The sequence below is a fragment of the Anomaloglossus baeobatrachus genome, unplaced genomic scaffold, assembly GCF_048569485.1.
Source record: "Anomaloglossus baeobatrachus isolate aAnoBae1 unplaced genomic scaffold, aAnoBae1.hap1 Scaffold_201, whole genome shotgun sequence".
Classification (NCBI taxonomy): domain Eukaryota; kingdom Metazoa; phylum Chordata; class Amphibia; order Anura; family Aromobatidae; genus Anomaloglossus; species Anomaloglossus baeobatrachus.
The window spans coordinates 101,567-236,281 of NW_027441971.1; the positions used below are offsets into that span (position 1 = coordinate 101,567).

Genomic DNA, 134,715 nt, shown 5'->3' on the forward strand with positions numbered 1-134,715 from the left:
TGAAATTGTTCCAGGTCGTGCTCTTTTAACGCACACAGTTTTTAATGGTTTTAAATGTGATTTTATGAATATTTATGCTTCCCCTGAAAAAAATGACCGTTCCTCCCTTTTCAGCAATCTTCCCCTGTTTTTAACAGGTTCTTCTGCTATGGTCTTAGGGGGAGATATTAACTGTGTTATGATGGGGGAGGGGAGGAGTGGGGGAGGTATTTCTTGCAATATTGACAAAACTTCTAGTCAAATTCAACACATTTTAACTGATTTTAAACTGTTTGATGCTTGGAGGAGGAGCCACCCGACTGACCCTGGTTTCACGTGGAGTGGGGGGGTGGTATCCTCTCGTATAGATTTTATTTTCCCTTCCACAGGAGTTTTTAAGTTGAAAGCAGCCGGCCTGATGGACAACATATTTTCTGACCACAAGCTCTTACACACCACCCTGATGTACCCAGGTGAGGAAAGAACTGGGAAAAGTGTATGGAGATTAAATGTAACGCTTTTGCAGGATGAAAAAATCAGGGCTGATTTTATTGATAAGTATAAAACTTGGAGGAAGTGCAAACACCCTGACCAAACCATGCTGGGGTGGTGGGAGTGTGTTAAAATCAGAGTAAAGGATTTCTTTATAAAAATGGGGAAAAAGAAAGCCCAGGAAAAAAGGAAATGTTTTAAGGATTTTAATATTCGTCTGCAAACTCTCCATAGGTTAAAAGGATGGGGTGTACCTGAGGTAGAGAACGATATAGCCAAACTTAAGATGGAGATTCAGAAATACCTTGAACAGAAAGGAAAGGAGATTATTTTTAGTGCCCGGGTAAAACATTTGGAGGAGGGGGAGACTTGTTCAAGGTATTTTTTTAAAAAAGTGGGGGAGCGTAAACACATAATTGAGGAATTAGAGGGCCAATCCTCCACAAGTGCTATTTTAAATGAGGCTTTTAACTTTTATTCTGATCTTTTTAACCTTAAAAATATTGATGATTTTACTCTTGCTGATAATCTTAATTTTTTATCCCAGGTTTTAAGTAAAAATGACCAGGATTTTTTATGTGATGAAATTAACCAGGAGGAGATCGAGGAGGCCCTGAAGGGCTTTCAGAATGGTAAAGCCCCGGGGTCGGACGGTCTCCCCATTGAGTTTTATTTAACTTTCTGGGATTTTATCAAAGCCGATATTTTACAAGTTTTTAGTGAAGTTTTTAAGGTTAATTTATTGCCTCATTCTTGGAGACATAGCATTATCACTTTAATTTATAAAAAGGGTGATAAAACTAAACTGGAGAACTGGAGACCAATATCCCTGTTAAATACCGATTATAAAATCATAGCCAGGGTGATTGCCATACGGATGAAAACAGTCATTAAAAGTATAGTTCACCCAAATCAGGTATGCGGCATCCCAGGGAGGTCCATATGGGAACATCTAAACTTAATACGGGATATCATATGGTACCAGAAGGAACGCAAACAGCCGCTGGCAATCTTATCTTTAGATTTCCAAAAGGCTTTTGACAGGGTCTCGCATTTTTATCTTTTTAAAGTAATGGAGAGAATGGGCTTCCCCATGGTTTTTATAGAAAAAATAGGACTTTTATACAAAGAATCTTTTTCCCAGGTTTTAATTAATGGTTTTTTTTACGCAGGAAGTGGCTTTGCTGTCTGGGGTGAAACAGGGGTGCCCCATGTCCCCCCTTCTTTTTATATGCGCCATTGAGCCCCTCTTGTGTCGGTTACGGGATGATAATGTTATTAGAGGGGTCCCCATCCCAGGGGGGGGGGAGGACAGCAGGTCAAGGCCCTAGCTTATATGGACGATGTTTCATTGTATTGTACGAACACAGCTGCTGTTAACAGAGCAATTCTGGACACCGAAATTTTTAGCTTAGGCTCTGGTTTTAAACTCAATGTGAGTAAATGTGATTGCATGACGGTGGGACAATGGGAGCCAGACCCCCCCAAAATCCCAGTACAAACAGAAGGCATTAAAATATTGGGGGTCCTATTTAATGCAGAAAATGACGGTCAAAAAAACTGGGACTCAGTACTGGGTAAAATAGACCAGAAAATTTCTTTGTGGCAACTAAGGAAACTGTCAATGGAGGGGAAGATCCTGGTAATTAAAATGGTTTTGCTTCCAATTATTTTATATGCTGCCATGGTTTTCCCTCCAAATTCCCTGTATATGAAAAGACTGCAAAAGCCCCTATTTTACTTTTTATGGGGGTCAAAAATGGAGAAGCTGAGGAGGGTGGTGGTCTGTAAAAGTAAAAGAAATGGTGGTAAGGGCCTCCCAGACCTACGATTGTTTATTTTTATTAAGTTTTTTGTCTTCTGTTACAAGTGTATTAAGATGGAAGGGGCTTTCTCATGTTTTCTCCATTATTGCACAGGGTTCCTCTTTAGGAAGTTGCAGATTGAAATGCAATCTAACTGTCCTTTTCTGTTGTCTCCCCCGAAACATTATGAAGTTTTAACTAAAGTAATTGATGACTATGATTTAACTAATGTTGACCTGCAGGTCCTCTCAGACCAAAAAAAGCTCACGTTTGTCTGCAAGGGACAGGAGGTAATGGAAGATGTGGCTAATTTCTCTGTCTCCAGGTGCCAGTTAATTTGGAATAATGTAGCATGTCCTGCCCTGGGGAACACACAAAAGGACCTCGCTTGGCAGATAGTCCATCAGTGTCTGCCCACCAGGGCCTTTCAACATCATAGAGGGTTGGTGGCGAGCGCCCGGTGCCCCAGGGACAGGTGTGCACAGGAGGAGACCGTATTTCACCTGTTTTGGTACTGTCCCTTTGCACAAGGCCTATGGCAAACAGTGGGCACTCTGTTGAAATGGGTGTGTGGTCTGAGAGTTTTAAATTGTGATGTAATTTTATACGGTTTTCTTGAATGTCCCACCATGTCACAAGCAAGAGTAGCATGGCTCATAATAAACAGTTTCAAAGAGGCATTATGGAAAACACGTAATATTTTATTGTTTAAACATGACTGTATTCCTATTAAAGATTGTATTGGCCTGGCGCTATGTGAAATGTACACCTATTACCTGAGAGATTGTAAAGCGCTAGGCACACAAGAAGCAAAAAAGGCGTGGTGTCTCCAAATCTGGAACACTTATATGTATTTATAACTATTTTTTAATGGTTTTATTTGCCTTTTAATATAAGCTTTTATGTCATGTTTTATATGACGCCTTGTTTAGTCGGTTTTATATATTGCTTTTTATTGATTTTATGCCATATTTTACTGCTATTTGAAAGAGTTGAATATTAATTGTCATTTTACTGTGTTTTTATCATTCTGTGAAAATAGATGATTTTTGTTCTCTCTTTGTTATGTGCTATGAATCAATAAAGCTTGTTTGAAACGTGATCTGTTCTTATCAGTTTAATATCTGATACGTCCCCTATCTGGGGACCATATATTAAATGGATTTTTAGAACAGGGAGATGGAAAAAGAGCTTGCTCTGTCCACTCCACGCATTGACCTGGTATTGCAGTACCTCCAGGACCAGTGCACCCCTTCTTAACCCAGTTTCCAAAAGCAGAACTCAATTCACCTGATTCATATTAGCCCGATTAGCGAATTGAAATGAATTTTTATCTTTCACACTTTTTACTTGCTTTATTCATCCAAATGGCAAACTCATCACCACTCAACTTCACCAACTCTGCTATGTCCCGTGCAGTATCTTGTTGTCAGTCTAATCTAGATCATGTGCAATTGAATGGAATAGATCCCTTTTGGACAAAGTGGAGTCAGCTGCTGCAGTGACCACAGGTGTGTTGCAACCTACTGCGAAGCCTGATACCGCAATATAAGGAACGTCAAATACTAAGAATGGGCGACCTATGAAAGAATTAGTACTTTCATTAAGTATACTAAACCGGCTAATTGGGAATAGACAAACTGTAAAAAGCCCTCTGAGAAAGCCCCCCTCTAACCTTTGTTAGTACGCTTTTCTGTAGTCTGCCTGTTGATGTATTTTCCGTTTGAACAGTGCACAGCATGAAGAGACGGAACACTGGCGGCTTGTCACAATGCCCCCCGCTGACCTCACAATAGCGCTGCTGCCTAGAAAGCTAGCTGCGCAGCAGAAGTTTCTCTTTGGGTGGGAGGTGGGCTAGTGGAAGGAGGGGTCAAGCCGTTTTTTTCCCGGGTGGTAGGGGGATGACAGGACAAGGAATGCGGGGGGTGAGAAGGGTTCAGAGGGCAGGGTTTGGGGGCTGGGAAGTGAAGGGAAAAGATTAGGGTTTGGGGATGATGAAAGGGCTTTCTACAGGTAAGGATGGCAAAGGGTGGCAGTGACGGAAAGTCAGGCGACCTGTCCTGTCCGTCTTTTTGTATCATGAATTGGAAAGACTGCAAGGGGCAGGGGAGGTGCTTGTGCCCAAAAGGAGGAGTTATTCAGATTCATTGCAGTGGGCGGCGGCTGCAAAACGCACCATTCTTCGTGTTTTTGCTGTGCAAAGCAGCCTTTTCAAGGGTTGGCTTGGGTGACAAAATGTCTTCTGTAGGCGTGGGTTTGTCTCCCTCTCACTCTCTCTCCCTAACATGTGTCCGGCATAGGCCAGGGTGCCACTCGAGGCCCAAACCAATTCTGGTTATCGCTTCTCGGCCTTTTGGCTGAGATCAGATGCAGAGCTTAATTGTTTTGTGTTTGGTTTTGGCTGGAAGGTGCCCAGGGTACCCGGCTCCTTGGCCTGGGGGGATCGTTTCACCTCACGGTGGGACTTCACCCCCCTGCTGCTATTGGGGAGCCGGATTAGTCCTTGGGCAACGAGAGGTGATCCCCCGGCGAAAGGCCGTGCCCGTGGAGACGGAAAGCCTTTTGCCAATTGCTAAATGCCTTGCATTCAGCGCTTTACCACTGGCTCCGGCCAGATACCGAACTCTGTTAAGTTCGAGGTTCCCGAGGGCCACGTAGGTTATGGGCATCCACTTGAGTTCGTTAACCAAGTAATGCGTAACCTGTTGGGCGTGAGAAATGAGGATATATATTGCCTGCAGGAGAGGGGGCAAACCATCTATATCCTCACATTGACGACCAAGGCCGCCTGTGGAAGACTCCAGGAGCGAGTTAAGGCAGAGACGTGCAGTAGACTGTTGGAGGGAGTGACTGTGACGTACCTATATGGAGATGGCGAAGTCCCACTCGTAGTATACATGTACAACCCCCATGTATCTGAGGAAGACATCATGCTCTTCCTGAGCAGGTACTGCTCCTCGGTGCGTTCATCAGGGAGAGTCATGGGCTACAGTGGGTTCTGGAACGGAAAGCGAAAGTTCCTGGTACGGTTCAGACCCGACTCGGGGAGTATTGATGGTCTAATGCATCCTCCATCCACAGTTGTGCTGGGTAGGAACCATGGGTCTTTGTTTTACAATGGACAGCCAGTCTATTGTAGGAAATGTGGCGGCCTTGGTCATGTGCAAAGCAATTGCACAAATGAACGGAGAAGTCTGTGTCACAACTGCGGCAGGTGGGGGCACGCCTCCAATGAGTGCCAGAGTGAAAAAACTTGCAGTGGATGTGGCTCAGGTACCCATCTTTTCACTAATTGCCCGTTGCGGACAAGGCGACAAGGAGGTCCTCAGGCACCTGCGGCTGGTTCCGCAGGAGTGCCAGTCAAAGGCGGCTTGGCCAAAATGGGGACTCCCGGGATGAGTTTTGCAGATGTGACTGCAGGGCGTAAAAAGACTGGTACAGCAGTTCTTCCTTCAGGAAACCAGTCAAATGTTCCATCTACTTCCAGCACAGTTGGATCATTACCCTCTCTTGCAGAAGTCCAGGTTACGCCTGGTGGAGAGATGGGATCCCCTCAGAGCGGTTCTGGGGGAGGGCAGAAGCAACAGGAATGTTCTGCGGTTCCTGAGACCCCTGACTTGTCAGCGGTGTCTCAGGTGGATTCCGGTGGAAGTGGCGTTCGCCACCCAGATGTCCGCCCGGATGTCCGCCCGGATGTCCGCCCGGAGGTCCGCCCGGAGGTCCACCCGGAGGTCCGTCCAGATGTCCGTCCAGATGTCCGTCCAGATGTCCATCCAGATGTCCATCCAGATGTCCACCCAAAGGCTCACCATGATGACCACATTGATGTTCCCTGTGATGCCCGCCCCGATGCTTCCACAGCTGTTTCCGGTGAGGTCTACTCAGATGTCCAGGATGATGCTGGCCTTGTTGTTCGCCCAGATGTTAGTTTAACCATGGAGAAGGTTGGTCCAAAGGTCCCAAGCGTCCAACTGGAGGCGGACCAGATGGACCTAAGTGCCAGTTCTAAAAGAGCTGGTGAGGACTTGGAAACAGAGGGTAAGAAGCGTAAAACCCTCATTGAACAATCTGTTCCCAGTCCATCAGGCACAAATATGGACCCGAACTATCAGGTCTCGGACTCTGATGAGACGTGTAGTCTAAAAACGGTCTCATCTCTTTGTGTGGAATCTGATGGGTCAGAATTTGAGATTTCGGACTAAACAACGAACCAATAAATGGCTGCAATTCGTGTTGCCTCACTCAACGTGAGAAGCCTGAAAAGCCCAATTAGAAGGGCGGTTTTGTTGGCCTGGCTATTGACATTGAACTTTGAAGTTTTTTTTCTCCAGGAATGTGGTATAAGCCACGATTTAACCTACGATGACCTTAAAAAGGACTGGTCTATGGGTCCCTCAGTGTGGTCTGGGACTAACACAAACAAAGCCGCCGGCGTGGGTATTTTATTCAAAAACAAAAATGTTAATGTTTTATCTGTTACTGAGATTTTACCTGGTCGTGCATTATTAGTTCATGTTGTTTTTAATGGGTTTTTATGTCGTTTTTTAAATGTTTACGCCCCCCCAGATAAGAATGAGCGAGCCTCCCTTCTTAATGACATTTCTTTGTTTTTAACAGGTCCCTCTCCTTTGGTGGTGGGAGGGGATTTTAACTGTTTAATGTTGGGAGAGGGGAGAGGGGGGGGCGACCTGGCTAGACGGCCTGACAAAACCTCTAGTCAGGTCAAACATATGTTAACTGATTTTAACTTGCAAGATGTATGGAGAAAAACTCACTCAGCTGATCCGGGTTATACGTGGAAGGGTGGCTCTGTGAATTCCCGTATAGATTTCCTATTTTCCTCCACAGACACCTTTGTACCAAAAGCTGCTGGATTGATTGAAAATATTTTTTCAGATCACGCCCTCTTACATGCGGTGTTGGAACACGAGGGAGAGCCAAAAATAGGTAAGAGTGCATGGAAGTTGAATGTGACTTTATTAGAGGACGAGAAAACTAAGGCTGACTTTATTGCAAAATATAAGATCTGGAGAAGTAAAAAGCACCCAAATCAAACTATGTTAAACTGGTGGGAGGGCGTAAAATGGCGCATTAAGGATTTTTTTATTAAAGTGGGGAAACGGAAAGCCAGAGAAAAAAGAAGTAGGTGTAAAGATTTTAATGTTCGGTTGGAAACCCTCCATAAACTAAAGGCATGGGGGGTACCTGGTGTAGATGAGGACATTTCCAAGCTTAAAATAGAAATACAGAGGTTTTTGGAACAAAAGGGAAAAGAGATAGTGTTTAATTCCCATGTCAAATATCTAGAGGAAGGAGAGACATGTTCCAGATATTTTTTTAAAAAAGTGGGGGAGAGGAAACATTTTATCCAAGAATTAGAAGGACAATCTTCTGTTCAAGGCATGCTGGATGAAGCTTTTAATTTTTATAGTACTCTTTTTAGTCTTAAAACTACTGATGAATCTGCTTTTAAAGATAATCTTAATGTTTTATCCCAGTTTTTAAGCAAAGAGGATCAACAATTAATTTCAGTGGACATAAATCATGGGGAGATTGAGGAGGCTGTGAAAGACTTTAAAAAAGGTAAAGCCCCGGGGTCGGACGGTCTCCCCATGGAGTTTTATCTTTGTTTTTGGGATTTTATTAAGAATGATCTTTTAGCAGTTTTTAGTGAAGTTTTTAAGACTGATGTTTTACCCTCATCATGGAGAAAATGTGTGATTACCTTAATTTTTAAGAAAGGTGATAGGTCCAGGTTGGAAAACTGGAGGCCTATCTCCCTTTTAAATACAGAATACAAAATTTTAGCTAAAGTGATTGCAAGTAGAATGAAAAAAGTCATTAAACATGTCATCCACCCAGATCAGGTCTGCGGCATCCCTGGAAGAACCATTTGGGAGCATCTGAATCTTATCCGGGACCTGATCTGGTATCAGAGTGACTGTAAGCAACCTATGGCTATTTTATCACTTGATTTTATGAAGGCATTCGACAGGGTATCACATTTTTATCTTTTTAATGTTCTGAGAAGAATGGGTTTCCCTACAGTTTTTATTGACAAAATCAAGCTTCTATATAAGGATTCATATGCACAGGTACTAGTCAATGGTTTTGTCACTAAGGAAGTTGCCCTCCTGTCTGGGGTAAAACAAGGCTGCCCCATGTCCCCACTGTTGTTTGTATGCGCAATTGAACCACTTCTGTGCCGCCTTCGGCAGGATAGGGTGGTCAGGGGGGTCCCTATTCCAGGGGGTGGTGGAAACCAGGTAAAATCATTGGCCTATATGGATGATGTCTCTGTGTACTGTGCAAGCTCTGCAGCTGTGAACAGGGCCCTCCTGAACACTGAGATATTCAGCGCAGGGTCTGGCTTTCGTCTGAATGTTGACAAGTGTGACTGCTTGATTATTGGCCCCTGGGAGCCCGAGCCACCTAAAATCCCAGTCCAAACTGATGGTATTAAGATTTTGGGTGTACAATTTGATGCAAGAAATGATGGATGTACAAATTGGGATTTAGTATTAGATAAAATCAATAAAAAGATTTCTTTTTGGCAGCTAAGGAAAATGTCCATGGAGGGGAAGATACTTGTGATAAAAATGGTTTTATTCCCTATTATCCTGTTTGCGGCAATGGTGTTCCCCCCCCAACTCCCTCTACCTGAAGAGGCTTCTCAAACCCATTTTTTATTTCTTGTGGGGCTCTAAAATGGAGAAGCTGAGGAGGGTGATTGTCAGCAAGAGTAAGGGTAACGGAGGTAAGGGGCTGCCTGATCTTAAACTGTTTTTATTAATCAAGTTCTTTGTATTCTGCTTTAATTGTCTGAAAAATGACGGGGCTTTTGCATGTTTTTTAAGGTACAGCACGGGGTATGTTTTTAAAAAACTACATGTTGATATTTTACCTAATCGTCCTGTCCTTTTATCCCCTCCGAAACAATATAAGATCTTAGAGACTATTATATCTGAATATGATCTGATAAATGTGGACAAGGGAGTTTTGTCCAATCAGCGTAAGTTGACAGCCGCCTGTAAGGGTCATGAGATTATGGAGGATGTGGCTAATTTTTCCCCGTCTAGGTGCCGATTAATTTGGAACAACGTCTCATGCCCTGCTCTTAGTAATATGCAAAAGGATCTGGCCTGGCAAATAGTCCACCAATGTCTCCCCACCAGGGCCTTCCAACATCGTAGGGGACTTGTGACCAGTGCCAGATGTCCAAGAGACAGGTGTGCACAGGAGGAGACGGTGTTCCACCTGTTCTGGTATTGTGCTTACGCACAAGAGGTATGGCAGGCAGTGGGCACGCTCCTGAAATGGCTGTGCGGGTTGCGTACCCTAAATTGTGATGTGGTGTTATACGGTATGATTGATTGTCCTACCATGTACCAGGCAAAAATCGCATGGCTCATCATTAACAGTTTTAAAGAGGCCCTATGGAAAACCAGAAATATTTTACTGTTCAAGCATGATTGCATCCCTGTAAAAGACTGTATAGGTCTTGCATTATGTACCATGTACACGTATTATTTGAGAGATTGCAAAAATCAGGGAACAATAGAAGCAAAAAAGGCATGGTGTCTCCAGATATGGAACACTTTTATGTATTTATAATCATATTTAATTTGTGATTTTATATGTCTTTTTACTATATTGCTTTTAATGTATTTTATGTCATGTTTTAAGTAAAATGCTGGTTTTATGTATGTTTATGTGATTTTATGTGATATTTTACTGTACCTGTAAAAACCTGATTTGGGGTTTTATGATGCGTTTCATGTGCACAAGTAACCGTGTTTTGTATTTAATGCGTGACTTTTTGTTTGTGACGACTAATGAGTTTAATAAAGCTTGTTTGAAACGTGATCTGTTCTTATCAGTTTAATATCTGATACGTCCCCTATCTGGGGACCATATATTAAATGGATTTTTAGAACAGGGAGATGGAAAAAGAGCTTGCTCTGTCCACTCCACGCATTGACCTGGTATTGCAGTACCTCCAGGACCAGTGCACCCCTTCTTAACCCAGTTTCCAAAAGCAGAACTCAATTCACCTGATTCATATTAGCCCGATTAGCGAATTGAAATGAATTTTTATCTTTCACACTTTTTACTTGCTTTATTCATCCAAATGGCAAACTCCTCACCACTCAACTTCACCAACTCTGCTATGTCCCGTGCAGTATCTTGTTGTCAGTCTAATCTAGATCATGTGCAATTGAATGGAATAGATCCCTTTTGGACAAAGTGGAGTCAGCTGCTGCAGTGACCACAGGTGTGTTGCAACCTACTGCGAAGCCTGATACCGCAATATAAGGAACGTCAAATACTAAGAATGGGCGACCTATGAAAGAATTAGTACTTTCATTAAGTATACTAAACCGGCTAATTGGGAATAGACAAACTGTAAAAAGCCCTCTGAGAAAGCCCCCCTCTAACCTTTGTTAGTACGCTTTTCTGTAGTCTGCCTGTTGATGTATTTTCCGTTTGAACAGTGCACAGCATGAAGAGACGGAACACTGGCGGCTTGTCACAATGCCCCCCGCTGACCTCACAATAGCGCTGCTGCCTAGAAAGCTAGCTGCGCAGCAGAAGTTTCTCTTTGGGTGGGAGGTGGGCTAGTGGAAGGAGGGGTCAAGCCGTTTTTTTCCCGGGTGGTAGGGGGATGACAGGACAAGGAATGTGGGGGGTGAGAAGGGTTCAGAGGGCAGGGTTTGGGGGCTGGGAAGTGAAGGGAAAAGATTAGGGTTTGGGGATGATGAAAGGGCTTTCTACAGGTAAGGATGGCAAAGGGTGGCAGTGACGGAAAGTCAGGCGACCTGTCCTGTCCGTCTTTTTGTATCATGAATTGGAAAGACTGCAAGGGGCAGGGGAGGTGCTTGTGCCCAAAAGGAGGAGTTATTCAGATTCATTGCAGTGGGCGGCGGCTGCAAAACGCACCATTCTTCGTGTTTTTCCTGTGCAAAGCAGCCTTTTCAAGGGTTGGCTTGGGTGACAAAATGTCTTCTGTAGGCGTGGGTTTGTCTCCCTCTCACTCTCTCTCCCTAACATGTGTCCGGCATAGGCCAGGGTGCCACTCGAGGCCCAAACCAATTCTGGTTATCGCTTCTCGTCCTTTTGGCTAAGATCAAGTGTAGTCCCTTCATTGGGTTTGCCTTGGTCTTGGCTGGGAGGGGCCCGGGCTTGCACAACCGCCGGCCTCGGGGATTGTTGCGCCTTTTGGTGCTTACGTCCCCTTGTGGCTGGTGGTTCCTGGGCTCGGGAGGCGATCACCCAGGCACTGCGCTTTTGTGTGGTGGCCTGCTGGCCTTCGGGGCTACCTTGATTCTGAAAATTGCGGATGAAATCTCATCTGTTCTTATCAGTTTAATATCTGATACGTCCCCTATCTGGGGACCATATATTAAATGGATTTTTAGAACAGGGAGATGGAAAAAGAGCTTGCTCTGTCCACTCCACGCATTGACCTGGTATTGCAGTACCTCCAGGACCAGTGCACCCCTTCTTAACCCAGTTTCCAAAAGCAGAACTCAATTCACCTGATTCATATTAGCCCGATTAGCGAATTGAAATGAATTTTTATCTTCACACTTTTTACTTGCTTTATTCATCCAAATGGCAAACTCATCACCACTCAACTTCACCAACTCTGCTATGTCCCGTGCAGTATCTTGTTGTCAGTCTAATCTAGATCATGTGCAATTGAATGGAATAGATCCCTTTTGGACAAAGTGGAGTCAGCTGCTGCAGTGACCACAGGTGTGTTGCAACCTACTGCGAAGCCTGATACCGCAATATAAGGAACGTCAAATACTAAGAATGGGCGACCTATGAAAGAATTAGTACTTTCATTAAGTATACTAAACCGGCTAATTGGGAATAGACAAACTGTAAAAAGCCCTCTGAGAAAGCCCCCCTCTAACCTTTGTTAGTACGCTTTTCTGTAGTCTGCCTGTTGATGTATTTTCCGTTTGAACAGTGCACAGCATGAAGAGACGGAACACTGGCGGCTTGTCACAATGCCCCCCGCTGACCTCACAATAGCGCTGCTGCCTAGAAAGCTAGCTGCGCAGCAGAAGTTTCTCTTTGGGTGGGAGGTGGGCTAGTGGAAGGAGGGGTCAAGCCGTTTTTTTCCCGGGTGGTAGGGGGATGACAGGACAAGGAATGTGGGGGGTGAGAAGGGTTCAGAGGGCAGGGTTTGGGGGCTGGGAAGTGAAGGGAAAAGATTAGGGTTTGGGGATGATGAAAGGGCTTTCTACAGGTAAGGATGGCAAAGGGTGGCAGTGACGGAAAGTCAGGCGACCTGTCCTGTCCGTCTTTTTGTATCATGAATTGGAAAGACTGCAAGGGGCAGGGGAGGTGCTTGTGCCCAAAAGGAGGAGTTATTCAGATTCATTGCAGTGGGCGGCGGCTGCAAAACGCACCATTCTTCGTGTTTTTGCTGTGCAAAGCAGCCTTTTCAAGGGTTGGCTTGGGTGACAAAATGTCTTCTGTAGGCGTGGGTTTGTCTCCCTCTCACTCTCTCTCCCTAACATGTGTCCGGCATAGGCCAGGGTGCCACTCGAGGCCCAAACCATTTCTGGTTATCGCTTCTCGGCCTTTTGGCTAAGATCAAGTGTAGTCCCTTCATTGGGTTTGCCTTGGTCTTGGCTGGGAGGGGCCCGGGCTTGCACAACCGCCGGCCTCGGGGATTGTTGCGCCTTTTGGTGCTTACGTCCCCTTATGGCTGGTGGTTCCTGGGCTCGGGAGGCGATCACCTGCGGCACTGCGCTTTTGTGTGGTGGCCGATGACCGTTTTCTGAAATTTGCGGATGAAATCTCATCTGTTCTTATCAGTTTAATATCTGATACGTCCCCTATCTGGGGACCATATATTAAATGGATTTTTAGAACAGGGAGATGGAAAAAGAGCTTGCTCTGTCCACTCCACGCATTGACCTGGTATTGCAGTACCTCCAGGACCAGTGCACCCCTTCTTAACCCAGTTTCCAAAAGCAGAACTCAATTCACCTGATTCATATTAGCCCGATTAGCGAATTGAAATGAATTTTTATCTTTCACACTTTTTACTTGCTTTATTCATCCAAATGGCAAACTCATCACCACTCAACTTCACCAACTCTGCTATGTCCCGTGCAGTATCTTGTTGTCAGTCTAATCTAGATCATGTGCAATTGAATGGAATAGATCCCTTTTGGACAAAGTGGAGTCAGCTGCTGCAGTGACCACAGGTGTGTTGCAACCTACTGCGAAGCCTGATACCGCAATATAAGGAACGTCAAATACTAAGAATGGGCGACCTATGAAAGAATTAGTACTTTCATTAAGTATACTAAACCGGCTAATTGGGAATAGACAAACTGTAAAAAGCCCTCTGAGAAAGCCCCCCTCTAACCTTTGTTAGTACGCTTTTCTGTAGTCTGCCTGTTGATGTATTTTCCGTTTGAACAGTGCACAGCATGAAGAGACGGAACACTGGCGGCTTGTCACAATGCCCCCCGCTGACCTCACAATAGCGCTGCTGCCTAGAAAGCTAGCTGCGCAGCAGAAGTTTCTCTTTGGGTGGGAGGTGGGCTAGTGGAAGGAGGGGTCAAGCCGTTTTTTTCCCGGGTGGTAGGGGGATGACAGGACAAGGAATGCGGGGGGTGAGAAGGGTTCAGAGGGCAGGGTTTGGGGGCTGGGAAGTGAAGGGAAAAGATTAGGGTTTGGGGATGATGAAAGGGCTTTCTACAGGTAAGGATGGCAAAGGGTGGCAGTGACGGAAAGTCAGGCGACCTGTCCTGTCCGTCTTTTTGTATCATGAATTGGAAAGACTGCAAGGGGCAGGGGAGGTGCTTGTGCCCAAAAGGAGGAGTTATTCAGATTCATTGCAGTGGGCGGCGGCTGCAAAACGCACCATTCTTCGTGTTTTTGCTGTGCAAAGCAGCCTTTTCAAGGGTTGGCTTGGGTGACAAAATGTCTTCTGTAGGCGTGGGTTTGTCTCCCTCTCACTCTCTCTCCCTAACATGTGTCCGGCATAGGCCAGGGTGCCACTCGAGGCCCAAACCAATTCTGGTTATCGCTTCTCGGCCTTTTGGCTAAGATCAAGTGTAGTCCCTTCATTGGGTTTGCCTTGGTCTTGGCTGGGAGGGGCCCGGGCTTGCACAACCGCCGGCCTCGGGGATTGTTGCGCCTTTTGGTGCTTACGTCCCCTTTTGGCTGGTGGTTCCTGGGCTCGGGAGGCGATCACCCAGGCACTGCGCTTTTGTGTGGTGGCCTGCTGGCCTTCGGGGCTACCTTGATTCTGAAAATTGCGGATGAAATCTCATCTGTTCTTATCAGTTTAATATCTGATACGTCCCCTATCTGGGGACCATATATTAAATGGATTTTTAGAACAGGGAGATGGAAAAAGAGCTTGCTCTGTCCACTCCACGCATTGACCTGGTATTGCAGTACCTCCAGGACCAGTGCACCCCTTCTTAACCCAGTTTCCAAAAGCAGAACTCAATTCACCTGATTCATATTAGCCCGATTAGCGAATTGAAATGAATTTTTATCTTTCACACTTTTTACTTGCTTTATTCATCCAAATGGCAAACTCATCACCACTCAACTTCACCAACTCTGCTATGTCCCGTGCAGTATCTTGTTGTCAGTCTAATCTAGATCATGTGCAATTGAATGGAATAGATCCCTTTTGGACAAAGTGGAGTCAGCTGCTGCAGTGACCACAGGTGTGTTGCAACCTACTGCGAAGCCTGATACCGCAATATAAGGAACGTCAAATACTAAGAATGGGCGACCTATGAAAGAATTAGTACTTTCATTAAGTATACTAAACCGGCTAATTGGGAATAGACAAACTGTAAAAAAGCCCTCTGAGAAAGCCCCCCTCTAACCTTTGTTAGTACGCTTTTCTGTAGTCTGCCTGTTGATGTATTTTTCGTTTGAACAGTGCACAGCATGAAGAGACGGAACACTGGCGGCTTGTCACAATGCCCCCCGCTGACCTCACAATAGCGCTGCTGCCTAGAAAGCTAGCTGCGCAGCAGAAGTTTCTCTTTGGGTGGGAGGTGGGCTAGTGGAAGGAGGGGTCAAGCCGTTTTTTTCCCGGGTGGTAGGGGGATGACAGGACAAGGAATGTGGGGGGTGAGAAGGGTTCAGAGGGCAGGGTTTGGGGGCTGGGAAGTGAAGGGAAAAGATTAGGGTTTGGGGATGATGAAAGGGCTTTCTACAGGTAAGGATGGCAAAGGGTGGCAGTGACGGAAAGTCAGGCGACCTGTCCTGTCCGTCTTTTTGTATCATGAATTGGAAAGACTGCAAGGGGCAGGGGAGGTGCTTGTGCCCAAAAGGAGGAGTTATTCAGATTCATTGCAGTGGGCGGCGGCTGCAAAACGCACCATTCTTCGTGTTTTTGCTGTGCAAAGCAGCCTTTTCAAGGGTTGGCTTGGGTGACAAAATGTCTTCTGTAGGCGTGGGTTTGTCTCCCTCTCACTCTCTCTCCCTAACATGTGTCCGGCATAGGCCAGGGTGCCACTCGAGGCCCAAACCAATTCTGGTTATCGCTTCTCGGCCTTTTGGCTAAGATCAAGTGTAGTCCCTTCATTGGGTTTGCCTTGGTCTTGGCTGGGAGGGGCCCGGGCTTGCACAACCGCCGGCCTCGGGGATTGTTGCGCCTTTTGGTGCTTACGTCCCCTTATGGCTGGTGGTTCCTGGGCTCGGGAGGCGATCACCTGCGGCACTGCGCTTTTGTGTGGTGGCCGATGACCGTTTTCTGAAATTTGCGGATGAAATCTCATCTGTTCTTATCAGTTTAATATCTGATACGTCCCCTATCTGGGGACCATATATTAAATGGATTTTTAGAACAGGGAGATGGAAAAAGAGCTTGCTCTGTCCACTCCACGCATTGACCTGGTATTGCAGTACCTCCAGGAGCGGTGCACCCCTTCTTAACCCAGTTTCCAAAAGCAGAACTCAATTCACCTGATTCATATTAGCCCGATTAGCGAATTGAAATGAATTTTTATCTTTCACACTTTTTACTTGCTTTATTCATCCAAATGGCAAACTCATCACCACTCAACTTCACCAACTCTGATATGTCCCGTGCAGTATCTTGTTGTCAGTCTAATCTAGATCATGTGCAATTGAATGGAATAGATCCCTTTTGGACAAAGTGGAGTCAGCTGCTGCAGTGACCACAGGTGTGTTGCAACCTACTGCGAAGCCTGATACCGCAATATAAGGAACGTCAAATACTAAGAATGGGCGACCTATGAAAGAATTAGTACTTTCATTAAGTATACTAAACCGGCTAATTGGGAATAGACAAACTGTAAAAAGCCCTCTGAGAAAGCCCCCCTCTAACCTTTGTTAGTACGCTTTTCTGTAGTCTGCCTGTTGATGTATTTTCCGTTTGAACAGTGCACAGCATGAAGAGACGGAACACTGGCGGCTTGTCACAATGCCCCCCGCTGACCTCACAATAGCGCTGCTGCCTAGAAAGCTAGCTGCGCAGCAGAAGTTTCTCTTTGGGTGGGAGGTGGGCTAGTGGAAGGAGGGGTCAAGCCGTTTTTTTCCCGGGTGGTAGGGGGATGACAGGACAAGGAATGCGGGGGGTGAGAAGGGTTCAGAGGGCAGGGTTTGGTGGCTGGGAAGTGAAGGGAAAAGATTAGGGTTTGGGGATGATGAAAGGGCTTTCTACAGGTAAGGATGGCAAAGGGTGGCAGTGACGGAAAGTCAGGCGACCTGTCCTGTCCGTCTTTTTGTATCATGAATTGGAAAGACTGCAAGGGGCAGGGGAGGTGCTTGTGCCCAAAAGGAGGAGTTATTCAGATTCATTGCAGTGGGCGGCGGCTGCAAAACGCACCATTCTTCGTGTTTTTGCTGTGCAAAGCAGCCTTTTCAAGGGTTGGCTTGGGTGACAAAATGTCTTCTGTAGGCGTGGGTTTGTCTCCCTCTCACTCTCTCTCCCTAACATGTGTCCGGCATAGGCCAGGGTGCCACTCGAGGCCCAAACCAATTCTGGTTATCGCCTTTCGGCCTTTTGGCTAAGATCAAGTGTAGTCCCTTCATTGGGTTTGCCTTGGTCTTGGCTGGGAGGGGCCCGGGCTTGCACAACCGCCGGCCTCGGGGATTGTTGCGCCTTTTGGTGCTTACGTCCCCTTATGGCTGGTGGTTCCTGGGCTCGGGAGGCGATCACCTGCGGCACTGCGCTTTTGTGTGGTGGCCGATGACCGTTTTCTGAAATTTGCGGATGTAATCTCATCTGTTCTTATCAGTTTAATATCTGATACGTCCCCTATCTGGGGACCATATATTAAATGGATTTTTAGAACAGGGAGATGGAAAAAGAGCTTGCTCTGTCCACTCCACGCATTGACCTGGTATTGCAGTACCTCCAGGAGCGGTGCACCCCTTCTTAACCCAGTTTCCAAAAGCAGAACTCAATTCACCTGATTCATATTAGCCCGATTAACGAATTGAAAGAAAGCAAGCAACTTCATATGCACCTCAATTTGGCCCATTCACTTTTCACTTTTTACTTGCTTTATTCATCCAAATAGCAAACTCATCACCACTCAACTTCACCAACTCTGCTATGTCCCGTGCAGTATCTTGTTCTCAGTCTAATCTAGATCATGTGCAATTGAATGGAATAGATCCCTTTTGGACAAAGTGGAGTCAGCTGCTGCAGTGACCACAGGTGTGTTGCAACCTGCTGCGTAGCCTGATACCGCAATATAAGGAACGTCAAATACTAAGAATGGGCGACCTATGAAAGAATTAGTACTTTCATTAAGTATACTAAACCGGCTAATTGGGAATAGACAAACTGTAAAAAGCCCTCTGAGAAAGCCCCCCTCTAACCTTTGTTAGTACGCTTTTCTGTAGTCTGCCTGTTGATGTATTTTCCGTTTGAACAGTGCACAGCATGAAGAGACGGAACACTGGCGGCTTGTCACAATGCCCCCCGCTGACCTCACAATAGCGCTGCTGCCTAGAAAGCTAGCTGCGCAGCAGAAGTTTCTCTTTGGGTGGGAGGTGGGCTAGTGGAAGGAGGGGTCAAGCCGTTTTTTTCCCGGGTGGTAGGGGGATGACAGGACAAGGAATGCGGGGGGTGAGAAGGGTTCAGAGGGCAGGGTTTGGGGGCTGGGAAGTGAAGGGAAAAGATTAGGGTTTGGGGATGATGAAAGGGCTTTCTACAGGTAAGGATGTCAAAGGGTGGCAGTGACGGAAAGTCAGGCGACCTGTCCTGTCCGTCTTTTTGTATCATGAATTGGAAAGACTGCAAGGGGCAGGGGAGGTGCTTGTGCCCAAAAGGAGGAGTTATTCAGATTCATTGCAGTGGGCGGCGGCTGCAAAACGCACCATTCTTCGTGTTTTTGCTGTGCAAAGCAGCCTTTTCAAGGGTTGGCTTGGGTGACAAAATGTCTTCTGTAGGCGTGGGTTTGTCTCCCTCTCACTCTCTCTCCCTAACATGTGTCCGGCATAGGCCAGGGTGCCACTCGAGGCCCAAACCAATTCTGGTTATCGCTTCTCGGCCTTTTGGCTAAGATCAAGTGTAGTGTTGTTCGAAGAGGTGGTTTAAGCTCCAGGCCACCTTAGTACAATGATACAATGCACACTGGAAGGTTGCGCTTGCTAGTACTCTGGGTGGATAGTATATTCATCTAGAGGAAAACATGGCCCTACCAGGATCGAGGCTATTAGACTGAGTAAGGGTGGGGGGCTATGGTACAATGTGCCCCAGGACTGACGACCCTGGAGTGAGTCTGAGCTTGCTGGCTTGGGACCCCGGCAAGCCTTGGGCTCTGTAGCACACCGTACCTTGCCTTTTCGTACTTTTTGAGCATATTACCCTATCCCGGCCTTCTGGCTAGGAAGGGAAATTTTTATAATCCCGGTCGGAGGTCTGGTCAGCTTTGGGCTGAGAAACTAACACCCGGTTGGAGGTCTGGGTCAGCTTCGGCTGAGAAACCAACACCCGGTTGGAGGTCTGGGTCAGCTTTGGCTGAGAAACCAACACCCGGTTGAAGGTCCGGTTAGCCTTGGGCTGAGAAACCAACACCGGTTGACGGTCCGGGCAGTTTCGGCTGCGAAACCAACAACTAGTAGCTCTCTACTCCACTTGGGTAAGATGCCTGGGTGGACGCTGGGAGCAACGACAAGGCTCAACCAGGCTTCGGCTTGGGGGAGCACCGAAGATCCCTGACCCTTGCTGTGGCCTTCTGGCTCGGAGGGACGGGGTTGATTTTTGGGGACCCTCTCCTCACGGTGGGGTCCACACGAATCCTAGCCTTTGCACTGTTTTTGGTGTGACTTCGGTCATGCATTTTTTGTGGTGCTTTGGAAAGCTTCATTAAATCAAAAATCTGTTCTTATCAGTTTAATATCTGATACGTCCCCTATCTGGGGACCATATATTAAATGGATTTTTAGAACAGGGAGATGGAAAAAGAGCTTGCTCTGTCCACTCCACGCATTGACCTGGTATTGCAGTACCTCCAGGAGCGGTGCACCCCTTCTTAACCCAGTTTCCAAAAGCAGAACTCAATTCACCTGATTCATATTAGCCCGATTAACGAATTGAAAGAAAGCAAGCAACTTCATATGCACCTCAATTTGGCCCATTCACTTTTCACTTTTTACTTGCTTTATTCATCCAAATAGCAAACTCATCACCACTCAACTTCACCAACTCTGCTATGTCCCGTGCAGTATCTTGTTCTCAGTCTAATCTAGATCATGTGCAATTGAATGGAATAGATCTCTTTTGGACAAAGTGGAGTCAGCTGCTGCAGTGACCACAGGTGTGTTGCAACCTGCTGCGTAGCCTGATACCGCAATATAAGGAACGTCAAATACTAAGAATGGGCGACCTATGAAAGAATTAGTACTTTCATTAAGTATACTAAACCGGCTAATTGGGAATAGACAAACTGTAAAAAGCCCTCTGAGAAAGCCCCCCTCTAACCTTTGTTAGTACGCTTTTCTGTAGTCTGCCTGTTGATGTATTTTCCGTTTAAACAGTGCACAGCATGAAGAGACGGAACACTGGCGGCTTGTCACAATGCCCCCCGCTGACCTCACAATAGCGCTGCTGCCTAGAAAGCTAGCTGCGCAGCAGAAGTTTCTCTTTGGGTGGGAGGTGGGCTAGTGGAAGGAGGGGTCAAGCCGTTTTTTTCCCGGGTGGTAGGGGGATGACAGGACAAGGAATGCGGGGGGTGAGAAGGGTTCAGAGGGCAGGGTTTGGGGGCTGGGAAGTGAAGGGAAAAGATTAGGGTTTGGGGATGATGAAAGGGCTTTCTACAGGTAAGGATGTCAAAGGGTGGCAGTGACGGAAAGTCAGGCGACCTGTCCTGTCCGTCTTTTTGTATCATGAATTGGAAAGACTGCAAGGGGCAGGGGAGGTGCTTGTGCCCAAAAGGAGGAGTTATTCAGATTCATTGCAGTGGGCGGCGGCTGCAAAACGCACCATTCTTCGTGTTTTTGCTGTGCAAAGCAGCCTTTTCAAGGGTTGGCTTGGGTGACAAAATGTCTTCTGTAGGCGTGGGTTTGTCTCCCTCTCACTCTCTCTCCCTAACATGTGTCCGGCATAGGCCAGGGTGCCACTCGAGGCCCAAACCAATTCTGGTTATCGCTTCTCGGCCTTTTGGCTAAGATCAAGTGTAGTATCTGTTCTTATCAGAACAAACTGAGCTAGCTACACTTGACGAGATACGATCAGGGAGACGAGCTCCGAAGCCCAGCCGAGACCGGAAGAGGGAGATCGGACGGAAGAAGAGCTTGGCAGAAAGAAGCAAGAAGACGAAGGCTCGGAGAAGACTTGGGGAGACCAGAGGAACTTCGAGGAGGAACACAGCGGGAGAAGACACCCGGAGAAGAATCCAAGATCCAGCTCCGGGAACTCAAGCAGGAACCAGCCATGGCAAGCAAGCCAGAGAAGGCAGCCAAGAAGGCTCAGGACCCAGGGACCTCCAGGAAGGCTCATCCAGAGGCTTCTTCGGCCCAAGAGGCCCCTACCTCCGACGCCAGCCAGCCGGAGGGAGCCCGGACGCCGCCTGAAAAGGCTCCAACCCTGGAGCCTTGGATGCGGCAGACGGTCGCCCTGAAGCTAAAGGCGGTGGATGGTAGGTTGCCGGACATGTCCAGCGACGTGTTCTGCAAGAAGATGATTCTGGATCAGGGCTTCTCCAGGGCGGAAACCCTGAGTGTCCAGACCTTCATGACTGGCATTTTTCTGGTAACCTTTGCCACGGTGAATGCCTGCAGGAGATACTGGGAGGCGATGAACGCAGCGATGCCGGACTCCCCTTTTCATTCTTTTTTAGGATCCTGTCCTATACAGAGGGATGAGAAGAGGATCACGGTCTCCATGCGGAACCCGCACACCCCAGGAAGAGACATCTCCACGTTCCTGGGACGTCTCTGCACAGTGGTGAGGGAGCCATCCCACATCCTTAACGGCAACGGATTCTGGACGGGTAAGTGGTCAGTAACCGTTCGACTCTACAGGGAACCAGCATCCGAGGATGGTCTCCAGCACCTGCCCCCGACATTCTCTCTGGGAAACTCCTTTGGTCTCATCTACTACCCGGACATGCCACACAACTGCAGGAAATGTGGCGGGAAAGGGCATTCGATGAAGACCTGCAAGGAGGACGCCTGCAGGGTTTGCCGGGTGACGGGACACAGCTCCAAGGACTGCCCAAAGAAGAAGACTTGCAACCTATGTGGACAGGCGGACCACCTTTACAAGGACTGCCCACAGCGGGAGAAATCCTGGGCAAGGGTTGCCGCGGTGACCCAGTATCGGGTAGTCACAGCTTCGTCGACCAAGGCAGCTACGACCAAGGCCACAGAGGCCAAGGACAAGGCGGCCAAGAACCCGGCGACCGTGGCTCCAGCCGATGCCCCAGCAGCCACGGAGTCCAGGAAAAAGGGTAAGAAAACTGTTGCCCCCTCCCTGGTCCCCCCCCCTGTCACCCCTGTCCAAACCCCTCCCCCCCCGGCCAACCCTACTGAGGATTCCACTACCTCCACCTCATTTCCCTACTCCTCAGTTGGTCTCCTCACCCCCCCCCCAAAGCCCACTCTCCCTCCCCAGACCATGAGAGCAGAGGACCTCAGCACTCTTGCACTTTTCACCGAGGAGGATTTTCCAGCTCTTGTCTCCTCAGGTACAGGCCAAAGGAAAAGGAAGGTGGAAGATAGTCCTGTCGCAGAACCTTCCAAGCTGTTCATTGTGGACCTCAATCCACCCCAGGAAGAGGAGGATGGCCTCCTCCCAGAACCGGACGTGTTGGAGCAGATGGTGGAGTCCCTTGTGGCCGAAGAAGAAATGGAGGAGTCGGAAGCCACTGAGGCACCATCCCTGCTCGATCAGCTAGAAGAAGAGGGTCTGCTGGAGATACCCTTACCAGCAGGTGCCAAAGAGGAAGAACCGCCCGACCGGAGTGGTAACTAAGGCACACCGCCTGCGCTAACTTTCTCTTTCCTCCAATGACTGCTAACATTAACACCTTTTCCATTAATGTTAGGAGCATCAGAGACAAGTTCCGACGTCAGACAATTTTTGCGTTCCTTAACACTCAGTCTAGTGATGTATTTTTCCTGCAGGAATGCTCCCTTCCCTCCTCTAGGTCCTTCAACCATCTGGCCAGGGAGTGGACCCATGGCCCATCCTACTGGTCCGGCGGAGGCGACTGTAGGTCCGCGGGGGTCGCCGTGCTGATCAGGGGAAGCGCCTTCACATTGGACTCTGTTCAGGAAATCGTCTGCGGCAGGTTACTGCTCGTGGATGGCACCTGGGTGGGAGAACCTGTCAGGTTCATCAATGTGTACGCTTCTCCTGTGAAGAGCGATCGACTGGAGCTCCTCCAAGCCCTGCGCCCTCAGCTCGCTACCGCCAGGACGGTAGTGATGGCCGGGGATTTCAACTGCCCGATTGAGGAGGATGGACGCAGTTCTGGAACGGCTGCCAAGTTGGACGTCACATCCAAACTGCTCATTGAGATGGTGACCGAAGCCTCTCTTGTGGACGTTGTTGGCTCCATCGGACACGGATCCGTGAACTATTCATGGTGCCGATCCGATGGCTCGCTGCGTTCCAGGATTGACTTTGTGTTTACCTCTCGGGCGGTTGGGCGGAGTGGGCACTCGATGGTCCCCTGCTTCTTCTCTGACCACAGAGCCATTCACTTTCAAGGTGTGCTGGGCCATGGCTTCCCCATTGGCCCGGGCTCCTGGAAGCTGAACTGCTCTCTGCTGGAAAAGGGTGAGATTCTGGAGGAGCTTAGAGCTGCCTACTCCACGTGGCGGGCCTACAAGGCGGGCTTCCAGTCTGTTTCTGACTGGTGGGAATACGTTAAACTCGAGTTCCGTTTCTTCTTTCAGGCAAAGAGTCAACAACAGGCGGGTCTGAAGAGGAGGGACTTCAGGAGACTCCAGCGTGAGCTGCGTTCCCTGCAGGACCTTCTTCGATGCGGCTGGGACGTGAGAGAGGAGCTGGAGGAGACTAAGAGGAGCCTGAAAAGGCACTTCGAGGAGGAGTCCGAGCGAATTGTCTTCCGTTCCAAAGTGGAGAACCTGGAGAAGGGTGAGAAATGTAACTCGTTCTTTTTCAGGAAACTCCACGCCGGTCACACGCCCATGAATGAACTACGAGACGAGAGTGGCAGCATGCGACGCGGGAAAGAGAACGTGATGAAGGTCGTCAGCGACTTCTACAGCGAACTCTACGCCCGCAAGACTACTGACCCCGAGGCCGCCGATAAGTTCCTGTCAGGTATCACTAACCATCTTGACCCTGCAGACGCGGCGGCCATGGATGTTCCTCTGACGGTGGACGAGCTGCTCTCGGCCGCCAAATCCTTTAGTTCTGGCAGGACACCGGGCAGTGACGGCCTCCCAGCAGAGCTCTATGTAGCGCTGGGAGACCTAATCTGTCCGGACCTGTTAGGGCTGTATGAGGAGATGGTGGTGGAGGGCAGAATGCCTCCATCTCTGAGGGAAGGAATGGTCACGATCCTGTACAAGCGTAAAGGAGAGAGGTGCGACCTGAAGAATTGGCGTCCCATCACCCTTCTGAACGTCGACTACAAGATCCTGGCCAAGACGATGGCAACGAGATTGAAGACTGTTATCGGACGGATCATCCACCCGGATCAGACCTGCGGCATCCCCGGACGTCGCATCGCAGACAGCCTGGCTCTCATGCGGGACACGGTCGAGTACATCAAAGCCCGCCGGGTGCACGCAGCCCTGATCTCGTTGGATCAGGAAAAGGCCTTCGACCGTGTTTCCCATGAGTTCCTGGGCAAAGCTCTGCACAGGTTAGGTTTGGGTAACATGTTTTGCTTGTATGTCCAACTAATGTATTTTGATATTCACAGCTCGGTGTTGGTAAACGGCTGGAAGACTGACCCCTTCCCGGTCCTCTCAGGGGTCAGACAAGGCTGTCCTCTGTCACCTCTTCTTTTTGTTTGTGTTATAGAACTCTTTGCAGAGGCTATCCGGCGGAATGGAGAGATCAGAGGGATCACCGCACCAGGACCAGAACGCTTCGAGGTCAAGTGCTCGCTCTACATGGACGACGTGACCGTCTTCTGCGCGGACCGGCGCTCAGTCGACACCCTCGTCCAGACCTGTGAGACCTTCGGACGGGCTTCGGGAGCCAAAGTCAACTGCGGGAAGTCGGAAGCCATGCTCTTCGGGGACTGGCAGCCGGCCTCTTCCGCCCCCTTCCCTTTCAGCATCCAGCCGGATTTCATCAAGGTTCTTGGAGTCTGGTTCGGGAAGGAAGGAGCAGCCCTCAAGTCCTGGGAGGAACGCTTGACCAAGATCACCCAACGGATCGGTCTGTGGAGCCTCAGACGCCTCACCTGTGAGGGCAAAGCACTGGTCCTGCGTAACGAGGTACTGCCCGTGCTGCAGTACACGGCCCAGGCCTGGCCCCCCCTTGCCACCGTGTGCAGGGCCATTACCAGGACGGTGTTTCGTTTTGTCTGGGGATCCAAGATGGACAGAGTAAAGCGGAGCATCATGTACAAGGATCCTCGCAAGGGTGGGAAGGGCGTACCCGATATCCCCACCCTCCTGCGATCCTCCTTCGTATGTGACTGCGTTCGCCGAACTCTGCGAGTCAAGAGAGGTTCCGCGGGTGGGTCCATGTCTCGCTTCTTCCTGCTCCCCCTTTGGAGACGGTTAGGCTGGGACAAGTGGGACAGCTCCTTCCCCTACAACTGGACGGCGCCATGGTTCTACGGAGACGTGGTTCGGTTTGTGAGGGAACACCAACTGGAGGGACTCAAGCCTGATTTGTGGAAGCCAAAGACTATCCACAAACTCATCAGAGCCAAGGACGAAATGGAGAACATTCCAGGACTTCATCACGACACACTGGAGACTGTTTGGACAAACGTGTCATCGGCTGGATTGACCAACGGGCACAAGGACTTGTCATGGATGGCGATACAGGGCGGACTGCCCGTCCGGTCATTCATGCACGCCCGGAACCTGTGCAAAACCCGGTACTGCCCAAGGTGCCCCTTCGTGGAGGAAACATCGCTGCACGCCTTTTGGGACTGCCGTTTCGCACAGCGCCTGTTGGTTGCCCTGGAGGATGACCTGAGGAACTCCGTCCCCAGAGGGAGCCTATCGTACCATTCCGTACTTTATGGACTCTTCCCTGGGACTCACACCGTTGGAGCCATCCAGGAGGCTTGGCGCCTTATGAACTGCTTTAAGGACGCTATTTGGGTCGCCAGGAACCGGCTCATCTTGAAGAGGGAGAGGATGTCTATCCAGGATTGCCGCAGGCTGATCCACAGCCTGCTCAGAGACTATTCCATCATGGACAGTCCGGACGACAGCGCCGAGGAGGAGGTTTAGACCTCTTCCATGCCCCCTCCCTCCTTTTCCCGTTATGTGCGTCTTTCAATAAAGCTTCGGGCCTGTGATTTCCCCACCCTATCCCCCTTTTCCCCTACCCCCATCCCCCAATCGCCGGTTCGTCGTTATTTATTGTCTAACTTTTTCTTTCAGCTTGAGTGTTATGGATAAGCATAGGAGCGTGATGTATAGTTTAGTGCGTCGTACTCTATGGCTATGTAAGAAGGATTGTATATTTCTGTGTGTACGGGGCTGCGGCACTGTACACGGTTTGTTACCTTTTTGTGAGTAGTGCATGATAATAAAGATGCTGTTAAATCAAAAATCTGTTCTTATCAGTTTAATATCTGATACGTCCCCTATCTGGGGACCATATATTAAATGGATTTTTAGAACAGGGAGATGGAAAAAGAGCTTGCTCTGTCCACTCCACGCATTGACCTGGTATTGCAGTACCTCCAGGAGCGGTGCACCCCTTCTTAACCCAGTTTCCAAAAGCAGAACTCAATTCACCTGATTCATATTAGCCCGATTAACGAATTGAAAGAAAGCAAGCAACTTCATATGCACCTCAATTTGGCCCATTCACTTTTCACTTTTTACTTGCTTTATTCATCCAAATAGCAAACTCATCACCACTCAACTTCACCAACTCTGCTATGTCCCGTGCAGTATCTTGTTCTCAGTCTAATCTAGATCATGTGCAATTGAATGGAATAGATCCCTTTTGGACAAAGTGGAGTCAGCTGCTGCAGTGACCACAGGTGTGTTGCAACCTGCTGCGTAGCCTGATACCGCAATATAAGGAACGTCAAATACTAAGAATGGGCGACCTATGAAAGAATTAGTACTTTCATTAAGTATACTAACCGGCTAATTGGGAATAGACAAACTGTAAAAAGCCCTCTGAGAAAGCCCCCCTCTAACCTTTGTTAGTACGCTTTTCTGTAGTCTGCCTGTTGATGTATTTTCCGTTTGAACAGTGCACAGCATGAAGAGACGGAACACTGGCGGCTTGTCACAATGCCCCCCGCTGACCTCACAATAGCGCTGCTGCCTAGAAAGCTAGCTGCGCAGCAGAAGTTTCTCTTTGGGTGGGAGGTGGGCTAGTGGAAGGAGGGGTCAAGCCGTTTTTTTCCCGGGTGGTAGGGGGATGACAGGACAAGGAATGCGGGGGGTGAGAAGGGTTCAGAGGGCAGGGTTTGGGGGCTGGGAAGTGAAGGGAAAAGATTAGGGTTTGGGGATGATGAAAGGGCTTTCTACAGGTAAGGATGTCAAAGGGTGGCAGTGACGTAAAGTCAGGCGACCTGTCCTGTCCGTCTTTTTGTATCATGAATTGGAAAGACTGCAAGGGGCAGGGGAGGTGCTTGTGCCCAAAAGGAGGAGTTATTCAGATTCATTGCAGTGGGCGGCGGCTGCAAAACGCACCATTCTTCGTGTTTTTGCTGTGCAAAGCAGCCTTTTCAAGGGTTGGCTTGGGTGACAAAATGTCTTCTGTAGGCGTGGGTTTGTCTCCCTCTCACTCTCTCTCCCTAACATGTGTCCGGCATAGGCCAGGGTGCCACTCGAGGCCCAAACCAATTCTGGTTATCGCTTCTCGGCCTTTTGGCTAAGATCAAGTGTAGTCCCTTCATTGGGTTTGCCTTGGTCTTGGCTGGGAGGGGCCCGGGCTTGCACAACCGCCGGCCTCGGGGATTGTTGCGCCTTTTGGTGCTTACGTCCTCTTATGGCTGGTGGTTCCTGGGCTCGGGAGGCGATCACCTGCGGCACTGCGCTTTTGTGTGGTGGCCGATGACCGTTTTCTGAAATTTGCGGATGAAATCTCATCTGTTCTTATCAGTTTAATATCTGATACGTCCCCTATCTGGGGACCATATATTAAATGGATTTTTAGAACAGGGAGATGGAAAAAGAGCTTGCTCTGTCCACTCCACGCATTGACCTGGTATTGCAGTACCTCCAGGAGCGGTGCACCCCTTCTTAACCCAGTTTCCAAAAGCAGAACTCAATTCACCTGATTCATATTAGCCCGATTAACGAATTGAAAGAAAGCAAGCAACTTCATATGCACCTCAATTTGGCCCATTCACTTTTCACTTTTTACTTGCTTTATTCATCCAAATAGCAAACTCATCACCACTCAACTTCACCAACTCTGCTATGTCCCGTGCAGTATCTTGTTCTCAGTCTAATCTAGATCATGTGCAATTGAATGGAATAGATCCCTTTTGGACAAAGTGGAGTCAGCTGCTGCAGTGACCACAGGTGTGTTGCAACCTGCTGCGTAGCCTGATACCGCAATATAAGGAACGTCAAATACTAAGAATGGGCGACCTATGAAAGAATTAGTACTTTCATTAAGTATACTAAACCGGCTAATTGGGAATAGACAAACTGTAAAAAGCCCTCTGAGAAAGCCCCCCTCTAACCTTTGTTAGTACGCTTTTCTGTAGTCTGCCTGTTGATGTATTTTCCGTTTGAACAGTGCACAGCATGAAGAGACGGAACACTGGCGGCTTGTCACAATGCCCCCCGCTGACCTCACAATAGCGCTGCTGCCTAGAAAGCTAGCTGCGCAGCAGAAGTTTCTCTTTGGGTGGGAGGTGGGCTAGTGGAAGGAGGGGTCAAGCCGTTTTTTTCCCGGGTGGTAGGGGGATGACAGGACAAGGAATGCGGGGGGTGAGAAGGGTTCAGAGGGCAGGGTTTGGGGGCTGGGAAGTGAAGGGAAAAGATTAGGGTTTGGGGATGATGAAAGGGCTTTCTACAGGTAAGGATGTCAAAGGGTGGCAGTGACGGAAAGTCAGGCGACCTGTCCTGTCCGTCTTTTTGTATCATGAATTGGAAAGACTGCAAGGGGCAGGGGAGGTGCTTGTGCCCAAAAGGAGGAGTTATTCAGATTCATTGCAGTGGGCGGCGGCTGCAAAACGCACCATTCTTCGTGTTTTTGCTGTGCAAAGCAGCCTTTTCAAGGGTTGGCTTGGGTGACAAAATGTCTTCTGTAGGCGTGGGTTTGTCTCCCTCTCACTCTCTCTCCCTAACATGTGTCCGGCATAGGCCAGGGTGCCACTCGAGGCCCAAACCAATTCTGGTTATCGCTTCTCGGCCTTTTGGCAAAGATCAAGTGTAGTCCCTTCATTGGGTTTGCCTTGGTCTTGGCTGGGAGGGGCCCGGGCTTGCACAACCGCCAGCCTCGGGGATTGTTGCGCCTTTTGGTGCTTACGTCCCCTTATGGCTGGTGGTTCCTGGGCTCGGGAGGCGATCTCCTGCGGCACTGCGCTTTTGTGTGGTGGCCGATGACCGTTTTCTGAAAATTGCGGATGAAATCTCATCTGTTCTTATCAGTTTAATATCTGATACGTCCCCTATCTGGGGACCATATATTAAATGGATTTTTAGAACAGGGAGATGGAAAAAGAGCTTGCTCTGTCCACTCCACGCATTGACCTGGTATTGCAGTACCTCCAGGAGCGGTGCACCCCTTCTTAACCCAGTTTCCAAAAGCAGAACTCAATTCACCTGATTCATATTAGCCCGATTAACGAATTGAAAGAAAGCAAGCAACTTCATATGCACCTCAATTTGGCCCATTCACTTTTCACTTTTTACTTGCTTTATTCATCCAAATAGCAAACTCATCACCACTCAACTTCACCAACTCTGCTATGTCCCGTGCAGTATCTTGTTCTCAGTCTAATCTAGATCATGTGCAATTGAATGGAATAGATCCCTTTTGGACAAAGTGGAGTCAGCTGCTGCAGTGACCACAGGTGTGTTGCAACCTGCTGCGTAGCCTGATACCGCAATATAAGGAACGTCAAATACTAAGAATGGGCGACCTATGAAAGAATTAGTACTTTCATTAAGTATACTAAACCGGCTAATTGGGAATAGACAAACTGTAAAAAGCCCTCTGAGAAAGCCCCCCTCTAACCTTTGTTAGTACGCTTTTCTGTAGTCTGCCTGTTGATGTATTTTCCGTTTGAACAGTGCACAGCATGAAGAGACGGAACACTGGCGGCTTGTCACAATGCCCCCCGCTGACCTCACAATAGCGCTGCTGCCTAGAAAGCTAGCTGCGCAGCAGAAGTTTCTCTTTGGGTGGGAGGTGGGCTAGTGGAAGGAGGGGTCAAGCCGTTTTTTTCCCGGGTGGTAGGGGGATGACAGGACAAGGAATGCGGGGGGTGAGAAGGGTTCAGAGGGCAGGGTTTGGGGGCTGGGAAGTGAAGGGAAAAGATTAGGGTTTGGGGATGATGAAAGGGCTTTCTACAGGTAAGGATGTCAAAGGGTGGCAGTGACGGAAAGTCAGGCGACCTGTCCTGTCCGTCTTTTTGTATCATGAATTGGAAAGACTGCAAGGGGCAGGGGAGGTGCTTGTGCCCAAAAGGAGGAGTTATTCAGATTCATTGCAGTGGGCGGCGGCTGCAAAACGCACCATTCTTCGTGTTTTTGCTGTGCAAAGCAGCCTTTTCAAGGGTTGGCTTGGGTGACAAAATGTCTTCTGTAGGCGTGGGTTTGTCTCCCTCTCACTCTCTCTCCCTAACATGTGTCCGGCATAGGCCAGGGTGCCACTCGAGGCCCAAACCAATTCTGGTTATCGCTTCTCGGCCTTTTGGCTAAGATCAAGTGTAGTCCCTTCATTGGGTTTGCCTTGGTCTTGGCTGAGAGGGGCCCGGGCTTGCACAACCGCCGGCCTCGGGGATTGTTGCGCCTTTTGGTGCTTACGTCCCCTTATGGCTGGTGGTTCCTGGGCTCGGGAGGCGGTCACCTGCGGCACTGCGCTTTTGTGTGGTGGCCGATGACCGTTTTCTGAAATTTGCGGATGAAATCTCTTCTGTTCTTATCAGTTTAATATCTGATACGTCCCCTATCTGGGGACCATATATTAAATGGATTTTTAGAACAGGGAGATGGAAAAAGAGCTTGCTCTGTCCACTCCACGCATTGACCTGGTATTGCAGTACCTCCAGGAGCGGTGCACCCCTTCTTAACCCAGTTTCCAAAAGCAGAACTCAATTCACCTGATTCATATTAGCCCGATTAACGAATTGAAAGAAAGCAAGCAACTTCATATGCACCTCAATTTGGCCCATTCACTTTTCACTTTTTACTTGCTTTATTCATCCAAATAGCAAACTCATCACCACTCAACTTCACCAACTCTGCTATGTCCCGTGCAGTATCTTGTTCTCAGTCTAATCTAGATCATGTGCAATTGAATGGAATAGATCCCTTTTGGACAAAGTGGAGTCAGCTGCTGCAGTGACCACAGGTGTGTTGCAACCTGCTGCGTAGCCTGATACCGCAATATAAGGAACGTCAAATACTAAGAATGGGCGACCTATGAAAGAATTAGTACTTTCATTAAGTATACTAAACCGGCTAATTGGGAATAGACAAACTGTAAAAAGCCCTCTGAGAAAGCCCCCCTCTAACCTTTGTTAGTACGCTTTTCTGTAGTCTGCCTGTTGATGTATTTTCCGTTTGAACAGTGCACAGCATGAAGAGACGGAACACTGGCGGCTTGTCACAATGCCCCCCGCTGACCTCACAATAGCGCTGCTGCCTAGAAAGCTAGCTGCGCAGCAGAAGTTTCTCTTTGGGTGGGAGGTGGGCTAGTGGAAGGAGGGGTCAAGCCGTTTTTTTCCCGGGTGGTAGGGGGATGACAGGACAAGGAATGCGGGGGGTGAGAAGGGTTCAGAGGGCAGGGTTTGGGGGCTGGGAAGTGAAGGGAAAAGATTAGGGTTTGGGGATGATGAAAGGGCTTTCTACAGGTAAGGATGGCAAAGGGTGGCAGTGACGGAAAGTCAGGCGACCTGTCCTGTCCGTCTTTTTGTATCATGAATTGGAAAGACTGCAAGGGGCAGGGGAGGTGCTTGTGCCCAAAAGGAGGAGTTATTCAGATTCATTGCAGTGGGCGGCGGCTGCAAAACGCACCATTCTTCGTGTTTTTGCTGTGCAAAGCAGCCTTTTCAAGGGTTGGCTTGGGTGACAAAATGTCTTCTGTAGGCGTGGGTTTGTCTCCCTCTCACTCTCTCTCCCTAACATGTGTCCGGCATAGGCCAGGGTGCCACTCGAGGCCCAAACCAATTCTGGTTATCGCTTCTCGGCCTTTTGGCTAAGATCAAGTGTAGTCCCTTCATTGGGTTTGCCTTGGTCTTGGCTGGGAGGGGCCCGGGCTTGCACAACCGCCGGCCTCGGGGATTGTTGCGCCTTTTGGTGCTTACGTCCCCTTATGGCTGGTGGTTCCTGGGCTCGGGAGGCGATCACCTGCGGCACTGCGCTTTTGTGTGGTGGCCGATGACCGTTTTCTGAAATTTGCGGATGAAATCTCATCTGTTCTTATCAGTTTAATATCTGATACGTCCCCTATCTGGGGACCATATATTAAATGGATTTTTAGAACAGGGAGATGGAAAAAGAGCTTGCTCTGTCCACTCCACGCATTGACCTGGTATTGCAGTACCTCCAGGAGCGGTGCACCCCTTCTTAACCCAGTTTCCAAAAGCAGAACTCAATTCACCTGATTCATATTAGCCCGATTAACGAATTGAAAGAAAGCAAGCAACTTCATATGCACCTCAATTTGGCCCATTCACTTTTCACTTTTTACTTGCTTTATTCATCCAAATAGCAAACTCATCACCACTCAACTTCACCAACTCTGCTATGTCCCGTGCAGTATCTTGTTCTCAGTCTAATCTAGATCATGTGCAATTGAATGGAATAGATCCCTTTTGGACAAAGTGGAGTCAGCTGCTGCAGTGACCACAGGTGTGTTGCAACCTGCTGCGTAGCCTGATACCGCAATATAAGGAACGTCAAATACTAAGAATGGGCGACCTATGAAAGAATTAGTACTTTCATTAAGTATACTAAACCGGCTAATTGGGAATAGACAAACTGTAAAAAGCCCTCTGAGAAAGCCCCCCTCTAACCTTTGTTAGTACGCTTTTCTGTAGTCTGCCTGTTGATGTATTTTCCGTTTGAACAGTGCACAGCATGAAGAGACGGAACACTGGCGGCTTGTCACAATGCCCCCCGCTGACCTCACAATAGCGCTGCTGCCTAGAAAGCTAGCTGCGCAGCAGAAGTTTCTCTTTGGGTGGGAGGTGGGCTAGTGGAAGGAGGGGTCAAGCCGTTTTTTTCCCGGGTGGTAGGGGGATGACAGGACAAGGAATGCGGGGGGTGAGAAGGGTTCAGAGGGCAGGGTTTGGGGGCTGGGAAGTGAAGGGAAAAGATTAGGGTTTGGGGATGATGAAAGGGCTTTCTACAGGTAAGGATGTCAAAGGGTGGCAGTGACGGAAAGTCAGGCGACCTGTCCTGTCCGTCTTTTTGTATCATGAATTGGAAAGACTGCAAGGGGCAGGGGAGGTGCTTGTGCCCAAAAGGAGGAGTTATTCAGATTCATTGCAGTGGGCGGCGGCTGCAAAACGCACCATTCTTCGTGTTTTTGCTGTGCAAAGCAGCCTTTTCAAGGGTTGGCTTGGGTGACAAAATGTCTTCTGTAGGCGTGGGTTTGTCTCCCTCTCACTCTCTCTCCCTAACATGTGTCCGGCATAGGCCAGGGTGCCACTCGAGGCCCAAACCAATTCTGGTTATCGCTTCTCGGCCTTTTGGCTGAGATCAGGTGCAGAGCTTCACTGTTTTGTGCTTGGTTTTGGCTGGAAGGTGCTCGAGGTACCCGGCTCCTTGGCCTGGGGGGATCGTCTCACCTCACGGTGGGACCTCACCCCCCTGCTGCTATTAGGGAGCCGGATTAGTCCTCGGGCAACGAGCGGTGATCCCCCGGCGAAAGGCCGAGCCCGTGAGAAACGGTAGGCTTTTTGTCAAGTTATTGCTGGTACAATGCCGTGCATTCAGCAATTTACTTCTGGCTCCGGCCAGCTTCAAAACTCGGTGAAAATCGAGGTTCCGAAAGACCACTTTGGTTGTGGAAATGGAGAGGCGTTCTACAACCGTCTGTTGCGAGACCTCTTGGGCGTAAGGAAAGAGGATGTGTACTGTCTGCAGGAGAGGGGGCAGTGCACGTACATCCTGACGTTGAGGACCAAGACTGCCTGTAGCACTTTCCAAGGGCGAGTGAAGGGTGCGATCCATAACCAGCTATTGGAGGGGGTGGTTTTCACTTACCTGTATAGTGAAGGCGAGACCCCTGTGGTGGTGTACATGTACAACCCGTATGTCAGTGAGCACGACATTGAGTTGTACCTTAGGCGTTTCTGCACCTCTGTTCGCTTTGTGGGGAATGTGCACACCATTAACGAGATTTGGAATGGCAAACGCCGGTTTTTGGTGCGGTTTAACCCAGACCCAGAGAGTTCAGAGGGCCATGTACACCCCCCCTCCACGGTAGTGCTGGGAAAAAACATTGGATACCTATTCTACAATGGGCAACCTCGCAGATGTCGGAAGTGTGGCGGTCTTGGTCACTTGCAGCATGAGTGCAAGAACGAAAAAGTCAGTGAGTGCCATAACTGTGGTCAATGGGGTCATACCTCTAAAGATTGCACAAGTGATAAGATCTGCAGCGGATGCGGTCTGTGTACCCATCTATTTAACAGCTGTCCGTTACGGCCTAGGCGGTCCGGGGGTCCCCAGACACCTGCGGCAAGTTCCGCAGGAGTGCCTTCCCATGCGGGTATGGCCAAGACGGGGTCCCTAGTCGCCAGCTTTGCAGATGTGCTTATTGGACGAAGGAGACCCGACCCGGTTGTGGTAAGCGCTACTGACTCAGCTCCCCCCTGTAATGCTGAGTCATCACCCACTCCTGCAGGTTGCCAGGTTACACCTGGCGGGGAGTTGGGATCCCCCCGGAGCGGTTCTGGGGGAAGGCCGAGTCAGCCAGGCTGCTCGGTAGTTCCTGAATCCACGATGGAGGCCCAGTCCGGGACCGTGTCGGAGAGGGATGACAGCGTTATTGCAGACCAACCAGGTGCCCAGACGGATGTCCCCCCTGATGACCACTCTGTTGACCACCATGAGGACAAGCCAGATGCTCCCTGTGATGTTATCCAAGATGTCCAGCCAGATGTCCACCCTGATGTGCAGGGACCACCTCCGGATGACCAGGACACTTTGGACATAGTACCCCTTGGGCAGGGGGACCAGATGGACCTGAGCACCTGCGCAAAAAGAGGCCGAAATGAGAGGGACCAGGAAATGAAAAAGAGGCGGATGGGTCCTCATGTGTCCATTCCAGACAACAGCCCAATAGGGTCAAATGTGGACCCAGAATGTGTGGACTCTGACTCCGATGATACCGGTAGTATGAACACTGTTCCATCTATATTTGATTGTTCCCATCTCTCGGACTCTGAAAGTTCTGGTCTTAACATAAACATTTAATGGCGGACATCAAAATAGCCTCACTGAATGTGAGGAGCTTAAAAAGCCCGATCAGAAGAGTGGCCCTGTTTGCATGGCTAATGACCTTGAACTTTGACATTTTTTTCTTACAGGAATGCGCCATTGGCCATGACCTTACATACTCTGACATTAAAAAAGACTGGACCTTAGGGCCCTCTGTCTGGTCGGGGTCTAACATGAATAAGGCTGCTGGAGTGGGGATTTTATTTAAAAACAAAGATGTTAAGATTTTATCTGTCACAGAAATTTCTCCAGGCCGTGCTTTGTTAACACATGCAGTTTTTAATGGTTTTACTTGTCGTTTTATTAATATTTATGCTCCACCTGAAAAAAATGAACGCTCCTCCCTTTTTAATGACATGCAGTTGTTTTTAACAGGTCCATCCCCTGTGGTGGTGGGAGGGGATTTTAACTGTGTGATGTTGGGAGAGGGGAGAGGAGGTGGTGACAATACCAGAAAACCAGACAAAACCTCATGTCAAGTCAAGCATATTTTATCTGATTTTAAATTGCAGGATGCCTGGAAAAAAATTCACCCGTCTGACCCAGGGTACACATGGAGTAATGGTACTGTCTCTTCCCGTATTGATTTTATTCTTCCCTCCTCAGATTCTTTTACCCCTAAATCAGCCGGACTCATGACAAATATTTTTTCAGACCACGCCCTCATATATGCAGATTTAGAATATGCAGATGAGGAGAAAGTGGGCAAACGCTCCTGGAAACTAAATACATTGTTATTACAGGATGAGGAAACCCGGGCTGCATTTATTGCTAAATATAAAATATGGAGGAGTAAGAAATGTCCAGAGCAATCCATGTCTAATTGGTGGGATGGAGTTAAGTGTCGCATACGGAATTTCTTTGTCACTGTGGGTAGGAGGCGGGCCCGGGAAAAGAGAAGGTGTTTCAGGGATCTCAATGTTAGATTAGAGACTCTCCATAAGTTAAAAGGGTGGGGAGTCCCTGGGGCGGAGGAGGACATTACCGAGTTAAAAATTGAGATCCAGAACTTTCTTGACCAAAAAGGAAAAGAGATAATATTTAATTCTCGGGTAAAACATTTGGAAGAAGATGAGACATGCTCTAGATATTTTTTTAAAAAAGTGGGGGAGAGGAAGAATTTTATACGGGAGTTGGGAGGTCAGACATCATCAAAGGGAATGCTAGAGGAGGCTTTTAACTTTTTTAGCAACCTTTTTAACCTCAAACACATTGATCAGTCTTGTTTTAATGATAATTTGAATTTTTTATCCCTCTTTTTATCCACGGAGGACCAGGACCTCCTGTCTGAGGAAATAAACATGGCGGAGGTGGAGGGAGCCCTAAAAGATTTTCAAAAAGGTAAAGCTCCAGGGTCAGACGGTCTCCCCATAGAGTTTTATCATGTTTTCTGGGATGTTATTAAAGATGATCTTATGGGAGTTTTTAATGAGGTTTTTAAAGACAATTTTATACCCTATTCTTGGAAGAAATGTGTGATTACCCTGATCTTTAAAAAAGGTGATAAGGCAAACTTAGAAAACTGGAGGCCTATCTCTCTTTTAAATACTGATTATAAGATATTGGCTAAAATTTTAACCAGCCGTATTAAAAGTGTTATTAAAAGTGTGATTCATCCAGATCAGGTCTGCGGTATCCCCGGACGGTCCATCTGGGAGCATCTTAATCTTATACGGGACCTGATCTGGTACCAGAAGGATCGCAAGCAGCCTATAGCCATTTTATCCCTTGATTTTAAAAAAGCTTTTGACAGGGTATCACACTTTTATCTTTTTAGTGTTTTAAAAAAGATGGGGTTTCCTGTTGGTTTTATTGATAAAATTAAGCTTTTATACAATGACACGTATGCGCAGATTTTAATAAATGGTTTTTTAACAAAAGAGGTCGCCCTCCGATCCGGGGTAAAACAGGGTTGCCCCATGTCCCCCTTACTGTTTGTTTGTGCTATAGAACCACTCTTGTGCCGTTTACGTGAGGACAAGGTGGTTAGGGGGATCCCTGTTCCTGGAGGTGGGGGAGCCCAGGTAAAAGCGTTAGCATACATGGATGATGTGTCTGTATATTGTACCAGCTCCGCTGCCATAAACAGAGCAGTGCTGGATACGGAGATTTTTAGTGCTGGATCCGGTTTTAAATTAAATAAAGAAAAATGTGATTGTTTTATTGTAGGTCAATGGGAGCCCGAGCCACCAAAGATACCGGTCCAAAATGATGGGAAAAAAATTTTGGGGATTCACTTTGATGAGCAAAATGATGGGTGTAAGAACTGGGACCTGGTTCTCACAAGATTGAGTCAAAAAATATCATTATGGCAGCTAAGAAAACTTACTATGGAGGGGAAGATTCTAATCATAAAAATGATCCTGCTCCCAATCATCTTGTACGCAGCGATGGTGTTTCCTCCAAATTCCCTATACTTTAAAAGACTAATGAAACCCATCTTTTATTTTCTGTGGAACTCCAAAATGGAAAAATTAAAGAGAATAACTGTATGTAAGAGTAAAAGGAATGGTGGCAAGGGACTCCCTGACCTAAAGTTGTTTTTATTAATAAAGTTTTTTGTGTTTTGTTACAAAAGTTTGAATAATGCTGGGGCTTTTACTTGTTTTTTAAGGTACAGCACGGGGTATGTTTTTAAAAAACTGCATATTGATATTTTACCTAATCGTCCTGTCCTTTTATCCCCTCCGAAACAATATAAGATTTTAGAGACTATTATATCTGAATATGATTTGATAAATGTGGACAAGGGAGTCTTGTCAAATCAGCGAAAGTTGACAGCCGCCTGTAAGGGTCATGAGATTATGGAGGATGTGGCTAATTTTTCCCCGTCTAGGTGCCGATTAATTTGGAACAACGTCTCATGCCCTGCTCTTAGTAATACGCAAAAGGATCTGGCCTGGCAAATAGTCCACCAATGTCTCCCCACCAGGGCCTTCCAACATCGTAGGGGACTTGTGGCCAGTGCCAGATGCCCAAGAGACAGGTGTGCCCAGGAGGAGACGGTGTTCCACCTGTTCTGGTATTGTACTTACGCACAAGAGGTATGGCAGGCAGTGGGCACGCTCCTGAAATGGGTGTGTGGGTTACGCACCCTAAATTGTGATGTGGTGTTATACGGTATAATTGATTGTCCTACCATGTACCAGGCAAAAATCGCATGGCTCATAATTAACAGTTTTAAAGAGGCCCTATGGAAAACCAGAAATATTTTACTGTTCAAGCATGATTGCATCCCTGTGAAAGACTGTATAGGTCTTGCATTATGTACCATGTACACGTACTATTTGAGAGACTGCAAAAAACAGGGAACATTGGAAGCAAAAAAGGCATGGTGTCTCCAGATATGGAACACTTTTATGTATTTATAATCATATTTTATTTGTGATTCTATGTCTTTTACTGTATTGCTTTTAATGTATTTTATCTCATGTTTTAAGTAAAATGCTGGTTTTATGTATGTTTATGTGATTTTATGTGATATTTTACTGTACCTGTAAATACCTGATTTGGGTTTTATGATGCGTTTCATGTGCACAAGTAACTGTGTTTTGTATCTAAAGTGTGACTTTTTGTTTGTAATGCGTGAGTTTAATAAAGCTTGTTTGAAACGTGATCTGTTCTTATCAGTTTAATATCTGATACGTCCCCTATCTGGGGACCATATATTAAATGGATTTTTAGAACAGGGAGATGGAAAAAGAGCTTGCTCTGTCCACTCCACGCATTGACCTGGTATTGCAGTACCTCCAGGAGCGGTGCACCCCTTCTTAACCCAGTTTCCAAAAGCAGAACTCAATTCACCTGATTCATATTAGCCCGATTAACGAATTGAAAGAAAGCAAGCAACTTCATATGCACCTCAATTTGGCCCATTCACTTTTCACTTTTTACTTGCTTTATTCATCCAAATAGCAAACTCATCACCACTCAACTTCACCAACTCTGCTATGTCCCGTGCAGTATCTTGTTCTCAGTCTAATCTAGATCATGTGCAATTGAATGGAATAGATCCCTTTTGGACAAAGTGGAGTCAGCTGCTGCAGTGACCACAGGTGTGTTGCAACCTGCTGCGTAGCCTGATACCGCAATATAAGGAACGTCAAATACTAAGAATGGGCGACCTATGAAAGAATTAGTACTTTCATTAAGTATACTAAACCGGCTAATTGGGAATAGACAAACTGTAAAAAGCCCTCTGAGAAAGCCCCCCTCTAACCTTTGTTAGTACGCTTTTCTGTAGTCTGCCTGTTGATGTATTTTCCGTTTGAACAGTGCACAGCATGAAGAGACGGAACACTGGCGGCTTGTCACAATGCCCCCCGCTGACCTCACAATAGCGCTGCTGCCTAGAAAGCTAGCTGCGCAGCAGAAGTTTCTCTTTGGGTGGGAGGTGGGCTAGTGGAAGGAGGGGTCAAGCCGTTTTTTTCCCGGGTGGTAGGGGGATGACAGGACAAGGAATGCGGGGGGTGAGAAGGGTTCAGAGGGCAGGGTTTGGGGGCTGGGAAGTGAAGGGAAAAGATTAGGGTTTGGGGATGATGAAAGGGCTTTCTACAGGTAAGGATGTCAAAGGGTGGCAGTGACGGAAAGTCAGGCGACCTGTCCTGTCCGTCTTTTTGTATCATGAATTGGAAAGACTGCAAGGGGCAGGGGAGGTGCTTGTGCCCAAAAGGAGGAGTTATTCAGATTCATTGCAGTGGGCGGCGGCTGCAAAACGCACCATTCTTCGTGTTTTTGCTGTGCAAAGCAGCCTTTTCAAGGGTTGGCTTGGGTGACAAAATGTCTTCTGTAGGCGTGGGTTTGTCTCCCTCTCACTCTCTCTCCCTAACATGTGTCCGGCATAGGCCAGGGTGCCACTCGAGGCCCAAACCAATTCTGGTTATCGCTTCTCGGCCTTTTGGCTAAGATCAAGTGTAGTCCCTTCATTGGGTTTGCCTTGGTCTTGGCTGGGAGGGGCCCGGGCTTGCACAACCGCCGGCCTCGGGGATTGTTGCGCCTTTTGGTGCTTACGTCCCCTTATGGCTGGTGGTTCCTGGGCTCGGGAGGCGATCACCTGCGGCACTGTGCTTTTGTGTGGTGGCCGATGACCGTTTTCTGAAATTTGCGGATGAAATCTCATCTGTTCTTATCAGTTTAATATCTGATACGTCCCTTATCTGGGGACCATATATTAAATGGATTTTTAGAACAGGGAGATGGAAAAAGAGCTTGCTCTGTCCACTCCACACATTGACCTGGTATTGCAGTACCTCCAGGAGCTGTGCACCCCTTCTTAACCCAGTTTCCAAAAGCAGAACTCAATTCACCTGATTCATATTAGCCCGATTAACGAATTGAAAGAAAGCAAGCAACTTCATATGCACCTCAATTTGGCCCATTCACTTTTCACTTTTTACTTGCTTTATTCATCCAAATAGCAAACTCATCACCACTCAACTTCACCAACTCTGCTATGTCCCGTGCAGTATCTTGTTCTCAGTCTAATCTAGATCATGTGCAATTGAATGGAATAGATCCCTTTTGGACAAAGTGGAGTCAGCTGCTGCAGTGACCACAGGTGTGTTGCAACCTGCTGCGTAGCCTGATACCGCAATATAAGGAACGTCAAATACTAAGAATGGGCGACCTATGAAAGAATTAGTACTTTCATTAAGTATACTAAACCGGCTAATTGGGAATAGACAAACTGTAAAAAGCCCTCTGAGAAAGCCCCCCTCTAACCTTTGTTAGTACGCTTTTCTGTAGTCTGCCTGTTGATGTATTTTCCGTTTGAACAGTGCACAGCATGAAGAGACGGAACACTGGCGGCTTGTCACAATGCCCCCCGCTGACCTCACAATAGCGCTGCTGCCTAGAAAGCTAGCTGCGCAGCAGAAGTTTCTCTTTGGGTGGGAGGTGGGCTAGTGGAAGGAGGGGTCAAGCCGTTTTTTTCCCGGGTGGTAGGGGGATGACAGGACAAGGAATGCGGGGGGTGAGAAGGGTTCAGAGGGCAGGGTTTGGGGGCTGGGAAGTGAAGGGAAAAGATTAGGGTTTGGGGATGATGAAAGGGCTTTCTACAGGTAAGGATGTCAAAGGGTGGCAGTGACGGAAAGTCAGGCGACCTGTCCTGTCCGTCTTTTTGTATCATGAATTGGAAAGACTGCAAGGGGCAGGGGAGGTGCTTGTGCCCAAAAGGAGGAGTTATTCAGATTCATTGCAGTGGGCGGCGGCTGCAAAACGCACCATTCTTCGTGTTTTTGCTGTGCAAAGCAGCCTTTTCAAGGGTTGGCTTGGGTGACAAAATGTCTTCTGTAGGCGTGGGTTTGTCTCCCTCTCACTCTCTCTCCCTAACATGTGTCCGGCATAGGCCAGGGTGCCACTCGAGGCCCAAACCAATTCTGGTTATCGCTTCTCGGCCTTTTGGCTAAGATCAAGTGTAGTCCCTTCATTGGGTTTGCCTTGGTCTTGGCTGGGAGGGGCCCGGGCTTGCACAACCGCCGGCCTTGGGGATTGTTGCGCCTTTTGGTGCTTACGTCCCCTTTTGGCTGGTGGTTCCTGGGCTCGGGAGGCGATCACCTGCGGCACTGCGCTTTTGTGTGGTGGCCGATGACCGTTTCTGAAATTTGCGGATGAAATCTCATCTGTTCTTATCAGTTTAATATCTGATACGTCCCCTATCTGGGGACCATATATTAAATGGATTTTTAGAACAGGGAGATGGAAAAAGAGCTTGCTCTGTCCACTCCACGCATTGACCTGGTATTGCAGTACCTCCAGGAGCGGTGCACCCCTTCTTAACCCAGTTTCCAAAAGCAGAACTCAATTCACCTGATTCATATTAGCCCGATTAACGAATTGAAAGAAAGCAAGCAACTTCATATGCACCTCAATTTGACCCATTCACTTTTCACTTTTTACTTGCTTTATTCATCCAAATAGCAAACTCATCACCACTCAACTTCACCAACTCTGCTATGTCCCGTGCAGTATCTTGTTCTCAGTCTAATCTAGATCATGTGCAATTGAATGGAATAGATCCCTTTTGGACAAAGTGGAGTCAGCTGCTGCAGTGACCACAGGTGTGTTGCAACCTGCTGCGTAGCCTGATACCGCAATATAAGGAACGTCAAATACTAAGAATGGGCAACCTATGAAAGAATTAGTACTTTCATTAAGTATACTAAACCGGCTAATTGGGAATAGACAAACTGTAAAAAGCCCTCTGAGAAAGCCCCCCTCTAACCTTTGTTAGTACGCTTTTCTGTAGTCTGCCTGTTGATGTATTTTCCGTTTGAACAGTGCACAGCATGAAGAGACGGAACACTGGCGGCTTGTCACAATGCCCCCCGCTGACCTCACAATAGCGCTGCTGCCTAGAAAGCTAGCTGCGCAGCAGAAGTTTCTCTTTGGGTGGGAGGTGGGCTAGTGGAAGGAGGGGTCAAGCCGTTTTTTTCCCGGGTGGTAGGGGGATGACAGGACAAGGAATGCGGGGGGTGAGAAGGGTTCAGAGGGCAGGGTTTGGGGGCTGGGAAGTGAAGGGAAAAAATTAGGGTTTGGGGATGATGAAAGGGCTTTCTACAGGTAAGGATGTCAAAGGGTGGCAGTGACGGAAAGTCAGGCGACCTGTCCTGTCCGTCTTTTTGTATCATGAATTGGAAAGACTGCAAGGGGCAGGGGAGGTGCTTGTGCCCAAAAGGAGGAGTTATTCAGATTCATTGCAGTGGGCGGCGGCTGCAAAACGCACCATTCTTCGTGTTTTTGCTGTGCAAAGCAGCCTTTTCAAGGGTTGGCTTGGGTGACAAAATGTCTTCTGTAGGCGTGGGTTTGTCTCCCTCTCACTCTCTCTCCCTAACATGTGTCCGGCATAGGCCAGGGTGCCACTCGAGGCCCAAACCAATTCTGGTTATCGCTTCTCGGCCTTTTGGCTAAGATCAAGTGTAGTCCCTTCATTGGGTTTGCCTTGGTCTTGGCTGGGAGGGGCCCGGGCTTGCACAACCGCCGGCCTCGGGGATTGTTGCGCCTTTTGGTGCTTACGTCCCCTTTTGGCTGGTGGTTCCTAGGCTCGGGAGGCGATCACCCAGGCACTGCGCTTTTGTGTGGTGGCCTGCTGGCCTTCGGGGCTACCTTGATTCTGAAAATTGCGGATGAAATCTCATCTGTTCTTATCAGTTTAATATCTGATACGTCCCCTATCTGGGGACCATATATTAAATGGATTTTTAGAACAGGGAGATGGAAAAAGAGCTTGCTCTGTCCACTCCACGCATTGACCTGGTATTGCAGTACCTCCAGGAGCGGTGCACCCCTTCTTAACCCAGTTTCCAAAAGCAGAACTCAATTCACCTGATTCATATTAGCCCGATTAACGAATTGAAAGAAAGCAAGCAACTTCATATGCACCTCAATTTGGCCCATTCACTTTTCACTTTTTACTTGCTTTATTCATCCAAATAGCAAACTCATCACCACTCAACTTCACCAACTCTGCTATGTCCCGTGCAGTATCTTGTTCTCAGTCTAATCTAGATCATGTGCAATTGAATGGAATAGATCCCTTTTGGACAAAGTGGAGTCAGCTGCTGCAGTGACCACAGGTGTGTTGCAACCTGCTGCGTAGCCTGATACCGCAATATAAGGAACGTCAAATACTAAGAATGGGCGACCTATGAAAGAATTAGTACTTTCATTAAGTATACTAAACCGGCTAATTGGGAATAGACAAACTGTAAAAAGCCCTCTGAGAAAGCCCCCCTCTAACCTTTGTTAGTACGCTTTTCTGTAGTCTGCCTGTTGATGTATTTTCCGTTTGAACAGTGCACAGCATGAAGAGACGGAACACTGGCGGCTTGTCACAATGCCCCCCGCTGACCTCACAATAGCGCTGCTGCCTAGAAAGCTAGCTGCGCAGCAGAAGTTTCTCTTTGGGTGGGAGGTGGGCTAGTGGAAGGAGGGGTCAAGCCGTTTTTTTCCCGGGTGGTAGGGGGATGACAGGACAAGGAATGCGGGGGGTGAGAAGGGTTCAGAGGGCAGGGTTTGGGGGCTGGGAAGTGAAGGGAAAAAATTAGGGTTTGGGGATGATGAAAGGGCTTTCTACAGGTAAGGATGTCAAAGGGTGGCAGTGACGGAAAGTCAGGCGACCTGTCCTGTCCGTCTTTTTGTATCATGAATTGGAAAGACTGCAAGGGGCAGGGGAGGTGCTTGTGCCCAAAAGGAGGAGTTATTCAGATTCATTGCAGTGGGCGGCGGCTGCAAAACGCACCATTCTTCGTGTTTTTGCTGTGCAAAGCAGCCTTTTCAAGGGTTGGCTTGGGTGACAAAATGTCTTCTGTAGGCGTGGGTTTGTCTCCCTCTCACTCTCTCTCCCTAACATGTGTCCGGCATAGGCCAGGGTGCCACTCGAGGCCCAAACCAATTCTGGTTATCGCTTCTCGGCCTTTTGGCTAAGATCAAGTGTAGTCCCTTCATTGGGTTTTCCTTGGTCTTGGCTGGGAGGGGCCCGGGCTTGCACAACCGCCGGCCTCGGGGATTGTTGCGCCTTTTGGTGCTTACGTCCCCTTATGGCTGGTGGTTCCTGGGCTCAGGAGGCGATCACCTGCGGCACTGCGCTTTTGTGTGGTGGCCGATGACCGTTTTCTGAAATTTGCGGATGAAATCTAAAAAAAAAAAAAAAATCTGTTCTTATCAGTTTAATATCTGATACGTCCCCTATCTGGGGACCATATATTAAATGGATTTTTAGAACAGGGAGATGGAAAAAGAGCTTGCTCTGTCCACTCCACGCATTGACCTGGTATTGCAGTACCTCCAGGAGCGGTGCACCCCTTCTTAACCCAGTTTCCAAAAGCAGAACTCAATTCACCTGATTCATATTAGCCCGATTAACGAATTGAAAGAAAGCAAGCAACTTCATATGCACCTCAATTTGACCCATTCACTTTTCACTTTTTACTTGCTTTATTCATCCAAATAGCAAACTCATCACCACTCAACTTCACCAACTCTGCTATGTCCCGTGCAGTATCTTGTTCTCAGTCTAATCTAGATCATGTGCAATTGAATGGAATAGATCCCTTTTGGACAAAGTGGAGTCAGCTGCTGCAGTGACCACAGGTGTGTTGCAACCTGCTGCGTAGCCTGATACCGCAATATAAGGAACGTCAAATACTAAGAATGGGCGACCTATGAAAGAATTAGTACTTTCATTAAGTATACTAAACCGGCTAATTGGGAATAGACAAACTGTAAAAAGCCCTCTGAGAAAGCCCCCCTCTAACCTTTGTTAGTACGCTTTTCTGTAGTCTGCCTGTTGATGTATTTTCCGTTTGAACAGTGCACAGCATGAAGAGACGGAACACTGGCGGCTTGTCACAATGCCCCCCGCTGACCTCACAATAGCGCTGCTGCCTAGAAAGCTAGCTGCGCAGCAGAAGTTTCTCTTTGGGTGGGAGGTGGGCTAGTGGAAGGAGGGGTCAAGCCGTTTTTTTCCCGGGTGGTAGGGGGATGACAGGACAAGGAATGCGGGGGGTGAGAAGGGTTCAGAGGGCAGGGTTTGGGGGCTGGGAAGTGAAGGGAAAAAATTAGGGTTTGGGGATGATGAAAGGGCTTTCTACAGGTAAGGATGTCAAAGGGTGGCAGTGACGGAAAGTCAGGCGACCTGTCCTGTCCGTCTTTTTGTATCATGAATTGGAAAGACTGCAAGGGGCAGGGGAGGTGCTTGTGCCCAAAAGGAGGAGTTATTCAGATTCATTGCAGTGGGCGGCGGCTGCAAAACGCACCATTCTTCGTGTTTTTGCTGTGCAAAGCAGCCTTTTCAAGGGTTGGCTTGGGTGACAAAATGTCTTCTGTAGGCGTGGGTTTGTCTCCCTCTCACTCTCTCTCCCTAACATGTGTCCGGCATAGGCCAGGGTGCCACTCGAGGCCCAAACCAATTCTGGTTATCGCTTCTCGGCCTTTTGGCTAAGATCAAGTGTAGTCCCTTCATTGGGTTTGCCTTGGTCTTGGCTGGGAGGGGCCCGGGCTTGCACAACCGCCGGCCTCGGGGATTGTTGCGCCTTTTGGTGCTTACGTCCCCTTTTGGCTGGTGGTTCCTAGGCTCGGGAGGCGATCACCCAGGCACTGCGCTTTTGTGTGGTGGCCTGCTGGCCTTCGGGGCTACCTTGATTCTGAAAATTGCGGATGAAATCTCATCTGTTCTTATCAGTTTAATATCTGATACGTCCCCTATCTGGGGACCATATATTAAATGGATTTTTAGAACAGGGAGATGGAAAAAGAGCTTGCTCTGTCCACTCCACGCATTGACCTGGTATTGCAGTACCTCCAGGAGCGGTGCACCCCTTCTTAACCCAGTTTCCAAAAGCAGAACTCAATTCACCTGATTCATATTAGCCCGATTAACGAATTGAAAGAAAGCAAGCAACTTCATATGCACCTCAATTTGGCCCATTCACTTTTCACTTTTTACTTGCTTTATTCATCCAAATAGCAAACTCATCACCACTCAACTTCACCAACTCTGCTATGTCCCGTGCAGTATCTTGTTCTCAGTCTAATCTAGATCATGTGCAATTGAATGGAATAGATCCCTTTTGGACAAAGTGGAGTCAGCTGCTGCAGTGACCACAGGTGTGTTGCAACCTGCTGCGTAGCCTGATACCGCAATATAAGGAACGTCAAATACTAAGAATGGGCGACCTATGAAAGAATTAGTACTTTCATTAAGTATACTAAACCGGCTAATTGGGAATAGACAAACTGTAAAAAGCCCTCTGAGAAAGCCCCCCTCTAACCTTTGTTAGTACGCTTTTCTGTAGTCTGCCTGTTGATGTATTTTCCGTTTGAACAGTGCACAGCATGAAGAGACGGAACACTGGCGGCTTGTCACAATGCCCCCCGCTGACCTCACAATAGCGCTGCTGCCTAGAAAGCTAGCTGCGCAGCAGAAGTTTCTCTTTGGGTGGGAGGTGGGCTAGTGGAAGGAGGGGTCAAGCCGTTTTTTTCCCGGGTGGTAGGGGGATGACAGGACAAGGAATGCGGGGGGTGAGAAGGGTTCAGAGGGCAGGGTTTGGGGGCTGGGAAGTGAAGGGAAAAGATTAGGGTTTGGGGATGATGAAAGGGCTTTCTACAGGTAAAGATGTCAAAGGGTGGCAGTGACGGAAAGTCAGGCGACCTGTCCTGTCCGTCTTTTTGTATCATGAATTGGAAAGACTGCAAGGGGCAGGGGAGGTGCTTGTGCCCAAAAGGAGGAGTTATTCAGATTCATTGCAGTGGGCGGCGGCTGCAAAACGCACCATTCTTCGTGTTTTTGCTGTGCAAAGCAGCCTTTTCAAGGGTTGGCTTGGGTGACAAAATGTCTTCTGTAGGCGTGGGTTTGTCTCCCTCTCACTCTCTCTCCCTAACATGTGTCCGGCATAGGCCAGGGTGCCACTCGAGGCCCAAACCAATTCTGGTTATCGCTTCTCGGCCTTTTGGCTAAGATCAAGTGTAGTCCCTTCATTGGGTTTGCCTTGGTCTTGGCTGGGAGGGGCCCGGGCTTGCACAACCGCCGGCCTCGGGGATTGTTGCGCCTTTTGGTGCTTACGTCCCCTTATGGCTGGTGGTTCCTGGGCTCGGGAGGCGATCACCTGCGGCACTGCGCTTTTGTGTGGTGGCCGATGACCGTTTTCTGAAATTTGCGGATGAAATCTAAAAAAAAAAAAAAAATCTGTTCTTATCAGTTTAATATCTGATACGTCCCCTATCTGGGGACCATATATTAAATGGATTTTTAGAACAGGGAGATGGAAAAAGAGCTTGCTCTGTCCACTCCACGCATTGACCTGGTATTGCAGTACCTCCAGGAGCGGTGCACCCCTTCTTAACCCAGTTTCCAAAAGCAGAACTCAATTCACCTGATTCATATTAGCCCGATTAACGAATTGAAAGAAAGCAAGCAACTTCATATGCACCTCAATTTGACCCATTCACTTTTCACTTTTTACTTGCTTTATTCATCCAAATAGCAAACTCATCACCACTCAACTTCACCAACTCTGCTATGTCCCGTGCAGTATCTTGTTCTCAGTCTAATCTAGATCATGTGCAATTGAATGGAATAGATCCCTTTTGGACAAAGTGGAGTCAGCTGCTGCAGTGACCACAGGTGTGTTGCAACCTGCTGCGTAGCCTGATACCGCAATATAAGGAACGTCAAATACTAAGAATGGGCGACCTATGAAAGAATTAGTACTTTCATTAAGTATACTAAACCGGCTAATTGGGAATAGACAAACTGTAAAAAGCCCTCTGAGAAAGCCCCCCTCTAACCTTTGTTAGTACGCTTTTCTGTAGTCTGCCTGTTGATGTATTTTCCGTTTGAACAGTGCACAGCATGAAGAGACGGAACACTGGCGGCTTGTCACAATGCCCCCCGCTGACCTCACAATAGCGCTGCTGCCTAGAAAGCTAGCTGCGCAGCAGAAGTTTCTCTTTGGGTGGGAGGTGGGCTAGTGGAAGGAGGGGTCAAGCCGTTTTTTTCCCGGGTGGTAGGGGGATGACAGGACAAGGAATGCGGGGGGTGAGAAGGGTTCAGAGGGCAGGGTTTGGGGGCTGGGAAGTGAAGGGAAAAAATTAGGGTTTGGGGATGATGAAAGGGCTTTCTACAGGTAAGGATGTCAAAGGGTGGCAGTGACGGAAAGTCAGGCGACCTGTCCTGTCCGTCTTTTTGTATCATGAATTGGAAAGACTGCAAGGGGCAGGGGAGGTGCTTGTGCCCAAAAGGAGGAGTTATTCAGATTCATTGCAGTGGGCGGCGGCTGCAAAACGCACCATTCTTCGTGTTTTTGCTGTGCAAAGCAGCCTTTTCAAGGGTTGGCTTGGGTGACAAAATGTCTTCTGTAGGCGTGGGTTTGTCTCCCTCTCACTCTCTCTCCCTAACATGTGTCCGGCATAGGCCAGGGTGCCACTCGAGGCCCAAACCAATTCTGGTTATCGCTTCTCGGCCTTTTGGCTAAGATCAAGTGTAGTCCCTTCATTGGGTTTGCCTTGGTCTTGGCTGGGAGGGGCCCGGGCTTGCACAACCGCCGGCCTCGGGGATTGTTGCGCCTTTTGGTGCTTACGTCCCCTTTTGGCTGGTGGTTCCTGGGCTCGGGAGGCGATCACCCAGGCACTGCGCTTTTGTGTGGTGGCCTGCTGGCCTTCGGGGCTACCTTGATTCTGAAAATTGCGGATGAAATCTCATCTGTTCTTATCAGTTTAATATCTGATACGTCCCCTATCTGGGGACCATATATTAAATGGATTTTTAGAACAGGGAGATGGAAAAAGAGCTTGCTCTGTCCACTCCACGCATTGACCTGGTATTGCAGTACCTCCAGGAGCGGTGCACCCCTTCTTAACCCAGTTTCCAAAAGCAGAACTCAATTCACCTGATTCATATTAGCCCGATTAACGAATTGAAAGAAAGCAAGCAACTTCATATGCACCTCAATTTGGCCCATTCACTTTTCACTTTTTACTTGCTTTATTCATCCAAATAGCAAACTCATCACCACTCAACTTCACCAACTCTGCTATGTCCCGTGCAGTATCTTGTTCTCAGTCTAATCTAGATCATGTGCAATTGAATGGAATAGATCCCTTTTGGACAAAGTGGAGTCAGCTGCTGCAGTGACCACAGGTGTGTTGCAACCTGCTGCGTAGCCTGATACCGCAATATAAGGAACGTCAAATACTAAGAATGGGCGACCTATGAAAGAATTAGTACTTTCATTAAGTATACTAAACCGGCTAATTGGGAATAGACAAACTGTAAAAAGCCCTCTGAGAAAGCCCCCCTCTAACCTTTGTTAGTACGCTTTTCTGTAGTCTGCCTGTTGATGTATTTTCCGTTTGAACAGTGCACAGCATGAAGAGACGGAACACTGGCGGCTTGTCACAATGCCCCCCGCTGACCTCACAATAGCGCTGCTGCCTAGAAAGCTAGCTGCGCAGCAGAAGTTTCTCTTTGGGTGGGAGGTGGGCTAGTGGAAGGAGGGGTCAAGCCGTTTTTTTCCCGGGTGGTAGGGGGATGACAGGACAAGGAATGCGGGGGGTGAGAAGGGTTCAGAGGGCAGGGTTTGGGGGCTGGGAAGTGAAGGGAAAAGATTAGGGTTTGGGGATGATGAAAGGGCTTTCTACAGGTAAGGATGTCAAAGGGTGGCAGTGACGGAAAGTCAGGCGACCTGTCCTGTCCGTCTTTTTGTATCATGAATTGGAAAGACTGCAAGGGGCAGGGGAGGTGCTTGTGCCCAAAAGGAGGAGTTATTCAGATTCATTGCAGTGGGCGGCGGCTGCAAAACGCACCATTCTTCGTGTTTTTGCTGTGCAAAGCAGCCTTTTCAAGGGTTGGCTTGGGTGACAAAATGTCTTCTGTAGGCGTGGGTTTGTCTCCCTCTCACTCTCTCTCCCTAACATGTGTCCGGCATAGGCCAGGGTGCCACTCGAGGCCCAAACCAATTCTGGTTATCGCTTCTCGGCCTTTTGGCTAAGATCAAGTGTAGTCCCTTCATTGGGTTTGCCTTGGTCTTGGCTGGGAGGGGCCCGGGCTTGCACAACCGCCGGCCTCGGGGATTGTTGCGCCTTTTGGTGCTTACGTCCCCTTTTGGCTGGTGGTTCCTAGGCTCGGGAGGCGATCACCCAGGCACTGCGCTTTTGTGTGGTGGCCTGCTGGCCTTTGGGGCTACCTTGATTCTGAAAATTGCGGATGAAATCTCATCTGTTCTTATCAGTTTAATATCTGATACGTCCCCTATCTGGGGACCATATATTAAATGGATTTTTAGAACAGGGAGATGGAAAAAGAGCTTGCTCTGTCCACTCCACGCATTGACCTGGTATTGCAGTACCTCCAGGAGCGGTGCACCCCTTCTTAACCCAGTTTCCAAAAGCAGAACTCAATTCACCTGATTCATATTAGCCCGATTAACGAATTGAAAGAAAGCAAGCAACTTCATATGCACCTCAATTTGGCCCATTCACTTTTCACTTTTTACTTGCTTTATTCATCCAAATAGCAAACTCATCACCACTCAACTTCACCAACTCTGCTATGTCCCGTGCAGTATCTTGTTCTCAGTCTAATCTAGATCATGTGCAATTGAATGGAATAGATCCCTTTTGGACAAAGTGGAGTCAGCTGCTGCAGTGACCACAGGTGTGTTGCAACCTGCTGCGTAGCCTGATACCGCAATATAAGGAACGTCAAATACTAAGAATGGGCGACCTATGAAAGAATTAGTACTTTCATTAAGTATACTAAACCGGCTAATTGGGAATAGACAAACTGTAAAAAGCCCTCTGAGAAAGCCCCCCTCTAACCTTTGTTAGTACGCTTTTCTGTAGTCTGCCTGTTGATGTATTTTCCGTTTGAACAGTGCACAGCATGAAGAGACGGAACACTGGCGGCTTGTCACAATGCCCCCCGCTGACCTCACAATAGCGCTGCTGCCTAGAAAGCTAGCTGCGCAGCAGAAGTTTCTCTTTGGGTGGGAGGTGGGCTAGTGGAAGGAGGGGTCAAGCCGTTTTTTTCCCGGGTGGTAGGGGGATGACAGGACAAGGAATGCGGGGGGTGAGAAGGGTTCAGAGGGCAGGGTTTGGGGGCTGGGAAGTGAAGGGAAAAGATTAGGGTTTGGGGATGATGAAAGGGCTTTCTACAGGTAAGGATGTCAAAGGGTGGCAGTGACGGAAAGTCAGGCGACCTGTCCTGTCCGTCTTTTTGTATCATGAATTGGAAAGACTGCAAGGGGCAGGGGAGGTGCTTGTGCCCAAAAGGAGGAGTTATTCAGATTCATTGCAGTGGGCGGCGGCTGCAAAACGCACCATTCTTCGTGTTTTTGCTGTGCAAAGCAGCCTTTTCAAGGGTTGGCTTGGGTGACAAAATGTCTTCTGTAGGCGTGGGTTTGTCTCCCTCTCACTCTCTCTCCCTAACATGTGTCCGGCATAGGCCAGGGTGCCACTCGAGGCCCAAACCAATTCTGGTTATCGCTTCTCGGCCTTTTGGCTAAGATCAAGTGTAGTCCCTTCATTGGGTTTGCCTTGGTCTTGGCTGGGAGGGGCCCGGGCTTGCACAACCGCCGGCCTCGGGGATTGTTGCGCCTTTTGGTGCTTACGTCCCCTTATGGCTGGTGGTTCCTGGGCTCGGGAGGCGATCACCTGCGGCACTGCGCTTTTGTGTGGTGGCCGATGACCGTTTTCTGAAATTTGCGTATGAAATCTCATCTGTTCTTATCAGTTTAATATCTGATACGTCCCCTATCTGGGGACCATATATTAAATGGATTTTTAGAACAGGGAGATGGAAAAAGAGCTTGCTCTGTCCACTCCACGCATTGACCTGGTATTGCAGTACCTCCAGGAGCGGTGCACCCCTTCTTAACCCAGTTTCCAAAAGCAGAACTCAATTCACCTGATTCATATTAGCCCGATTAACGAATTGAAAGAAAGCAAGCAACTTGATATGCACCTCAATTTGGCCCATTCACTTTTCACTTTTTACTTGCTTTATTCATCCAAATAGCAAACTCATCACCACTCAACTGCACCAACTCTGCTATGTCCCGTGCAGTATCTTGTTCTCAGTCTAATCTAGATCATGTGCAATTGAATGGAATAGATCCCTTTTGGACAAAGTGGAGTCAGCTGCTGCAGTGACCACAGGTGTGTTGCAACCTGCTGCGTAGCCTGATACCGCAATATAAGGAACGTCAAATACTAAGAATGGGCGACCTATGAAAGAATTAGTACTTTCATTAAGTATACTAAACCGGCTAATTGGGAATAGACAAACTGTAAAAAGCCCTCTGAGAAAGCCCCCCTCTAACCTTTGTTAGTACGCTTTTCTGTAGTCTGCCTGTTGATGTATTTTCCGTTTGAACAGTGCACAGCATGAAGAGACGGAACACTGGCGGCTTGTCACAATGCCCCCCGCTGACCTCACAATAGCGCTGCTGCCTAGAAAGCTAGCTGCGCAGCAGAAGTTTCTCTTTGGGTGGGAGGTGGGCTAGTGGAAGGAGGGGTCAAGCCGTTTTTTTCCCGGGTGGTAGGGGGATGACAGGACAAGGAATGCGGGGGGTGAGAAGGGTTCAGAGGGCAGGGTTTGGGGGCTGGGAAGTGAAGGGAAAAGATTAGGGTTTGGGGATGATGAAAGGGCTTTCTACAGGTAAGGATGTCAAAGGGTGGCAGTGACGGAAAGTCAGGCGACCTGTCCTGTCCGTCTTTTTGTATCATGAATTGGAAAGACTGCAAGGGGCAGGGGAGGTGCTTGTGCCCAAAAGGAGGAGTTATTCAGATTCATTGCAGTGGGCGGCGGCTGCAAAACGCACCATTCTTCGTGTTTTTGCTGTGCAAAGCAGCCTTTTCAAGGGTTGGCTTGGGTGACAAAATGTCTTCTGTAGGCGTGGGTTTGTCTCCCTCTCACTCTCTCTCCCTAACATGTGTCCGGCATAGGCCAGGGTGCCACTCGAGGCCCAAACCAATTCTGGTTATCGCTTCTCGGCCTTTTGGCTAAGATCAAGTGTAGTCCCTTCATTGGGTTTGCCTTGGTCTTGGCTGGGAGGGGCCCGGGCTTGCACAACCGCCGGCCTCGGGGATTGTTGCGCCTTTTGGTGCTTACATCCTCTTTTGGCTGGTGGTTCCTGGGCTCGGGAGGCGATCACCCAGGCACTGCGCTTTTGTGTGGTGGCCTGCTGGCCTTCGGGGCTACCTTGATTCTGAAAATTGCGGATGAAATCTCATCTGTTCTTATCAGTTTAATATCTGATACGTCCCCTATCTGGGGACCATATATTAAATGGATTTTTAGAACAGGGAGATGGAAAAAGAGCTTGCTCTGTCCACTCCACGCATTGACCTGGTATTGCAGTACCTCCAGGAGCGGTGCACCCCTTCTTAACCCAGTTTCCAAAAGCAGAACTCAATTCACCTGATTCATATTAGCCCGATTAACGAATTGAAAGAAAGCAAGCAACTTCATATGCACCTCAATTTGGCCCATTCACTTTTCACTTTTTACTTGCTTTATTCATCCAAATAGCAAACTCATCACCACTCAACTTCACCAACTCTGCTATGTCCCGTGCAGTATCTTGTTCTCAGTCTAATCTAGATCATGTGCAATTGAATGGAATAGATCCCTTTTGGACAAAGTGGAGTCAGCTGCTGCAGTGACCACAGGTGTGTTGCAACCTGCTGCGTAGCCTGATACCGCAATATAAGGAACGTCAAATACTAAGAATGGGCGACCTATGAAAGAATTAGTACTTTCATTAAGTATACTAAACCGGCTAATTGGGAATAGACAAACTGTAAAAAGCCCTCTGAGAAAGCCCCCCTCTAACCTTTGTTAGTACGCTTTTCTGTAGTCTGCCTGTTGATGTATTTTCCGTTTGAACAGTGCACAGCATGAAGAGACGGAACACTGGCGGCTTGTCACAATGCCCCCCGCTGACCTCACAATAGCGCTGCTGCCTAGAAAGCTAGCTGCGCAGCAGAAGTTTCTCTTTGGGTGGGAGGTGGGCTAGTGGAAGGAGGGGTCAAGCCGTTTTTTTCCCGGGTGGTAGGGGGATGACAGGACAAGGAATGCGGGGGGTGAGAAGGGTTCAGAGGGCAGGGTTTGGGGGCTGGGAAGTGAAGGGAAAAGATTAGGGTTTGGGGATGATGAAAGGGCTTTCTACAGGTAAGGATGTCAAAGGGTGGCAGTGACGGAAAGTCAGGCGACCTGTCCTGTCCGTCTTTTTGTATCATGAATTGGAAAGACTGCAAGGGGCAGGGGAGGTGCTTGTGCCCAAAAGGAGGAGTTATTCAGATTCATTGCAGTGGGCGGCGGCTGCAAAACGCACCATTCTTCGTGTTTTTGCTGTGCAAAGCAGCCTTTTCAAGGGTTGGCTTGGGTGACAAAATGTCTTCTGTAGGCGTGGGTTTGTCTCCCTCTCACTCTCTCTCCCTAACATGTGTCCGGCATAGGCCAGGGTGCCACTCGAGGCCCAAACCAATTCTGGTTATCGCTTCTCGGCCTTTTGGCTAAGATCAAGTGTAGTCCCTTCATTGGGTTTGCCTTGGTCTTGGCTGGGAGGGGCCCGGGCTTGCACAACCGCCGGCCTCGGGGATTGTTGCGCCTTTTGGTGCTTACGTCCCCTTGTGGCTGGTGGTTCCTGGGCTCGGGAGGCGATCACCCAGGCACTGCGCTTTTGTGTGGTGGCCTGCTGGCCTTCGGGGCTACCTTGATTCTGAAAATTGCGGATGAAATCTCATCTGTTCTTATCAGTTTAATATCTGATACGTCCCCTATCTGGGGACCATATATTAAATGGATTTTTAGAACAGGGAGATGGAAAAAGAGCTTGCTCTGTCCACTCCACGCATTGACCTGGTATTGCAGTACCTCCAGGAGCGGTGCACCCCTTCTTAACCCAGTTTCCAAAAGCAGAACTCAATTCACCTGATTCATATTAGCCCGATTAACGAATTGAAAGAAAGCAAGCAACTTCATATGCACCTCAATTTGGCCCATTCACTTTTCACTTTTTACTTGCTTTATTCATCCAAATAGCAAACTCATCACCACTCAACTTCACCAACTCTGCTATGTCCCGTGCAGTATCTTGTTCTCAGTCTAATCTAGATCATGTGCAATTGAATGGAATAGATCCCTTTTGGACAAAGTGGAGTCAGCTGCTGCAGTGACCACAGGTGTGTTGCAACCTGCTGCGTAGCCTGATACCGCAATATAAGGAACGTCAAATACTAAGAATGGGCGACCTATGAAAGAATTAGTACTTTCATTAAGTATACTAAACCGGCTAATTGGGAATAGACAAACTGTAAAAAGCCCTCTGAGAAAGCCCCCCTCTAACCTTTGTTAGTACGCTTTTCTGTAGTCTGCCTGTTGATGTATTTTCCGTTTGAACAGTGCACAGCATGAAGAGACGGAACACTGGCGGCTTGTCACAATGCCCCCCGCTGACCTCACAATAGCGCTGCTGCCTAGAAAGCTAGCTGCGCAGCAGAAGTTTCTCTTTGGGTGGGAGGTGGGCTAGTGGAAGGAGGGGTCAAGCCGTTTTTTTCCCGGGTGGTAGGGGGATGACAGGACAAGGAATGCGGGGGGTGAGAAGGGTTCAGAGGGCAGGGTTTGGGGGCTGGGAAGTGAAGGGAAAAGATTAGGGTTTGGGGATGATGAAAGGGCTTTCTACAGGTAAGGATGTCAAAGGGTGGCAGTGACGGAAAGTCAGGCGACCTGTCCTGTCCGTCTTTTTGTATCATGAATTGGAAAGACTGCAAGGGGCAGGGGAGGTGCTTGTGCCCAAAAGGAGGAGTTAATCAGATTCATTGCAGTGGGCGGCGGCTGCAAAACGCACCATTCTTCGTGTTTTTGCTGTGCAAAGCAGCCTTTTCAAGGGTTGGCTTGGGTGACAAAATGTCTTCTGTAGGCGTGGGTTTGTCTCCCTCTCACTCTCTCTCCCTAACATGTGTCCGGCATAGGCCAGGGTGCCACTCGAGGCCCAAACAAATTCTGGTTATCGCTTCTCGGCCTTTTGGCTAAGATCAAGTGTAGTCCCTTCATTGGGTTTGCCTTGGTCTTGGCTGGGAGGGGCCCGGGCTTGCACAACCGCCGGCCTTGGGGATTGTTGCGCCTTTTGGTGCTTACGTCCCCCTTTTGGCTGGTGGTTCCTGGGCTCGGGAGGCGATCACCCAGGCACTGCGCTTTTGTGTGGTGGCCTGCTGGCCTTCGGGGCTATCTTGATTCTGAAAATTGCGGATGAAATCTCATCTGTTCTTATCAGTTTAATATCTGATACGTCCCCTATCTGGGGACCATATATTAAATGGATTTTTAGAACAGGGAGATGGAAAAAGAGCTTGCTCTGTCCACTCCACGCATTGACCTGGTATTGCAGTACCTCCAGGAGCGGTGCACCCCTTCTTAACCCAGTTTCCAAAAGCAGAACTCAATTCACCTGATTCATATTAGCCCGATTAACGAATTGAAAGAAAGCAAGCAACTTCATATGCACCTCAATTTGGCCCATTCACTTTTCACTTTTTACTTGCTTTATTCATCCAAATAGCAAACTCATCACCACTCAACTTCACCAACTCTGCTATGTCCCGTGCAGTATCTTGTTCTCAGTCTAATCTAGATCATGTGCAATTGAATGGAATAGATCCCTTTTGGACAAAGTGGAGTCAGCTGCTGCAGTGACCACAGGTGTGTTGCAACCTGCTGCGTAGCCTGATACCGCAATATAAGGAACGTCAAATACTAAGAATGGGCGACCTATGAAAGAATTAGTACTTTCATTAAGTATACTAAACCGGCTAATTGGGAATAGACAAACTGTAAAAAGCCCTCTGAGAAAGCCCCCCTCTAACCTTTGTTAGTACGCTTTTCTGTAGTCTGCCTGTTGATGTATTTTCCGTTTGAACAGTGCACAGCATGAAGAGACGGAACACTGGCGGCTTGTCACAATGCCCCCCGCTGACCTCACAATAGCGCTGCTGCCTAGAAAGCTAGCTGCGCAGCAGAAGTTTCTCTTTGGGTGGGAGGTGGGCTAGTGGAAGGAGGGGTCAAGCCGTTTTTTTCCCGGGTGGTAGGGGGATGACAGGACAAGGAATGCGGGGGGTGAGAAGGGTTCAGAGGGCAGGGTTTGGGGGCTGGGAAGTGAAGGGAAAAGATTAGGGTTTGGGGATGATGAAAGGGCTTTCTACAGGTAAGGATGTCAAAGGGTGGCAGTGACGGAAAGTCAGGCGACCTGTCCTGTCCGTCTTTTTGTATCATGAATTGGAAAGACTGCAAGGGGCAGGGGAGGTGCTTGTGCCCAAAAGGAGGAGTTAATCAGATTCATTGCAGTGGGCGGCGGCTGCAAAACGCACCATTCTTCGTGTTTTTGCTGTGCAAAGCAGCCTTTTCAAGGGTTGGCTTGGGTGACAAAATGTCTTCTGTAGGCGTGGGTTTGTCTCCCTCTCACTCTCTCTCCCTAACATGTGTCCGGCATAGGCCAGGGTGCCACTCGAGGCCCAAACAAATTCTGGTTATCGCTTCTCGGCCTTTTGGCTAAGATCAAGTGTAGTCCCTTCATTGGGTTTGCCTTGGTCTTGGCTGGGAGGGGCCCGGGCTTGCACAACCGCCGGCCTTGGGGATTGTTGCGCCTTTTGGTGCTTACGTCCCCCTTTTGGCTGGTGGTTCCTGGGCTCGGGAGGCGATCACCCAGGCACTGCGCTTTTGTGTGGTGGCCTGCTGGCCTTCGGGGCTATCTTGATTCTGAAAATTGCGGATGAAATCTCATCTGTTCTTATCAGTTTAATATCTGATACGTCCCCTATCTGGGGACCATATATTAAATGGATTTTTAGAACAGGGAGATGGAAAAAGAGCTTGCTCTGTCCACTCCACGCATTGACCTGGTATTGCAGTACCTCCAGGAGCGGTGCACCCCTTCTTAACCCAGTTTCCAAAAGCAGAACTCAATTCACCTGATTCATATTAGCCCGATTAACGAATTGAAAGAAAGCAAGCAACTTCATATGCACCTCAATTTGGCCCATTCACTTTTCACACTTCAAACTCCTTTTGCTTTTTATCTTTCACACTTTTTACTTGCTTTATTCATCCAAATGGCAAACTCATCACCACTCAACTTCACCAACTCTGCTATGTCCCATGCAGTATCTTGTTCTCAGGCTAATCTAGATCATGTGCAATTGAATGGCATAGATCCCTTTTGGACAAAGTGGATTCTATTGCTGCTGCTGCTGCTGCTGCACTGACCACAGGTGTGTTGCAACCTGCTGCAAAGCCTGATACCACAATATAAGGAACGTCAAATACTAAGAATGGGCGGCCTATGAAAGAATTAGTACTTTCATTAAGTATACTAAACCGGCTAATTGGGAATAGACAAACTGTAAAAAGCCCTCTGAGAAAGCCCCTCTCTAACCTTTGTTAGTAAGCTTTTCTGTAGCCTGCCTGTTGATGTATTTTCCGTTTGAACAGTGCACAACATGAAGAGACGGAACACTGGCGGCTTGTCACAATGCCCCCCGATGACATCACAATAGCGCTGCTGCCTAGAAAGCTAGCTGCGCAGCAGAAATTGCTCTTTGGGTGGGAGGTGGGCTAGTGGAAGGAGGGGTCAAGCCGTTTTTTTCCCGGATGGTAGGGGGATGACAGGACAAGGGATGCGGGGGGTGAGAAGGGTTCAGAGGGCAGGGTTTGGGGGCTGGAAAGTGAAGGGAAAAGATTAGGGTTTGGGGATGATGAAAGGGCTTTCTACAGGTAAGGATGGCAAAGGGTGGCAGTGACGGAAAGTCAGGCGACCTGTCCTGTCCGTCTTTTTGTATCATGAATTGGAAAGACTGCAAGGGGCAGGGGAGGTGCTTGTGCCCAAAAGGAGGAGTTATTCAGATTCATTGCAGTGGGCGGCGGCTGCAAAACGCACCATTCTTCGTGTTTTTGCTGTGCAAAGCAGCCTTTTCAAGGGTTGGCTTGGGTGACAAAATGTCTTCTGTAGGCGTGGGTTTGTCTCCCTCTCACTCTCTCTCCCTAACATGTGTCCGGCATAGGCCAGGGTGCCACTCGAGGCCCAAACCAATTCTGGTTATCGCTTCTCGGCCTTTTGGCTAAGATCAAGTGTAGTCCCTTCATTGGGTTTGCCTTGGTCTTGGCTGGGAGGGGCCCGGGCTTGCACAACCGCCGGCCTCGGGGATTGTTGCGCCTTTTGGTGCTTACGTCCCTTTGTGGCTGGTGGTTCCTGGGCTCGGGAGGCGATCGCCCAGGTGCTGCGCTTTTGTGTGGTGGCCTGCTGGCCTTCGGGGCTACCTTGATTCTGAAAATTGCGGATGAAATCTCATCTGTTCTTATCAGTTTAATATCTGATACGTCCCCTATCTGGGGACCATATATTAAATGGATTTTTAGAACAGGGAGATGGAAAAAGAGCTTGCTCTGTCCACTCCACGCATTGACCTGGTATTGCAGTACCTCCAGGAGCGGTGCACCCCTTCTTAACCCAGTTTCCAAAAGCAGAACTCGATTCACCTGATTCATATTAGCCCGATTAATGAATTGAAAGAAAGCATACAACTTCATATGCACCTCAATTTGGCCCATTCACTTTTCACACTTCAAACTCCTTTTGCTTTTTATCTTTCACACTTTTTACTTGCTTTATTCATCCAAATGGCAAACTCATCACCACTCAACTTCACCAACTCTGCTATGTCCCATGCAGTATCTTGTTCTCAGGCTAATCTAGATCATGTGCAATTGAATGGAATAGATCCCTTTTGGACAAAGTGGATTCTATTGCTGCTGCTGCTGCTGCTGCAGTGACCACAGGTGTGTTGCAACCTGCTGCGCAGCCTAATACCACAATATAAGGAACGTCAAATACTAAGAATGGGCGGCCTATGAAAGAATTAGTACTTTCATTAAGTATACTAAACCGGCTAATTGGGAATAGACAAACTGTAAAAAGCCCTCTGAGAAAGCCCCTCTCTAACCTTTGTTAGTAAGCTTTTCTGTAGCCTGCCTGTTGATGTATTTTCCGTTTGAACAGTGCACAACATGAAGAGATGGAACACTGGCGGCTTGTCACAATGCCCCCCCGATGACATCACAATAGCGCTGCTGCCTAGAAAGCTAGCTGCGCAGCAGAAATTGCTCTTTGGGTGGGAGGTGGGCTAGTGGAAGGAGGGGTCAAGCCGTTTTTTTCCCGGATGGTAGGGGGATGACAGGACAAGGGATGCGGGGGGTGAGAAGGGTTCAGAGGGCAGGGTTTGGGGGCTGGGAAGTGAAGGGAAAAGATTAGGGTTTGGGGATGATGAAAGGGCTTTCTACAGGTAAGGATGGCAAAGGGTGGCAGTGACGGAAAGTCAGGCGACCTGTCCTGTCCGTCTTTTTGTATCATGAATTGGAAAGACTGCAAGGGGCAGGGGAGGTGCTTGTGCCCAAAAGGAGGAGTTATTCAGATTCATTGCAGTGGGCGGCGGCTGCAAAACGCACCATTCTTCGTGTTTTTGCTGTGCAAAGCAGTCTTTTCAAGGGTTGGCTTGGGTGACAAAATGTCTTCTGTAGGCGTGGGTTTGTCTCCCGCTCACTCTCTCTCCCTAACATGTGTCCGGCATAGGCCAGGGTGCCACTCGAGGCCCAAACCAATTCTGGTTATCGCTTCTCGGCCTTTTGGCTAAGATCAAGTGTAGTCCCTTCATTGGGTTTGCCTTGGTCTTGGCTGGGAGGGGCCCGGGCTTGCACAACCACCGGCCTCGGGGATTGTTGCGCCTTTTGGTGCTTACGTCCCCTTATGGCTGGTGGTTCCTGGGCTCGGGAGGCGATCACCTGCGGCACTGCGCTTTTGTGTGGTGGCCGATGACCGTTTTCTGAAATTTGCGGATGAAATCTCATCTGTTCTTATCAGTTTAATATCTGATACGTCCCCTATCTGGGGACCATATATTAAATGGATTTTTAGAACAGGGAGATGGAAAAAGAGCTTGCTCTGTCCACTCCACGCATTGACCTGGTATTGCAGTACCTCCAGGAGCGGTGCACCCCTTCTTAACCCAGTTTCCAAAAGCAGAACTCGATTCACCTGATTCATATTAGCCCGATTAATGAATTGAAAGAAAGCATACAACTTCATATGCACCTCAATTTGGCCCATTCACTTTTCACACTTCAAACTCCTTTTGCTTTTTATCTTTCACACTTTTTACTTGCTTTATTCATCCAAATGGCAAACTCATCACCACTCAACTTCACCAACTCTGCTATGTCCCATGCAGTATCTTGTTCTCAGGCTAATCTAGATCATGTGCAATTGAATGGAATAGATCCCTTTTGGACAAAGTGGATTCTATTGCTGCTGCTGCTGCTGCTGCAGTGACCACAGGTGTGTTGCAACCTGCTGCGCAGCCTAATACCACAATATAAGGAACGTCAAATACTAAGAATGGGCGGCCTATGAAAGAATTAGTACTTTCATTAAGTATACTAAACCGGCTAATTGGGAATAGACAAACTGTAAAAAGCCCTCTGAGAAAGCCCCTCTCTAACCTTTGTTAGTAAGCTTTTCTGTAGCCTGCCTGTTGATGTATTTTCCGTTTGAACAGTGCACAACATGAAGAGACGGAACACTGGCGGCTTGTCACAATGCCCCCCCGATGACATCACAATAGCGCTGCTGCCTAGAAAGCTAGCTGCGCAGCAGAAATTGCTCTTTGGGTGGGAGGTGGGCTAGTGGAAGGAGGGGTCAAGCCGTTTTTTTCCCGGATGGTAGGGGGATGACAGGACAAGGGATGCGGGGGGTGAGAAGGGTTCAAAGGGCAGGGTTTGGGGGCTGGGAAGTGAAGGGAAAAGATTAGGGTTTGGGGATGATGAAAGGGCTTTCTACAGGTAAGGATGGCAAAGGGTGGCAGTGACGGAAAGTCAGGCGACCTGTCCTGTCCGTCTTTTTGTATCATGAATTGGAAAGACTGCAAGGGGCAGGGGAGGTGCTTGTGCCCAAAAGGAGGAGTTATTCAGATTCATTGCAGTGGGCGGCGGCTGCAAAACGCACCATTCTTCGTGTTTTTGCTGTGCAAAGCAGCCTTTTCAAGGGTTGGCTTGGGTGACAAAATGTCTTCTGTAGGCGTGGGTTTGTCTCCCGCTCACTCTCTCTCCCTAACATGTGTCCGGCATAGGCCAGGGTGCCACTCGAGGCCCAAACCAATTCTGGTTATCCCTTCTCGGCCTTTTGGCTAAGATCAAGTGTAGTCCCTTCATTGGGTTTGCCTTGGTCTTGGCTGGGAGGGGCCCGGGCTTGCACGACCGCCGGCCTCGGGGATTGTTGCGCCTTTTGGTGCTTACGTCCCTTTGTGGCTGGTGGTTCCTGGGCTCGGGAGGCGATCACCCAGGCACTGCGCTTTTGTGTGGTGGCCTGCTGGCCTTCGGGGCTACCTTGATTCTGAAAATTGCGGATGAAATCTCATCTGTTCTTATCAGTTTAATATCTGATACGTCCCCTATCTGGGGACCATATATTAAATGGATTTTTAGAACAGGGAGATGGAAAAAGAGCTTGCTCTGTCCACTCCACGCATTGACCTGGTATTGCAGTACCTCCAGGAGCGGTGTACCCCTTCTTAACCCAGTTTCCAAAAGCAGAACTCGATTCACCTGATTCATATTAGCCCGATTAATGAATTGAAAGAAAGCATACAACTTCATATGCACCTCAATTTGGCCCATTCACTTTTCACACTTCAAACGCCTTTTGCTTTTTATCTTTCACACTTTTTACTTGCTTTATTCATCCAAATGGCAAACTCATCACCACTCAACTTCACCAACTCTGCTATGTCCCATGCAGTATCTTGTTCTCAGGCTAATCTAGATCATGTGCAATTGAATGGAATAGATCCCTTTTGGACAAAGTGGATTCTATTGCTGCTGCTGCTGCTGCTGCAGTGACCACAGGTGTGTTGCAACCTGCTGCGCAGCCTAATACCACAATATAAGGAACGTCAAATACTAAGAATGGGCGGCCTATGAAAGAATTAGTACTTTCATTAAGTATACTAAACCGGCTAATTGGGAATAGACAAACTGTAAAAAGCCCTCTGAGAAAGCCCCTCTCTAACCTTTGTTAGTAAGCTTTTCTGTAGCCTGCCTGTTGATGTATTTTCCGTTTGAACAGTGCACAACATGAAGAGACGGAACACTGGCGGCTTGTCACAATGCCCCCCCGATGACATCACAATAGCGCTGCTGCCTAGAAAGCTAGCTGCGCAGCAGAAATTGCTCTTTGGGTGGGAGGTGGGCTAGTGGAAGGAGGGGTCAAGCCGTTTTTTTCCCGGATGGTAGGGGGATGACAGGACAAGGGATGCGGGGGGTGAGAAGGGTTCAGAGGGCAGGGTTTGGGGGCTGGGAAGTGAAGGGAAAAGATTAGGGTTTGGGGATGATGAAAGGGCTTTCTACAGGTAAGGATGGCAAAGGGTGGCAGTGACGGAAAGTCAGGCGACCTGTCCTGTCCGTCTTTTTGTATCATGAATTGGAAAGACTGCAAGGGGCAGGGGAGGTGCTTGTGCCCAAAAGGAGGAGTTATTCAGATTCATTGCAGTGGGCGGCGGCTGCAAAACGCACCATTCTTCGTGTTTTTGCTGTGCAAAGCAGCCTTTTCAAGGGTTGGCTTGGGTGACAAAATGTCTTCTGTAGGCGTGGGTTTGTCTCCCGCTCACTCTCTCTCCCTAACATGTGTCCGGCATAGGCCAGGGTGCCACTCGAGGCCCAAACCAATTCTGGTTATCGCTTCTCGGCCTTTTGGCTAAGATCAAGTGTAGTGTTGTTCGAAGAGGTGGTTTAAGCTCCAGGCCACCTTAGTACAATGATACAATGCACACTGGAAGGTTGCGCTTGCTAGTACTCTGGGTGGATAGTATATTCATCTAGAGGAAAACATGGCCCTACCAGGATCGAGGCTATTAGACTGAGTAAGGGTGGGGGGCTATGGTACAACGTGCCCCAGGACTGACGACCCTGGAGTGAGTCTGAGCTTGCTGGCTTGGGACCCCGGCAAGCCTTGGGCTCTGTAGCACACCGTACCTTGCCTTTTCATACTTTTTGAGCATATTACCCTATCCAGGCCTTCTGGCTAGGAAGGGAAATTTTTATAATCCCGGTCGGAGGTCTGGTCAGCTTTGGGCTGAGAAACTAACACCCGGTTGGAGGTCCGGGTCAGCTTCGGCTGAGAAACCAACACCCGGTTGGAGGTCTGGGTCAGCTTCGGCTGAGAAACCAACACCCGGTTGGAGGTCCGGTTAGCCTTGGGCTGAGAAACCAACACCGGTTGACGGTCCGGGCAGTTTCGGCTGCGAAACCAACAACTAGTAGCTCTCTACTCCACTTGGGTAAGATGCCTGGGTGGACGCTGGGAGCAACGACAAGGCTCAACCAGGCTTCGGCTTGGGGGAGCACCGAAGATCCCTGACCCTTGCTGTGGCCTTCTGGCTCGGAGGGACGGGGTTGATTTTTGGGGACCCTCTCCTCACGGTGGGGTCCACACGAATCCTAGCCTTTGCACTGTTTTTGGTGTGACTTCGGTCATGCATTTTTTGTGGTGCTTTGGAAAGCTTCATTAAATCAAAAATCTGTGAGGCTCGGCAGATGCAATGCACACTGGAAGGTTGCGCTTGCTAGTACTCTGGATGTATAGTATATTCATCTAGAGGAAAACATGGCCCTACCAGGATCGAGGCTATTAGACTGAGTAAGTGTGGGGGCTATGGTGCAATGTTCCCCAGGACTGACGACCCTGGAGTGAGTCTGAGCTTGCTGGCTTGGGACCCCGGCGAGCCTTGGGCTCTGTAGCACACCGTACCTTGCCCTTTCATACTTTCTGAGCATATTGCTCTATCCCGGCCTTCTGGCTAGGAAGGGAAGTTTTTATAATCATGGTCGGAGGTCCGTTCAGCTTTGGGCTGAGAAACCAACACCCGGTTGGAGGTCCGGGTCAGCTTCGGCTGAGAAACCAACACCCGGTTGGAGGTCCGGGTCAGCTTCGGCTGAGAAACCAACACCCGGTTGGAGGTCCGGTTAGCCTTGGGCTGAGAAACCAACACCGGTTGACGGTCCGGGCAGTTTCGGCTGCGAAACCAACAACTAGTAGCTCTCTACTCCACTTGGGTAAGATGCCTGGGTGGACGCTGGGAGCAACGACAAGGCTCAACCAGGCTTCGGCTTGGGGGAGCACCGAAGATCCCTGACCCTTGCTGTGGCCTTCTGGCTCGGAGGGACGGGGTTGATTTTTGGGGACCCTCTCCTCACGGAGGGGTCCACACGAATCCTAGCCTTTGCACTGTTTTTGGTGTGACTTCGGTCATGCATTTTTTGCGGTGCTTTGGAAAGCTTCATTAAATCAAAAATCTGTTCTTATCAGTTTAATATCTGATACGTCCCCTATCTGGGGACCATATATTAAATGGATTTTTAGAACAGGGAGATGGAAAAAGAGCTTGCTCTGTCCACTCCACGCATTGACCTGGTATTGCAGTACCTCCAGGAGCGGTGCACCCCTTCTTAACCCAGTTTCCAAAAGCAGAACTCGATTCACCTGATTCATATTAGCCCGATTAATGAATTGAAAGAAAGCATACAACTTCATATGCACCTCAATTTGGCCCATTCACTTTTCACACTTCAAACTCCTTTTGCTTTTTATCTTTCACACTTTTTACTTGCTTTATTCATCCAAATGGCAAACTCATCACCACTCAACTTCACCAACTCTGCTATGTCCCATGCAGTATCTTGTTCTCAGGCTAATCTAGATCATGTGCAATTGAATGGAATAGATCCCTTTTGGACAAAGTGGATTCTATTGCTGCTGCTGCTGCTGCTGCAGTGACCACAGGTGTGTTGCAACCTGCTGCGCAGCCTAATACCACAATATAAGGAACGTCAAATACTAAGAATGGGCGGCCTATGAAAGAATTAGTACTTTCATTAAGTATACTAAACCGGCTAATTGGGAATAGACAAACTGTAAAAAGCCCTCTGAGAAAGCCCCTCTCTAACCTTTGTTAGTAAGCTTTTCTGTAGCCTGCCTGTTGATGTATTTTCCGTTTGAACAGTGCACAACATGAAGAGACGGAACACTGGCGGCTTGTCACAATGCCCCCCCGATGACATCACAATAGCGCTGCTGCCTAGAAAGCTAGCTGCGCAGCAGAAATTGCTCTTTGGGTGGGAGGTGGGCTAGTGGAAGGAGGGGTCAAGCCGTTTTTTTCCCGGATGGTAGGGGGATGACAGGACAAGGGATGCGGGGGGTGAGAAGGGTTCAGAGGGCAGGGTTTGGGGGCTGGGAAGTGAAGGGAAAAGATTAGGGTTTGGGGATGATGAAAGGGCTTTCTACAGGTAAGGATGGCAAAGGGTGGCAGTGACGGAAAGTCAGGCGACCTGTCCTGTCCGTCTTTTTGTATCATGAATTGGAAAGACTGCAAGGGGCAGGGGAGGTGCTTGTGCCCAAAAGGAGGAGTTATTCAGATTCATTGCAGTGGGCGGCGGCTGCAAAACGCACCATTCTTCGTGTTTTTGCTGTGCAAAGCAGCCTTTTCAAGGGTTGGCTTGGGTGACAAAATGTCTTCTGTAGGCGTGGGTTTGTCTCCCGCTCACTCTCTCTCCCTAACATGTGTCCGGCATAGGCCAGGGTGCCACTCGAGGCCCAAACCAATTCTGGTTATCGCTTCTCGGCCTTTTGGCTAAGATCAAGTGTAGAATCTGTTCTTATCAGTTTATTATCTGATACGTCCCCTATCTGGGGACCATATATTAAATGGATTTTTAGAACAGGGAGATGGAAAAAGAGCTTGCTCTGTCCACTCCACGCATTGACCTGGTATTGCAGTACCTCCAGGAGCGGTGCACCCCTTCTTAACCCAGTTTCCAAAAGCAGAACTCGATTCACCTGATTCATATTAGCCCGATTAATGAATTGAAAGAAAGCATACAACTTCATATGCACCTCAATTTGGCCCATTCACTTTTCACACTTCAAACTCCTTTTGCTTTTTATCTTTCACACTTTTTACTTGCTTTATTCATCCAAATGGCAAACTCATCACCACTCAACTTCACCAACTCTGCTATGTCCCATGCAGTATCTTGTTCTCAGGCTAATCTAGATCATGTGCAATTGAATGGAATAGATCCCTTTTGGACAAAGTGGATTCTATTGCTGCTGCTGCTGCTGCTGCAGTGACCACAGGTGTGTTGCAACCTGCTGCGCAGCCTAATACCACAATATAAGGAACGTCAAATACTAAGAATGGGCGGCCTATGAAAGAATTAGTACTTTCATTAAGTATACTAAACCGGCTAATTGGGAATAGACAAACTGTAAAAAGCCCTCTGAGAAAGCCCCTCTCTAACCTTTGTTAGTAAGCTTTTCTGTAGCCTGCCTGTTGATGTATTTTCCGTTTGAACAGTGCACAACATGAAGAGACGGAACACTGGCGGCTTGTCACAATGCCCCCCCGATGACATCACAATAGCGCTGCTGCCTAGAAAGCTAGCTGCGCAGCAGAAATTGCTCTTTGGGTGGGAGGTGGGCTAGTGGAAGGAGGGGTCAAGCCGTTTTTTTCCCGGATGGTAGGGGGATGACAGGACAAGGGATGCGGGGGGTGAGAAGGGTTCAGAGGGCAGGGTTTGGGGGCTGGGAAGTGAAGGGAAAAGATTAGGGTTTGGGGATGATGAAAGGGCTTTCTACAGGTAAGGATGGCAAAGGGTGGCAGTGACGGAAAGTCAGGCGACCTGTCCTGTCCGTCTTTTTGTATCATGAATTGGAAAGACTGCAAGGGGCAGGGGAGGTGCTTGTGCCCAAAAGGAGGAGTTATTCAGATTCATTGCAGTGGGCGGCGGCTGCAAAACGCACCATTCTTCGTGTTTTTGCTGTGCAAAGCAGCCTTTTCAAGGGTTGGCTTGGGTGACAAAATGTCTTCTGTAGGCGTGGGTTTGTCTCCCGCTCACTCTCTCTCCCTAACATGTGTCCGGCATAGGCCAGGGTGCCACTCGAGGCCCAAACCAATTCTGGTTATCGCTTCTCGGCCTTTTGGCTAAGATCAAGTGTAGTCCCTTCGTTGGGTTTGCCTTGGTCTTGGCTGGGAGGGGCCCGGGCTTGCACAACCGCCGGCCTCGGGGATTGTTGCGCCTTTTGGTGCTTACGTCCCCTTGTGGCTGGTGGTTCCTGGGCTCGGGAGGCGATCACCCAGGCACTGCGCTTTTGTGTGGTGGCCTGCTGGCCGTCGGGGCTACCTTGATTCTGAAAATTGCGGATGAAATCTCATCTGTTCTTATCAGTTTAATATCTGATACGTCCCCTATCTGGGGACCATATATTAAATGGATTTTTAGAACAGGGAGATGGAAAAAGAGCTTGCTCTGTCCACTCCACGCATTGACCTGGTATTGCAGTACCTCCAGGAGCGGTGCACCCCTTCTTAACCCAGTTTCCAAAAGCAGAACTCGATTCACCTGATTCATATTAGCCCGATTAATGAATTGAAAGAAAGCATACAACTTCATATGCACCTCAATTTGGCCCATTCACTTTTCACACTTCAAACTCCTTTTGCTTTTTATCTTTCACACTTTTTACTTGCTTTATTCATCCAAATGGCAAACTCATCACCACTCAACTTCACCAACTCTGCTATGTCCCATGCAGTATCTTGTTCTCAGGCTAATCTAGATCATGTGCAATTGAATGGAATAGATCCCTTTTGGACAAAGTGGATTCTATTGCTGCTGCTGCTGCTGCAGTGACCACAGGTGTGTTGCAACCTGCTGCGCAGCCTAATACCACAATATAAGGAACGTCAAATACTAAGAATGGGCGGCCTATGAAAGAATTAGTACTTTCATTAAGTATACTAAACCGGCTAATTGGGAATAGACAAACTGTAAAAAGCCCTCTGAGAAAGCCCCTCTCTAACCTTTGTTAGTAAGCTTTTCTGTAGCCTGCCTGTTGATGTATTTTCCGTTTGAACAGTGCACAACATGAAGAGACGGAACACTGGCGGCTTGTCACAATGCCCCCCCGATGACATCACAATAGCGCTGCTGCCTAGAAAGCTAGCTGCGCAGCAGAAATTGCTCTTTGGGTGGGAGGTGGGCTAGTGGAAGGAGGGGTCAAGCCGTTTTTTTCCCGGATGGTAGGGGGATGACAGGACAAGGGATGCGGGGGGTGAGAAGGGTTCAGAGGGCAGGGTTTGGGGGCTGGGAAGTGAAGGGAAAAGATTAGGGTTTGGGGATGATGAAAGGGCTTTCTACAGGTAAGGATGGCAAAGGGTGGCAGTGACGGAAAGTCAGGCGACCTGTCCTGTCCGTCTTTTTGTATCATGAATTGGAAAGACTGCAAGGGGCAGGGGAGGTGCTTGTGCCCAAAAGGAGGAGTTATTCAGATTCATTGCAGTGGGCGGCGGCTGCAAAACGCACCATTCTTCGTGTTTTTGCTGTGCAAAGCAGCCTTTTCAAGGGTTGGCTTGGGTGACAAAATGTCTTCTGTAGGCGTGGGTTTGTCTCCCGCTCACTCTCTCTCCCTAACATGTGTCCGGCATAGACCAGGGTGCCACTCGAGGCCCAAACCAATTCTGGTTATCGCTTCTCGGCCTTTTGGCTAAGATCAAGTGTAGAATCTGTTCTTATCAGTTTAATATCTGATACGTCCCCTATCTGGGGACCATATATTAAATGGATTTTTAGAACAGGTAGATGGAAAAAGAGCTTGCTCTGTCCATTCCACGCATTGACCTGGTATTGCAGTATCTCCAGGAGCGGTGCACCCCTTCTTAACCCAGTTTCCAAAAGCAGAACTCGATTCACCTGATTCATATTAGCCCGATTAATGAATTGAAAGAAAGCATACAACTTCATATGCACCTCAATTTGGCCCATTCACTTTTCACACTTCAAACTCCTTTTGCTTTTTATCTTTCACACTTTTTACTTGCTTTATTCATCCAAATGGCAAACTCATCACCACTCAACTTCACCAACTCTGCTATGTCCCATGCAGTATCTTGTTCTCAGGCTAATCTAGATCATGTGCAATTGAATGGAATAGATCCCTTTTGGACAAAGTGGATTCTATTGCTGCTGCTGCTGCTGCTGCAGTGACCACAGGTGTGTTGCAACCTGCTGCGCAGCCTAATACCACAATATAAGGAACGTCAAATACTAAGAATGGGCGGCCTATGAAAGAATTAGTACTTTCATTAAGTATACTAAACCGGCTAATTGGGAATAGACAAACTGTAAAAAGCCCTCTGAGAAAGCCCCTCTCTAACCTTTGTTAGTAAGCTTTTCTGTAGCCTGCCTGTTGATGTATTTTCCGTTTGAACAGTGCACAACATGAAGAGACGGAACACTGGCGGCTTGTCACAATGCCCCCCCGATGACATCACAATAGCGCTGCTGCCTAGAAAGCTAGCTGCGCAGCAGAAATTGCTCTTTGGGTGGGATGTGGGCTAGTGGAAGGAGGGGTCAAGCCGTTTTTTTCCCGGATGGTAGGGGGATGACAGGACAAGGGATGCGGGGGGTGAGAAGGGTTCAGAGGGCAGGGTTTGGGGGCTGGGAAGTGAAGGGAAAAGATTAGGGTTTGGGGATGATGAAAGGGCTTTCTACAGGTAAGGATGGCAAAGGGTGGCAGTGACGGAAAGTCAGGCGACCTGTCCTGTCCGTCTTTTTGTATCATGAATTGGAAAGACTGCAAGGGGCAGGGGAGGTGCTTGTGCCCAAAAGGAGGAGTTATTCAGATTCATTGCAGTGGGCGGCGGCTGCAAAACGCACCATTCTTCGTGTTTTTGCTGTGCAAAGCAGCCTTTTCAAGGGTTGGCTTGGGTGACAAAATGTCTTCTGTAGGCGTGGGTTTGTCTCCCGCTCACTCTCTCTCCCTAACATGTGTCCGGCATAGGCCAGGGTGCCACTCGAGGCCCAAACCAATTCTGGTTATCGCTTCTCGGCCTTTTGGCTAAGATCAAGTGTAGTCCCTTCATTGGGTTTGCCTTGGTCTTGGCTGGGAGGGGCCTGGGCTTGCACAACCGCCGGCCTCGGGGATTGTTGCGCCTTTTGGTGCTTACGTCCCCTTATGGCTGGTGGTTCCTGGGCTCGGGAGGCGATCACCTGCGGCACTGCGCTTTTGTGTGGTGGCCGATGACCGTTTTCTGAAATTTGCGGATGTAATCTCATCTGTTCTTATCAGTTTAATATCTGATACGTCCCCTATCTGGGGACCATATATTAAATGGATTTTTAGAACAGGGAGATGGAAAAAGAGCTTGCTCTGTCCACTCCACGCATTGACCTGGTATTGCAGTACCTCCAGGAGCGGTGCACCCCTTCTTAACCCAGTTTCCAAAAGCAGAACTCGATTCACCTGATTCATATTAGCCCGATTAATGAATTGAAAGAAAGCATACAACTTCATATGCACCTCAATTTGGCCCATTCACTTTTCACACTTCAAACTCCTTTTGCTTTTTATCTTTCACACTTTTTACTTGCTTTATTCATCCAAATGGCAAACTCATCACCACTCAACTTCACCAACTCTGCTATGTCCCATGCAGTATCTTGTTCTCAGGCTAATCTAGATCATGTGCAATTGAATGGAATAGATCCCTTTTGGACAAAGTGGATTCTATTGCTGCTGCTGCTGCTGCTGCAGTGACCACAGGTGTGTTGCAACCTGCTGCGCAGCCTAATACCACAATATAAGGAACGTCAAATACTAAGAATGGGCGACCTATGAAAGAATTAGTACTTTCATTAAGTATACTAAACCGGCTAATTGGGAATAGACAAACTGTAAAAAGCCCTCTGAGAAAGCCCCTCTCTAACCTTTGTTAGTAAGCTTTTCTGTAGCCTGCCTGTTGATGTATTTTCCGTTTGAACAGTGCACAACATGAAGAGACGGAACACTGGCGGCTTGTCACAATGCCCCCCCGATGACATCACAATAGCGCTGCTGCCTAGAAAGCTAGCTGCGCAGCAGAAATTGCTCTTTGGGTGGGAGGTGGGCTAGTGGAAGCAGGGGTCAAGCCGTTTTTTTCCCGGATGGTAGGGGGATGACAGGACAAGGGATGCGGGGGGTGAGAAGGGTTCAGAGGGCAGGGTTTGGGGGCTGGGAAGTGAAGGGAAAAGATTAGGGTTTGGGGATGATGAAAGGGCTTTCTACAGGTAAGGATGGCAAAGGGTGGCAGTGACGGAAAGTCAGGCGACCTGTCCTGTCCGTCTTTTTGTATCATGAATTGGAAAGACTGCAAGGGGCAGGGGAGGTGCTTGTGCCCAAAAGGAGGAGTTATTCAGATTCATTGCAGTGGGCGGCGGCTGCAAAACGCACCATTCTTCGTGTTTTTGCTGTGCAAAGCAGCCTTTTCAAGGGTTGGCTTGGGTGACAAAATGTCTTCTGTAGGCGTGGGTTTGTCTCCCGCTCACTCTCTCTCCCTAACATGTGTCCGGCATAGGCCAGGGTGCCACTCGAGGCCCAAACCAATTCTGGTTATCGCTTCTCGGCCTTTTGGCTAAGATCAAGTGTAGTATCTGTTCTTATCAGAACAAACTGAGCTAGCTACACTTGACGAGATACGATCAGGGAGACGAGCTCCGAAGCCCAGCCGAGACCGGAAGAGGGAGATCGGACGGAAGAAGAGCTTGGCAGAAAGAAGCAAGAAGACGAAGCCTCGGAGAAGACTTGGGGAGACCAGAGGAACTTCGAGGAGGAACACAGCGGGAGAAGACACCCGGAGAAGAATCCAAGATCCAGCTCCGGGAACTCAAGCAGGAACCAGCCATGGCAAGCAAGCCAGAGAAGGCAGCCAAGAAGGCTCAGGACCCAGGGACCTCCAGGAAGGCTCATCCAGAGGCTTCTTCGGCCCAAGAGGCCCCTACCTCCGACGCCAGCCAGCCGGAGGGAGCCCGGACGCTGCCTGAAAAGGCTCCAACCCTGGAGCCTTGGATGCGGCAGACGGTCGCCCTGAAGCTAAAGGCGGTGGATGGTAGGTTGCCGGACATGTCCAGCGACGTGTTCTGCAAGAAGATGATTCTGGATCAGGGCTTCTCCAGGGCGGAAACCCTGAGTGTCCAGACCTTCATGACTGGCATTTTTCTGGTAACCTTTGCCACGGTGAATGCCTGCAGGAGATACTGGGAGGCGATGAACGCAGCGATGCCGGACTCCCCTTTTCATTCTTTTTTAGGATCCTGTCCTATACAGAGGGATGAAAAGAGGATCACGGTCTCCATGCGGAACCCGCACACCCCAGGAAGAGACATCTCCACGTTCCTGGGACGTCTCTGCACAGTGGTGAGGGAGCCATCCCACATCCTTAACGGCAACGGATTCTGGACGGGTAAGTGGTCAGTAACCGTTCGACTCTACAGGGAACCAGCATCCGAGGATGGTCTCCAGCACCTGCCCCCGACATTCTCTCTGGGAAACTCCTTTGGTCTCATCTACTACCCGGACATGCCACACAACTGCAGGAAATGTGGCGGGAAAGGGCATTCGATGAAGACCTGCAAGGAGGACGCCTGCAGGGTTTGCCGGGTGACGGGACACAGCTCCAAGGACTGCCCAAAGAAGAAGACTTGCAACCTATGTGGACAGGTGGACCACCTTTACAAGGACTGCCCACAGCGGGAGAAATCCTGGGCAAGGGTTGCCGCGGCGACCCAGTATCGGGTAGTCACAGCTTCGTCGACCAAGGCAGCTACGACCAAGGCCACAGAGGCCAAGGACAAGGCGGCCAAGAACCCGGCGACCGTGGCTCCAGCCGATGCCCCAGCAGCCACGGAGTCCAGGAAAAAGAAGGGTAAGAAAACTGTTGCCCCCTCCCTGGTCCCCCCCCCTGTCACCCCTGTCCAAACCCCTCCCCCCCCGGCCAACCCTACTGAGGATTCCACTACCTCCACCTCATTTCCCTACTCCTCAGTTGGTCTCCTCACCCCCCCCCCAAAGCCCACTCTCCCTCCCCAGACCATGAGAGCAGAGGGCCTCAGCACTCTTGCACTTTTCACCGAGGAGGATTTTCCAGCTCTTGTCTCCTCAGGTACAGGCCAAAGGAAAAGGAAGGTGGAAGATAGTCCTGTCGCAGAACCTTCCAAGCTGTTCATTGTGGACCTCAATCCACCCCAGGAAGAGGAGGATGGCCTCCTCCCAGAACCGGACGTGTTGGAGCAGATGGTGGAGTCCCTTGTGGCCGAAGAAGAAATGGAGGAGTCGGAAGCCACTGAGGCACCATCCCTGCTCGATCAGCTAGAAGAAGAGGGTCTGCTGGAGATACCCTTACCAGCAGGTGCCAAAGAGGAAGAACCGCCCGACCGGAGTGGTAACTAAGGCACACCGCCTGCTCTAACTTTCTCTTTCCTCCAATGACTGCTAACATTAACATCTTTTCCATTAATGTTAGGAGCATCAGAGACAAGTTCCGACGTCAGACAATTTTTGCGTTCCTTAACACTCAGTCTAGTGATGTTTTTTTCCTGCAGGAATGCTCCCTTCCCTCCTCTAGGTCCTTCAACCATCTGGCCAGGGAGTGGACCCATGGCCCATCCTACTGGTCTGGCGGGGGCGACTGTAGGTCCGCGGGGGTCGCCGTGCTGATCAGGGGAAGCGCCTTCACATTGGACTCTGTTCAGGAAATCGTCTGCGGCAGGTTACTGCTCGTGGATGGCACCTGGGCGGGAGAACCTGTCAGGTTCATCAATGTGTATGCTTCTCCTGTGAAGAGCGATCGACTGGAGCTCCTCCAAGCCCTGCGCCCTCAGCTCGCTACCGCCAGGACGGTAGTGATGGCCGGGGATTTCAACTGCCCGATTGAGGAGGATGGACGCAGTTCTGGAACGGCTGCCAAGTTGGACGTCACATCCAAACTGCTCATTGAGATGGTGACCGAAGCCTCTCTTGTGGACGTTGTTGGCTCCATCGGACACGGATCTGTGAACTATTCATGGTGCCGATCCGATGGCTCGCTGCGTTCCAGGATTGACTTTGTGTTTACCTCTCGGGCGGTTGGGCGGAGTGGGCACTCGATGGTCCCCTGCTTCTTCTCTGACCACAGAGCCATTCACTTTCAAGGTGTGCTGGGCCATGGCTTCCCCATTGGCCCGGGCTCCTGGAAGCTGAACTGCTCTCTGCTGGAAAAGGGTGAGATTCTGGAGGAGCTTAGAGCTGCCTACTCCACGTGGCGGGCCTACAAGGCGGGCTTCCAGTCTGTTTCTGACTGGTGGGAATACGTTAAACTCGAGTTCCGTTTCTTCTTTCAGGCAAAGAGTCAACAACAGGCGTGTCTGAAGAGGAGGGACTTCAGGAGACTCCAGCGTGAGCTGCGTTCCCTGCAGGACCTTCTTCGATGCGGCTGGGACGTGAGAGAGGAGCTGGAGGAGACTAAGAGGAGCCTGAAAAGGCACTTCGAGGAGGAGTCCGAGCGAATTGTCTTCCGTTCCAAAGTGGAGAACCTGGAGAAGGGTGAGAAATGTAACTCGTTCTTTTTCAGGAAACTCCACGCCGGTCACACGCCCATGAATGAACTACGAGACGAGAGTGGAAGCATGCGACGCGGGAAAGAGAATGTGATGAAGGTCGTCAGCGACTTCTACAGCGAACTCTACGCCCGCAAGACTACTGACCCCGAGGCCGCCGATAAGTTCCTGTCAGGTATCACTAACCATCTTGACCCTGCAGACGCGGCGGCCATGGACGTTCCTCTGACGGTGGACGAGCTGCTCTCGGCCGCCAAATCCTTTAGTTCTGGCAGGACACCGGGCAGTGACGGCCTCCCAGCAGAGCTCTATGTAGCGCTGGGAGACCTAATCTGTCCGGACCTGTTAGGGCTGTATGAGGAGATGGTGGTGGAGGGCAGAATGCCTCCATCTCTGAGGGAAGGAATGGTCACGATCCTGTACAAGCGTAAAGGAGAGAGGTGCGACCTGAAGAATTGGCGTCCCATCACCCTTCTGAATGTCGACTACAAGATCCTGGCCAAGACGATGGCAACGAGACTGAAGACGGTTATCGGACGGATCATCCACCCGGATCAGACCTGCGGCATCCCCGGACGTCGCATCGCAGACAGCCTGGCTCTCATGCGGGACACGGTCGAGTACATCAAAGCCCGCCGGGTGCACGCAGCCCTGATCTCGTTGGATCAGGAAAAGGCCTTCGACCGTGTTTCCCATGAGTTCCTGGGCAAAGCTCTGCACAGGTTAGGTTTGGGTAACATGTTTTGTTTGTATGTCCAACTAATGTATTTTGATATTCACAGCTCGGTGTTGGTAAACGGCTGGAAGACTGACCCCTTCCCGGTCCTCTCAGGGGTCAGACAAGGCTGTCCTCTGTCACCTCTTCTTTTTGTTTGTGTTATAGAACTCTTTGCAGAGGCTATCCGGCGGAATGGAGAGATCAGAGGGATCACCGCACCAGGACCAGAACGCTTCGAGGTCAAGTGCTCGCTCTACATGGACGACGTGACCGTCTTCTGCGCGGACCGGCGCTCAGTCGACACCCTCGTCCAGACCTGTGAGACCTTCGGACGGGCTTCGGGAGCCAAAGTCAACTGCGGGAAGTCGGAAGCCATGCTCTTCGGGGACTGGCAGCCGGCCTCTTCCGCCCCCTTCCCTTTCAGCATCCAGCCGGATTTCATCAAGGTTCTTGGAGTCTGGTTCGGGAAGGAAGGAGCAGCCCTCAAGTCCTGGGAGGAACGCTTGACCAAGATCACCCAACGGATCGGTCTGTGGAGCCTCAGACGCCTCACCTGTGAGGGCAAAGCACTGGTCCTGCGTAACGAGGTACTGCCCGTGCTGCAGTACACGGCCCAGGCCTGGCCCCCCCTTGCCACCGTGTGCAGGGCCATTACCAGGACGGTGTTTCGTTTTGTCTGGGGATCCAAGATGGACAGAGTAAAGCGGAGCATCATGTACAAGGATCCTCGCAAGGGTGGGAAGGGCGTACCCGATATCCCCACCCTCCTGCGATCCTCCTTCGTATGTGACTGCGTTCGCCGAACTCTGCGAGTCAAGAGAGGTTCCGCGGGTGGGTCCATGTCTCGCTTCTTCCTGCTCCCCCTTTGGAGACGGTTAGGCTGGGACAAGTGGGACAGCTCCTTCCCCTACAACTGGACGGCGCCATGGTTCTACGGAGACGTGGTTCGGTTTGTGAGGGAACAACAACTGGAGGGACTCAAGCCTGATTTGTGGAAGCCAAAGACTATCCACAAACTCATCAGAGCCAAGGACGAAATGGAGAACATTCCAGGACTTCATCACGACACACTGGAGACTGTTTGGACAAACGTGTCATCGGCTGGATTGACCAACGGGCACAAGGACTTGTCATGGATGGCGATACAGGGCGGACTGCCCGTCCGGTCATTCATGCATGCCCGGAACCTGTGCAAAACCCGGTACTGCCCAAGGTGCCCCTTCGTGGAGGAAACATCGCTGCACGCCTTTTGGGACTGCCGTTTCGCACAGCGCCTGTTGGTTGCCCTGGAGGATGACCTGAGGAACTCCGTCCCCAGAGGGAGCCTATCGTACCATTCCGTACTTTATGGACTCTTCCCTGGGACTCACACCGTTGGAGCCATCCAGGAGGCTTGGCGCCTTATGAACTGCTTTAAGGACGCTATTTGGGTCGCCAGGAACCGGCTCATCTTGAAGAGGGAGAGGATGTCTATCCAGGATTGCCGCAGGCTGATCCACAGCCTGCTCAGAGACTATTCCATCATGGACAGTCCGGACGACAGCGCCGAGGAGGAGGTTTAGACCTCTTCCATGCCCCCTCCCTCCTTTTCCCGTTATGTGCGTCTTTCAATAAAGCTTCGGGCCTGTGATTTCCCCACCCTATCCCCCTTTTCCCCTACCCCCATCCCCCAATCGCCGGTTCGTCGTTATTTATTGTCTAACTTTTTCTTTCAGCTTGAGTGTTATGGATAAGCATAGGAGCGTGATGTATAGTTTAGTGCGTCGTACTCTATGGCTATGTAAGAAGGATTGTATATTTCTGTGTGTACGGGGCTGCGGCACTGTACACGGTTTGTTACCTATTTGTGAGTAGTGCAGGATAATAAAGATGCTGTTAAATCAAAATCTGTGAGGCTCGGCAGATGCAATGCACACTGGAAGGTTGCGCTTGCTAGTACTCTTGATGTATAGTATATTCATCTAGAGGAAAACATGGCCCTACCAGGATCGAGGCTATTAGACTGAGTAAGTGTGGGGGCTATGGTGCAATGTGCCCCAGGACTGACGACCCTGGAGTGAGTCTGAGCTTGCTGGCTTAAGACCCCGGCGAGCCTTGGGCTCTGTAGCACACCGTACCTTGCCCTTTCATACTTTCTGAGCATATTGCTCTATCCCGGCCTTCTGGCTAGGAAGGGAAATTTTTATAATCATGGTCGGAGGTCCGTTCAGCTTTGGGCTGAGAAACCAACACCCGGTTGGAGGTCCGGGTCAGCTTCGGCTGAGAAACCAACACCCGGTTGGAGGTCTGGGTTAGCTTCGGCTGAGAAACCAACACCCGGTTGGAGGTCCGGGTCAGCTTCGGCTGAGAAACCAACACCCGGTTGGAGGTCCGGTTAGCCTTGGGCTGAGAAACCAACACCGGTTGACGGTCCGGGCAGTTTCGGCTGCGAAACCAACAACTAGTAGCTCTCTACTCCACTTGGGTAAGATGCCTGGGTGGACGCTGGGAGCAACGACAAGGCTCAACACGGCTTCGGCTTGGGGGAGCACCGAAGATCCCTGACCCTTGCTGTGGCCTTCTGGCTCGGAGGGACGGGGTTGATTTTTGGGGACCCTCTCCTCACGGAGGGGTCCACACGAATCCTAGCCTTTGCACTGTTTTTGGTGTGACTTCGGTCATGCATTTTTTGCGGTGCTTTGGAAAGCTTCATTAAATCAAAAATCTGTTCTTATCAGTTTAATATCTGATACGTCCCCTATCTGGGGACCATATATTAAATGGATTTTTAGAACAGGGAGATGGAAAAAGAGCTTGCTCTGTCCACTCCACGCATTGACCTGGTATTGCAGTACCTCCAGGAGCGGTGCACCCCTTCTTAACCCAGTTTCCAAAAGCAGAACTCGATTCACCTGATTCATATTAGCCCGATTAATGAATTGAAAGAAAGCATACAACTTCATATGCACCTCAATTTGGCCCATTCACTTTTCACACTTCAAACTCCTTTTGCTTTTTATCTTTCACACTTTTTACTTGCTTTATTCATCCAAATGGCAAACTCATCACCACTCAACTTCACCAACTCTGCTATGTCCCATGCAGTATCTTGTTCTCAGGCTAATCTAGATCATGTGCAATTGAATGGAATAGATCCCTTTTGGACAAAGTGGATTCTATTGCTGCTGCTGCTGCTGCTGCTGCAGTGACCACAGGTGTGTTGCAACCTGCTGCGCAGCCTAATACCACAATATAAGGAACGTCAAATACTAAGAATGGGCGGCCTATGAAAGAATTAGTACTTTCATTAAGTATACTAAACCGGCTAATTGGGAATAGACAAACTGTAAAAAGCCCTCTGAGAAAGCCCCTCTCTAACCTTTGTTAGTAAGCTTTTCTGTAGCCTGCCTGTTGATGTATTTTCCGTTTGAACAGTGCACAACATGAAGAGACGGAACACTGGCGGCTTGTCACAATGCCCCCCCGATGACATCACAATAGCGCTGCTGCCTAGAAAGCTAGCTGCGCAGCAGAAATTGCTCTTTGGGTGGGAGGTGGGCTAGTGGAAGGAGGGGTCAAGCCGTTTTTTTCCCGGATGGTAGGGGGATGACAGGACAAGGGATGCGGGGGGTGAGAAGGGTTCAGAGGGCAGGGTTTGGGGGCTGGGAAGTGAAGGGAAAAGATTAGGGTTTGGGGATGATGAAAGGGCTTTCTACAGGTAAGGATGGCAAAGGGTGGCAGTGACGGAAAGTCAGGCGACCTGTCCTGTCCGTCTTTTTGTATCATGAATTGGAAAGACTGCAAGGGGCAGGGGAGGTGCTTGTGCCCAAAAGGAGGAGTTATTCAGATTCATTGCAGTGGGCGGCGGCTGCAAAACGCACCATTCTTCGTGTTTTTGCTGTGCAAAGCAGCCTTTTCAAGGGTTGGCTTGGGTGACAAAATGTCTTCTGTAGGCGTGGGTTTGTCTCCCGCTCACTCTCTCTCCCTAACTTGTGTCCGGCATAGGCCAGGGTGCCACTCGAGGCCCAAACCAATTCTGGTTATCGCTTCTCGGCCTCTTGGCTAAGATCAAGTGTAGTCCCTTCATTGGGTTTGCCTTGGTCTTTGCTGGGAGGGGCCCGGGCTTGCACAGCCGCCGGCCTCGGGGATTGTTGCGCCTTTTGGTGCTTACGTCCCTTTGTGGCTGGTGGTTCCTGGGCTCGGGAGGCGATCACCCAGGCACTGCGCTTTTGTGTGGTGGCCTGCTGGCCTTCGGGGCTACCTTGATTCTGAAAATTGCGGATGAAATCTCATCTGTTCTTATCAGTTTAATATCTGATACGTCCCCTATCTGGGGACCATATATTAAATGGATTTTTAGAACAGGGAGATGGAAAAAGAGCTTGCTCTGTCCACTCCACGCATTGACCTGGTATTGCAGTACCTCCAGGAGCGGTGCACCCCTTCTTAACCCAGTTTCCAAAAGCAGAACTCGATTCACCTGATTCATATTAGCCCGATTAATGAATTGAAAGAAAGCATACAACTTCATATGCACCTCAATTTGGCCCATTCACTTTTCACACTTCAAACTCCTTTTGCTTTTTATCTTTCACACTTTTTACTTGCTTTATTCATCCAAATGGCAAACTCATCACCACTCAACTTCACCAACTCTGCTATGTCCCATGCAGTATCTTGTTCTCAGGCTAATCTAGATCATGTGCAATTGAATGGAATAGATCCCTTTTGGACAAAGTGGATTCTATTGCTGCTGCTGCTGCTGCTGCAGTGACCACAGGTGTGTTGCAACCTGCTGCGCAGCCTAATACCACAATATAAGGAACGTCAAATACTAAGAATGGGCGGCCTATGAAAGAATTAGTACTTTCATTAAGTATACTAAACCGGCTAATTGGGAATAGACAAACTGTAAAAAGCCCTCTGAGAAAGCCCCTCTCTAACCTTTGTTAGTAAGCTTTTCTGTAGCCTGCCTGTTGATGTATTTTCCGTTTGAACAGTGCACAACATGAAGAGACGGAACACTGGCGGCTTGTCACAATGCCCCCCCGATGACATCACAATAGCGCTGCTGCCTAGAAAGCTAGCTGCGCAGCAGAAATTGCTCTTTGGGTGGGAGGTGGGCTAGTGGAAGGAGGGGTCAAGCCGTTTTTTTCCCGGATGGTAGGGGGATGACAGGACAAGGGATGCGGGGGGTGAGAAGGGTTCAGAGGGCAGGGTTTGGGGGCTGGGAAGTGAAGGGAAAAGATTAGGGTTTGGGGATGATGAAAGGGCTTTCTACAGGTAAGGATGGCAAAGGGTGGCAGTGACGGAAAGTCAGGCGACCTGTCCTGTCCGTCTTTTTGTATCATGAATTGGAAAGACTGCAAGGGGCAGGGGAGGTGCTTGTGCCCAAAAGGAGGAGTTATTCAGATTCATTGCAGTGGGCGGCGGCTGCAAAACGCACCATTCTTCGTGTTTTTGCTGTGCAAAGCAGCCTTTTCAAGGGTTGGCTTGGGTGACAAAATGTCTTCTGTAGGCGTGGGTTTGTCTCCCGCTCACTCTCTCTCCCTAACATGTGTCCGGCATAGGCCAGGGTGCCACTCGAGGCCCAAACCAATTCTGGTTATCGCTTCTCGGCCTTTTGGTTAAGATCAAGTGTAGTCCCTTCATTGGGTTTGCCTTGGTCTTGGCTGGGAGGGGCCCGGGCTTGCACAACCGCCGGCTTCGGGGATTGTTGCGCCTTTTGGTGCTTACGTCCCCTTATGGCTGGTGGTTCCTGGGCTCGGGAGGCGATCACCTGCGGCACTGCGCTTTTGTGTGGTGGCCGATGACCGTTTTCTGAAATTTGCGGATGAAATCTCATCTGTTCTTATCAGTTTAATATCTGATACGTCCCCTATCTGGGGACCATATATTAAATGGATTTTTAGAACAGGGAGATGGAAAAAGAGCTTGCTCTGTCCACTCCACGCATTGACCTGGTATTGCAGTACCTCCAGGAGCGGTGCACCCCTTCTTAACCCAGTTTCCAAAAGCAGAACTCGATTCACCTGATTCATATTAGCCCGATTAATGAATTGAAAGAAAGCATACAACTTCATATGCACCTCAATTTGGCCCATTCACTTTTCACACTTCAAACTCCTTTTGCTTTTTATCTTTCATACTTTTTACTTGCTTTATTCATCCAAATGGCAAACTCATCACCACTCAACTTCACCAACTCTGCTATGTCCCATGCAGTATCTTGTTCTCAGGCTAATCTAGATCATGTGCAATTGAATGGAATAGATCCCTTTTGGACAAAGTGGATTCTATTGCTGCTGCTGCTGCTGCTGCTGCAGTGACCACAGGTGTGTTGCAACCTGCTGCGCAGCCTAATACCACAATATAAGGAACGTCAAATACTAAGAATGGGCGGCCTATGAAAGAATTAGTACTTTCATTAAGTATACTAAACCGGCTAATTGGGAATAGACAAACTGTAAAAAGCCCTCTGAGAAAGCCCCTCTCTAACCTTTGTTAGTAAGCTTTTCTGTAGCCTGCCTGTTGATGTATTTTCCGTTTGAACAGTGCACAACATGAAGAGACGGAACACTGGCGGCTTGTCACAATGCCCCCCCGATGACATCACAATAGCGCTGCTGCCTAGAAAGCTAGCTGCGCAGCAGAAATTGCTCTTTGGGTGGGAGGTGGGCTAGTGGAAGGAGGGGTCAAGCCGTTTTTTTCCCGGATGGTAGGGGGATGACAGGACAAGGGATGCGGGGGGTGAGAAGGGTTCAGAGGGCAGGGTTTGGGGGCTGGGAAGTGAAGGGAAAAGATTAGGGTTTGGGGATGATGAAAGGGCTTTCTACAGGTAAGGATGGCAAAGGGTGGCAGTGACGGAAAGTCAGGCGACCTGTCCTGTCCGTCTTTTTGTATCATGAATTGGAAAGACTGCAAGGGGCAGGGGAGGTGCTTGTGCCCAAAAGGAGGAGTTATTCAGATTCATTGCAGTGGGCGGCGGCTGCAAAACGCACCATTCTTCGTGTTTTTGCTGTGCAAAGCAGCCTTTTCAAGGGTTGGCTTGGGTGACAAAATGTCTTCTGTAGGCGTGGGTTTGTCTCCCGCTCACTCTCTCTCCCTAACATGTGTCCGGCATAGGCCAGGGTGCCACTCGAGGCCCAAACCAATTCTGGTTATCGCTTCTCGGCCTTTTGGCTAAGATCAAGTGTAGTCCCTTCATTGGGTTTGCCTTGGTCTTGGCTGGGAGGGGCCCGGGCTTGCACAACCGCCGGCCTCGGGGATTGTTGCGCCTTTTGGTGCTTACGTCCCTTTGTGGCTGGTGGTTCCTGGGCTCGGGAGGCGATCACCCAGGCACTGCGCTTTTGTGTGGTGGCCTGCTGGCCTTCGGGGCTACCTTGATTCTGAAAATTGCGGATGAAATCTCATCTGTTCTTATCAGTTTAATATCTGATACGTCCCCTATCTGGGGACCATATATTAAATGGATTTTTAGAACAGGGAGATGGAAAAAGAGCTTGCTCTGTCCACTCCACGCATTGACCTGGTATTGCAGTACCTCCAGGAGCGGTGCACCCCTTCTTAACCCAGTTTCCAAAAGCAGAACTCGATTCACCTGATTCATATTAGCCCGATTAATGAATTGAAAGAAAGCATACAACTTCATATGCACCTCAATTTGGCCCATTCACTTTTCACACTTCAAACTCCTTTTGCTTTTTATCTTTCACACTTTTTACTTGCTTTATTCATCCAAATGGCAAACTCATCACCACTCAACTTCACCAACTCTGCTATGTCCCATGCAGTATCTTGTTCTCAGGCTAATCTAGATCATGTGCAATTGAATGGAATAGATCCCTTTTGGACAAAGTGGATTCTATTGCTGCTGCTGCTGCTGCTGCAGTGACCACAGGTGTGTTGCAACCTGCTGCGCAGCCTAATACCACAATATAAGGAACGTCAAATACTAAGAATGGGCGGCCTATGAAAGAATTAGTACTTTCATTAAGTATACTAAACCGGCTAATTGGGAATAGACAAACTGTAAAAAGCCCTCTGAGAAAGCCCCTCTCTAACCTTTGTTAGTAAGCTTTTCTGTAGCCTGCCTGTTGATGTATTTTCCGTTTGAACAGTGCACAACATGAAGAGACGGAACACTGGCGGCTTGTCACAATGCCCCCCCGAAGACATCACAATAGCGCTGCTGCCTAGAAAGCTAGCTGCGCAGCAGAAATTGCTCTTTGGGTGGGAGGTGGGCTAGTGGAAGGAGGGGTCAAGCCGTTTTTTTCCCGGATGGTAGGGGGATGACAGGACAAGGGATGCGGGGGGTGAGAAGGGTTCAGAGGGCAGGGTTTGGGGGCTGGGAAGTGAAGGGAAAAGATTAGGGTTTGGGGATGATGAAAGGGCTTTCTACAGGTAAGGATGGCAAAGGGTGGCAGTGACGGAAAGTCAGGCGACCTGTCCTGTCCGTCTTTTTGTATCATGAATTGGAAAGACTGCAAGGGGCAGGGGAGGTGCTTGTGCCCAAAAGGAGGAGTTATTCAGATTCATTGCAGTGGGCGGCGGCTGCAAAACGCACCATTCTTCGTGTTTTTGCTGTGCAAAGCAGCCTTTTCAAGGGTTGGCTTGGGTGACAAAATGTCTTCTGTAGGCGTGGGTTTGTCTCCCGCTCACTCTCTCTCCCTAACATGTGTCCGGCATAGGCCAGGGTGCCACTCGAGGCCCAAACCAATTCTGGTTATCGCTTCTCGGCCTTTTGGCTAAGATCAAGTGTAGTCCCTTCATTGGGTTTGCCTTGGTCTTGGCTGGGAGGGGCCCGGGCTTGCACGACCGCCGGCCTCGGGGATTGTTGCGCCTTTTGGTGCTTACGTCCCCTTGTGGCTGGTGGTTCCTGGGCTCGGGAGGCGATCATCCAGGCACTGCGCTTTTGTGTGGTGGCCTGCTGGCCTTCGGGGCTACCTTGATTCTGAAAATTGCGGATGAAATCTCATCTGTTCTTATCAGTTTAATATCTGATACGTCCCCTATCTGGGGACCATATATTAAATGGATTTTTAGAACAGGGAGATGGAAAAAGAGCTTGCTCTGTCCACTCCACGCATTGACCTGGTATTGCAGTACCTCCAGGAGCGGTGCACCCCTTCTTAACCCAGTTTCCAAAAGCAGAACTCGATTCACCTGATTCATATTAGCCCGATTAATGAATTGAAAGAAAGCATACAACTTCATATGCACCTCAATTTGGCCCATTCACTTTTCACACTTCAAACTCCTTTTGCTTTTTATCTTTCACACTTTTTACTTGCTTTATTCATCCAAATGGCAAACTCATCACCACTCAACTTCACCAACTCTGCTATGTCCCATGCAGTATCTTGTTCTCAGGCTAATCTAGATCATGTGCAATTGAATGGAATAGATCCCTTTTGGACAAAGTGGATTCTATTGCTGCTGCTGCTGCTGCTGCAGTGACCACAGGTGTGTTGCAACCTGCTGCGCAGCCTAATACCACAATATAAGGAACGTCAAATACTAAGAATGGGCGGCCTATGAAAGAATTAGTACTTTCATTAAGTATACTAAACCGGCTAATTGGGAATAGACAAACTGTAAAAAGCCCTCTGAGAAAGCCCCTCTCTAACCTTTGTTAGTAAGCTTTTCTGTAGCCTGCCTGTTGATGTATTTTCCGTTTGAACAGTGCACAACATGAAGAGACGGAACACTGGCGGCTTGTCACAATGCCCCCCCGATGACATCACAATAGCGCTGCTGCCTAGAAAGCTAGCTGCGCAGCAGAAATTGCTCTTTGGGTGGGAGGTGGGCTAGTGGAAGGAGGGGTCAAGCCGTTTTTTTCCCGGATGGTAGGGGGATGACAGGACAAGGGATGCGGGGGGTGAGAAGGGTTCAGAGGGCAGGGTTTGGGGGCTGGGAAGTGAAGGGAAAAGATTAGGGTTTGGGGATGATGAAAGGGCTTTCTACAGGTAAGGATGGCAAAGGGTGGCAGTGACGGAAAGTCAGGCGACCTGTCCTGTCCGTCTTTTTGTATCATGAATTGGAAAGACTGCAAGGGGCAGGGGAGGTGCTTGTGCCCAAAAGGAGGAGTTATTCAGATTCATTGCAGTGGGCGGCGGCTGCAAAACGCACCATTCTTCGTGTTTTTGCTGTGCAAAGCAGCCTTTTCAAGGGTTGGCTTGGGTGACAAAATGTCTTCTGTAGGCGTGGGTTTGTCTCCCGCTCACTCTCTCTCCCTAACATGTGTCCGGCATAGGCCAGGGTGCCACTCGAGGCCCAAACCAATTCTGGTTATCGCTTCTCGGCCTTTTGGCTAAGATCAAGTGTAGTCCCTTCATTGGGTTTGCCTTGGTCTTGGCTGGGAGGGGCCCGGGCTTGCACAACCGCCGGCCTCGGGGATTGTTGCGCCTTTTGGTGCTTACGTCCCCTTATGGCTGGTGGTTCCTGGGCTCGGGAGGCGATCACCTGCGGCACTGCGCTTTTGTGTGGTGGCCGATGACCGTTTTCTGAAATTTGCGGATGAAATCTCATCTGTTCTTATCAGTTTAATATCTGATACGTCCCCTATCTGGGGACCATATATTAAATGGATTTTTAGAACAGGGAGATGGAAAAAGAGCTTGCTCTGTCCACTCCACGCATTGACCTGGTATTGCAGTACCTCCAGGAGCGGTGCACCCCTTCTTAACCCAGTTTCCAAAAGCAGAACTCGATTCACCTGATTCATATTAGCCCGATTAATGAATTGAAAGAAAGCATACAACTTCATATGCACCTCAATTTGGCCCATTCACTTTTCACACTTCAAACTCCTTTTGCTTTTTATCTTTCACACTTTTTACTTGCTTTATTCATCCAAATGGCAAACTCATCACCACTCAACTTCACTAACTCTGCTATGTCCCATGCAGTATCTTGTTCTCAGGCTAATCTAGATCATGTGCAATTGAATGGAATAGATCCCTTTTGGACAAAGTGGATTCTATTGCTGCTGCTGCTGCTGCTGCTGCAGTGACCACAGGTGTGTTGCAACCTGCTGCGCAGCCTAATACCACAATATAAGGAACGTCAAATACTAAGAATGGGCGGCCTATGAAAGAATTAGTACTTTCATTAAGTATACTAAACCGGCTAATTGGGAATAGACAAACTGTAAAAAGCCCTCTGAGAAAGCCCCTCTCTAACCTTTGTTAGTAAGCTTTTCTGTAGCCTGCCTGTTGATGTATTTTCCGTTTGAACAGTGCACAACATCAAGAGACGGAACACTGGCGGCTTGTCACAATGCCCCCCCCGATGACATCACAATAGCGCTGCTGCCTAGAAAGCTAGCTGCGCAGCAGAAATTGCTCTTTGGGTGGGAGGTGGGCTAGTGGAAGGAGGGGTCAAGCCGTTTTTTTCCCGGATGGTAGGGGGATGACAGGACAAGGGATGCGGGGGGTGAGAAGGGTTCAGAGGGCAGGGTTTGGGGGCTGGGAAGTGAAGGGAAAAGATTAGGGTTTGGGGATGATGAAAGGGCTTTCTACAGGTAAGGATGGCAAAGGGTGGCAGTGACGGAAAGTCAGGCGACCTGTCCTGTCCGTCTTTTTGTATCATGAATTGGAAAGACTGCAAGGGGCAGGGGAGGTGCTTGTGCCCAAAAGGAGGAGTTATTCAGATTCATTGCAGTGGGCGGCGGCTGCAAAACGCACCATTCTTCGTGTTTTTGCTGTGCAAAGCAGCCTTTTCAAGGGTTGGCTTGGGTGACAAAATGTCTTCTGTAGGCGTGGGTTTGTCTCCCGCTCACTCTCTCTCCCTAACATGTGTCCGGCATAGGCCAGGGTGCCACTCGAGGCCCAAACCAATTCTGGTTATCGCTTCTCGGCCTTTTGGCTAAGATCAAGTGTAGTCCCTTCATTGGGTTTGCCTTGGTCTTGGCTGGGAGGGGCCCGGGCTTGCACAACCGCCGGCCTCGGGGATTGTTGCGCCTTTTGGTGCTTACGTCCCCTTATGGCTGGTGGTTCCTGGGCTCGGGAGGCGATCACCCAGGCACTGCGCTTTTGTGTGGTGGCCGATGACCGTTTTCTGAAATTTACAGATGGAATCTCATCATCTGTTCTTATCAGTTTAATATCTGATACGTCCCCTATCTGGGGACCATATATTAAATGGATTTTTAGAACAGGGAGATGGAAAAAGAGCTTGCTCTGTCCACTCCACGCATTGACCTGGTATTGCAGTACCTCCAGGAGCGGTGCACCCCTTCTTAACCCAGTTTCCAAAAGCAGAACTCGATTCACCTGATTCATATTAGCCCGATTAATGAATTGAAAGAAAGCATACAACTTCATATGCACCTCAATTTGGCCCATTCACTTTTCACACTTCAAACTCCTTTTGCTTTTTATCTTTCACACTTTTTACTTGCTTTATTCATCCAAATGGCAAACTCATCACCACTCAACTTCACCAACTCTGCTATGTCCCATGCAGTATCTTGTTCTCAGGCTAATCTAGATCATGTGCAATTGAATGGAATAGATCCCTTTTGGACAAAGTGGATTCTATTGCTGCTGCTGCTGCTGCTGCAGTGACCACAGGTGTGTTGCAACCTGCTGCGCAGCCTAATACCACAATATAAGGAACGTCAAATACTAAGAATGGGCGGCCTATGAAAGAATTAGTACTTTCATTAAGTATACTAAACCGGCTAATTGGGAATAGACAAACTGTAAAAAGCCCTCTGAGAAAGCCCCTCTCTAACCTTTGTTAGTAAGCTTTTCTGTAGCCTGCCTGTTGATGTATTTTCCGTTTGAACAGTGCACAACATGAAGAGACGGAACACTGGCGGCTTGTCACAATGCCCCCCCGATGACATCACAATAGCGCTGCTGCCTAGAAAGCTAGCTGCGCAGCAGAAATTGCTCTTTGGGTGGGAGGTGGGCTAGTGGAAGGAGGGGTCAAGCCGTTTTTTTCCCGGATGGTAGGGGGATGACAGGACAAGGGATGCGGGGGGTGAGAAGGGTTCAGAGGGCAGGGTTTGGGGGCTGGGAAGTGAAGGGAAAAGATTAGGGTTTGGGGATGATGAAAGGGCTTTCTACAGGTAAGGATGGCAAAGGGTGGCAGTGACGGAAAGTCAGGCGACCTGTCCTGTCCGTCTTTTTGTATCATGAATTGGAAAGACTGCAAGGGGCAGGGGAGGTGCTTGTGCCCAAAAGGAGGAGTTATTCAGATTCATTGCAGTGGGCGGCGGCTGCAAAACGCACCATTCTTCGTGTTTTTGCTGTGCAAAGCAGCCTTTTCAAGGGTTGGCTTGGGTGACAAAATGTCTTCTGTAGGCGTGGGTTTGTGTCCCGCTCACTCTCTCTCCCTAACATGTGTCCGGCATAGGCCAGGGTGCCACTCGAGGCCCAAACCAATTCTGGTTATCGCTTCTCGGCCTTTTGGCTAAGATCAAGTGTAGTCCCTTCATTAGGTTTGCCTTGGTCTTGGCTGGGAGGGGCCCGGGCTTGCACAACCGCCGGCCTCGGGGATTGTTGCGCCTTTTGGTGCTTACGTCCCCTTTTGGCTGGTGGTTCCTGGGCTCGGGAGGCGATCACCCAGGCACTGCGCTTTTGTGTGGTGGCCTGTTGGCCTTTGGGGCTACCTTGATTCTGAAACTTGCGGATGAAATCTGTTCTTATCAGTTTAATATCTGATACGTCCCCTATCTGGGGACCATATATTAAATGGATTTTTAGAACAGGGAGATGGAAAAAGAGCTTGCTCTGTCCACTCCACGCATTGACCTGGTATTGCAGTACCTCCAGGAGCGGTGCACCCCTTCTTAACCCAGTTTCCAAAAGCAGAACTCGATTCACCTGATTCATATTAGCCCGATTAATGAATTGAAAGAAAGCATACAACTTCATATGCACCTCAATTTGGCCCATTCACTTTTCACACTTCAAACTCCTTTTGCTTTTTATCTTTCACACTTTTTACTTGCTTTATTCATCCAAATGGCAAACTCATCACCACTCAACTTCACCAACTCTGCTATGTCCCATGCAGTATCTTGTTCTCAGGCTAATCTAGATCATGTGCAATTGAATGGAATAGATCCCTTTTGGACAAAGTAGATTCTATTGCTGCTGCTGCTGCTGCTGCAGTGACCACAGGTGTGTTGCAACCTGCTGCGCAGCCTAATACCACAATATAAGGAACGTCAAATACTAAGAATGGGCGGCCTATGAAAGAATTAGTACTTTCATTAAGTATACTAAACCGGCTAATTGGGAATAGACAAACTGTAAAAAGCCCTCTGAGAAAGCCCCTCTCTAACCTTTGTTAGTAAGCTTTTCTGTAGCCTGCCTGTTGATGTATTTTCCGTTTGAACAGTGCACAACATGAAGAGACGGAACACTGGCGGCTTGTCACAATGCCCCCCCGATGACATCACAATAGCGCTGCTGCCTAGAAAGCTAGCTGCGCAGCAGAAATTGCTCTTTGGGTGGGAGGTGGGCTAGTGGAAGGAGGGGTCAAGCCGTTTTTTTCCCGGATGGTAGGGGGATGACAGGACAAGGGATGCGGGGGGTGAGAAGGGTTCAGAGGGCAGGGTTTGGGGGCTGGGAAGTGAAGGGAAAAGATTAGGGTTTGGGGATGATGAAAGGGCTTTCTACAGGTAAGGATGGCAAAGGGTGGCAGTGACGGAAAGTCAGGCGACCTGTCCTGTCCGTCTTTTTGTATCATGAATTGGAAAGACTGCAAGGGGCAGGGGAGGTGCTTGTGCCCAAAAGGAGGAGTTATTCAGATTCATTGCAGTGGGCGGCGGCTGCAAAACGCACCATTCTTCGTGTTTTTGCTGTGCAAAGCAGCCTTTTCAAGGGTTGGCTTGGGTGACAAAATGTCTTCTGTAGGCGTGGGTTTGTGTCCCGCTCACTCTCTCTCCCTAACATGTGTCCGGCATAGGCCAGGGTGCCACTCGAGGCCCAAACCAATTCTGGTTATCGCTTCTCGGCCTTTTGGCTAAGATCAAGTGTAGTCCCTTCATTGGGTTTGCCTTGGTCTTGGCTGGGAGGGGCCCGGGCTTGCACAACCGCCGGCCTCGGGGATTGTTGCGCCTTTTGGTGCTTACGTCCCCTTGTGGCTGGTGGTTCCTGGGCTCGGGAGGCGATCACCCAGGCACTGCGCTTTTGTGTGGTGGCCTCCTGGCCTTCGGGGCTACCTTGGTTCTGAAAATTGCGGATGAAATCTCATCTGTTCTTATCAGTTTAATATCTGATACGTCCCCTATCTGGGGACCATATATTAAATGGATTTTTAGAACAGGGAGATGGAAAAAGAGCTTGCTCTGTCCACTCCACGCATTGACCTGGTATTGCAGTACCTCCAGGAGCGGTGCACCCCTTCTTAACCCAGTTTCCAAAAGCAGAACTCGATTCACCTGATTCATATTAGCCCGATTAATGAATTGAAAGAAAGCATACAACTTCATATGCACCTCAATTTGGCCCATTCACTTTTCACACTTCAAACTCCTTTTGCTTTTTATCTTTCACACTTTTTACTTGCTTTATTCATCCAAATGGCAAACTCATCACCACTCAACTTCACCAACTCTGCTATGTCCCATGCAGTATCTTGTTCTCAGGCTAATCTAGATCATGTGCAATTGAATGGAATAGATCCCTTTTGGACAAAGTGGATTCTATTGCTGCTGCTGCTGCTGCTGCAGTGACCACAGGTGTGTTGCAACCTGCTGCGCAGCCTAATACCACAATATAAGGAACGTCAAATACTAAGAATGGGCGGCCTATGAAAGAATTAGTACTTTCATTAAGTATACTAAACCGGCTAATTGGGAATAGACAAACTGTAAAAAGCCCTCTGAGAAAGCCCCTCTCTAACCTTTGTTAGTAAGCTTTTCTGTAGCCTACCTGTTGATGTATTTTCCGTTTGAACAGTGCACAACATGAAGAGACGGAACACTGGCGGCTTGTCACAATGCCCCCCCGATGACATCACAATAGCGCTGCTGCCTAGAAAGCTAGCTGCGCAGCAGAAATTGCTCTTTGGGTGGGAGGTGGGCTAGTGGAAGGAGGGGTCAAGCCGTTTTTTTCCCGGATGGTAGGGGGATGACAGGACAAGGGATGCGGGGGGTGAGAAGGGTTCAGAGGGCAGGGTTTGGGGGCTGGGAAGTGAAGGGAAAAGATTAGGGTTTGGGGATGATGAAAGGGCTTTCTACAGGTAAGGATGGCAAAGGGTGGCAGTGACGGAAAGTCAGGCGACCTGTCCTGTCCGTCTTTTTGTATCATGAATTGGAAAGACTGCAAGGGGCAGGGGAGGTGCTTGTGCCCAAAAGGAGGAGTTATTCAGATTCATTGCAGTGGGCGGCGGCTGCAAAACGCACCATTCTTCGTGTTTTTGCTGTGCAAAGCAGCCTTTTCAAGGGTTGGCTTGGGTGACAAAATGTCTTCTGTAGGCGTGGGTTTGTCTCCCGCTCACTCTCTCTCCCTAATATGTGTCCGGCATAGGCCAGGGTGCCACTCGAGGCCCAAACCAATTCTGGTTATCGCTTCTCGGCCTTTTGGCTGAGATCAGGTGCAGAGCTTCACTGTTTTGTGCTTGGTTTTGGCTGGAAGGTGCTCGAGGTACCCGGCTCCTTGGCCTGGGGGGATCGTCTCACCTCACGGTGGGACTTCACCCCCCTGCTGCTATTAGGGAGCCGGATTAGTCTTCGGGCAACGAGCGGTGATCCCCCGGCGAAAGGCCGAGCCCGTGAGAAACGGTAGGCTTTTTGTCAAGTTATTGCTGGTACAATGCCGTGCATTCAGCAATTTACTTCTGGCTCCGGCCAGCTTCAAAACTCGGTGAAAATCGAGGTTCCGAAAGACCACTTTGGTTGTGGAAATGGAGAGGCGTTCTACAACCGTCTGTTGCGAGACCTCTTGGGCGTAAGGAAAGAGGATGTGTACTGTCTGCAGGAGAGGGGGCAGTGCACGTACATCCTGACGTTGAGGACCAAGACTGCCTGTAGCACTTTCCAAGGGCGAGTGAAGGGTGCGATCCATAACCAGCTATTGGAGGGGGTGGTTTTCACTTACCTGTATAGTGAAGGCGAGACCCCTGTGGTGGTGTACATGTACAACCCGTATGTCAGTGAGCACGACATTGAGTTGTACCTTAGGCGTTTCTGCACCTCTGTTCGCTTTGTGGGGAATGTGCACACCATTAACGAGATTTGGAATGGCAAACGCCGGTTTTTGGTGCGATTTAACCCAGACCCAGAGAGTTCAGAGGGCCATGTACACCCCCCCTCCACGGTAGTGCTGGGAAAAAACATTGGATACCTATTCTACAATGGGCAACCTCGCAGATGTCGGAAGTGTGGCGGTCTTGGTCACTTGCAGCATGAGTGCAAGAACGAAAAAGTCAGTGAGTGCCATAACTGTGGTCAATGGGGTCATACCTCTAAAGATTGCACAAGTGATAAGATCTGCAGCGGATGCGGTCTGTGTACCCATCTATTTAACAGCTGTCCGTTACGGCCTAGGCGGTCCGGGGGTCCCCAGACACCTGCGGCAAGTTCCGCAGGAGTGCCTTCCCATGCGGGTATGGCCAAGACGGGGTCCCTAGTCGCCAGCTTTGCAGATGTGCTTATTGGACGAAGGAGACCCGACCCGGTTGTGGTAAGCGCTACTGACTCAGCTCCCCCCTGTAATGCTGAGTCATCACCCACTCCTGCAGGTTGCCAGGTTACACCTGGCGGGGAGTTGGGATCCCCCCGGAGCGGTTCTGGGGGAAGGCCGAGTCAGCCAGGCTGCTCGGTAGTTCCTGAATCCACGATGGAGGCCCAGTCCGGGACCGTGTCGGAGAGGGATGACAGCGTTATTGCAGACCAACCAGGTGCCCAGACGGATGTCCCCCCTGATGACCACTCTGTTGACCACCATGAGGACAAGCCAGATGCTCCCTGTGATGTTATCCAAGATGTCCAGCCAGATGTCCACCCTGATGTGCAGGGACCACCTCCGGATGACCAGGACACTTTGGACATAGTACCCCTTGGGCAGGGGGACCAGATGGACCTGAGCACCTGCGCAAAAAGAGGCCGAAATGAGAGGGACCAGGAAATGAAAAAGAGGCGGATGGGTCCTCATGTGTCCATTCCAGACAACAGCCCAATAGGGTCAAATGTGGACCCAGAATGTGTGGACTCTGACTCCGATGATACCGGTAGTATGAACACTGTTCCATCTATATTTGATTGTTCCCATCTCTCGGACTCTGAAAGTTCTGGTCTTAACATAAACATTTAATGGCGGACATCAAAATAGCCTCACTGAATGTGAGGAGCTTAAAAAGCCCGATCAGAAGAGTGGCCCTGTTTGCATGGCTAATGACCTTGAACTTTGACATTTTTTTCTTACAGGAATGCGCCATTGGCCATGACCTTACATACTCTGACATTAAAAAAGACTGGACCTTAGGGCCCTCTGTCTGGTCGGGGTCTAACATGAATAAGGCTGCTGGAGTGGGGATTTTATTTAAAAACAAAGATGTTAAGATTTTATCTGTCACAGAAATTTCTCCAGGCCGTGCTTTGTTAACACATGCAGTTTTTAATGGTTTTACTTGTCGTTTTATTAATATTTATGCTCCACCTGAAAAAAATGAACGCTCCTCCCTTTTTAATGACATGCAGTTGTTTTTAACAGGTCCATCCCCTGTGGTGGTGGGAGGGGATTTTAACTGTGATGTTGGGAGAGGGGAGAGGAGGTGGTGACAATACCAGAAAACCAGACAAAACCTCATGTCAAGTCAAGCATATTTTATCTGATTTTAAATTGCAGGATGCCTGGAAAAAAATTCACCCGTCTGACCCAGGGTACACATGGAGTAATGGTACTGTCTCTTCCCGTATTGATTTTATTCTTCCCTCCTCAGATTCTTTTACCCCTAAATCAGCCGGACTCATGACAAATATTTTTTCAGACCACGCCCTCATATATGCAGATTTAGAATATGCAGATGAGGAGAAAGTGGGCAAACGCTCCTGGAAACTAAATACATTGTTATTACAGGATGAGGAAACCCGGGCTGCATTTATTGCTAAATATAAAATATGGAGGAGTAAGAAATGTCCAGAGCAATCCATGTCTAATTGGTGGGATGGAGTTAAGTGTCGCATACGGAATTTCTTTGTCACTGTGGGTAGGAGGCGGGCCCGGGAAAAGAGAAGGTGTTTCAGGGATCTTAATGTTAGATTAGAGACTCTCCATAAGTTAAAAGGGTGGGGAGTCCCTGGGGCAGAGGAGGACATTACCGAGTTAAAAATTGAGATCCAGAACTTTCTTGACCAAAAAGGAAAAGAGATAATATTTAATTCTCGGGTAAAACATTTGGAAGAAGATGAGACATGCTCTAGATATTTTTTTAAAAAAGTGGGGGAGAGGAAGAATTTTATACGGGAGTTGGGAGGTCAGACATCATCAAAGGGAATGCTAGAGGAGGCTTTTAACTTTTTTAGCAACCTTTTTAACCTCAAACACATTGATCAGTCTTGTTTTAATGATAATTTGAATTTTTTATCCCTCTTTTTATCCACGGAGGACCAGGACCTCCTGTCTGAGGAAATAAACATGGCGGAGGTGGAGGGAGCCCTAAAAGATTTTCAAAAAGGTAAAGCTCCAGGGTCAGACGGTCTCCCCATAGAGTTTTATCATGTTTTCTGGGATGTTATTAAAGATGATCTTATGGGAGTTTTTAATGAGGTTTTTAAAGACAATTTTATACCCTATTCTTGGAAGAAATGTGTGATTACCCTGATCTTTAAAAAAGGTGATAAGGCAAACTTAGAAAACTGGAGGCCTATCTCTCTTTTAAATACTGATTATAAGATATTGGCTAAAATTTTAACCAGCCGTATTAAAAGTGTTATTAAAAGTGTGATTCATCCAGATCAGGTCTGCGGTATCCCCGGACGGTCCATCTGGGAGCATCTTAATCTTATACGGGACCTGATCTGGTACCAGAAGGATCGCAAGCAGCCTATAGCCATTTTATCCCTTGATTTTAAAAAAGCTTTTGACAGGGTATCACACTTTTATCTTTTTAGTGTTTTAAAAAAGATGGGGTTTCCTGTTGGTTTTATTGATAAAATTAAGCTTTTATACAATGACACGTATGCGCAGATTTTAATAAATGGTTTTTTAACAAAAGAGGTCGCCCTCCGATCCGGGGTAAAACAGGGTTGCCCCATGTCCCCCTTACTGTTTGTTTGTGCTATAGAACCACTCTTGTGCCGTTTACGTGAGGACAAGGTGGTTAGGGGGATCCCTGTTCCTGGAGGTGGGGGAGCCCAGGTAAAAGCGTTAGCATACATGGATGATGTGTCTGTATATTGTACCAGCTCCGCTGCCATAAACAGAGCAGTGCTGGATACGGAGATTTTTAGTGCTGGATCCGGTTTTAAATTAAATAAAGAAAAATGTGATTGTTTTATTGTAGGTCAATGGGAGCCCGAGCCACCAAAGATACCGGTCCAAAATGATGGGATAAAAATTTTGGGGATCCACTTTGATGAGCAAAATGATGGGTGTAAGAACTGGGACCTGGTTCTCACAAGATTGAGTCAAAAAATATCATTATGGCAGCTAAGAAAACTTACTATGGAGGGGAAGATTCTAATCATAAAAATGATCCTGCTCCCAATCATTTTGTACGCAGCGATGGTGTTTCCTCCAAATTCCCTATACTTTAAAAGACTAATGAAACCCATCTTTTATTTTCTGTGGAACTCCAAAATGGAAAAATTAAAGAGAATAACTGTATGTAAGAGTAAAAGGAATGGTGGCAAGGGACTCCCTGACCTAAAGTTGTTTTTATTAATAAAGTTTTTTGTGTTTTGTTACAAAAGTTTGAATAATGCTGGGGCTTTTACTTGTTTTTTAAGGTACAGCACGGGGTATGTTTTTAAAAAACTGCATATTGATATTTTACCTAATCGTCCTGTCCTTTTATCCCCTCCGAAACAATATAAGATTTTAGAGACTATTATATCTGAATATGATTTGATAAATGTGGACAAGGGAGTCTTGTCAAATCAGCGAAAGTTGACAGCCGCCTGTAAGGGTCATGAGATTATGGAGGATGTGGCTAATTTTTCCCCGTCTAGGTGCCGATTAATTTGGAACAACGTCTCATGCCCTGCTCTTAGTAATACGCAAAAGGATCTGGCCTGGCAAATAGTCCACCAATGTCTCCCCACCAGGGCCTTCCAACATCGTAGGGGACTTGTGGCCAGTGCCAGATGCCCAAGAGACAGGTGTGCCCAGGAGGAGACGGTGTTCCACCTGTTCTGGTATTGTACTTACGCACAAGAGGTATGGCAGGCAGTGGGCACGCTCCTGAAATGGGTGTGTGGGTTATGCACCCTAAATTGTGATGTGGTGTTATACGGTATAATTGATTGTCCTACCATGTACCAGGCAAAAATCGCATGGCTCATAATTAACAGTTTTAAAGAGGCCCTATGGAAAACCAGAAATATTTTACTGTTCAAGCATGATTGCATCCCTGTGAAAGACTGTATAGGTCTTGCATTATGTACCATGTACACGTACTATTTGAGAGACTGCAAAAAACAGGGAACATTGGAAGCAAAAAAGGCATGGTGTCTCCAGATATGGAACACTTTTATGTATTTATAATCATATTTTATTTGTGATTCTATGTCTTTTACTGTATTGCTTTTAATGTATTTTATCTCATGTTTTAAGTAAAATGCTGGTTTTATGTATGTTTATGTGATTTTATGTGATATTTTACTGTACCTGTAAATACCTGATTTGGGTTTTATGATGCATTTCATGTGCACAAGTAACTGTGTTTTGTATCTAAAGTGTGACTTTTTGTTTGTAATGCGTGAGTTTAATAAAGCTTGTTTGAAACGTGATCTGTTCTTATCAGTTTAATATCTGATACGTCCCCTATCTGGGGACCATATATTAAATGGATTTTTAGAACAGGGAGATGGAAAAAGAGCTTGCTCTGTCCACTCCACGCATTGACCTGGTATTGCAGTACCTCCAGGAACGGTGCACCCCTTCTTAACCCAGTTTCCAAAAGCAGAACTCGATTCACCTGATTCATATTAGCCCGATTAATGAATTGAAAGAAAGCATACAACTTCATATGCACCTCAATTTGGCCCATTCACTTTTCACACTTCAAACTCCTTTTGCTTTTTATCTTTCACACTTTTTACTTGCTTTATTCATCCAAATGGCAAACTCATCACCACTCAACTTCACCAACTCTGCTATGTCCCATGCAGTATCTTGTTCTCAGGCTAATCTAGATCATGTGCAATTGAATGGAATAGATCCCTTTTGGACAAAGTGGATTCTATTGCTGCTTCTGCTGCTGCTGCAGTGACCACAGGTGTGTTGCAACCTGCTGCGCAGCCTAATACCACAATATAAGGAACGTCAAATACTAAGAATGGGCGGCCTATGAAAGAATTAGTACTTTCATTAAGTATACTAAACCGGCTAATTGGGAATAGACAAACTGTAAAAAGCCCTCTGAGAAAGCCCCTCTCTAACCTTTGTTAGTAAGCTTTTCTGTAGCCTGCCTGTTGATGTATTTTCCGTTTGAACAGTGCACAACATGAAGAGACGGAACACTGGCGGCTTGTCACAATGCCCCCCCGATGACATCACAATAGCGCTGCTGCCTAGAAAGCTAGCTGCGCAGCAGAAATTGCTCTTTGGGTGGGAGGTGGGCTAGTGGAAGGAGGGGTCAAGCCGTTTTTTTCCCGGATGGTAGGGGGATGACAGGACAAGGGATGCGGGGGGTGAGAAGGGTTCAGAGGGCAGGGTTTGGGGGCTGGGAAGTGAAGGGAAAAGATTAGGGTTTGGGGATGATGAAAGGGCTTTCTACAGGTAAGGATGGCAAAGGGTGGCAGTGACGGAAAGTCAGGCGACCTGTCCTGTCCGTCTTTTTGTATCATGAATTGGAAAGACTGCAAGGGGCAGGGGAGGTGCTTGTGCCCAAAAGGAGGAGTTATTCAGATTCATTGCAGTGGGCGGCGGCTGCAAAACGCACCATTCTTCGTGTTTTTGCTGTGCAAAGCAGCCTTTTCAAGGGTTGGCTTGGGTGACAAAATGTCTTCTGTAGGCGTGGGTTTGTCTCCCGCTCACTCTCTCTCCCTAACATGTGTCCGGCATAGGCCAGGGTGCCACTCGAGGCCCAAACCAATTCTGGTTATCGCTTCTCGGCCTTTTGGCTAAGATCAAGTGTAGTCCCTTCATTGGGTTTGCCTTGGTCTTGGCTGGGAGGGGCCCGGGCTTGCACAACCGCCGGCCTCGGGGATTGTTTCGCCTTTTGGTGCTTACGTCCCCTTATGGCTGGTGGTTCCTGGGCTCGGGAGGCGATCACCTGCGGCACTGCGCTTTTGTGTGGTGGCCGATGACCGTTTTCTGAAATTTGCGGATGAAATCTCAATCTGTTCTTATCAGTTTAATATCTGATACGTCCCCTATCTGGGGACCATATATTAAATGGATTTTTAGAACAGGGAGATGGAAAAAGAGCTTGCTCTGTCCACTCCACGCATTGACCTGGTATTGCAGTACCTCCAGGAGCGGTGCACCCCTTCTTAACCCAGTTTCCAAAAGCAGAACTCGATTCACCTGATTCATATTAGCCCGATTAATGAATTGAAAGAAAGCATACAACTTCATATGCACCTCAATTTGGCCCATTCACTTTTCACACTTCAAACTCCTTTTGCTTTTTATCTTTCACACTTTTTACTTGCTTTATTCATCCAAATGGCAAACTCATCACCACTCAACTTCACCAACTCTGCTATGTCCCATGCAGTATCTTGTTCTCAGGCTAATCTAGATCATGTGCAATTGAATGGAATAGATCCCTTTTGGACAAAGTGGATTCTATTGCTGCTGCTGCTGCAGTGACCACAGGTGTGTTGCAACCTGCTGCGCAGCCTAATACCACAATATAAGGAACGTCAAATACTAAGAATGGGCGGCCTATGAAAGAATTAGTACTTTCATTAAGTATACTAAACCGGCTAATTGGGAATAGACAAACTGTAAAAAGCCCTCTGAGAAAGCCCCTCTCTAACCTTTGTTAGTAAGCTTTTCTGTAGCCTGCCTGTTGATGTATTTTCCGTTTGAACAGTGCACAACATGAAGAGACGGAACACTGGCGGCTTGTCACAATGCCCCCCCGATGACATCACAATAGCGCTGCTGCCTAGAAAGCTAGCTGCGCAGCAGAAATTGCTCTTTGGGTGGGAGGTGGGCTACTGGAAGGAGGGGTCAAGCCGTTTTTTTTCCCGGATGGTAGGGGGATGACAGGACAAGGGATGCGGGGGGTGAGAAGGGTTCAGAGGGCAGGGTTTGGGGGCTGGGAAGTGAAGGGAAAAGATTAGGGTTTGGGGATGATGAAAGGGCTTTCTACAGGTAAGGATGGCAAAGGGTGGCAGTGACGGAAAGTCAGGCGACCTGTCCTGTCCGTCTTTTTGTATCATGAATTGGAAAGACTGCAAGGGGCAGGGGAGGTGCTTGTGCCCAAAAGGAGGAGTTATTCAGATTCATTGCAGTGGGCGGCGGCTGCAAAACGCACCATTCTTCGTGTTTTTGCTGTGCAAAGCAGCCTTTTCAAGGGTTGGCTTGGGTGACAAAATGTCTTCTGTAGGCGTGGGTTTGTCTCCCGCTCACTCTCTCTCCCTAACATGTGTCCGGCATAGGCCAGGGTGCCACTCGAGGCCCAAACCAATTCTGGTTATCGCTTCTCGGCCTTTTGGCTAAGATCAAGTGTAGTTTGGGAGGGTACTACCTTGGTTGGTGCTGAAAGGTGCCAGGGTATTGCACAACTGCTGGCCTTGGGGGAGTGTGCATCGTAGGATGTCATAGCCCTCTTGTGACGGACAGTTACCTGGGCAACGAGAGGCGGTCACTTTATTATTTTCAAACTCATCCTTCAAAAAAAAAAAAAAAAAAAAAATCTGTTCTTATCAGTTTAATATCTGATACGTCCCCTATCTGGGGACCATATATTAAATGGATTTTTAGAACAGGGAGATGGAAAAAGAGCTTGCTCTGTCCACTCCACGCATTGACCTGGTATTGCAGTACCTCCAGGAGCGGTGCACCCCTTCTTAACCCAGTTTCCAAAAGCAGAACTCGATTCACCTGATTCATATTAGCCCGATTAATGAATTGAAAGAAAGCATACAACTTCATATGCACCTCAATTTGGCCCATTCACTTTTCACACTTCAAACTCCTTTTGCTTTTTATCTTTCACACTTTTTACTTGCTTTATTCATCCAAATGGCAAACTCATCACCACTCAACTTCACCAACTCTGCTATGTCCCATGCAGTATCTTGTTCTCAGGCTAATCTAGATCATGTGCATTTGAATGGAATAGATCCCTTTTGGACAAAGTGGATTCTATTGCTGCTGCTGCTGCTGCTGCTGCAGTGACCACAGGTGTGTTGCAACCTGCTGCGCAGCCTAATACCACAATATAAGGAACGTCAAATACTAAGAATGGGCGGCCTATGAAAGAATTAGTACTTTCATTAAGTATACTAAACCGGCTAATTGGGAATAGACAAACTGTAAAAAGCCCTCTGAGAAAGCCCCTCTCTAACCTTTGTTAGTAAGCTTTTCTGTAGCCTGCCTGTTGATGTATTTTCCGTTTGAACAGTGCACAACATGAAGAGACGGAACACTGGCGGCTTGTCACAATGCCCCCCCGATGACATCACAATAGCGCTGCTGCCTAGAAAGCTAGCTGCGCAGCAGAAATTGCTCTTTGGGTGGGAGGTGGGCTAGTGGAAGGAGGGGTCAAGCCGTTTTTTTCCCGGATGGTAGGGGGATGACAGGACAAGGGATGCGGGGGGTGAGAAGGGTTCAGAGGGCAGGGTTTGGGGGCTGGGAAGTGAAGGGAAAAGATTAGGGTTTGGGGATGATGAAAGGGCTTTCTACAGGTAAGGATGGCAAAGGGTGGCAGTGACGGAAAGTCAGGCGACCTGTCCTGTCCGTCTTTTTGTATCATGAATTGGAAAGACTGCAAGGGGCAGGGGAGGTGCTTGTGCCCAAAAGGAGGAGTTATTCAGATTCATTGCAGTGGGCGGCGGCTGCAAAACGCACCATTCTTCGTGTTTTTGCTGTGCAAAGCAGCCTTTTCAAGGGTTGGCTTGGGTGACAAAATGTCTTCTGTAGGCGTGGGTTTGTCTCCCGCTCACTCTCTCTCCCTAACATGTGTCCGGCATAGGCCAGGGTGCCACTCGAGGCCCAAACCAATTCTGGTTATCGCTTCTCGGCCTTTTGGCTAAGATCAAGTGTAGTCCCTTCATTGGGTTTGCCTTGGTCTTGGCTGGGAGGGGCCTGGGCTTGCACAACTGCCGGCCTTGGGGATTGTTGCGCCTTTTGGTGCTTACGTCCCCTTTTGGCTGGTGGTTCCTGGGCTCGGGAGGCGATCACCTGCGGCACTGCGCTTTTGTGTGGTGGCCGATGACCGTTTTCTGAAATTTGCGGATGGAATCTCATCTGTTCTTATCAGTTTAATATCTGATACGTCCCCTATCTGGGGACCATATATTAAATGGATTTTTAGAACAGGGAGATGGAAAAAGAGCTTGCTCTGTCCACTCCACGCATTGACCTGGTATTGCAGTACCTCCAGGAGCGGTGCACCCCTTCTTAACCCAGTTTCCAAAAGCAGAACTCGATTCACCTGATTCATATTAGCCCGATTAATGAATTGAAAGAAAGCATACAACTTCATATGCACCTCAATTTGGCCCATTCACTTTTCACACTTCAAACTCCTTTTGCTTTTTATCTTTCACACTTTTTACTTGCTTTATTCATCCAAATGGCAAACTCATCACCACTCAACTTCACCAACTCTGCTATGTCCCATGCAGTATCTTGTTCTCAGGCTAATCTAGATCATGTGCAATTGAATGGAATAGATCCCTTTTGGACAAAGTGGATTCTATTGCTGCTGCTGCTGCTGCTGCAGTGACCACAGGTGTGTTGCAACCTGCTGCGCAGCCTAATACCACAATATAAGGAACGTCAAATACTAAGAATGGGCGGCCTATGAAAGAATTAGTACTTTCATTAAGTATACTAAACCGGCTAATTGGGAATAGACAAACTGTAAAAAGCCCTCTGAGAAAGCCCCTCTCTAACCTTTGTTAGTAAGCTTTTCTGTAGCCTGCCTGTTGATGTATTTTCCGTTTGAACAGTGCACAACATGAAGAGACGGAACACTGGCGGCTTGTCACAATGCCCCCCCGATGACATCACAATAGCGCTGCTGCCTAGAAAGCTAGCTGCGCAGCAGAAATTGCTCTTTGGGTGGGAGGTGGGCTAGTGGAAGGAGGGGTCAAGCCGTTTTTTTCCCGGATGGTAGGGGGATGACAGGACAAGGGATGCGGGGGGTGAGAAGGGTTCAGAGGGCAGGGTTTGGGGGCTGGGAAGTGAAGGGAAAAGATTAGGGTTTGGGGATGATGAAAGGGCTTTCTACAGGTAAGGATGGCAAAGGGTGGCAGTGACGGAAAGTCAGGCGACCTGTCCTGTCCGTCTTTTTGTATCATGAATTGGAAAGCCTGCAAGGGGCAGGGGAGGTGCTTGTGCCCAAAAGGAGGAGTTATTCAGATTCATTGCAGTGGGCGGCGGCTGCAAAACGCACCATTCTTCGTGGTTTTGCTGTGCAAAGCAGCCTTTTCAAGGGTTGGCTTGGGTGACAAAATGTCTTCTGTAGGCGTGGGTTTGTCTCCCGCTCACTCTCTCTCCCTAACATGTGTCCGGCATAGGCCAGGGTGCCACTCGAGGCCCAAACCAATTCTGGTTATCGCTTCTCGGCCTTTTGGCTAAGATCAAGTGTAGTCCCTTCATTGGGTTTGCCTTGGTCTTGGCTGGGAGGGGCCCGGGCTTGCACAACCGCCGGCCTCGGGGATTGTTGCGCCTTTTGGTGCTTACGTCCCCTTATGGCTGGTGGTTCCTGGGCTCGGGAGGCGATCACCTGCGGCACTGCGCTTTTGTGTGGTGGCCGATGACCGTTTTCTGAACTTTGCGGATGAAATCTAAAAAAAAAAAAAAAAAATCTGTTCTTATCAGTTTAATATCTGATACGTCCCCTATCTGGGGACCATATATTAAATGGATTTTTAGAACAGGGAGATGGAAAAAGAGCTTGCTCTGTCCACTCCACGCATTGACCTGGTATTGCAGTACCTCCAGGAGCGGTGCACCCCTTCTTAACCCAGTTTCCAAAAGCAGAACTCGATTCACCTGATTCATATTAGCCCGATTAATGAATTGAAAGAAAGCATACAACTTCATATGCACCTCAATTTGGCCCATTCACTTTTCACACTTCAAACTCCTTTTGCTTTTTATCTTTCACACTTTTTACTTGCTTTATTCATCCAAATGGCAAACTCATCACCACTCAACTTCACCAACTCTGCTATGTCCCATGCAGTATCTTGTTCTCAGGCTAATCTAGATCATGTGCAATTGAATGGAATAGATCCCTTTTGGACAAAGTGGATTCTATTGCTGCTGCTGCTGCTGCTGCAGTGACCACAGGTGTGTTGCAACCTGCTGCGCAGCCTAATACCACAATATAAGGAACGTCAAATACTAAGAATGGGCGGCCTATGAAAGAATTAGTACTTTCATTAAGTATACTAAACCGGCTAATTGGGAATAGACAAACTGTAAAAAGCCCTCTGAGAAAGCCCCTCTCTAACCTTTGTTAGTAAGCTTTTCTGTAGCCTGCCTGTTGATGTATTTTCCGTTTGAACAGTGCACAACATGAAGAGACGGAACACTGGCGGCTTGTCACAATGCCCCCCCGATGACATCACAATAGCGCTGCTGCCTAGAAAGCTAGCTGCGCAGCAGAAATTGCTCTTTGGGTGGGAGGTGGGCTAGTGGAAGGAGGGGTCAAGCCGTTTTTTTCCCGGATGGTAGGGGGATGACAGGACAAGGGATGCGGGGGGTGAGAAGGGTTCAGAGGGCAGGGTTTGGGGGCTGGGAAGTGAAGGGAAAAGATTAGGGTTTGGGGATGATGAAAGGGCTTTCTACAGGTAAGGATGGCAAAGGGTGGCAGTGACGGAAAGTCAGGCGACCTGTCCTGTCCGTCTTTTTGTATCATGAATTGGAAAGACTGCAAGGGGCAGGGGAGGTGCTTGTGCCCAAAAGGAGGAGTTATTCAGATTCATTGCAGTGGGCGGCGGCTGCAAAACGCACCATTCTTCGTGTTTTTGCTGTGCAAAGCAGCCTTTTCAAGGGTTGGCTTGGGTGACAAAATGTCTTCTGTAGGCGTGGGTTTGTCTCCCGCTCACTCTCTCTCCCTAACATGTGTCCGGCATAGGCCAGGGTGCCACTCGAGGCCCAAACCAATTCTGGTTATCGCTTCTCGGCCTTTTGGCTAAGATCAAGTGTAGAATCTGTTCTTATCAGTTTATTATCTGATACGTCCCCTATCTGGGGACCATATATTAAATGGATTTTTAGAACAGGGAGATGGAAAAAGAGCTTGCTCTGTCCACTCCACGCATTGACCTGGTATTGCAGTACCTCCAGGAGCGGTGCACCCCTTCTTAACCCAGTTTCCAAAAGCAGAACTCGATTCACCTGATTCATATTAGCCCGATTAATGAATTGAAAGAAAGCATACAACTTCATATGCACCTCAATTTGGCCCATTCACTTTTCACACTTCAAACTCCTTTTGCTTTTTATCTTTCACACTTTTTACTTGCTTTATTCATCCAAATGGCAAACTCATCACCACTCAACTTCACCAACTCTGCTATGTCCCATGCAGTATCTTGTTCTCAGGCTAATCTAGATCATGTGCAATTGAATGGAATAGATCCCTTTTGGACAAAGTGGATTCTATTGCTGCTGCTGCTGCTGCTGCAGTGACCACAGGTGTGTTGCAACCTGCTGCGCAGCCTAATACCACAATATAAGGAACGTCAAATACTAAGAATGGGCGGCCTATGAAAGAATTAGTACTTTCATTAAGTATACTAAACCGGCTAATTGGGAATAGACAAACTGTAAAAAGCCCTCTGAGAAAGCCCCTCTCTAACCTTTGTTAGTAAGCTTTTCTGTAGCCTGCCTGTTGATGTATTTTCCGTTTGAACAGTGCACAACATGAAGAGACGGAACACTGGCGGCTTGTCACAATGCCCCCCCGATGACATCACAATAGCGCTGCTGCCTAGAAAGCTAGCTGCGCAGCAGAAATTGCTCTTTGGGTGGGAGGTGGGCTAGTGGAAGGAGGGGTCAAGCCGTTTTTTTCCCGGATGGTAGGGGGATGACAGGACAAGGGATGCGGGGGGTGAGAAGGGTTCAGAGGGCAGGGTTTGGGGGCTGGGAAGTGAAGGGAAAAGATTAGGGTTTGGGGATGATGAAAGGGCTTTCTACAGGTAAGGATGGCAAAGGGTGGCAGTGACGGAAAGTCAGGCGACCTGTCCTGTCCGTCTTTTTGTATCATGAATTGGAAAGACTGCAAGGGGCAGGGGAGGTGCTTGTGCCCAAAAGGAGGAGTTATTCAGATTCATTGCAGTGGGCGGCGGCTGCAAAACGCACCATTCTTCGTGTTTTTGCTGTGCAAAGCAGCCTTTTCAAGGGTTGGCTTGGGTGACAAAATGTCTTCTGTAGGCGTGGGTTTGTCTCCCGCTCACTCTCTCTCCCTAACATGTGTCCGGCATAGGCCAGGGTGCCACTCGAGGCCCAAACCAATTCTGGTTATCGCTTCTCGGCCTTTTGGCTAAGATCAAGTGTAGTATCTGTTCTTATCAGTTTAATATCTGATACGTCCCCTATCTGGGGACCATATATTAAATGGATTTTTAGAACAGGGAGATGGAAAAAGAGCTTGCTCTGTCCACTCCACGCATTGACCTGGTATTGCAGTACCTCCAGGAGCGGTGCACCCCTTCTTAACCCAGTTTCCAAAAGCAGAACTCGATTCACCTGATTCATATTAGCCCGATTAATGAATTGAAAGAAAGCATACAACTTCATATGCACCTCAATTTGGCCCATTCACTTTTCACACTTCAAACTCCTTTTGCTTTTTATCTTTCACACTTTTTACTTGCTTTATTCATCCAAATGGCAAACTCATCACCACTCAACTTCACCAACTCTGCTATGTCCCATGCAGTATCTTGTTCTCAGGCTAATCTAGATCATGTGCAATTGAATGGAATAGATCCCTTTTGGACAAAGTGGATTCTATTGCTGCTGCTGCTGCTGCTGCAGTGACCACAGGTGTGTTGCAACCTGCTGCGCAGCCTAATACCACAATATAAGGAACGTCAAATACTAAGAATGGGCGGCCTATGAAAGAATTAGTACTTTCATTAAGTATACTAAACCGGCTAATTGGGAATAGACAAACTGTAAAAAGCCCTCTGAGAAAGCCCCTCTCTAACCTTTGTTAGTAAGCTTTTCTGTAGCCTGCCTGTTGATGTATTTTCCGTTTGAACAGTGCACAACATGAAGAGACGGAACACTGGCGGCTTGTCACAATGCCCCCCCGATGACATCACAATAGCGCTGCTGCCTAGAAAGCTAGCTGCGCAGCAGAAATTGCTCTTTGGGTGGGAGGTGGGCTAGTGGAAGGAGGGGTCAAGCCGTTTTTTTCCCGGATGGTAGGGGGATGACAGGACAAGGGATGCGGGGGGTGAGAAGGGTTCAGAGGGCAGGGTTTGGGGGCTGGGAAGTGAAGGGAAAAGATTAGGGTTTGGGGATGATGAAAGGGCTTTCTACAGGTAAGGATGGCAAAGGGTGGCAGTGACGGAAAGTCAGGCGACCTGTCCTGTCCGTCTTTTTGTATCATGAATTGGAAAGACTGCAAGGGGCAGGGGAGGTGCTTGTGCCCAAAAGGAGGAGTTATTCAGATTCATTGCAGTGGGCGGCGGCTGCAAAACGCACCATTCTTCGTGTTTTTGCTGTGCAAAGCAGCCTTTTCAAGGGTTGGCTTGGGTGACAAAATGTCTTCTGTAGGCGTGGGTTTGTCTCCCGCTCACTCTCTCTCCCTAACATGTGTCCGGCATAGGCCAGGGTGCCACTCGAGGCCCAAACCAATTCTGGTTATCGCTTCTCGGCCTTTTGGCTGAGATCAGGTGCAGAGCTTTACTGTTTTGTGCTTGGTTTTGGCTGGAAGGTGCTCGAGGTACCCGGCTCCTTGGCCTGGGGGGATCGTCTCACCTCACGGTGGGACTTCACCCCCCTGCTGCTATTAGGGAGCCGGATTAGTCCTCGGGCAACGAGCGGTGTACTCCCGGCGAAAGGCCGAGCCCGTGAGAAACGGTAGGCTTTTTGTCAAGTTATTGCTGGTACAATGCCGTGCATTCAGCAATTTACTTCTGGCTCCGGCCAGCTTCAAAACTCGGTGAAAATCGAGGTTCCGAAAGACCACTTTGGTTGTGGAAATGGAGAGGCGTTCTACAACCGTCTGTTGCGAGACCTCTTGGGCGTAAGGAAAGAGGATGTGTACTGTCTGCAGGAGAGGGGGCAGTGCACGTACATCCTGACGTTGAGGACCAAGACTGCCTGTAGCACTTTCCAAGGGCGAGTGAAGGGTGCGATCCATAACCAGCTATTGGAGGGGGTGGTTTTCACTTACCTGTATAGTGAAGGCGAGACCCCTGTGGTGGTGTACATGTACAACCCGTATGTCAGTGAGCACGACATTGAGTTGTACCTTAGGCGTTTCTGCACCTCTGTTCGCTTTGTGGGGAATGTGCACACCATTAACGAGATTTGGAATGGCAAACGCCGGTTTTTGGTGCGATTTAACCCAGACCCAGAGAGTTCAGAGGGCCATGTACACCCCCCCTCCACGGTAGTGCTGGGAAAAAACATTGGATACCTATTCTACAATGGGCAACCTCGCAGATGTCGGAAGTGTGGCGGTCTTGGTCACTTGCAGCATGAGTGCAAGAACGAAAAAGTCAGTGAGTGCCATAACTGTGGTCAATGGGGTCATACCTCTAAAGATTGCACAAGTGATAAGATCTGCAGCGGATGCGGTCTGTGTACCCATCTATTTAACAGCTGTCCGTTACGGCCTAGGCGGTCCGGGGGTCCCCAGACACCTGCGGCAAGTTCCGCAGGAGTGCCTTCCCATGCGGGTATGGCCAAGACGGGGTCCCTAGTCGCCAGCTTTGCAGATGTGCTTATTGGACGAAGGAGACCCGACCCGGTTGTGGTAAGCGCTACTGACTCAGCTCCCCCCTGTAATGCTGAGTCATCACCCACTCCTGCAGGTTGCCAGGTTACACCTGGCGGGGAGTTGGGATCCCCCCGGAGCGGTTCTGGGGGAAGGCCGAGTCAGCCAGGCTGCTCGGTAGTTCCTGAATCCACGATGGAGGCCCAGTCCGGGACCGTGTCGGAGAGGGATGACAGCGTTATTGCAGACCAACCAGGTGCCCAGACGGATGTCCCCCCTGATGACCACTCTGTTGACCACCATGAGGACAAGCCAGATGCTCCCTGTGATGTTATCCAAGATGTCCAGCCAGATGTCCACCCTGATGTGCAGGGACCACCTCCGGATGACCAGGACACTTTGGACATAGTACCCCTTGGGCAGGGGGACCAGATGGACCTGAGCACCTGCGCAAAAAGAGGCCGAAATGAGAGGGACCAGGAAATGAAAAAGAGGCGGATGGGTCCTCATGTGTCCATTCCAGACAACAGCCCAATAGGGTCAAATGTGGACCCAGAATGTGTGGACTCTGACTCCGATGATACCGGTAGTATGAACACTGTTCCATCTATATTTGATTGTTCCCATCTCTCGGACTCTGAAAGTTCTGGTCTTAACATAAACATTTAATGGCGGACATCAAAATAGCCTCACTGAATGTGAGGAGCTTAAAAAGCCCGATCAGAAGAGTGGCCCTGTTTGCATGGCTAATGACCTTGAACTTTGACTTTTTTTTCTTACAGGAATGCGCCATTGGCCATGACCTTACATACTCTGACATTAAAAAAGACTGGACCTTAGGGCCCTCTGTCTGGTCGGGGTCTAACATGAATAAGGCTGCTGGAGTGGGGATTTTATTTAAAAACAAAGATGTGAAGATTTTATCTGTCACAGAAATTTCTCCAGGCCGTGCTTTGTTAACACATGCAGTTTTTAATGGTTTTACTTGTCGTTTTATTAATATTTATGCTCCACCTGAAAAAAATGAACGCTCCTCCCTTTTTAATGACATGCAGTTGTTTTTAACAGGTCCATCCCCTGTGGTGGTGGGAGGGGATTTTAACTGTGTGATGTTGGGAGAGGGGAGAGGAGGTGGTGACAATACCAGAAAACCAGACAAAACCTCATGTCAAGTCAAGCATATTTTATCTGATTTTAAATTGCAGGATGCCTGGAAAAAAATTCACCCGTCTGACCCAGGGTACACATGGAGTAATGGTACTGTCTCTTCCCGTATTGATTTTATTCTTCCCTCCTCAGATTCTTTTACCCCTAAATCAGCCGGACTCATGACAAATATTTTTTCAGACCACGCCCTCATATATGCAGATTTAGAATATGCAGATGAGGAGAAAGTGGGCAAACGCTCCTGGAAACTAAATACATTGTTATTACAGGATGAGGAAACCCGGGCTGCATTTATTGCTAAATATAAAATATGGAGGAGTAAGAAATGTCCAGAGCAATCCATGTCTAATTGGTGGGATGGAGTTAAGTGTCGCATACGGAATTTCTTTGTCACTGTGGGTAGGAGGCGGGCCCGGGAAAAGAGAAGGTGTTTCAGGGATCTCAATGTTAGATTAGAGACTCTCCATAAGTTAAAAGGGTGGGGAGTCCCTGGGGCGGAGGAGGACATTACCGAGTTAAAAATTGAGATCCAGAACTTTCTTGACCAAAAAGGAAAAGAGATAATATTTAATTCTCGGGTAAAACATTTGGAAGAAGATGAGACATGCTCTAGATATTTTTTTAAAAAAGTGGGGGAGAGGAAGAATTTTATACGGGAGTTGGGAGGTCAGACATCATCAAAGGGAATGCTAGAGGAGGCTTTTAACTTTTTTAGCAACCTTTTTAACCTCAAACACATTGATCAGTCTTGTTTTAATGATAATTTGAATTTTTTATCCCTCTTTTTATCCACGGAGGACCAGGACCTCCTGTCTGAGGAAATAAACATGGCGGAGGTGGAGGGAGCCCTAAAAGATTTTCAAAAAGGTAAAGCTCCAGGGTCAGACGGTCTCCCCATAGAGTTTTATCATGTTTTCTGGGATGTTATTAAAGATGATCTTATGGGAGTTTTTAATGAGGTTTTTAAAGACAATTTTATACCCTATTCTTGGAAGAAATGTGTGATTACCCTGATCTTTAAAAAAGGTGATAAGGCAAACTTAGAAAACTGGAGGCCTATCTCTCTTTTAAATACTGATTATAAGATATTGGCTAAAATTTTAACCAGCCGTATTAAAAGTGTTATTAAAAGTGTGATTCATCCAGATCAGGTCTGCGGTATCCCCGGACGGTCCATCTGGGAGCATCTTAATCTTATACGGGACCTGATCTGGTACCAGAAGGATCGCAAGCAGCCTATAGCCATTTTATCCCTTGATTTTAAAAAAGCTTTTGACAGGGTATCACACTTTTATCTTTTTAGTGTTTTAAAAAAGATGGGGTTTCCTGTTGGTTTTATTGATAAAATTAAGCTTTTATACAATGACACGTATGCGCAGATTTTAATAAATGGTTTTTTAACAAAAGAGGTCGCCCTCCGATCCGGGGTAAAACAGGGTTGCCCCATGTCCCCCTTACTGTTTGTTTGTGCTATAGAACCACTCTTGTGCCGTTTACGTGAGGACAAGGTGGTTAGGGGGATCCCTGTTCCTGGAGGTGGGGGAGCCCAGGTAAAAGCGTTAGCATACATGGATGATGTGTCTGTATATTGTACCAGCTCCGCTGCCATAAACAGAGCAGTGCTGGATACGGAGATTTTTAGTGCTGGATCCGGTTTTAAATTAAATAAAGAAAAATGTGATTGTTTTATTGTAGGTCAATGGGAGCCCGAGCCACCAAAGATACCGGTCCAAAATGATGGGATAAAAATTTTGGGGATCCACTTTGATGAGCAAAATGATGGGTGTAAGAACTGGGACCTGGTTCTCACAAGATTGAGTCAAAAAATATCATTATGGCAGCTAAGAAAACTTACTATGGAGGGGAAGATTCTAATCATAAAAATGATCCTGCTCCCAATCATTTTGTACGCAGCGATGGTGTTTCCTCCAAATTCCCTATACTTTAAAAGACTAATGAAACCCATCTTTTATTTTCTGTGGAACTCCAAAATGGAAAAATTAAAGAGAATAACTGTATGTAAGAGTAAAAGGAATGGTGGCAAGGGACTCCCTGACCTAAAGTTGTTTTTATTAATAAAGTTTTTTGTGTTTTGTTACAAAAGTTTGAATAATGCTGGGGCTTTTACTTGTTTTTTAAGGTACAGCACGGGGTATGTTTTTAAAAAACTGCATATTGATATTTTACCTAATCGTCCTGTCCTTTTATCCCCTCCGAAACAATATAAGATTTTAGAGACTATTATATCTGAATATGATTTGATAAATGTGGACAAGGGAGTCTTGTCAAATCAGCGAAAGTTGACAGCCGCCTGTAAGGGTCATGAGATTATGGAGGATGTGGCTAATTTTTCCCCGTCTAGGTGCCGATTAATTTGGAACAACGTCTCATGCCCTGCTCTTAGTAATACGCAAAAGGATCTGGCCTGGCAAATAGTCCACCAATGTCTCCCCACCAGGGCCTTCCAACATCGTAGGGGACTTGTGGCCAGTGCCAGATGCCCAAGAGACAGGTGTGCCCAGGAGGAGACGGTGTTCCACCTGTTCTGGTATTGTACTTACGCACAAGAGGTATGGCAGGCAGTGGGCACGCTCCTGAAATGGGTGTGTGGGTTATGCACCCTAAATTGTGATGTGGTGTTATACGGTATAATTGATTGTCCTACCATGTACCAGGCAAAAATCGCATGGCTCATAATTAACAGTTTTAAAGAGGCCCTATGGAAAACCAGAAATATTTTACTGTTCAAGCATGATTGCATCCCTGTGAAAGACTGTATAGGTCTTGCATTATGTACCATGTACACGTACTATTTGAGAGACTGCAAAAAACAGGGAACATTGGAAGCAAAAAAGGCATGGTGTCTCCAGATATGGAACACTTTTATGTATTTATAATCATATTTTATTTGTGATTCTATGTCTTTTACTGTATTGCTTTTAATGTATTTTATCTCATGTTTTAAGTAAAATGCTGGTTTTATGTATGTTTATGTGATTTTATGTGATATTTTACTGTACCTGTAAATACCTGATTTGGGTTTTATGATGCGTTTCATGTGCACAAGTAACTGTGTTTTGTATCTAAAGTGTGACTTTTTGTTTGTAATGCGTGAGTTTAATAAAGCTTGTTTGAAACGTGATCTGTTCTTATCAGTTTAATATCTGATACGTCCCCTATCTGGGGACCATATATTAAATGGATTTTTAGAACAGGGAGATGGAAAAAGAGCTTGCTCTGTCCACTCCACGCATTGACCTGGTATTGCAGTACCTCCAGGAGCGGTGCACCCCTTCTTAACCCAGTTTCCAAAAGCAGAACTCGATTCACCTGATTCATATTAGCCCGATTAATGAATTGAAAGAAAGCATACAACTTCATATGCACCTCAATTTGGCCCATTCACTTTTCACACTTCAAACTCCTTTTGCTTTTTATCTTTCACACTTTTTACTTGCTTTATTCATCCAAATGGCAAACTCATCACCACTCAACTTCACCAACTCTGCTATGTCCCATGCAGTATCTTGTTCTCAGGCTAATCTAGATCATGTGCAATTGAATGGAATAGATCCCTTTTGGACAAAGTGGATTCTATTGCTGCTGCTGCAGTGACCACAGGTGTGTTGCAACCTGCTGCGCAGCCTAATACCACAATATAAGGAACGTCAAATACTAAGAATGGGCGGCCTATGAAAGAATTAGTACTTTCATTAAGTATACTAAACCGGCTAATTGGGAATAGACAAACTGTAAAAAGCCCTCTGAGAAAGCCCCTCTCTAACCTTTGTTAGTAAGCTTTTCTGTAGCCTGCCTGTTGATGTATTTTCCGTTTGAACAGTGCACAACATGAAGAGACGGAACACTGGCGGCTTGTCACAATGCCCCCCCGATGACATCACAATAGCGCTGCTGCCTAGAAAGCTAGCTGCGCAGCAGAAATTGCTCTTTGGGTGGGAGGTGGGCTAGTGGAAGGAGGGGTCAAGCCGTTTTTTTCCCGGATGGTAGGGGGATGACAGGACAAGGGATGCGGGGGGTGAGAAGGGTTCAGAGGGCAGGGTTTGGGGGCTGGGAAGTGAAGGGAAAAGATTAGGGTTTGGGGATGATGAAAGGGCTTTCTACAGGTAAGGATGGCAAAGGGTGGCAGTGACGGAAAGTCAGGCGACCTGTCCTGTCCGTCTTTTTGTATCATGAATTGGAAAGACTGCAAGGGGCAGGGGAGGTGCTTGTGCCCAAAAGGAGGAGTTATTCAGATTCATTGCAGTGGGCGGCGGCTGCAAAACGCACCATTCTTCGTGTTTTTGCTGTGCAAAGCAGCCTTTTCAAGGGTTGGCTTGGGTGACAAAATGTCTTCTGTAGGCGTGGGTTTGTCTCCCGCTCACTCTCTCTCCCTAACATGTGTCCGGCATAGGCCAGGGTGCCACTCGAGGCCCAAACCAATTCTGGTTATCGCTTCTCGGCCTTTTGGCTAAGATCAAGTGTAGTGTTGTTCGAAGAGGTGGTTTAAGCTCCAGGCCACCTTAGTACAATGATACAATGCACACTGGAAGGTTGCGCTTGCTAGTACTCTGGGTGGATAGTATATTCATCTAGAGGAAAACATGGCCCTACCAGGATCGAGGCTATTAGACTGAGTAAGGGTGGGGGGCTATGGTACAACGTGCCCCAGGACTGACGACCCTGGAGTGAGTCTGAGCTTGCTGGCTTGGGACCCCGGCAAGCCTTGGGCTCTGTAGCACACCGTACCTTGCCTTTTCATACTTTTTGAGCATATTACCCTATCCCGGCCTTCTGGCTAGGAAGGGAAATTTTTACAATCCCGGTCGGAGGTCTGGTCAGCTTTGGGCTGAGAAACTAACACCCGGTTGGAGGTCTGGGTCAGCTTCGGCTGAGAAACCAACACCCGGTTGGAGGTCTGGGTCAGCTTCGGCTGAGAAACCAACACCCGGTTGGAGGTCCGGTTAGCCTTGGGCTGAGAAACCAACACCGGTTGACGGTCCGGGCAGTTTCGGCTGCGAAACCAACAACTAGTAGCTCTCTACTCCACTTGGGTAAGATGCCTGGGTGGACGCTGGGAGCAACGACAAGGCTCAACCAGGCTTCGGCTTGGGGGAGCACCGAAGATCCCTGACCCTTGCTGTGGCCTTCTGGCTCGGAGGGACGGGGTTGATTTTTGGGGACCCTCTCCTCACGGTGGGGTCCACACGAATCCTAGCCTTTGCACTGTTTTTGGTGTGACTTCGGTCATGCATTTTTTGTGGTGCTTTGGAAAGCTTCATTAAATCAAAAATCTGTTCTTATCAGAACAAACTGAGCTAGCTACACTTGACGAGATACGATCAGGGAGACGAGCTCCAAAGCCCAGCCGAGACCGGAAGAGGGAGATCGGACGGAAGAAGAGCTTGGCAGAAAGAAGCAAGAAGACGAAGGCTCGGAGAAGACTTGGGGAGACCAGAGGAACTTCGAGGAGGAACACAGCGGGAGAAGACACCCGGAGAAGAATCCAAGATCCAGCTCCGGGAACTCAAGCAGGAACCAGCCATGGCAAGCAAGCCAGAGAAGGCAGCCAAGAAGGCTCAGGACCCAGGGACCTCCAGGAAGGCTCATCCAGAGGCTTCTTCGGCCCAAGAGGCCCATACCTCCGACGCCAGCCAGCCGGAGGGAGCCCGGACGCCGCCTGAAAAGGCTCCAACCCTGGAGCCTTGGATGCGGCAGACGGTCGCCCTGAAGCTAAAGGCGGTGGATGGTAGGTTGCCGGACATGTCCAGCGACGTGTTCTGCAAGAAGATGATTCTGGATCAGGGCTTCTCCAGGGCGGAAACCCTGAGTGTCCAGACCTTCATGACTGGCATTTTTCTGGTAACCTTTGCCACGGTGAATGCCTGCAGGAGATACTGGGAGGCGATGAACGCAGCGATGCCGGACTCCCCTTTTCATTCCTTTTTAGGATCCTGTCCTATACAGAGGGATGAGAAGAGGATCACGGTCTCCATGCGGAACCCGCACACCCCAGGAAGAGACATCTCCACGTTCCTGGGACGTCTCTGCACAGTGGTGAGGGAGCCATCCCACATCCTTAACGGCAACGGATTCTGGACGGGTAAGTGGTCAGTAACCGTTCGACTCTACAGGGAACCAGCATCCGAGGATGGTCTCCAGCACCTGCCCCCGACATTCTCTCTGGGAAACTCCTTTGGTCTCATCTACTACCCGGACATGCCACACAACTGCAGGAAATGTGGCGGGAAAGGGCATTCGATGAAGACCTGCAAGGAGGACGCCTGCAGGGTTTGCCGGGTGACAGGACACAGCTCCAAGGACTGCCCAAAGAAGAAGACTTGCAACCTATGTGGACAGGCGGACCACCTTTACAAGGACTGCCCACAGCGGGAGAAATCCTGGGCAAGGGTTGCCGCGGCGACCCAGTATCGGATAGTCACAGCTTCGTCGACCAAGGCAGCTACGACCAAGGCCACAGAGGCCAAGGACAAGGCGGCCAAGAACCCGGCGACCGTGGCTCCAGCCGATGCCCCAGCAGCCACGGAGTCCAGGGAAAAGAAGGGTAAGAAAACTGTTGCCCCCTCCCTGGTCCCCCCCCCTGTCACCCCTGTCCAAACCCCTCCCCCCCCGGCCAACCCTACTGAGGATTCCACTACCTCCACCTCATTTCCCTACTCCTCAGTTGGTCTCCTCACCCCCCCCCCAAAGCCCACTCTCCCTCCCCAGACCATGAGAGCAGAGGGCCTCAGCACTCTTGCACTTTTCACCGAGGAGGATTTTCCAGCTCTTGTCTCCTCAGGTACAGGCCAAAGGAAAAGGAAGGTGGAAGATAGTCCTGTCGCAGAACCTTCCAAGCTGTTCATTGTGGACCCCAATCCACCCCAGGAAGAGGAGGATGGCCTCCTCCCAGAACCGGACGTGTTGGAGCAGATGGTGGAGTCCCTTGTGGCCGAAGAAGAAATGGAGGAGTCGGAAGCCACTGAGGCACCATCCCTGCTTGATCAGCTAGCAGAAGAGGGTCTGCTGGAGATACCCTTACCAGCAGGTGCCAAAGAGGAAGAACCGCCCGACCGGAGTGGTAACTAAGGCACACCGCCTGCTCTAACTTTCTCTTTCCTCCAATGACTGCTAACATTAACATCTTTTCCATTAATGTTAGGAGCATCAGAGACAAGTTCCGACGTCAGACAATTTTTACGTTCCTTAACACTCAGTCTAGTGATGTATTTTTCCTGCAGGAATGCTCCCTTCCCTCCTCTAGGTCCTTCAACCATCTGGCCAGGGAGTGGACCCATGGCCCATCCTACTGGTCTGGCGGGGGCGACTGTAGGTCCGCGGGGGTCGCCGTGCTGATCAGGGGAAGCGCCTTCACATTGGACTCTGTTCAGGAAATCGTCTGCGGCAGGTTACTGCTCGTGGATGGCACCTGGGCGGGAGAACCTGTCAGGTTCATCAATGTGTATGCTTCTCCTGTGAAGAGCGATCGACTGGAGCTCCTCCAAGCCCTGCGCCCTCAGCTCGCTACCGCCAGGACGGTAGTGATGGCCGGGGATTTCAACTGCCCGATTGAGGAGGATGGACGCAGTTCTGGAACGGCTGCCAAGTTGGACGTCACATCCAAACTGCTCATTGAGATGGTGACCGAAGCCTCTCTTGTGGACGTTGTTGGCTCCATCGGACACGGATCCGTGAACTATTCATGGTGCCGATCCGATGGCTCGCTGCGTTCCAGGATTGACTTTGTGTTTACCTCTCGGGCGGTTGGGCGGAGTGGGCACTCGATGGTCCCCTGCTTCTTCTCTGACCACAGAGCCATTCACTTTCAAGGTGTGCTGGGCCATGGCTTCCCCATTGGCCCGGGCTCCTGGAAGCTGAACTGCTCTCTGCTGGAAAAGGGTGAGATTCTGGAGGAGCTTAGAGCTGCCTACTCCACGTGGCGGGCCTACAAGGCGGGCTTCCAGTCTGTTTCTGACTGGTGGGAATACGTTAAACTCGAGTTCCGTTTCTTCTTTCAGGCAAAGAGTCAACAACAGGCGTGTCTGAAGAGGAGGGACTTCAGGAGACTCCAGCGTGAGCTGCGTTCCCTGCAGGACCTTCTTCGATGCGGCTGGGACGTGAGAGAGGAGCTGGAGGAGACTAAGAGGAGCCTGAAAAGGCACTTCGAGGAGGAGTCCGAGCGAATTGTCTTCCGTTCCAAAGTGGAGAACCTGGAGAAGGGTGAGAAATGTAACTCGTTCTTTTTCAGGAAACTCCACGCCGGTCACACGCCCATGAATGAACTACGAGACGAGAGTGGAAACATGCGACGCGGGAAAGAGAACGTGATGAAGGTCGTCAGCGACTTCTACAGCGAACTCTACGCCCGCAAGACTACTGACCCCGAGGCCGCCGATAAGTTCCTGTCAGGTATCACTAACCATCTTGACCCTGCAGACGCGGCGGCCATGGATGTTCCTCTGACGGTGGACGAGCTGCTCTCGGCCGCCAAATCCTTTAGTTCTGGCAGGACACCGGGCAGTGACGGCCTCCCAGCAGAGCTCTATGTAGCGCTGGGAGACCTAATCTGTCCGGACCTGTTAGGGCTGTATGAGGAGATGGTGGTGGAGGGCAGAATGCCTCCATCTCTGAGGGAAGGAATGGTCACGATCCTGTACAAGCGTAAAGGAGAGAGGTGCGACCTGAAGAATTGGCGTCCCATCACCCTTCTGAACGTCGACTACAAGATCCTGGCCAAGACGATGGCAACGAGATTGAAGACTGTTATCGGACGGATCATCCACCCGGATCAGACCTGCGGCATCCCCGGACGTCGCATCGCAGACAGCCTGGCTCTCATGCGGGACACGGTCGAGTACATCAAAGCCCGCCGGGTGCACGCAGCCCTGATCTCGTTGGATCAGGAAAAGGCCTTCGACCGTGTTTCCCATGAGTTCCTGGGCAAAGCTCTGCACAGGTTAGGTTTGGGTAACATGTTTTGCTTGTATGTCCAACTAATGTATTTTGATATTCACAGCTCGGTGTTGGTAAACGGCTGGAAGACTGACCCCTTCCCGGTCCTCTCAGGGGTCAGACAAGGCTGTCCTCTGTCACCTCTTCTTTTTGTTTGTGTTATAGAACTCTTTGCAGAGGCTATCCGGCGGAATGGAGAGATCAGAGGGATCACCGCACCAGGACCAGAACGCTTCGAGGTCAAGTGCTCGCTCTACATGGACGACGTGACCGTCTTCTGCGCGGACCGGCGCTCAGTCGACACCCTCGTCCAGACCTGTGAGACCTTCGGACGGGCTTCGGGAGCCAAAGTCAACTGCGGGAAGTCGGAAGCCATGCTCTTCGGGGACTGGCAGCCGGCCTCTTCCGCCCCCTTCCCTTTCAGCATCCAGCCGGATTTCATCAAGGTTCTTGGAGTCTGGTTCGGGAAGGAAGGAGCAGCCCTCAAGTCCTGGGAGGAACGCTTGACCAAGATCACCCAACGGATCGGTCTGTGGAGCCTCAGACGCCTCACCTGTGAGGGCAAAGCACTGGTCCTGCGTAACGAGGTACTGCCCGTGCTGCAGTACACGGCCCAGGCCTGGCCCCCCCTTGCCACCGTGTGCAGGGCCATTACCAGGACGGTGTTTCGTTTTGTCTGGGGATCCAAGATGGACAGAGTAAAGCGGAGCATCATGTACAAGGATCCTCGCAAGGGTGGGAAGGGCGTACCCGATATCCCCACCCTCCTGCGATCCTCCTTCGTATGTGACTGCGTTCGCCGAACTCTGCGAGTCAAGAGAGGTTCCGCGGGTGGGTCCATGTCTCGCTTCTTCCTGCTCCCCCTTTGGAGACGGTTAGGCTGGGACAAGTGGGACAGCTCCTTCCCCTACAACTGGACGGCGCCATGGTTCTACGGAGACGTGGTTCGGTTTGTGAGGGAACACCAACTGGAGGGACTCAAGCCCGATTTGTGGAAGCCAAAGACTATCCACAAACTCATCAGAGCCAAGGACGAAATGGAGAACATTCCAGGACTTCATCACGACACACTGGAGACTGTTTGGACAAACGTGTCATCGGCTGGATTGACCAACGGGCACAAGGACTTGTCATGGATGGCGATACAGGGCGGACTGCCCGTCCGGTCATTCATGCACGCCCGGAACCTGTGCAAAACCCGGTACTGCCCAAGGTGCCCCTTCGTGGAGGAAACATCGCTGCACGCCTTTTGGGACTGCCGTTTCGCACAGCGCCTGTTGGTTGCCCTGGAGGATGACCTGAGGTACTCCGTCCCCAGAGGGAGCCTATCGTACCATTCCGTACTTTATGGACTCTTCCCTGGGACTCACACCGTTGGAGCCATCCAGGAGGCTTGGCGCCTTATGAACTGCTTTAAGGACGCTATTTGGGTCGCCAGGAACCGGCTCATCTTGAAGAGGGAGAGGATGTCTATCCAGGATTGCCGCAGGCTGATCCACAGCCTGCTCAGAGACTATTCCATCATGGACAGTCCGGACGACAGCGCCGAGGAGGAGGTTTAGACCTCTTCCATGCCCCCTCCCTCCTTTTCCCGTTATGTGCGTCTTTCAATAAAGCTTCGGGCCTGTGATTTCCCCACCCTATCCCCCTTTTCCCCTACCCCCATCCCCCAATCGCCGGTTCGTCGTTATTTATGGTCTAACTTTTTCTTTCAGCTTGAGTGTTATGGATAAGCATAGGAGTGTGATGTATAGTTTAGTGCGTCGTACTCTATGGCTATGTAAGAAGGATTGTATAGTTCTGTGTGTACGGGGCTGCGGCACTGTACACGGTTTGTTACCTTTTTGTGAGTAGTGCATGATAATAAAGATGCTGTTAAATCAAAAAATCTGTTCTTATCAGTTTAATATCTGATACGTCCCCTATCTGGGGACCATATATTAAATGGATTTTTAGAACAGGGAGATGGAAAAAGAGCTTGCTCTGTCCACTCCACGCATTGACCTGGTATTGCAGTACCTCCAGGAACGGTGCACCCCTTCTTAACCCAGTTTCCAAAAGCAGAACTCAATTCACCTGATTCATATTAGCACGATTAACGAATTGAAAGAAAGCAAGCAACTTCATATGCACCTCAATTTGGCCCATTCACTTTTCACTTTTTACTTGCTTTATTCATCCAAATAGCAAACTCATCACCACTCAACTTCACCAACTCTGCTATGTCCCGTGCAGTATCTTGTTCTCAGTCTAATCTAGATCATGTGCAATTGAATGGAATAGATCCCTTTTGGACAAAGTGGAGTCAGCTGCTGCAGTGACCACAGGTGTGTTGCAACCTGCTGCATAGCCTGATACCGCAATATAAGGAACGTCAAATACTAAGAATGGGCGACCTATGAAAGAATTAGTACTTTCATTAAGTATACTAAACCGGCTAATTGGGAATAGACAAACTGTAAAAAGCCCTCTGAGAAAGCCCCCCCTCTAACCTTTGTTAGTACGCTTTTCTGTGGTCTGCCTGTTGATGTATTTTCCGTTTGAACAGTGCACAACATGAAGAGACGGAACACTGGCGGCTTGTCACAATGCCCCCCGATGACATCACAATAGCGCTGCTGCCTAGAAAGACAGCTGCACAGCAGAAATTGCTCTTTGGGTAGGAGGGTGGGCTAGTGGAAGGAGGGGTCAAGCCGTTTTTTTCCCGGGTGGTAGGGGGATCACAGGACAAGGGATGCGGGGGGTGAGAAGGGTTCAGAGGGCAGGGTTTGGGGGCTGGGAAGTGAAGGGAAAAGATTAGGGTTTGGGGATGATGAAAGGGCTTTCTACAGGTAAGGATGGCAAAGGGTGGCAGTGACGGAAAGTCAGGCGACCTGTCCTGTCCGTCTTTTTGTATCATGAATTGGAAAGACTGCAAGGGGCAGGGGAGGTGCTTGTGCCCAAAAGGAGGAGTTATTCAGATTCATTGCAGTGGGCGGCGGCTGCAAAGCGCACCATTCTTCGTGTTTTTGCTGTGCAAAGCAGCCTTTTCAAGGGTTGGCTTGGGTGACAAAATGTCTTCTGTAGGCGTGGGTTTGTCTCCCTCTCACTCTCTCTCCCTAAGATGTGTCCGGCTGAGGCCAGGGTGCCACTCGAGGCCCAAACCAATTCTGGTTATCGCTTCTCGGCCTTTTGGCTCAGATCAAGTGTAGTCCCTTCGTTGGGTTTGCCTTGGTCTTGGCTGGGAGGGGCCCGGGCTTGCACAACCGCCGGCCTCGGGGATTGTTGCGCCTTTTGGTGCTTACGTCCCCTTATGGCTGGTGGTTCCTGGGCTCGGGAGGCGATCACCTGCGGCACTGTGCTTTTGTGTGGTGGCCGTTGACCGTTTTCTGAAATTTGCGGATGTAATCTCATCTGTTCTTATCAGTTTAATATCTGATACGTCCCCTATCTGGGGACCATATATTAAATGGATTTTTAGAACAGGGAGATGGAAAAAGAGCTTGCTCTGTCCACTCCACGCATTGACCTGGTATTGCAGTACCTCCAGGAACGGTGCACCCCTTCTTAACCCAGTTTCCAAAAGCAGAACTCAATTCACCTGATTCATATTAGCACGATTAACGAATTGAAAGAAAGCAAGCAACTTCATATGCACCTCAATTTGGCCCATTCACTTTTCACTTTTTACTTGCTTTATTCATCCAAATAGCAAACTCATCACCACTCAACTTCACCAACTCTGCTATGTCCCGTGCAGTATCTTGTTCTCAGTCTAATCTAGATCATGTGCAATTGAATGGAATAGATCCCTTTTGGACAAAGTGGAGTCAGCTGCTGCAGTGACCACAGGTGTGTTGCAACCTGCTGCATAGCCTGATACCGCAATATAAGGAACGTCAAATACTAAGAATGGGCGACCTATGAAAGAATTAGTACTTTCATTAAGTATACTAAACCGGCTAATTGGGAATAGACAAACTGTAAAAAGCCCTCTGAGAAAGCCCCCCCTCTAACCTTTGTTAGTACGCTTTTCTGTGGTCTGCCTGTTGATGTATTTTCCGTTTGAACAGTGCACAACATGAAGAGACGGAACACTGGCGGCTTGTCACAATGCCCCCCGATGACATCACAATAGCGCTGCTGCCTAGAAAGACAGCTGCACAGCAGAAATTGCTCTTTGGGTAGGAGGGTGGGCTAGTGGAAGGAGGGGTCAAGCCGTTTTTTTCCCGGGTGGTAGGGGGATCACAGGACAAGGGATGCGGGGGGTGAGAAGGGTTCAGAGGGCAGGGTTTGGGGGCTGGGAAGTGAAGGGAAAAGATTAGGGTTTGGGGATGATGAAAGGGCTTTCTACAGGTAAGGATGGCAAAGGGTGGCAGTGACGGAAAGTCAGGCGACCTGTCCTGTCCGTCTTTTTGTATCATGAATTGGAAAGACTGCAAGGGGCAGGGGAGGTGCTTGTGCCCAAAAGGAGGAGTTATTCAGATTCATTGCAGTGGGCGGCGGCTGCAAAGCGCACCATTCTTCGTGTTTTTGCTGTGCAAAGCAGCCTTTTCAAGGGTTGGCTTGGGTGACAAAATGTCTTCTGTAGGCGTGGGTTTGTCTCCCTCTCACTCTCTCTCCCTAAGATGTGTCCGGCTGAGGCCAGGGTGCCACTCGAGGCCCAAACCAATTCTGGTTATCGCTTCTCGGCCTTTTGGCTAAGATCAACTGTAGTATCTGTTCTTATCAGTTTAATATCTGATACGTCCCCTATCTGGGGACCATATATTAAATGGATTTTTAGAACAGGGAGATGGAAAAAGAGCTTGCTCTGTCCACTCCACGCATTGACCTGGTATTGCAGTACCTCCAGGAACGGTGCACTCCTTCTTAACCCAGTTTCCAAAAGCAGAACTCAATTCACCTGATTCATATTAGCACGATTAACGAATTGAAAGAAAGCAAGCAACTTCATATGCACCTCAATTTGGCCCATTCACTTTTCACTTTTTACTTGCTTTATTCATCCAAATAGCAAACTCATCACCACTCAACTTCACCAACTCTGCTATGTCCCGTGCAGTATCTTGTTCTCAGTCTAATCTAGATCATGTGCAATTGAATGGAATAGATCCCTTTTGGACAAAGTGGAGTCAGCTGCTGCAGTGACCACAGGTGTGTTGCAACCTGCTGCATAGCCTGATACCGCAATATAAGGAACGTCAAATACTAAGAATGGGCGACCTATGAAAGAATTAGTACTTTCATTAAGTATACTAAACCGGCTAATTGGGAATAGACAAACTGTAAAAAGCCCTCTGAGAAAGCCCCCCCTCTAACCTTTGTTAGTACGCTTTTCTGTGGTCTGCCTGTTGATGTATTTTCCGTTTGAACAGTGCACAACATGAAGAGACGGAACACTGGCGGCTTGTCACAATGCCCCCCGATGACATCACAATAGCGCTGCTGCCTAGAAAGACAGCTGCACAGCAGAAATTGCTCTTTGGGTAGGAGGGTGGGCTAGTGGAAGGAGGGGTCAAGCCGTTTTTTTCCCGGGTGGTAGGGGGATCACAGGACAAGGGATGCGGGGGGTGAGAAGGGTTCAGAGGGCAGGGTTTGGGGGCTGGGAAGTGAAGGGAAAAGATTAGGGTTTGGGGATGATGAAAGGGCTTTCTACAGGTAAGGATGGCAAAGGGTGGCAGTGACGGAAAGTCAGGCGACCTGTCCTGTCCGTCTTTTTGTATCATGAATTGGAAAGACTGCAAGGGGCAGGGGAGGTGCTTGTGCCCAAAAGGAGGAGTTATTCAGATTCATTGCAGTGGGCGGCGGCTGCAAAGCGCACCATTCTTCGTGTTTTTGCTGTGCAAAGCAGCCTTTTCAAGGGTTGGCTTGGGTGACAAAATGTCTTCTGTAGGCGTGGGTTTGTCTCCCTCTCACTCTCTCTCCCTAAGATGTGTCCGGCTGAGGCCAGGGTGCCACTCGAGGCCCAAACCAATTCTGGTTATCGCTTCTCGGCCTTTTGGCTAAGATCAAGTGTAGTATCTGTTCTTATCAGAACAAACTGAGCTAGCTACACTTGACGAGATACGATCAGGGAGACAAGCTCCGAAGCCCAGCCGAGACCGAAAGAGGGAGATCGAACGGAAGAAGAGCTTGGCAGAAAGAAGCAAGAAGACGAAGGCTCGGAGAAGACTTGGGGAGACCAGAGGAACTTCGAGGAGGAACACAGCGGGAGAAGACACCCGGAGAAGAATCCAAGATCCAGCTCCGGGAACTCAAGCAGGAACCAGCCATGGCAAGCAAGCCAGAGAAGGCAGCCAAGAAGGCTCAGGACCCAGGGACCTCCAGGAAGGCTCATCCAGAGGCTTCTTCGGCCCAAGAGGCCCCTACCTCCGACGCCAGCCAGCCGGAGGGAGCCCGGACGCCGCCTGAAGAGGCTCCAACCCTGGAGCCTTGGATGCGGCAGACGGTCGCCCTGAAGCTGAAGGCGGTGGATGGTAGGTTGCCGGACATGTCCAGCGACGTGTTCTGCAAGAAGATGATTCTGGATCAGGGCTTCTCCAGGGCGGAAACCCTGAGTGTCCAGACCTTCATGACTGGCATTTTTCTGGTAACCTTTGCCACGGTGAATGCCTGCAGGAGATACTGGGAGGCGATGAACGCAGCGATGCCGGACTCCCCTTTTCATTCTTTTTTAGGATCCTGTCCTATACAGAGGGATGAGAAGAGGATCACGGTCTCCATGCGGAACCCGCACACCCCAGGAAGAGACATCTCCACGTTCCTGGGACGTCTCTGCACAGTGGTGAGGGAGCCATCCCACATCCTTAACGGCAACGGATTCTGGACGGGTAAGTGGTCAGTAACCGTTCGACTCCACAGGGAACCAGCATCCGAGGATGGTCTCCAGCACCTGCCCCCGACATTCTCTCTGGGAAACTCCTTTGGTCTCATCTACTACCCGGACATGCCACACAACTGCAGGAAATGTGGCGGGAAAGGGCATTCGATGAAGACCTGCAAGGAGGACGCCTGCAGGGTTTGCCGGGTGACAGGACACAGCTCCAAGGACTGCCCAAAGAAGAAGACTTGCAACCTATGTGGACAGGCGGACCACCTTTACAAGGACTGCCCACAGCGGGAGAAATCCTGGGCAAGGGTTGCCGCGGCGACCCAGTATCGGGTAGTCACAGCTTCGTCGACCAAGGCAGCTACGACCAAGGCCACAGAGGCCAAGGACAAGGCGGCCAAGAACCCAGCGACTGTGGCTCCAGCCGATGCCCCAGCAGCCACGGAGTCCAGGGAAAAGAAGGGTAAGAAAACTGTTGCCCCCTCCCTGGCCCCCCCCCCCTGTCACCCCTGTCCAAACCCCTCCCCCCCCGGCCAACCCTACTGAGGATTCCACTACCTCCACCTCATTTCCCTACTCCTCAGTTGGTCTCCTCACCCCCCCCCCAAAGCCCACTCTCCCTCCCCAGACCATGAGAGCAGAGGGCCTCAGCACTCTTGCACTTTTCACCGAGGAGGATTTTCCAGCTCTTGTCTCCTCAGGTACAGGCCAAAGGAAAAGGAAGGTGGAAGATAGTCCTGTCGCAGAACCTTCCAAGCTGTTCATTGTGGACCCCAATCCACCCCAGGAAGAGGAGGATGGCCTCCTCCCAGAACCGGACGTGTTGGAGCAGATGGTGGAGTCCCTTGTGGCCGAAGAAGAAATGGAGGAGTCGGAAGCCACTGAGGCACCATCCCTGCTCGATCAGCTAGAAGAAGAGGGTCTGCTGGAGATACCCTTACCAGCAGGTGCCAAAGAGGAAGAACCGCCCGACCGGAGTGGTAACTAAGGCACACCGCCTGCTCTAACTTTCTCTTTCCTCCAATGACTGCTAACATTAACATCTTTTCCATTAATGTTAGGAGCATCAGAGACAAGTTCCGACGTCAGACAATTTTTGCGTTCCTTAACACTCAGTCTAGTGATGTATTTTTCCTGCAGGAATGCTCCCTTCCCTCCTCTAGGTCCTTCAACCATCTGGCCAGGGAGTGGACCCATGGCCCATCCTACTGGTCTGGCGGGGGCGACTGTAGGTCCGCGGGGGTCGCCGTGCTGATCAGGGGAAGCGCCTTCACATTGGACTCTGTTCAGGAAATCGTCTGCGGCAGGTTACTGCTCGTGGATGGCACCTGGGCGGGAGAACCTGTCAGGTTCATCAATGTGTATGCTTCTCCTGTGAAGAGCGATCGACTGGAGCTCCTCCAAGCCCTGCGCCCTCAGCTCGCTACCGCCAGGACGGTAGTGATGGCCAGGGATTTCAACTGCCCGATCGAGGAGGATGGACGCAGTTCTGGAACGGCTGCCAAGTTGGACGTCACATCCAAACTGCTCATTGAGATGGTGACCGAAGCCTCTCTTGTGGACGTTGTTGGCTCCATCGGACACGGATCCGTGAACTATTCATGGTGCCGATCCGATGGCTCGCTGCGTTCCAGGATTGACTTTGTGTTTACCTCTCGGGCGGTTGGGCGGAGTGGGCACTCGATGGTCCCCTGCTTCTTCTCTGACCACAGAGCCATTCACTTTCAAGGTGTGCTGGGCCATGGCTTCCCCATTGGCCCGGGCTCCTGGAAGCTGAACTGCTCTCTGCTGGAAAAGGGTGAGATTCTGGAGGAGCTTAGAGCTGCCTACTCCACGTGGCGGGCCTACAAGGCGGGCTTCCAGTCTGTTTCTGACTGGTGGGAATACGTTAAACTCGAGTTCCGTTTCTTCTTTCAGGCAAAGAGTCAACAACAGGCGTGTCTGAAGAGGAGGGACTTCAGGAGACTCCAGCGTGAGCTGCGTTCCCTGCAGGACCTTCTTCGATGCGGCTGGGACGTGAGAGAGGAGCTGGAGGAGACTAAGAGGAGCCTGAAAAGGCACTTCGAGGAGGAGTCCGAGCGAATTGTCTTCCGTTCCAAAGTGGAGAACCTGGAGAAGGGTGAGAAATGTAACTCGTTCTTTTTCAGGAAACTCCACGCCGGTCACACGCCCATGAATGAACTACGAGACGAGAGTGGAAGCATACGACGCGGGAAAGAGAACGTGATGAAGGTCGTCAGCGACTTCTACAGCGAACTCTACGCCCGCAAGACTACTGACCCCGAGGCCGCCGATAAGTTCCTGTCAGGTATCACTAACCATCTTGACCCTGCAGACGCGGCGGCCATGGACGTTCCTCTGACGGTGGACGAGCTGCTCTCGGCCGCCAAATCCTTTAGTTCTGGCAGGACACCGGGCAGTGACGGCCTCCCAGCAGAGCTCTATGTAGCGCTGGGAGACCTAATCTGTCCGGACCTGTTAGGGCTGTATGAGGAGATGGTGGTGGAGGGCAGAATGCCTCCATCTCTGAGGGAAGGAATGGTCACGATCCTGTACAAGCGTAAAGGAGAGAGGTGCGACCTGAAGAATTGGCGTCCCATCACCCTTCTGAATGTCGACTACAAGATCCTGGCCAAGACGATGGCAACGAGACTGAAGACGGTTATCGGACGGATCATCCACCCAGATCAGACCTGCGGCATCCCCGGACGTCGCATCGCAGACAGCCTGGCTCTCATGCGGGACACGGTCGAGTACATCAAAGCCCGCCGGGTGCACGCAGCCCTGATCTCGTTGGATCAGGAAAAGGCCTTCGACCGTGTTTCCCATGAGTTCCTGGGCAAAGCTCTGCACAGGTTAGGTTTGGGTAACATGTTTTGTTTGTATGTCCAACTAATGTATTTTGATATTCACAGCTCGGTGTTGGTAAACGGCTGGAAGACTGACCCCTTCCCGGTCCTCTCAGGGGTCAGACAAGGCTGTCCTCTGTCACCTCTTCTTTTTGTTTGTGTTATAGAACTCTTTGCAGAGGCTATCCGGCGGAATGGAGAGATCAGAGGGATCACCGCACCAGGACCAGAACGCTTCGAGGTCAAGTGCTCGCTCTACATGGACGACGTGACCGTCTTCTGCGCGGACCGGCGCTCAGTCGACACCCTCGTCCAGACCTGTGAGACCTTCGGACGGGCTTCGGGAGCCAAAGTCAACTGCGGGAAGTCGGAAGCCATGCTCTTCGGGGACTGGCAGCCGGCCTCTTCCGCCCCCTTCCCTTTCAGCATCCAGCCGGATTTCATCAAGGTTCTTGGAGTCTGGTTCGGGAAGGAAGGAGCAGCCCTCAAGTCCTGGGAGGAACGCTTGACCAAGATCACCCAACGGATCGGTCTGTGGAGCCTCAGACGCCTCACCTGTGAGGGCAAAGCACTGGTCCTGCGTAACGAGGTACTGCCCGTGCTGCAGTACACGGCCCAGGCCTGGCCCCCCCTTGCCACCGTGTGCAGGGCCATTACCAGGACGGTGTTTCGTTTTGTCTGGGGATCCAAGATGGACAGAGTAAAGCGGAGCATCATGTACAAGGATCCTCGCAAGGGTGGGAAGGGCGTACCCGATATCCCCACCCTCCTGCGATCCTCCTTCGTATGTGACTGCGTTCGCCGAACTCTGCGAGTCAAGAGAGGTTCCGCGGGTGGGTCCATGTCTCGCTTCTTCCTGCTCCCCCTTTGGAGACGGTTAGGCTGGGATAAGTGGGACAGCTCCTTCCCCTACAACTGGACGGCGCCATGGTTCTACGGAGACGTGGTTCGGTTTGTGAGGGAACACCAACTGGAGGGACTCAAGCCTGATTTGTGGAAGCCAAAGACTATCCACAAACTCATCAGAGCCAAGGACGAAATGGAGAACATTCCAGGACTTCATCACGACACACTGGAGACTGTTTGGACAAACGTGTCATCGGCTGGATTGACCAACGGGCACAAGGACTTGTCATGGATGGCGATACAGGGCGGACTGCCCGTCCGGTCATTCATGCACGCCCGGAACCTGTGCAAAACCCGGTACTGCCCAAGGTGCCCCTTCGTGGAGGAAACATCGCTGCACGCCTTTTGGGACTGCCGTTTCGCACAGCGCCTGTTGGTTGCCCTGGAGGATGACCTGAGGAACTCCGTCCCCAGAGGGAGCCTATCGTACCATTCCGTACTTTATGGACTCTTCCCTGGGACTCACACCGTTGGAGCCATCCAGGAGGCTTGGCGCCTTATGAACTGCTTTAAGGACGCTATTTGGGTCGCCAGGAACCGGCTCATCTTGAAGAGGGAGAGGATGTCTATCCAGGATTGCCGCAGGCTGATCCACAGCCTGCTCAGAGACTATTCCATCATGGACAGTCCGGACGACAGCGCCGAGCAGGAGGTTTAGACCTCTTCCATGCCCCCTCCCTCCTTTTCCCGTTATGTGCGTCTTTCAATAAAGCTTCGGGCCTGTGACTTCCCCACCCTATCCCCCTTTTCCCCTACCCCGATCCCCCAATCGCCGGTTCGTCGTTATTTATTGTCTAACTTTTTCTTTCAGCTTGAGTGTTATGGATAAGCATAGGAGCGTGATGTATAGTTTAGTGCGTCGTACTCTATGGCTATGTAAGAAGGATTGTATATTTCTGTGTGTACGGGGCTGCGGCACTGTACACGGTTTGTTACCTTTTTGTGAGTAGTGCATGATAATAAAGATGCTGTTAAATCAAAAATCTGTTCTTATCAGTTTAATATCTGATACGTCCCCTATCTGGGGACCATATATTAAATGGATTTTTAGAACAGGGAGATGGAAAAAGAGCTTGCTCTGTCCACTCCACGCATTGACCTGGTATTGCAGTACCTCCAGGAACGGTGCACCCCTTCTTAACCCAGTTTCCAAAAGCAGAACTCAATTCACCTGATTCATATTAGCACGATTAACGAATTGAAAGAAAGCAAGCAACTTCATATGCACCTCAATTTGGCCCATTCACTTTTCACTTTTTACTTGCTTTATTCATCCAAATAGCAAACTCATCACCACTCAACTTCACCAACTCTGCTATGTCCCGTGCAGTATCTTGTTCTCAGTCTAATCTAGATCATGTGCAATTGAATGGAATAGATCCCTTTTGGACAAAGTGGAGTCAGCTGCTGCAGTGACCACAGGTGTGTTGCAACCTGCTGCATAGCCTGATACCGCAATATAAGGAACGTCAAATACTAAGAATGGGCGACCTATGAAAGAATTAGTACTTTCATTAAGTATACTAAACCGGCTAATTGGGAATAGACAAACTGTAAAAAGCCCTCTGAGAAAGCCCCCCCTCTAACCTTTGTTAGTACGCTTTTCTGTGGTCTGCCTGTTGATGTATTTTCCGTTTGAACAGTGCACAACATGAAGAGACGGAACACTGGCGGCTTGTCACAATGCCCCCCGATGACATCACAATAGCGCTGCTGCCTAGAAAGACAGCTGCACAGCAGAAATTGCTCTTTGGGTAGGAGGGTGGGCTAGTGGAAGGAGGGGTCAAGCCGTTTTTTTCCCGGGTGGTAGGGGGATCACAGGACAAGGGATGCGGGGGGTGAGAAGGGTTCAGAGGGCAGGGTTTGGGGGCTGGGAAGTGAAGGGAAAAGATTAGGGTTTGGGGATGATGAAAGGGCTTTCTACAGGTAAGGATGGCAAAGGGTGGCAGTGACGGAAAGTCAGGCGACCTGTCCTGTCCGTCTTTTTGTATCATGAATTGGAAAGACTGCAAGGGGCAGGGGAGGTGCTTGTGCCCAAAAGGAGGAGTTATTCAGATTCATTGCAGTGGGCGGCGGCTGCAAAGCGCACCATTCTTCGTGTTTTTGCTGTGCAAAGCAGCCTTTTCAAGGGTTGGCTTGGGTGACAAAATGTCTTCTGTAGGCGTGGGTTTGTCTCCCTCTCACTCTCTCTCCCTAAGATGTGTCCGGCTGAGGCCAGGGTGCCACTCGAGGCCCAAACCAATTCTGGTTATCGCTTCTCGGCCTTTTGGCTAAGATCAAGTGTAGTGTTGTTCGAAGAGGTGGTTTAAGCTCCAGGCCACCTTAGTACAATGATACAATGCACACTGGAAGGTTGCGCTTGCTAGTACTCTGGGTGGATAGTATATTCATCTAGAGGAAAACATGGCCCTACCAGGATCGAGGCTATTAGACTGAGTAAGGGTGGGGGGCTATGGTACAACGTGCCCCAGGACTGACGACCCTGGAGTGAGTCTGAGCTTGCTGGCTTGGGACCCCGGCAAGCCTTGGGCTCTGTAGCACACCGTACCTTGCCTTTTCATACTTTTTGAGCATATTACCCTATCCCGGCCTTCTGGCTAGGAAGGGAAATTTTTATAATCCCGGTCGGAGGTCTGGTCAGCTTTGGGCTGAGAAACTAACACCCGGTTGGAGGTCAGGGTCAGCTTCGGCTGAGAAACCAACACCCGGTTGGAGGTCTGGGTCAGCTTTGGCTGAGAAACCAACACCCGGTTGGAGGTCCGGTTAGCCTTGGGCTGAGAAACCAACACCGGTTGACGGTCCGGGCAGTTGCGGCTGCGAAACCAACAACTAGTAGCTCTCTACTCCACTTGGGTAAGATGCCTGGGTGGACGCTGGGAGCAACGACAAGGCTCAACCAGGCTTCGGCTTGGGGGAGCACCGAAGATCCCTGACCCTTGCTGTGGCCTTCTGGCTCGGAGGGACGGGGTTGATTTTTGGGGACCCTCTACTCACGGTGGGGTCCACACGAATCCTAGCCTTTGCACTGTTTTTGGTGTGACTTCGGTCATGCATTTTTTGTGGTGCTTTGGAAAGCTTCATTAAATCAAAAATCTGTTCTTATCAGTTTAATATCTGATACGTTCCCTATCTGGGGACCATATATTAAATGGATTTTTAGAACAGGGAGATGGAAAAAGAGCTTGCTCTGTCCACTCCACGCATTGACCTGGTATTGCAGTACCTCCAGGAACGGTGCACCCCTTCTTAACCCAGTTTCCAAAAGCAGAACTCAATTCACCTGATTCATATTAGCACGATTAACGAATTGAAAGAAAGCAAGCAACTTCATATGCACCTCAATTTGGCCCATTCACTTTTCACTTTTTACTTGCTTTATTCATCCAAATAGCAAACTCATCACCACTCAACTTCACCAACTCTGCTATGTCCCGTGCAGTATCTTGTTCTCAGTCTAATCTAGATCATGTGCAATTGAATGGAATAGATCCCTTTTGGACAAAGTGGAGTCAGCTGCTGCAGTGACCACAGGTGTGTTGCAACCTGCTGCATAGCCTGATACCGCAATATAAGGAACGTCAAATACTAAG

At 49.1% G+C, this 134,715-nt stretch overlaps 49 non-coding genes and 14 pseudogenes across 49 annotated transcripts; all 63 read left to right on the plus strand.

The window, feature by feature from the left end:
* The first annotated feature begins 3,358 nt into the window (after positions 1 to 3,358).
* On the plus strand, positions 3,359 to 3,531 carry LOC142260941 (U2 spliceosomal RNA; annotated as a pseudogene).
* A 6,573-nt stretch (positions 3,532 to 10,104) lies between these two features.
* Positions 10,105 to 10,295, plus strand: LOC142260904 (U2 spliceosomal RNA). Its single transcript, XR_012728753.1, has one exon. It is a non-coding gene; the product is annotated as a U2 spliceosomal RNA (small nuclear RNA).
* Positions 10,296 to 11,596: 1,301 nt separating this feature from the next.
* Positions 11,597 to 11,780, plus strand: LOC142260900 (U2 spliceosomal RNA). The gene has a single exon (XR_012728749.1). It is a non-coding gene; the product is annotated as a U2 spliceosomal RNA (small nuclear RNA).
* Positions 11,781 to 13,066: 1,286 nt separating this feature from the next.
* Positions 13,067 to 13,251, plus strand: LOC142260884 (U2 spliceosomal RNA). The gene has a single exon (XR_012728736.1). It is a non-coding gene; the product is annotated as a U2 spliceosomal RNA (small nuclear RNA).
* A 1,301-nt stretch (positions 13,252 to 14,552) lies between these two features.
* LOC142260899 (U2 spliceosomal RNA) lies at positions 14,553 to 14,736 on the plus strand. The gene has a single exon (XR_012728748.1). It is a non-coding gene; the product is annotated as a U2 spliceosomal RNA (small nuclear RNA).
* Positions 14,737 to 16,024: 1,288 nt separating this feature from the next.
* Positions 16,025 to 16,209, plus strand: LOC142260888 (U2 spliceosomal RNA). The gene has a single exon (XR_012728739.1). It is a non-coding gene; the product is annotated as a U2 spliceosomal RNA (small nuclear RNA).
* Positions 16,210 to 17,496: 1,287 nt separating this feature from the next.
* Positions 17,497 to 17,681, plus strand: LOC142260933 (U2 spliceosomal RNA). The gene has a single exon (XR_012728777.1). It is a non-coding gene; the product is annotated as a U2 spliceosomal RNA (small nuclear RNA).
* Positions 17,682 to 19,595: 1,914 nt separating this feature from the next.
* On the plus strand, positions 19,596 to 19,788 carry LOC142260856 (U2 spliceosomal RNA). The gene has a single exon (XR_012728714.1). It is a non-coding gene; the product is annotated as a U2 spliceosomal RNA (small nuclear RNA).
* Positions 19,789 to 20,900: 1,112 nt separating this feature from the next.
* LOC142260984 (U2 spliceosomal RNA) lies at positions 20,901 to 20,990 on the plus strand (annotated as a pseudogene).
* A 5,440-nt stretch (positions 20,991 to 26,430) lies between these two features.
* LOC142260857 (U2 spliceosomal RNA) lies at positions 26,431 to 26,634 on the plus strand (annotated as a pseudogene).
* Positions 26,635 to 27,950: 1,316 nt separating this feature from the next.
* On the plus strand, positions 27,951 to 28,135 carry LOC142260889 (U2 spliceosomal RNA). The gene has a single exon (XR_012728740.1). It is a non-coding gene; the product is annotated as a U2 spliceosomal RNA (small nuclear RNA).
* Positions 28,136 to 29,452: 1,317 nt separating this feature from the next.
* Positions 29,453 to 29,637, plus strand: LOC142260901 (U2 spliceosomal RNA). Its single transcript, XR_012728750.1, has one exon. It is a non-coding gene; the product is annotated as a U2 spliceosomal RNA (small nuclear RNA).
* A 1,317-nt stretch (positions 29,638 to 30,954) lies between these two features.
* LOC142260950 (U2 spliceosomal RNA) lies at positions 30,955 to 31,139 on the plus strand. Its single transcript, XR_012728788.1, has one exon. It is a non-coding gene; the product is annotated as a U2 spliceosomal RNA (small nuclear RNA).
* Positions 31,140 to 32,456: 1,317 nt separating this feature from the next.
* LOC142260890 (U2 spliceosomal RNA) lies at positions 32,457 to 32,641 on the plus strand. Its single transcript, XR_012728741.1, has one exon. It is a non-coding gene; the product is annotated as a U2 spliceosomal RNA (small nuclear RNA).
* A 6,480-nt stretch (positions 32,642 to 39,121) lies between these two features.
* On the plus strand, positions 39,122 to 39,294 carry LOC142260952 (U2 spliceosomal RNA; annotated as a pseudogene).
* A 1,317-nt stretch (positions 39,295 to 40,611) lies between these two features.
* Positions 40,612 to 40,796, plus strand: LOC142260970 (U2 spliceosomal RNA). The gene has a single exon (XR_012728803.1). It is a non-coding gene; the product is annotated as a U2 spliceosomal RNA (small nuclear RNA).
* A 1,317-nt stretch (positions 40,797 to 42,113) lies between these two features.
* Positions 42,114 to 42,297, plus strand: LOC142260885 (U2 spliceosomal RNA). Its single transcript, XR_012728737.1, has one exon. It is a non-coding gene; the product is annotated as a U2 spliceosomal RNA (small nuclear RNA).
* A 1,331-nt stretch (positions 42,298 to 43,628) lies between these two features.
* Positions 43,629 to 43,812, plus strand: LOC142260910 (U2 spliceosomal RNA). The gene has a single exon (XR_012728758.1). It is a non-coding gene; the product is annotated as a U2 spliceosomal RNA (small nuclear RNA).
* Positions 43,813 to 45,140: 1,328 nt separating this feature from the next.
* On the plus strand, positions 45,141 to 45,328 carry LOC142260931 (U2 spliceosomal RNA). The gene has a single exon (XR_012728775.1). It is a non-coding gene; the product is annotated as a U2 spliceosomal RNA (small nuclear RNA).
* Positions 45,329 to 46,659: 1,331 nt separating this feature from the next.
* Positions 46,660 to 46,843, plus strand: LOC142260911 (U2 spliceosomal RNA). Its single transcript, XR_012728759.1, has one exon. It is a non-coding gene; the product is annotated as a U2 spliceosomal RNA (small nuclear RNA).
* Positions 46,844 to 48,171: 1,328 nt separating this feature from the next.
* Positions 48,172 to 48,359, plus strand: LOC142260932 (U2 spliceosomal RNA). Its single transcript, XR_012728776.1, has one exon. It is a non-coding gene; the product is annotated as a U2 spliceosomal RNA (small nuclear RNA).
* A 1,331-nt stretch (positions 48,360 to 49,690) lies between these two features.
* Positions 49,691 to 49,874, plus strand: LOC142260912 (U2 spliceosomal RNA). The gene has a single exon (XR_012728760.1). It is a non-coding gene; the product is annotated as a U2 spliceosomal RNA (small nuclear RNA).
* A 1,331-nt stretch (positions 49,875 to 51,205) lies between these two features.
* LOC142260921 (U2 spliceosomal RNA) lies at positions 51,206 to 51,389 on the plus strand. The gene has a single exon (XR_012728768.1). It is a non-coding gene; the product is annotated as a U2 spliceosomal RNA (small nuclear RNA).
* Positions 51,390 to 52,706: 1,317 nt separating this feature from the next.
* On the plus strand, positions 52,707 to 52,891 carry LOC142260924 (U2 spliceosomal RNA). Its single transcript, XR_012728770.1, has one exon. It is a non-coding gene; the product is annotated as a U2 spliceosomal RNA (small nuclear RNA).
* Positions 52,892 to 54,222: 1,331 nt separating this feature from the next.
* Positions 54,223 to 54,406, plus strand: LOC142260913 (U2 spliceosomal RNA). The gene has a single exon (XR_012728761.1). It is a non-coding gene; the product is annotated as a U2 spliceosomal RNA (small nuclear RNA).
* Positions 54,407 to 55,737: 1,331 nt separating this feature from the next.
* On the plus strand, positions 55,738 to 55,921 carry LOC142260914 (U2 spliceosomal RNA). The gene has a single exon (XR_012728762.1). It is a non-coding gene; the product is annotated as a U2 spliceosomal RNA (small nuclear RNA).
* A 1,332-nt stretch (positions 55,922 to 57,253) lies between these two features.
* LOC142260907 (U2 spliceosomal RNA) lies at positions 57,254 to 57,437 on the plus strand. The gene has a single exon (XR_012728756.1). It is a non-coding gene; the product is annotated as a U2 spliceosomal RNA (small nuclear RNA).
* A 1,332-nt stretch (positions 57,438 to 58,769) lies between these two features.
* On the plus strand, positions 58,770 to 58,953 carry LOC142260909 (U2 spliceosomal RNA). The gene has a single exon (XR_012728757.1). It is a non-coding gene; the product is annotated as a U2 spliceosomal RNA (small nuclear RNA).
* A 1,380-nt stretch (positions 58,954 to 60,333) lies between these two features.
* On the plus strand, positions 60,334 to 60,517 carry LOC142260916 (U2 spliceosomal RNA). The gene has a single exon (XR_012728764.1). It is a non-coding gene; the product is annotated as a U2 spliceosomal RNA (small nuclear RNA).
* Positions 60,518 to 61,884: 1,367 nt separating this feature from the next.
* LOC142260892 (U2 spliceosomal RNA) lies at positions 61,885 to 62,069 on the plus strand. Its single transcript, XR_012728743.1, has one exon. It is a non-coding gene; the product is annotated as a U2 spliceosomal RNA (small nuclear RNA).
* A 1,381-nt stretch (positions 62,070 to 63,450) lies between these two features.
* Positions 63,451 to 63,634, plus strand: LOC142260951 (U2 spliceosomal RNA). The gene has a single exon (XR_012728789.1). It is a non-coding gene; the product is annotated as a U2 spliceosomal RNA (small nuclear RNA).
* A 2,739-nt stretch (positions 63,635 to 66,373) lies between these two features.
* Positions 66,374 to 66,566, plus strand: LOC142260865 (U2 spliceosomal RNA). Its single transcript, XR_012728719.1, has one exon. It is a non-coding gene; the product is annotated as a U2 spliceosomal RNA (small nuclear RNA).
* A 1,162-nt stretch (positions 66,567 to 67,728) lies between these two features.
* Positions 67,729 to 67,919, plus strand: LOC142260837 (U2 spliceosomal RNA). Its single transcript, XR_012728707.1, has one exon. It is a non-coding gene; the product is annotated as a U2 spliceosomal RNA (small nuclear RNA).
* A 1,381-nt stretch (positions 67,920 to 69,300) lies between these two features.
* On the plus strand, positions 69,301 to 69,484 carry LOC142260922 (U2 spliceosomal RNA). Its single transcript, XR_012728769.1, has one exon. It is a non-coding gene; the product is annotated as a U2 spliceosomal RNA (small nuclear RNA).
* Positions 69,485 to 70,643: 1,159 nt separating this feature from the next.
* On the plus strand, positions 70,644 to 70,834 carry LOC142260839 (U2 spliceosomal RNA). Its single transcript, XR_012728709.1, has one exon. It is a non-coding gene; the product is annotated as a U2 spliceosomal RNA (small nuclear RNA).
* Positions 70,835 to 71,996: 1,162 nt separating this feature from the next.
* Positions 71,997 to 72,136, plus strand: LOC142260996 (U2 spliceosomal RNA; annotated as a pseudogene).
* Positions 72,137 to 72,201: 65 nt separating this feature from the next.
* On the plus strand, positions 72,202 to 72,386 carry LOC142260934 (U2 spliceosomal RNA). The gene has a single exon (XR_012728778.1). It is a non-coding gene; the product is annotated as a U2 spliceosomal RNA (small nuclear RNA).
* Positions 72,387 to 73,548: 1,162 nt separating this feature from the next.
* On the plus strand, positions 73,549 to 73,638 carry LOC142260983 (U2 spliceosomal RNA; annotated as a pseudogene).
* A 6,270-nt stretch (positions 73,639 to 79,908) lies between these two features.
* LOC142260866 (U2 spliceosomal RNA) lies at positions 79,909 to 80,101 on the plus strand. Its single transcript, XR_012728720.1, has one exon. It is a non-coding gene; the product is annotated as a U2 spliceosomal RNA (small nuclear RNA).
* A 1,384-nt stretch (positions 80,102 to 81,485) lies between these two features.
* LOC142260917 (U2 spliceosomal RNA) lies at positions 81,486 to 81,669 on the plus strand. The gene has a single exon (XR_012728765.1). It is a non-coding gene; the product is annotated as a U2 spliceosomal RNA (small nuclear RNA).
* Positions 81,670 to 83,036: 1,367 nt separating this feature from the next.
* LOC142260893 (U2 spliceosomal RNA) lies at positions 83,037 to 83,221 on the plus strand. The gene has a single exon (XR_012728744.1). It is a non-coding gene; the product is annotated as a U2 spliceosomal RNA (small nuclear RNA).
* A 1,384-nt stretch (positions 83,222 to 84,605) lies between these two features.
* LOC142260918 (U2 spliceosomal RNA) lies at positions 84,606 to 84,789 on the plus strand. Its single transcript, XR_012728766.1, has one exon. It is a non-coding gene; the product is annotated as a U2 spliceosomal RNA (small nuclear RNA).
* A 1,381-nt stretch (positions 84,790 to 86,170) lies between these two features.
* On the plus strand, positions 86,171 to 86,354 carry LOC142260920 (U2 spliceosomal RNA). Its single transcript, XR_012728767.1, has one exon. It is a non-coding gene; the product is annotated as a U2 spliceosomal RNA (small nuclear RNA).
* Positions 86,355 to 87,721: 1,367 nt separating this feature from the next.
* On the plus strand, positions 87,722 to 87,906 carry LOC142260894 (U2 spliceosomal RNA). The gene has a single exon (XR_012728745.1). It is a non-coding gene; the product is annotated as a U2 spliceosomal RNA (small nuclear RNA).
* A 1,370-nt stretch (positions 87,907 to 89,276) lies between these two features.
* LOC142260896 (U2 spliceosomal RNA) lies at positions 89,277 to 89,464 on the plus strand. Its single transcript, XR_012728746.1, has one exon. It is a non-coding gene; the product is annotated as a U2 spliceosomal RNA (small nuclear RNA).
* A 1,162-nt stretch (positions 89,465 to 90,626) lies between these two features.
* LOC142261001 (U2 spliceosomal RNA) lies at positions 90,627 to 90,766 on the plus strand (annotated as a pseudogene).
* A 79-nt stretch (positions 90,767 to 90,845) lies between these two features.
* Positions 90,846 to 91,024, plus strand: LOC142260923 (U2 spliceosomal RNA; annotated as a pseudogene).
* A 1,381-nt stretch (positions 91,025 to 92,405) lies between these two features.
* LOC142260943 (U2 spliceosomal RNA) lies at positions 92,406 to 92,589 on the plus strand. Its single transcript, XR_012728783.1, has one exon. It is a non-coding gene; the product is annotated as a U2 spliceosomal RNA (small nuclear RNA).
* A 6,528-nt stretch (positions 92,590 to 99,117) lies between these two features.
* Positions 99,118 to 99,290, plus strand: LOC142260949 (U2 spliceosomal RNA; annotated as a pseudogene).
* A 1,367-nt stretch (positions 99,291 to 100,657) lies between these two features.
* On the plus strand, positions 100,658 to 100,843 carry LOC142260898 (U2 spliceosomal RNA). Its single transcript, XR_012728747.1, has one exon. It is a non-coding gene; the product is annotated as a U2 spliceosomal RNA (small nuclear RNA).
* A 1,333-nt stretch (positions 100,844 to 102,176) lies between these two features.
* Positions 102,177 to 102,373, plus strand: LOC142260956 (U2 spliceosomal RNA). The gene has a single exon (XR_012728791.1). It is a non-coding gene; the product is annotated as a U2 spliceosomal RNA (small nuclear RNA).
* A 1,165-nt stretch (positions 102,374 to 103,538) lies between these two features.
* Positions 103,539 to 103,680, plus strand: LOC142261000 (U2 spliceosomal RNA; annotated as a pseudogene).
* Positions 103,681 to 103,743: 63 nt separating this feature from the next.
* LOC142260905 (U2 spliceosomal RNA) lies at positions 103,744 to 103,928 on the plus strand. The gene has a single exon (XR_012728754.1). It is a non-coding gene; the product is annotated as a U2 spliceosomal RNA (small nuclear RNA).
* A 1,376-nt stretch (positions 103,929 to 105,304) lies between these two features.
* Positions 105,305 to 105,496, plus strand: LOC142260958 (U2 spliceosomal RNA). The gene has a single exon (XR_012728793.1). It is a non-coding gene; the product is annotated as a U2 spliceosomal RNA (small nuclear RNA).
* A 1,162-nt stretch (positions 105,497 to 106,658) lies between these two features.
* Positions 106,659 to 106,849, plus strand: LOC142260838 (U2 spliceosomal RNA). Its single transcript, XR_012728708.1, has one exon. It is a non-coding gene; the product is annotated as a U2 spliceosomal RNA (small nuclear RNA).
* A 1,162-nt stretch (positions 106,850 to 108,011) lies between these two features.
* On the plus strand, positions 108,012 to 108,202 carry LOC142260829 (U2 spliceosomal RNA). Its single transcript, XR_012728700.1, has one exon. It is a non-coding gene; the product is annotated as a U2 spliceosomal RNA (small nuclear RNA).
* A 6,530-nt stretch (positions 108,203 to 114,732) lies between these two features.
* Positions 114,733 to 114,905, plus strand: LOC142260955 (U2 spliceosomal RNA; annotated as a pseudogene).
* A 7,490-nt stretch (positions 114,906 to 122,395) lies between these two features.
* On the plus strand, positions 122,396 to 122,600 carry LOC142260844 (U2 spliceosomal RNA; annotated as a pseudogene).
* A 1,319-nt stretch (positions 122,601 to 123,919) lies between these two features.
* Positions 123,920 to 124,104, plus strand: LOC142260925 (U2 spliceosomal RNA). The gene has a single exon (XR_012728771.1). It is a non-coding gene; the product is annotated as a U2 spliceosomal RNA (small nuclear RNA).
* Positions 124,105 to 125,218: 1,114 nt separating this feature from the next.
* On the plus strand, positions 125,219 to 125,409 carry LOC142260836 (U2 spliceosomal RNA). The gene has a single exon (XR_012728706.1). It is a non-coding gene; the product is annotated as a U2 spliceosomal RNA (small nuclear RNA).
* A 1,114-nt stretch (positions 125,410 to 126,523) lies between these two features.
* On the plus strand, positions 126,524 to 126,627 carry LOC142260981 (U2 spliceosomal RNA; annotated as a pseudogene).
* A 5,430-nt stretch (positions 126,628 to 132,057) lies between these two features.
* Positions 132,058 to 132,261, plus strand: LOC142260850 (U2 spliceosomal RNA; annotated as a pseudogene).
* A 1,916-nt stretch (positions 132,262 to 134,177) lies between these two features.
* LOC142260877 (U2 spliceosomal RNA) lies at positions 134,178 to 134,370 on the plus strand. Its single transcript, XR_012728730.1, has one exon. It is a non-coding gene; the product is annotated as a U2 spliceosomal RNA (small nuclear RNA).
* Positions 134,371 to 134,715: the final 345 nt, after the last annotated feature.